At 42.8% G+C, this 144,179-nt stretch overlaps 3 protein-coding genes across 5 annotated transcripts; 2 read left to right on the forward strand and 1 right to left on the reverse strand.

Moving 5' to 3' along the window:
- Positions 1-22,610: 22,610 nt before the first annotated feature.
- On the reverse strand, positions 22,611-38,803 carry NMBR (neuromedin B receptor). The gene is made up of 3 exons (XM_060238272.1): positions 38,403-38,803; positions 24,966-25,314; positions 22,611-23,689 (listed from the first exon to the last, which is right to left on the reverse strand). Exons 1-3 carry the CDS (start codon positions 38,801-38,803, stop codon positions 23,288-23,290), a joined length of 1,152 nt encoding a protein of 383 aa, XP_060094255.1. The 3' UTR covers positions 22,611-23,287.
- A 4,745-nt stretch (positions 38,804-43,548) lies between these two features.
- Positions 43,549-49,023, forward strand: GJE1 (gap junction protein epsilon 1). Of its 2 annotated transcripts, none has more exons than XM_060258902.1 (3): positions 43,549-43,753; positions 45,759-45,941; positions 48,591-49,023. In XM_060258902.1, exons 1-3 carry the CDS (start codon positions 43,715-43,717, stop codon positions 48,984-48,986), a joined length of 618 nt encoding a protein of 205 aa, XP_060114885.1. In that variant the 5' UTR covers positions 43,549-43,714; the 3' UTR covers positions 48,987-49,023. The 2 variants fall into 2 exon arrangements, with proteins under 2 accessions (XP_060114885.1, XP_060114875.1); XM_060258892.1 differs by lacking the exon at positions 43,549-43,753 and adding an exon at positions 44,598-44,985.
- An 11,074-nt stretch (positions 49,024-60,097) lies between these two features.
- Positions 60,098-114,505, forward strand: VTA1 (vesicle trafficking 1). 2 transcript variants are annotated; one of them, XM_060240316.1, is made up of 8 exons: positions 60,098-60,325; positions 76,238-76,332; positions 80,401-80,528; positions 83,579-83,654; positions 86,133-86,241; positions 96,120-96,290; positions 98,714-98,794; positions 113,458-114,505. In XM_060240316.1, the coding sequence occupies exons 1-8, from the start codon at positions 60,217-60,219 to the stop codon at positions 113,601-113,603; spliced, it is 915 nt and encodes a 304-aa protein (XP_060096299.1). In that variant the 5' UTR covers positions 60,098-60,216; the 3' UTR covers positions 113,604-114,505. The 2 variants fall into 2 exon arrangements, with proteins under 2 accessions (XP_060096299.1, XP_060096308.1); XM_060240325.1 differs by lacking the exon at positions 98,714-98,794 and having other exon boundaries at positions 60,126-60,325.
- The last annotated feature ends 29,674 nt before the right edge of the window (positions 114,506-144,179 follow it).

Below are 144,179 nucleotides of genomic sequence, written 5' to 3' on the forward strand. Positions count from 1 at the left end.
GCAGATCCTCACCTCCCCATTGGGTTTGACGGGCGTTACTATGGGGGTTTCCCATTCCGCGTATGTTACCGGTTCTAGGACGCCCTGGGCCGTTAGGCGGTCCAGTTCTGCCTCTATTTTAGGCTTAAGGGCGAACGGGACGCGCCTCGCTTTAAGCCTTATGGGCCTGACCATTGGGTCAATCGGTAGGGTGATGGGCGGACCCTTATAGCTCCCCAAAGACCCATCAAAGACCTCGGGGAACTCATGGCAGACCCCGTCGAAATTGCTTGCCTGCAAGTGGTCCACCCCCACCAGCTGGATCCCCAGGGGATTGAACCAAGCCAACCCTAGAAGTGTGGTCAGTTGGCGCTTGACCACTAGGATGTCCAGGGGCCCTCTGAAACCCCTTCTTTCCACATGCACCCGGGCCCACCCCACGATGTGTACTGGGTTCTTCTGAAAGTCCCTCAGTACGAAGTCCGCTGGCCTCGTTTGAAGGCGGCGGTGGGGGCATAGTTTCTTGAGGGTTTCCTCCGAAATGATGGAGATGGAGGAACCCGAGTCCACTTCCATGGTGCAGGGGGCGCCCTCGATTAGGACCGACATTTTGACCTTGTCTGGGGCCGATAGGGGCAAGTTCAGTACCTGCAGAGTGGTGGATGCCGTCGTGTGGGTGTCCAGGGAGTCGTGATGCGCTGATGGTTGTCGGCGGCTGTTCTTGGCCCGGCAAGCCCGAGCGATGTGGCCCGTCTTTCCGCAGCTGCGGCAGTCCAGGTTGCGGTACGGGCAGTCCCGGCGCTCGTGGGGGTCGCCGCAGCTGGCGCATCTGGGACCGGTGGTGGCGGTGGCCCTCTCCGTCGCTCGCTGTCTAGTGGGGGCCCTTGTGTCCGTTCTTTGGGGCCGCCGGAGTTGAAACGCTTCTTCCTCTGTTCGGTCTTCTGGCTCCGTTTCCCCTTGGTGGACTGCTTCACCTCGAGGCTGGCCGAACGCCTTGGTGGCCCTCTCGAAGGCCGTTGCCTCGTTGAAGGCTTGTTGTAGCGTTAGCTCCTCCTTCGCGAAGAGCTTCTGCTGCAATCGCTCGTCGCGGAGGCCCCAGACGAAACGGTCCCGCAGGGCTTCGTCCCTTTTGTCAAAGTTGCAATTTCCGGCGATCTGCCGAAGGGCCGCCAGGTAGACCGCCGCTGTCTCCCCCGACTTTTGGTCCCTCTTGTGGAAGAGGAATCGGCGGGCGACGATGGACGGTTGGGGTGAAAAGTGGCCCGTGAGGAGCCTCACGACTTCCCGGTAGGTCCTCTCCGTCAGCTTAGCTGGAGCGGAGAGACCTCGTGCGATCTCGAAGGTCTCTTCGCCACAGACGCTCAGCAGGACGTCTCTCTTTCTCTCGTCATCGTCGATCAGGTTCGCCCGCAGGTAGCACTCGACCCTTTCGGTGTAGGTCTCCCATCTCTCGGGGTGCTCCGGGTTGAATTCCGCAAGATGGCCCGTCGTTACGCTCGAGTTCGCCATGGTGGCGGCGGGCTGCCCGATCCTGCGGTCTCTCGCCTTCCTCGTCTCCGGCCGGACCTATCTAGATCCCACCTTCGTCGCCAGTGTAATGTACTGGGAGACGAGACGTGGTAAAGGCATTGGTCTTTAATCGCTGATACATTACAGAACTGGCAAACACGCGGCCGGGTCCGCTAATATATACATGCACCCCGGGTCAACCCCCCTGCTGGCCAGCCCAATCCTGGCCAGTTAAACTTCCCGCGCTTGGTCTTGATTGGCGGTGACTTTTCCCGCGCTGCGCCAGGTCACCCGAGGACGTCCCGGCTTGCGCGGCGCGGGTGCAGAGTCCGATACTCAACAGAAAGAAAAAAAATGGCTGACAGCAGCTTTTTTATCGTGCTCCCTAGCAACTCTTGTGCAAGTGTTTTTCCACAGAACACTACAGCGGCCTTTACCACACATCTAGCATGGTCACAGGACCTTCCAGGGGCCTGGGAGGTTGGGCTTGTGGAAATACAGTATCCTCACAGCTGGAAGACACGCACCAAAGATTCCACCGTTGTAATTGCTACCAAGGAGAAACAGTGGAAATATAGATTCAGTAGCGGCTATTATAAAAGCATTCCTAACCTGGTGGTGAAACTGAACAACACCATACAGTCACATTTCTCACCCCCTGAACTGAGCATGGACTATGACCCGCTGTGTAGGAATCAGTCTAAGAGCACTGTCTACTTATACCTTTTCAGCTTCTAAAGAATTGGCTCACCTTTTAAGGGCACCCCCAGATAAGGCAATCCAAAATATAAACTTTGCAGCAGACATCACAGGGGGTTTCAACACTTTGTACATTTACACAGGCATTGTGGATCACCAAATTGTGGGTGATGCATATGTTCCATTACTCCGTTGTATCACTGTGCAAGGGGAGACTGGTGACTGTATCAATAATACCTATGACAAGCCACACTATATTCCTGTGAATAAGCACCACATAGACACCATCACTATTGAAATAAAGACGGACCAGAACAAGAACGTGCCATTCCAGTTTGGTAAGGTGATCATGAAGCTTCACTTTCGTCTGCGGAAAAGCCTGGTCTGTTAAGCACGTAAAGATGGTCATCTTAAAAAGCTATGGGTATCCTGACATCTATAGGAATTACTACAAGAACCAGGCTGGCTATGCTCTTCCTGGGTACCATGGTGCCCCAGTGATATATGGGGCTGGGGTAGGTGGAATTTTCCGGAGCCTTTTCAGAAAAGCTATCTCTCTTTTGAGAAGCCCCATGTGAGAACCTCCACCAGAAATATAGCCAAAGATGTAGTAGGTCACGTTTCTGGCGCTATTCTAAATAAAGTGAGTCCCCCTATGCCACAAGAGGGCTCAGGCCTCAAGTACCTTAAAAGACAGCACGGAGTTAAAAGAAAGGCATTGCGGGTGCAACTAATTGCCCCCCACGCCCCTTTAAAAGAAAAGCTGTGAAGCACAAGGTCCCTCAGAAGCAGAAGGCCAAGAGAAGGGCAGGAAGACGTCTCCCGAGCCCCTGAGCTACATTTTAAACAGCGAAGGCTTTTATTCACAGCGGATCAGAAGAATCTGAACTGGACCTATTCCAAATAGCCCCCACACAAACCAGCATTGAGAGATGTCTATATAGATACTGAAGTTCCTCCCCAGGCTGCTTTGTCAGAATCAGCACCACTTGACTTTTTCATCACTGGAAATGGTGATGATTATATGGATTTAAATAATACCTTGCTTTACCTGTGCTGCAAAATCATGAAAGAAGATGGGACAGACCTTGACAGAAATGCAAGGGTTAGTCTGGTGAATTACCCTATCGCATCCCTCTTTAGCCAACTGGATGTGACTCTGGGAGACAGGCTCATCTCGCAGTCACATAATGCATATCCATACAGAGGGTTTATAGAAGCTGTGCTGAATTACAGCAATGATACTCTGAACACTCAGTTCTCTGCAGGCCTGTTTTACAAAGACACAGCTGCTCAACATGAATCAACTGCCCTGGATGGGTTTGTTAAAAGAGCAGCTCTAGCGGCTGGAAGCAGAAAAATAGATTTGCTGGGTCAGCTTCACAGTGACCTATTTTTCCAAGAAAAACTTTTCTTAAATGGCATGGATGTCAAAATTAAACTGACACGCAGTAAACATGCTTTTTGCCTCATAGCGGATGATTTAAACAGGGGTTGCAAATTAAACATCTTGTCTGCCTCCCTTTTCGTCAAGAAAGTCAGAGTAGCTCCGGGTGTCTGTTTAGGCCACGCCGAGGCGCTCTTCACAGCTAATGCCAAATATCCTGTGGACCGCGTGGGCATAAAAGTGTTTAGCATCTCTGCAGGAAGTCGTGCCAGCAACCAAGAGAATTTGTTTTTGGGGCAATTACCCAAGCTGCTGATTATTGGACTGGTGGATAACGAATCCTTCAGCGGGGCCCATAATAAAAACCCATTTAACTTTAAGCATTATGACATCAGTTTCTTTGCTCTACTTGGATGGAGAACAGGTACCCACAAAACCACTGCAGCCGGACTTTGAAGGTGGAAACTGCGTGAGGGAATACATGCAGCTGGTTCAGGCCGCTGGAAAGCATATGAAAGACAGATCTTTGTTAGTAAACCGCGAGGAGTTTGCACAGGGCTACACGCTATTTGCATTTGATCTTTCCCCAGATCAGGAATGTGCAGACCACTATTCCTTGATTAAAACTGGGAACCTGCGGGCTGAAGTGCAGTTTGCTAGAGCATTGCATCACACTGTCAACATGATAGTCTATGGTGTTTCTGACAACGTTATAGAGATAAACCACAGGCGAAATGTTTTGTTTGACTATATGTAACATGGACACCCTGCAGCTAACAACTGTGTTCTGTACTAACCCTTACACCAAAAAGACTTTCTTGGGAGTGTATCCAAGCGACTGGCTCCCTAAACAGAGAGTGGATCAAAGACCAGCAGGGCTAGTTGTAAACACCCACCCACATGACCTCCCTGGAGAACATTGGCTTGCCATATACTTGACAGAGGATGGGTGCGGCGAGTTCTTTGTTTCATATGGACATACGCCTAGCAGTGTTTTATTTCCTAAATCCATAGTGAGATTTTTGAGAAAAAATGCCAATGAGACTGCATTCCAACCAAGGCAACTACAGGCACCTGACTCTGTGGTCTGGGGATATCACTGCATATTTTTTCTACAGTTGCGCAGTAAAGGCCTTTCTTTTGAGCAGATTCAAGAGCTGTACTCTGATGATTTAGCACAGAATGACTGAATGATGGAGCAATTTGTAAAAAAGAAGAAGGGCATGCCCAGGCATGCTCTAAACTTCTTTGTGCAACCCCAGGCATGTATATCTTGCAATGAGTTCCACAACAACAACATTGCATTTCAATAAAGCATCCCCTTGTGGACTTAAAAACTGCCCTTTTGTCTGTTCATTTTTTATAAAACTAACCAAACAAAATTTCTTTTAATTAATAACATTTATTTACATGATTACAAGGTTATCCAGCCAGGGGGTGTGACAGCTTTGTGTTTTTTAGATGCTTTGCGAGACAGCTGTGGCATCTCTGGAATTGAGGAGGGGTTCTTTAGGTATTCGAAAGCATGGCGATTAGCCATGTTGCCCACAACAGAAGATGGAACGTTTAGTTCAGCCATAGCCTTCATGAAAACATCCCAACCTTTAGGCTGGCGATGGCTAGGCAGATCATGTGTTTGAGTGACGGCCTTCAGCAAATCCATAAGATGAGACCCCTTTATATTTTCACTTCGATATACAAAGGTTCCATTGCCATCCCAAGAAGAAATAATTTTGTTTAACAGTATCTTTGCACGGTTCTTAAACCTGTCAGGCATGCTGTCTATTATTTCTTGGAAGACCACATCAGAACTTGTATTGGTTTCTACAGAGGCTGTCTCTGGCTGAGGCAGAAACAGCTTCAGTTTAGATTTTTCAGTTTCCCCCTGCTTCACGTGAGCTAAAAATTTTTGCAGCAAAGTATCAAATAGGCTTATTTTTTGAAACTCTGTTAAATCGGGCCTTCGGAGAACATCCTTCATTTCAGTATCTAGGGAATGCATTGCATTAGCTCTGATGTTCTCCTCCTTAAAGGGAGGGTGGTTCCTTAATTGTTCCAGCTGATGGCTAGGAACCAAGTACATTTTTTCTGCATATTCCATCACCTGCTTGTTAAAAGGCCAGTTAAGAGAGGAATAGCAAAGCTTAACAGAGGCCCTATAAAGCCGCCAGATTGTTTCACCAGCTGTTTCTTCTTTTTCAGTGGTACTCTCTTGTTACTCAGTTTCTTAATGAAATGTCGTCTTTTCCTCAACATGCATACCTGATGTGGTGAAAGAGGAATGTTCCCTTTTAAAGTATTGAGTGCAATTTCTGATATAGCTGCGACCAGATCATCTGAAGCTGAGCATAGAATGGCTTTCTTTTGTTGCAGGGTAGTCTTGATAAGTAGTTTTAGGAGGGGCAGATTCCTCTTTATACAGCTGGACATGTTGACCCTTTGGAGGATTCGGAGGTGACAGACTGTTTAGTGTGCTGTCTGTTTCCTTTTGTGCCCACTGGGGGCTTGTTTTGTTTTTAAGACATACGCAGCAGGCCACTGGGGCAGGAAAAGCCCTGTTCTTAACCTCAATGAATCTGGCGTGCACGCATTTAAATCCACCAGCAGATACCCATAAGGTTTTTGTGTTGCATCCTCAAAGGCCTCCAGAAAGAATTGGGACTTCCCCGGGTACATTTGGCAGGCCAGAGTGGCAATCTGTAATTTGTCCCTGGGGTTTTTAAACAGAACCATGTATTTTGTATTTAAACTTATGGCTCTGGTGCTTTTTCCATGAAAGAAAATATTCTGAGTAATAAATATAATGCTCAGATTCCGATGATGCACATATTTGGTAAAGGCTCTCTCAATTTCAGGGTTTTGACAAGCAGAGTCCATCAGATCATCCACTATAATCAGACTTGCTTTATTACCGGAGAACAGTTGATCATCATTTAGGGTTTCAGGCAGCCCTTCAGCAAACTTTACAGATGTGAATTTACAGAGGATTTAATCATACAGATTCTGCCAACAGCTGTAAAACCACATGACATTATCAGGTGATACAGAAAGCACATGTTGAGCATTGTCCAAAATATTTTTTACAAAGACGCCCTTGCCACAATTGCTAGACCCTGCCAGTACTGCAGAAAATGGATGTTTCCACCATACATCCATTTTAAAAGCCATATGGCAATGTTCTGTAGTTGTCCACAAGGACCCTCTTATCATAAACTACTTTGAGGGTTTTCTTAAGTGGCCCTGTCTCAATAAGCCACTCTAGCCTTGCATAGGATGTTGTAAAGCATGCAATCAGAACGTTCGTGTTGCCAGCTAAGGTAACTGTATCTTTTGCATGTTTCCAGGACACGCTTGCTGTTTCATTGTCAATTATGTCAAACCCTGACACATCATATGCTGGGGAAAAGGCAAATACTAGAAGCTTGGTAGCATCCCTCACTATGGTAGTGTTTACCAAGTTTGAATGCTGTCCAAACTTGCCCCACAAGGAATTTAAAAATAATTTGGCAATCTGTCTCTTTGCAGGATTGACAGCTATGTGTTCAGGGTGCAGCTGAACACCCTCTTTCTCTAGGTAATCCTGTATGTATTTGGTCCTTTCCCCCTCATCTGTACACCAGCTAGGATAGCCAGAAGACTCCTGTTTTTGGCGGAGGTGCACTTTAATGTATTCCGAAAACAGGTCTTCAGAGCTTTCCCCAAAATGCCACACCTCGCTAATAGACATGATCTGATACCACTTCTCGAGGGCCTTCATCAGTTCCACTGTGCACCACATGCCTTCTAACACTCTTTCCAGTGAAGAATGCATACAACGCTCTTGTTGCTTAGTCTCTGCACATGTGCGATAGAGGGGGAACAGAAGTTTGCCCCTGCAACTTGTAGAGTACTACAGGGAAAAACAGACCTCAAGGTGGCAACACCTTCAATTTGACCAGACCAAAATATTCAGATATGGGGGCAAAGTCCTTATAAATAATTTGGGGGTGTCCAATTGGATATTTCTTTGTCTTGTTGACAAAAGGGTACAGGCTAGTGAAATCATAGTAATGTATTTTTTCACCAGCTTCAGCCTTATAATAGAGGCAAATGGCATTTGTTCTGCCCCCAAAGAGAGCATCTCTGGGGAGCAGTGGTGATGGAAATTTCTTCTCACTCAGAAAGCCTCCAAGCTCCCTGTCAGCTGTAACCATTTCCCTCCAGTCGTGTTTCCATATGGACCTAACAACATATCCCTGGATTTTCAAGTAACTTTCTTTCCTCAGGGTTCTATAGTGTAAGTTAGCAAAGGATGAATCTGTCCATGGGTTTCTATCACTGGGGCTGTAGCATGTGGGACAACCATGGAAAAAGCACCTGTTAAATTCAAAGGCTGTTGGCCACCCCCCAACCATTGCATAACCATCAAGAAAATAATTTCCTACTTTTAGCTCGCCACTTTTCAGGGCGTGCTGTATCTGGAGGCCCTCCTTGTGCTCAATATACATTAACCATTGTGTGGATGGGGTTGAAAAACATTTTTCTTGCCTGTGGTAGTGGTCATGTGGCAGGAGGGCAATTGTACCAGGTTTCAAAAACATGTGCATACATTACCATGCAAACCCCAGCGAGCGTTATGTGATTAAAGGGGTCAATTCCTGACATGGATATAATTTTCTCCCTGTACAAGAGACAAGCCTTTCTCAGGATTTTAACATCCTGTTGACAATAATAGGACAGATCTTTTTGTAGGTTAAATTCATTGTTTTTGTTCTCCATGTACCAGGAAAGAAACTCTGCTTTCTCATCCTTCATCATGTTATCAATCCCATATCCCCCCATCCCAGGCATCAGCCCCACATACTCCCAATTATCAGCTGTGTTAAAATAATGGGGAAAGAACCCCTTACATCCAGAGAAGCCCATGGCCTGTGGCAATTTGGCCAGCTTCACTGGCAAGAAGTTTAAGCTATCCAGAAATCAGATGCCTAGCTTCTTAACCATGACGCACATGAGCTTCCCCCCTTGCGTAAGCAGGTAAACTTCCATCTTTTCTGCTAATAATTGCCTAATGATAAAGTAATTGTCATACCCCTTCGCATTATGAGCTAGGAAGTTATAATTCTTGAATTTCTTGTTGATGAATTTTTTAGCAAAGCTTGTCACACAGCCCTCTCCTTTGAGGTATCACTTTCTTTCAACCCTGGGTATCACTTTCTTTCAACCCCATTGCATAGATATAATTTGGAATATGTATGCCGGTCTCTTGCATATATTCGAAATCATAAAAAATATAATTGTTGCCAATTTCAACCTTTTTAAGAGGAGGCATGAAACAGCGGTGACTATTTCTATCCCCAACAGGCTCTTTGCATTGCTTACACCAGCGAACACGGCATGTGTGTTTCTTTGGAGCATAGGATTGGCATGATTTACAATATATTTTTGTTTTGCAGATGTCTGTCAGAGCAGGAACTCATTTGCATATTAGGCCACACCCCCTGATGGCACTATTGTTTCACGTGAGGCTTTTTTGGTAGAAAAAGTCCAGCAGGAACTTAGTTGCATATTAGTCCACACCCTCTGACACCAAACCAGCCAGAACTGCGTTCCTGCACGTTCCTGCTCAAAAAAAGCCCTAGTCTCTACCCAAAGGGTCACAATCAAAGTGTGAATATGTCATAAGAAGAAAGAGGGCCCTGAAGACAGAAACTATAATAGGTAAGGCAGTATATTTTTGAGCATAGTCCAGGTCATTTCTGTACAATACCCTGGCAAAGTCCTCATGGAGACTGACCAAAGATAGATACCAAGCCTGGGAAACTGCTTCTGGTCCCTGAGCTCTTAAAGTAAAAATTATGTTAAGGTTTACACTTCTCCTTTCACTTTTATGACTTGGCTCAGTTATACACCTACCCTACTAAATGTATCATTAACAAGAGCAACCAGAAAGAAGGAAATCAGTTTCCACCCAGCCATGTCCTTCAACGTGAACCCAGGCTTATAATCTGCTAACAACACTCCTGGCTAGGTCTTGCAGAAGGCCAAAGGCAGTAATGTAAAATAAGAGGTTTTCTTACATAATATTTTCTAACTTATGATTTGAGTTCAAATCATTCAAAAACCAAAGGGACAAATACTATACAAAACATTTGAAATGAGACTTGACTTTCCACTAGTGTTTAAAATGTATTTTCAAGAAAATATCAAGGAATCATGGACCCAGAGGCAAAGGTTTGGGCTGGTAGCCCTGCTGAGGGCTGCAGTGGTCATGCTCTAGGGTTGCCATCTCTGGGTTCAAAAAGACCTGGAGATTTAAGAGTTGAGCTTGGAAGAATGGGGTTGACGGAGGGAAGAAACTTGTTAGGATATAATGCCATGCAGTCCACCTTCAGGAAACCAGCCAGGGAGGCAGTGGGGCCCTTGGATGACCAAGGGGTAAAAGGACTTCTGAAGGATGATAGGGAAATGGCTGAGAAGCTGAATGCATTTTTTGCCTCCATCTTCACTGTGGAAGATGAGAAGTGTTTGCCCACAGCTGATTTTGGGAGGGGTGTTGAAAGACCTGAGTCAGATTGAGGTGACAAGAGAGGAGGTCCTACAACTGATAGACAAATTAAAAACTAATAAGTCACCAGGCCCAGATGGCACACATCCAAGCATTCTGAAAGAAAGGTGAAATTGTGGATCTCCTGACAAAAATATGTAATCTTTCATTGAAATCTTACTCCATTCCTGAGGACTGGAAGGTAGCAAATGTCACCTCCATCTTTAAAAAGGATTCCAGAGCAGATCTAGGAAATTACAGGTCAGTCAGTCTGACTTCAATACCGGGAAAGTTGGTAGAAACCGTTATTAAAGACAGAATTAGTAGGCACATTGATGAACAAAAGTTATTGCAGAAAAAAGTGCAGAAAAGGGCAACTAGAATGATTAAAGGGTTGGAACACTTTCCCTATGAAGAAAGGTTAAAACACTTGGGGCTCTTTAGCTTGGAGAAACATTGACTGAGGGGTGATATGATAGAGTTTTACAAGATTATGCATGGGATAAAGAAGGTAGAGAAAGAAGTACTTTTCTCCCTGTCTCATAATACAAGAACTTGTGGGCACTCAATGAAATTACTGAGCAGTTGGGTTAGAACAGATAAAAAAGTACTTCTTCACCCAAAGGGTGATTAACACATGGAATTCATTGCCACAGGAGATGGTGGCAGCTATAAGCATAGCCAGCTTCAAGAGGGGATTGGATAAACATATGGAGCAGAGGTCCATCAGTGGCTATTAGCCACAGCATATTGTTGGAACTCTCTGTCTGGGGCAAGTGATGCTCTATATTCTTGGAGCTTTGGGAGGCAACAGTGGGAGGGCGTCTAGTAGTCCTGGCCCCACTGATGGACTTCCTGATGGCATCTGAATTTTTTTGCCACTGTGTGACACAGCGTATTGGACTGGATGGGCCATTGGCCTGATCCAACATGGCTTCTCTTATATTCTTTAACATTACACTTTTTGTCTAACACCTGAGTGAACTCAGACCTTGCTTCAGTCAGGATCTCAAAAAAAAAAAATCAAATAATTGTATAAACCACTTAACACACCCAGACAGAATGTATACCTTCAGGATACATTTTGGGGTACAAATATGCCCAGCTTTGCCCATGCTCATTGTATTGTGTGTTCCTGGATCCAATCACACACCCAAGATACTGGCAATCTTGTCCTTCTTCCTTTGGGCCTGGAACCATATCTGGAAAGGTAGCTATGAATCTCCCCACCCCATCTTACCTCCTATCCGCTAACTACTATTTTCTAGTGTTCTTGTATGTGAGTTAGTTTAAATTCTGTTTGAGTGTATGTTAAAATACACTTTATTTTTTCCTTGCAATAAAAATTATTCTTCTTTATTACAATTTGGTTTGGTCATTTCAAAATTTATATTTCTCTGAACTATTATCAGTAAACACTTTGTGGGAATCTCACTCCTAAAAAGCTCTACTTTAGTCTACCTCTGCTAATTTCCCCATTAAAAAGAGGAGACCCCATCATTTCTGGTAACAGTTACCAGGTCCCTCCAAGCAGCCGGCAAGCAAGATTTGGGGGGGTGAGCTTATTGGGGGTTTATCCTACATATCAATAACATGCCCACATGCCTTCAAAGTTACCTGGAAGTGAGGAAAGCATGTTGGGGATGTCAGGGCGATGCTCTGTTTTTTGGGGCAAAAACTCTATGGTGAAATTAGCTTATACCATAGAGCTTTTGCCCCCCAAAATCAGAGTATCTCTCTGACACTCCCAATGTGCCTACATCATCTCTGGGTCATGCTGAAGTCATGTAGTCATATCACTGAAATGTCCAGTGTTCTTTCCTTCCTGCTGGCCAGCTGATTGGCAGTGGAAAGGTGGGCCCTGACAATGGGGAACCCCCATACTCATGGGGAGGTTCTGGCATCCCTGAACTGAGACCTTGTTTGGACCTGTAGGCTAAAACCACAACCACTAAGATCTGGCAACCACTAAGAGATAACCCTTAGCACCACCTACCTAGCAATGATTATCAGCAGATTTTCACTATTTAGCAAATGCATTTTTTAAAAAGGAGAAAATGGAATCTGCTATACTCTTATAGTCCTGCTCATATGTAAAACATCATCATCAATTTTTCAAATGCCTTTATAGGTTGTATAAGTATATAACACTTATACAATTTATTTTTGTCTATATTCTCTTTCCCTTGTGTTTTACATTACCTTTGTGTATAAGCTCAACTTTTTAAATGGTTTCAGTCCTAGTTCCCCTTTTTATTTAATAAGATTTATAACATATCATTTTCATATAATATCTCATTAATGGGGGCAATTACTTTTTGTAGTGAGCTGACATCTCCCTACTGAGCCCAAATCAGATAGTGTCAAATTAGCAATAGAATGCTGCAGTCACTTTTAAAATGTTGCTCTTGGTAATAAGGTGATGTTCAAGACTCTAACAGAACATCCAGAGAGATCTGAAACTCCACCCCACTGATTTTTTAAGATTACCATTTTTGGTAATCTGGTATGCCCTGTATCAATAGCAAAGCACTTTATGGTATAAATCACGTGTGGGAGGAGAATGTTATATCTAATTCCTAACATGGCTCCATGTGTATGGATACTTGTTTCTGCAGATCAGGGGCAGATGGAGGATAAATAGATTTCCCTGCACATTTGACCACTCCACTAGTGTGCAAAAAAAAAAAAAAAACCAACCCTGAAAACTTACAAAATTCATGGGGGAGGTACATTTTCCTTCCAAAGTAAAAAGTGCTGTCTGCACATCCACAGACAAAGCAACTGTCCAGCCCAGACTCACCCAGACTGCCCCCATACCTGACAGAGCAGCTGTTGTCTCGGCCTGGGAGCCCAGCCAAAATGCCACCACCAAGCCTGCTACCACTGCCAGGCCAGCCATTGCTGCAGCTGAGCCTGATGCCACCAGAAAAGCCACTGCTGGCACTGAGCCCATTGCCACCACCAGAGCTGCCACCACTGCTGACCCCATTGATGGTGAAGAAGCTGCTAACGGAGCCACCAACCCCTGAAGGGGCATCAGGTTCATCCAGGCTGTCCCCATTTCATACGCTGTTAGGGAGGTGGCACAAAAATCATTGCTGATGCCAATGATCAGCACTGAAGGGTCAGCCTCAGTCTTGCTACCTCAATGCTGGGTGCCCCCACACACTGGCAAAAGAAATGAAAGGGGTAGAATTCTAGCCGGAGCACCTTTGCATATTAGGCCACACCCCCTTGATATAACCAATCCTCCAAGAGCTCACAAAAAAGAGCCTTGTAAGCTCTTGGAGAATTGGCTATATCAAGGCATGTAGTCTAATATGCAAAGGAGCTCCTGCTAGAATTCCACCCCTGAGCCTATCTAAAGAGTACTTTCCCTATCACAAAGGGCCAGTCAATCCAGCATCATGTATATGAGGGCATTGTTTCTACAGAAGAGACATGCAGAGACATGTGCCTCCATGGAAGGACACATGAGAGAGGAGGCAAAGAGAGAGAAGAGTTTAGAGGGCAGCTACCAGGTTAAGACAGAGAGGCATCTCATTCAAAGAGATAATGCCTATACATACTTAGAGTCAGGCCTCATGTGGGGCAGGAGCTCCCAGGAACAGAGCTCTGGAATCTCTAAATTTTATTGTGCTCTTTCTTTCTTACCCGCCTCCCCCCCACAAAAAAAAAAAATACTTGCTTCTGGGCTCCATTGTTCAAACCCCCTGTGAGAATTTTGCTGCACTTTAAGATTTGACAAACTTTCGAATATTTTTCCCCACAAAAAATGGGAAAATAATCAAAACATATAAAGCAGACAGATAGAAATCATCATCATGCAACTGTAGCCACATAGGAGAAAATAATTTTAAAAGTGTGATGGGAGTAAGGTTTTATTATGACAATTATAATTGAAGAAGCATTTTAAAGTAGTTGCTGAGCTGATATAATTTAGTACACCTTCCGGTGATGTCAGGGGTGCGTGGCATATGCAAATGAGTTATGCCAGTGAGTTGTACTAATGAGCTCTGGCATCTCTTTTTCTGTGAAATGACCCTTGCCTAGAGTGATGTGTCCAGGTATGCTGAGTCACTCTCTCCAACACCAAGCCCATTCTGTGAAAGTTACAACTGTTGCACTGTTAATCTGTAAACTGTGTTACCTGATTTGCCTGAATTTTAGATAGGGAAAATTAATTTATGAGACAAATCTGGCAAAAAGGTGCAACAAGCAGGCTCGCAACAGTGATCCACGCAACGGTCACCTCAAGACTAGACTACTGTAATGCCCTCTACTTGGGGCTACCTCTGTGCCGGACCCGGAAATTGCAGCTAGTGCAGAACGCGGCGGCCAGGCTGTTGTTGGGACTCCCGAAACGGGAGCATATACGGCCGGGACTACGTGAACTGCACTGGCTGCCGATTATATACCGGGTCCAGTACAAAGTGTTGGTCGTTACCTTTAAGGCCTTATATGGCCGAGGACCTGCCTACCTGAGGGACCGTCTTTCCCCATATGAACCCCAGAGAGCACTGAGGTCAACGGGGAAAAACCTAATGACTATCCCTGGGCCGAAGGAAGTTAAATATCAGAGCACCAGAATACGGGCCTTTTCGATCGCGGCCCCTACCCTATGGAACCGACTCCCCGAGGAGGTGCGGGCCCTGCGGAGCCTTGAACAGTTCCGCAGGGCCTGCAAGACCATCCTTTTTAAATCAGCATATTCGGACTGCTAAGAAAAATGGTAATTAAAGATCCGCCAATGCGGCCTAAAGATCTATACCGCAGTATAATTGTATTTACTAGACTGGTTTTTATTTTAATGTTTTATTGTTCTATATTGTAATTCTAATGTTTTATTTATTATGGTGTGTTTTTATGGATTGTTGTTAGCCGCCCTGAGCCTGCCAAGGTGGGGGAGGGCGGGATATAAATGAAATTAATAAATAAATAAATAAATAATAAATAAATAAATAAATAAATAAATAAATAAATAAATAAATAAATTATACACATGTATACGAGGGTCAGTTTCAAGCGGAGAAACTCCTTAAAGAACCCAGGCTAAAATAAAAGCTGCAGCTTCACAAATGCATTTAAAGGAACTATGACACCTTTAAATGCCTTTGGTTTGATTATTGCTTATAGGGACCATTATAGTCAATAATCCCCATATGCTATAATGGGGAATCTATTTGAGGGTATGCAGGGGACTTGGGGGGGGTTACTTATTAAGGTAGAGGCTCCAAATTTTCAGTGTAGCTTTTGATGACTCTACTCAAAAGACACCCCCTCCCAAAAAAAAAAAGATTCAAAAAGACTGGACAAGAGAATTCACTTCTATGAGCCCCCAAAGATTGGACAAGCCCCCCCCAAAAAAGTGCCCTGTTGTTTTCAGTGGAGGGAAAAACAGCAAAAAAGCAGGAACTGGTATCAAACCAGAGAGTCTATGCAGGAGAAACTGAAGGGGGGGGGGCATTTTTGAAGAACCAATGCCACTGTGGCAATGCCAGTTCAACAAATCCAAGCAGGAGGTGGGTTTTTCAATCTCAGCAGAACCAATGCATATACAGAGTGCCCAGCAAAACCCAGTGCCTTCCCTTAAATGCTTTATTTTCTCTCTCTCTCCATTTAAAACAATAGAGGATGGGGACACTTTCTCTGGGCACTCTGTACATGCCCTAGTTCTGCTGGGCACTCTGTAATTGTGCCAGCTGTGTTGGGCTTACAACCCCAACCTCCTTGCTAGGATCTCTTGAACTGTCATTGACACAGTGGAATTGGTTCTCCAGAGCAGTCTGTGCATGCAGTGGTTCTGTGGGGCTTGGAAAAATCTGCCCCCACCTTCAATTTGTACTGCAGAGACTCTCTGGTTTGAAATCTGTCCTTGGTTTTGTTTGGGGGCTTTTTGCTTTTTTTCCACCATTGGAAACAATGGAGGATGAGTCACTTTCCTTGGGGGTCCATAAAATTTGACCTCCCTGGTCCAATATTTTTGAAACTTTGGGAAGGGGGTCTTTTGAGTATAGGCACCAAAAGCCGTGCTAAAAATTTGGTGTGAATACCTCAAAAAAGCCCCCCAGCCCCCTGTATACCCCCAAATAGATTCCCTATTGACTATAAAGGCCCCATAGGTCAGGGTGTCAAATATCCAGCCCATGGGCCAGAACCATCCTACCCAGGGCTTTGATCAGGCCTGCAGGGCTCTCCCCCCCCCCTTCTCGCCCTCCTGTCCTTACCCTTTGAAGCTCCCAGGCTGCATTTCTTTCAGTTCCCAGACTCTTTGAAGCTCTGAGGCAGAGTCTCTTTCAGCTTGGGAGCTTCAAAGGCTCTTTGAAGTCCCCTTTGAAGCTCCCAGGCTGAGTCTCGGTTACCTGGCTCTTCCTGCCTTTTTTTGCTGGCTGCTGCAAAGAAAATGTAGGGTGGGTTTTATGGTCCATTCCATGTTTTTCTTGCAGCTTTGTCTTTGCTCTGCAATGGTTTCAAATTGAGTGGAGATGGTTACATTTTTAGTGTTCATATAGCCAGTTGAAACTCATGCTTCCTGGAGTTGTGTCCTTGCAAACAAAAGGTTGATGCTATCAGCCAGCTTTGTTGAATGGCCCTGATCTAGTGAGTAGGGGTGTGCATTCGGTTCGGCCAAACCAAATCAACCACCAAATCACCCCTGATTTGGCTGTATACGGAATTGCATACAGCCGAATCCAATTGGGGCCCATAATGCGGGAGCCAAGTATGGCTCCCCGTATACTTCCATATAGATATTTGGAAGTATACGGAAATCCATGAAAAAGGTGGGAAAGGGGCTTCTGCAGCCTCAGGGGAGCTGCTTGCCTCCTTTCCCGCCTTTGGTAGCCTTTTCCCGCCTCTCCCATAGCCTCCCTGGGATCAAGGAGGGGGGGAGGGGGAAGAGGAGCCAATCCAAAGCATGCATTTGCAAAATGCATTGCAAATGCATGCTTTGCAGGGCTGTTGTGTAGCTGATCCCCCAGCCATCAGCAACATTGTTGTTCTTTTGATCTTTTGCTTACTTGGGTATCTAAGTAAGCACTGTTGTCTGGCCAATCACAGAGCAGTGCTATTTTTTGAAACTGCTCTCTGTAGGGCCAGAGAACCTTTTTAAGGAGTCTGCCTGGCTGGACTTCTCCATTGCTGTTGTGTTGGTTTGTGTTGGTGTGAGAGAGAGATTGTACTGTGCTGGCCCTTGGCCTCAGCTGCTGCTGCTCTCTCTCAGCCTTACCAGACTTGCTTGGAGTAGAGAAGACATCTAAGGTAAGACAGTCTTGGGGTTCTTGTTTTTATTTTAGTTGGTAAAAGGACTTTACCAGATTTGGGTGGTGGGTAGCTTATTTGGGGTTAGGGGGTTCTGCTGGGGGAGGGGGCCTGGGGTGGGGTTTTTTTACCAATTTGCCCATATCTTACTTTAGTGGGAGGACTTTTTAAAGTGCAGTGTCCTTTTACTTTTCCTGATTTGGTTGACTTGGATTTCTTGGGGTTAAGGTGATGGGTTTTTTTGGGGGGGAGGGGTTGGTAAAGTTCCTGTATTGTTAAAAGTTAAGTTTGTTACTGTTTTAAAAGGATTCTGTGCTTGTTTGTTGCTGCTGTGCTGTGCTGCTGTTGTTCCTTTTCTCTTCTGGTTCTTGGGGGGGGAGGCTGTTTGGCCTAATTTTCATTGTTTAAAAGGCCACTTTTTTAACAGTTGAGTTCTTGGCCTTCTCCTGTTGTCCCTTTTCCTGGCTCTGGTTTGGGGGGGGGCAGGGAAGCTGGCAGCTGGGTGAGAGACCCAGAACCAGCAGGCTTGTTGTGCTTGGCCAGCTCTCCCCATGTTGTTTGGGGCAGGGCTGGAAAGCTGGCATCTGTAGATTGTGTGTTCTGTGGCAGGGAAGCTGGCACCTGGATGAGAGACCCAGAACCAGCAGGCTTGTTGTGCTTGGCCAGCTCTCCCCATTTTGTTTGGGGCAATGCTGGAGAGCTGGCATCTGTAGATTGTGTGTTCTGTGGCAGGAAAGCTGGCACCTGGGTGAGAGACCCAGAGCCAGCATGCTTGTTGTGCTTGGCCAGCTCTCCCCGCATTCTTTGGGGCAGGGCTGGAGAGCTGGCATCCATAGATTGTGTGTTCTGTGGCAGGGAAGCTGGCACCTGGGTGAGAGACCAGAGCCAGAATGCTTGTTGTGCTTGGCCAGCTCTCCCCACATTCTTTGGGGCAGGGCTGGAGAGCTGGCATATGGGTTTGCTGCAGCCAGGTCTGCAGAGCAGACCTTGAGCAGATTGTGTTTTGTGTGGCAGGGTTCATAGAGTAGATAGATGTATATAGTGCATTTGGGTCCTATAGAGATTCTCTGGTGTGAAGTTAGTTTGGTTTCAGGTGCCCCAGGAATTGGACCCCCTGGCCCAATCTTTTTGGGACAGGGGGGTTTGTAGGGGAGAGTCCCTGCAGGTCCCCTGCAAATTTGGGGGCTCTCCCTCAAACCCCCTCCCCTCCAGGCAGCTTCAAATATACTCTATTTGCCATTGATTTCAATAGCCCATAGGGTATAATGGGGCCATATATTTGGAAATAGCCGCGCATCGACCGTATATGCCGCTATTCTGACTACGGAATTAAAAAATATACGGGATTCCGTATTCCCCCCCCCCCCCGTATATTTCCGAATCCATGTACTACCGGGGTTTTTTGTGTGTTTTTTTTGCACATCTCTACTAGTGAGTTCTTTAATGTAGGAACCCACAGCCAAGGGGGATATTATACTGGAAAGCCATTGCCAATCTGAGTAGACTTGGGGGTGGGGGTGGGGGAGAAGCTTACAATGCCATTTCATTATTTCCACAGAGTCAGAACCTTTTTCTTGATTTTTTATTTTAAAAATTGCACTGCCAAATTCCACTATTCCCCCACTTTTCCAACTTAAAATATTGGAAGAGATTTCAGCATGTTTTAATTTAAAGTTTTAAAATAATATCTTTAACTGTGTTTGTCTGTGTCCATTATAAAGTTTATATCTCCACTACCTGGCATTATATTTTATGACACATATGGCCTGGCCCTACAAAGTTCCATTTGTGTCAGATCTGACCCTCCTAACACCCCTGCTATAGAGTATAATGGATCCCGGGGGAAATTGGATTTTTAAAAAACCCAAATCCAAATACCATAGCAGTATTGGAATAAGGGTTTGGAGGGGGATCCTGAATTTTTTTGGGTTCAACATATTTGAATTTGAAACCTACATCCACCCCCAAAAAGTGTGTGTGAACACCCTTACCAGTAAATTGTTGCTTTGTATTGACAGCTTGCCCACAAACAAGAAGCTTTCCATCAAAGGCTGAGGGCCAGGAGAAATCCTTTTTTAGAATAAGTTGTACACCATTGATGATGCATAGGAAAGCTTTTATTTGGGTCCACAGGTGATCACAATTGGCATACTGTTCCTTTTTCTGCTAGTCAGTCTGTAGTAGCAAATTCTAGGTCCCCAGCTGGTCTCATTACTGTTTCTGTACTTACCCATGTAAATATTGTTCTTTTAAGATTGCTTGGAACAAATGCTGCAGTAGGCAGATAGTTCTGTGCATCCAATGCACTCACTATTCAGGGGTGTCTTGAAAGTTTTCTTGGCAAAATAGTAAAAAGTATACAGATCACCACAGAACTATATCATGGTGCTGGATGAGATTGGGAAGAAAAAGAGTTTCTGAGACAAGACAGACTTTTTCACTTGATGTGGATAACATGCTGTAGAAAATTATTGTCCTAATTTAGGTGTACACTATTCAGCTGGCTGTGTCAACTCGCCACCAGATGGGTTAGGAGAACCACTCTAATCAGATTTGCACTTTTGACTGGATCTCATTGTGGTCCACAGAATCATCTTCTGCACTGCCTGGACTTTTGCTTATTACATTTTCTGCTTCACAATATATTTTCCCCTTCCTTCTCATTCCATTATCTGTACCCCCTTCCCAGGCTGTTTTAAGATACCCATTGTAGTGCCTTTTTTTTCTATAAAAACTAAAGCAGCCTGTGTAGAAGGATTTCTGATCAAGAAGATGACATGTAGGTAAAGGATTTGCTTTCCTTCCTTACTGCTGTGGTTCCAATTCATTTTCCATTCTTCACATGGCTTTTTTTTTTCAGCTGAACCTACATATCGGAGACTACAAACATGAATTCCTAGCATCGTGTGTGGTTGGTAGACTCAGAGCTAGTGATTTGGAAAGATAAACATGCAAACATATTTTTAACCTGCCTTCCTTTGGAGCCAAAGTAGGAAAATAACCTAAATCAATAAGTATATAACACTTGAAGGCATATCCCATTGTACAGAATTATTTGTTCTTTAGTTCATAGGTTCTAAGTGAATTTTATCACCATTTTCCCATTGATATGGGCCCAGTTGCCCAATCCTATGCATGTTTGCTCAGAAGCAATTTCCACAGTGTTTCATGAGGTGTTCTTCCCTCATAAGTGTGCATAGAAGTACCACTACTAATTTACTCTGAACTGAAACCTATAAAGAGAATTGTGAAGAAAACTTAACAATGTGGAAAAGAAAAGTCCATCCCTGCTACATTCTGTTTATTTAATGATTACTATACAGATCCAATTCACTTATAAATCAAGTACATTGACAATGCTGCAATAACAGAACAACTCAAATATTTGGGAAGTATAGCACATTATTTCTTATAAAAACAACATTTAAGAAAATTCCACAAAGGCAATATCACAGTACACAAAATATTCATAAATATCATGTTACATTATTCTGCTCAAATCGAACTTGAGACAAGGGGTATGCAAAGCTGTCTGTTCAGGATGCACTAATTTCCTGTCTGCTAGTTACCTTCCCAGGATGTCATCCTTTTCTGCCAAGAACCAAATTCTCCTTATCAAACTATGCTACAAGGCTCCCACTGCTTGTGCCACAAAATAAGATTTGAAAGATTACTGGAAACATCTACAAATCATTCTCTATAAGCATAATTGAATTTATATTAAAGCAGGCAACTGAAGAGATACAAGTGGATCTGTAATGGATTCAATCACATTGGTAAGCCTGCAGGACATCAGACAACTTAAGCCAGGGAATCATCATGTAGGGAGCATGTGGTACATTTTTTATCATATAAAAAGTATTGGAGAAGATAGTACAGAGAAAATTGGGGTATTCAGGTAAGACTTTTTAAAATAGAAATGGTAGCACAAAAAATATAGAGGCAAACGCTGGTTAACCCAAAAATACTTTTCCGGTAGAAGCAATTTCAGACAACATGAAAAATGTATGGCTTTATGGGTTTCGATGCATACGAAAGAATGGGGAGTCCAACTGCATCAGGGTGCTGAAGATTATTCTTTTAGTTTTATCTGCACTATTAATTTTCTTTGTGAATAAAGAGAGGTTAGCTCCTCTGCACTTCCTCTCACAAAGCCATGTCTCTGCTTATTTGCCCTTCCTATATGGCTACAAATCTTCAAACAGCTTTCTCTCTTTTATACACATACTTCATCATCTCAAAATTCCATGTTCCATCTTTGACTCTTACTCTTTTTATCTTTTGTAGATGATTCCCCATGCCATCCCAAGAATGGTGGCATAAGAAAACAGTCATGTGATTATTAACTTTGAATCTTGCTTCAATAAAGCAATCTTTATTATTTCAGGGTAAATGGTATGTTCTTAATTCTGTTCTCAGTGTGGAAGTAACAGCACTGGAAGTAACAGAACTGGCACCCATATATATCTTTTTACAGCAGCAAAAGCATGTCAATTAAGTAAAGCAGTTAAATTTAATAAATCAGTAAATTTTAACTTTCTGAGCATGGGCTCATCCATTAAATGAGAAGGGAGGACAACAATGGAGGTTTCAGTTTAAAATAGGGCAAAGTAGGATGATTTTAAGGTATATAATATGGGGCAAATGATTCCAATGGAGATCTAGCCATCCATTTTTAGTCTAGACCCACAAATATTCACTGATTCTGCAATACAGAATTTAAAGCTCTAAGTTAAATGGCATAGAGCATACAAAACAAGCAAGCAGTAGAAAGTAAGTTGTAAAGTGCAACAGTCACCAATAGGAAGCATGTATAATATGAGCTGATGATTAATATTCAGGTCATTGTGGGCTGACAGGTGATCAAAGCTTTTGACAAAACAAACACCCGCTTCACTCATTAGCTACTGGAACACGTTTCTGGCACACTCACCTTCTCAAAAGAAATTGATCTTTATGTTAACACACCAAATTAACACTGTGCTCCAAAGACATTGCCATGGACTCTAAGCACTGTGAGCTCAGTCATCCTAGGATAAAGCAACATCCCTGCTTCCCTTCTAACTGCAGCATTCTGTATTCCCTGAAATCCTTCTCCTGAAGGTCAGTAGACCTAATGGAACAGTGTAGTGAGCAAACTGTGAGTTTGCAGCAAGAAGGCGAATTGGCATAGTTGTCCCCTCATCCACAAATGGAACAGTAATTCCATTAAAAGCACTATCATTACTGCACTGATGGAAGGGCACCTTAGGACCCAAGCCATAGAGTTTTCAAAATGTATGGCAAACGATCCTGATATATGCTCCTAATTTCTCATGATACATGATTGACATAATATGTTATTGTGTTGTTTGCATTTAGACACCTGCTCTAGCAATATTTGCTTGCACACAGCTGATGCCCCTGGCTGGGGATGTATATTGCCAGCTACATCCATTAATTTCCCTGGAGACTGGGCAAGTATAGCTGTGTGAATGTATATCCAGATATGCATGAGCATTAGCAGTATATGTGGTTCTTTGTTTGCTGGACAGCCTTTTGTAAAAATACATTACTGAGGTATACAACCTTTAAAAAAACAAAAACAAAGCGCCTCTGTCAAATTGTCAGTTAAGTAAATCACTATTCTTTTCTCCTTAAATAGCAACAAGTTATATATGCTACTCTTCATATGTATGTTTGTTATATGTTCATCAGTACCAACCCACCATCCAAAAAAAAGTTCAGTCGTTCAAAGCAATAAACTGTAGAGCTGATAAGTGCAGGGGGGGAAACCCTAGTTCCATTAAAGCCAATGTGAATGTACACTAAAGGACTCAAATCCAAGATGTCTGTACATTTTAAAGGGAGTTAGATAAAGTACTCATATGGTAAATGAATAACTGTTGAATATCATTCCAAGCTCAAACATTACACTGATTAAATCACAGGGATATCTCTTGTTTGGGATGATGCCCGTTGAGCAGAGTTGTCATGGTGACAGTGTTCCTACCATGACTTTCCAAAGAAGTCATTCGAATGGCTAAAGATCCATTCAGATAAGTCGTAGACCTCTGCTGATGAGGCATTATGCTACAGCAAAGGTGGCTGTTGAAATGCCTCCGGAAGCTTTCACTGAGGAAATAGAGTGCAAATGGATTGACACAAGAATTGCAGAAGCTGAGTATTCGGGCTACCAAAGTATTGATCATATGGCCAAGTGACGGATCAATTTTATTGTAGTTAAAGGACCGGTACATATAAAGCACATGGGTGGGCAACCAACATACAGCAAATAGACCAACAAAGACCAGGACAATTTTAGCCAGGCGCTTTCGTGTTTCCATCTGAAATGATAAAATGAGCAGAGTTAGTTAGTCACAGTAAATGGAGCTGCAGTGAATCCTTAATCCAAATATGCTTTGAATTAGTTTTCACAACTCACTTAAATACAGCCCAGAAAAATTAACAGCATTAGAAACCAAGACTGTATTTCCAATGAAACCCCCTCTCTATATATATTTTTACCTATTATTTTCAGGAGCAGATTCTTGCATGGAGCACTAAGCTACTCACATAATGCTACATTTCAGGTTCATATTATGTGGGTTCACTAGATAGTGAAGGTCATCATCATAATCTCTACATCTATCTCCTACTGAAAAGGAAATAGGGGGAAGTTTAATTAATTTCCCCAGCCAGCCCCAAGCAGATGATTGGCACTGTTAGACCTTACTCCCACCTGCTAAATATTAGGGGATGCATGCCAAGGCATAATCCAATCAGAATGTTTGCATCTGTGATACTAGAAAATTCAGAAACTAATATTATTAACAATTTGAGTGAAGGAAGTTCAGTTCAAAGACAGTGAAGAAAACACGCACCCACCCTGAAGTCTTGCATCTCTTGCCAATAGCACAATGGCTTCCCATTGGTCTGAGTAGCTCTTAAACCTCATAAAACATTAGAACACAAAAAGAGCCATGCTGAATCAAACCAGAGATCCATCTAGTCCAGCATTCTGTTTGCACAGTTGCCAATCAACTGACTCTAGGGAGTCCATGAACTGGATGACTGCTACAAGGACCCACTGAAGCTCCTCTGTGCTATGGGAGCATCTAAAGCTGGGCACAATTAGCTGTGGATTCTGCTAGATCCAAAGAGAAATATGCAATGGATTCAGATGTAAATGAAAAATCCAGCCAAGGTCATATATTGCATGTTATTGTTATCTTCTCTCCTCCCCACCATGCTCTCTAAACCATGTCGACAGTTAATTGGTCAGTGTTAGGAGAATGGGATAGTTTAACTTTTTACTAATTTTAAAATATATTTATACTGCACTTTTTTGTGTGACTTAAAGCATTTTACAATTCCAGATTAAAAACATATAAAGTACAATATAATTCTGAGAAATTCTTTCCCACCCCACCCCAAATAGCTGCAACCTATACCACACTAAAAGCCCTAGCACCTAAAATGAAATACAGTGCCTCCTAAAAGCCCATAAAAAGATGGCAACTCCTCACTTCCTCAGGGAGTCCATTCCATAACATGGGAGCTCCTGTAGAAAAAACATGGATGTTTAAAACTCTCTTAAAGGAAAACACTTAGAATACTTACCTGTTTCTTAGAATGTTCACTATGTTCTCCAGGTAGGTTATGTGCACTCTTAATTAAACTCCTGGCAATATGATAGTAGTAAACACTAATAATTGTGAGAGGGATAAGGAGATAAACCAGGAGAATCATCACCGAATGAATCCTTGGGTGTAAATCATCCTTCGGAGGATATCGTATACATTCTGTGAAACTGACATTATCTGCATCGTTGATATGGGCCACTTCAGAGAATACAGCTTCAGGAACTGCTAGCAGGATGGAAATTATCCAGATGGCAATAGCTTTTATACAAGTCCACATAACTGCATTGGGTGTTTGAATATCCATTGGATTTACAATTGCCTTGTACCTAAAATTGGAGGAGGAAATGAGTATTATTTCTCAAAGAATACATGGTTTCCTTTATTTAAAGGTTATAGCTTCTAACTGGTCATTTAGTCAAGGGAGTATACTGGCCTTGAGTTTCTGCACTTTTGTTTACAAAAAGGTCTTAAGATACAGCACCTGTAACATGCGGGGTGGAGAGGGGGGAGATAAGATTCTCTTCTATAAGTACAGATTCAGTCCTTGCAATTGAATGGGTGAGGGATTCTTCATCTGGGACACAGCAGTCCAGTTGTGTATAATCTCTTGCTTGAGAATATTATACCAATATTATTTCACTTTCAATTCATTTCAGTAAAGCACTGCTTTTAATCTAAACAGTTTAGGACCTTAATATATTAAAAACCACCATGGTCATCTAAACCTATCTGCATGTTTACATCATCATCGGAGGATCTGATCTATAGATTTTTTCAATTATGTCACCCAACCTTTAGAACTCCTTGCATCCTTTAGAACTCTGGTATGTCAGCATGCCTTTCACCTGAGCACCAATTAAGGATTTCAAGGCTTTGGTTTTATATTTGACACATTGGTCTGCTGTTTTTCCTGTCTTTTTTATTTGTTATTAGTATGAATGTTTAGTTTTTCTGCTTTGGGTAGTTTACAGTTTCAGTAGTTTTAAGTCCCAGGCAAAGATTGTCTGGATCTTCTTGGATGATGAAACTTTGTTTAGTCTCAAACTGAGAGGAGCAAGAGCTGAGCACCTGTATGGAAATGTTGTTAGCTCAGATTGTTAAAGCAAGCTGGAAATTTGGTACATACCCTTTAAATAGCCACAGCTGTGAGTAATAAACACTTAGTTTTAACTAGCAGCAAAGAAATGGGCAAGCTAGAGGAAGTTTTTCTCTTCTTGTTGGTGGAGGCTGTCCGCGGAGGAGTAAGAAGAAATAGCTTCACTCCTTGGACATTTGACTGTTTGAATTTATTGAGTGTGCACACTCCTTCTATTGCTTCTGTTTGTCCTGGGGGCATTGTCGTGCAGCTTCACTTGAGAAAAGACTTTGATGCTTAATGAGCATTCCTCCTCCCTGATAACCAAGCCGGTATGGAATTTTAATCACTTGACTATTTGCAATCTGTTGCAATGAAAGTTGTATTTTTGTTTTAATCTGAATCCTGTTTTGTAATAAATCTTTGTTGGACTTTTACTGAAGACTGAAATGTGGAACAGCATTATTTGCAAGTGCCTTTGCCCCTGGAATCGAACCCCAGATTAGAAGGGGTGGACTTTCTGAGGAAGCCACCCCTTGTAGTTAAAGCAGACTGGACTTTGTTGGCTTGGAATCCTGAGCAGCTCTAAGTGCAGAAGGAAGGGGCTCAGGGCAACACCCTGAACCACACAGCACCACCCCATTCCATCTCCTATCCCTGAAATCTCCTTTCTGGGCTGGGAACCAGAACTGGTGCATCCTCCTCAGTTTCTTCCCACAGACCTTTTAAATGCCTAAATCATACCCAGAATCTCCATGGGGGTATATCCAAGTCCAAAAGCAACCAAGAGACTAATTTCTCCCCTGTCATTCTCCTATCTTGGCCTGAAGGTAAAGCTACCAGAAAGCTTATTGTCAAGTGATTAACTGGTTGGTAGGCCTGAGAGATGCTGATTTTAGTGCTGTGGGGCACTAAACAGGAAGGGAAGCTGGAGTTATCATTGCTACCCATGACAATTAGGCTATAATGGGTTGTCAGCCAACTTGAGCACCCTGAAAGGTAGAAAAGCAGGACAGAAATAATTCAGTTCAATTGTTGTGTCCTCTTTCTGTGGGATATATTATATTTGCCAGTAGTGAATCCATAGATTTTCTTTAAAATGCCCACATTTTATCATGTAATGACGACTCTTTGACTGAAACCAACAGGATATTTCATCATTCTGACATACTTATTAATTTCACAGAATCCACTGGCTAATTTGACAAATTTGACTGAGTTTCATTTAGTGTATTTTAATATATATATATTGTTCTGCGTTGTTTTACTATTAGCCAATATAAGTTTGACATAATACAGCTTTGCTATTATTGCAACATTACACCACTAGCAGCAGTGCCATCTTTCCACTTTTAGAATGGACATGAAATAAACAGTACCAATTTTCTAACAAACAGCATCACCTCTGACCCTACATAAACCCAAATTGAGTCTGTGAGGGTGGGGGCAAAAGAATAGGGTAATGTAGATTTGTTTACCTGAAAAGTCTCCTGACCCATAATCTGAATAATGCATTGCCATGTCTAAAACATGGCCCTCCAGGGGTGTCGAACTCATTTGTTATGAGGACCAAATCTGACATAAATGAGACCTTGTTGGGCCGGGCCATGTGTGTTTTAAGATTACGTAGATTTAAGATTAGGTAGCAAAGACATAAACTTAATAAGGGACACAGACACACACAATTAAAGATTTTTTTAAAAAAAACTTAAAACATGTTTAAAGCATTCATTGGTCTTAAAGGTGATTTCTTTGTAATTCTTTTATGGGATCTGGGAGAATTGGGCAAAGGAACCTCTGCCTCTTTCCTTCCTTCCCCAGAGGACCAAGAGGGGGAGGAGCCTCAGCTAATGAAAGGAAGAGTAGCTCTGTTGTGTGATTGAGAGAGCCTTGCAAAGCAAGCTCTCCCTCTCCCCCTTTCTCCCCAAAGGAGGAGCCTCAGCCAATGGAGAAAATAGAGGTTTTGCTCTGTAGCTCCTGTGCTATCATGCAGAAGGAAGCAAGAGAGAGGAAAAAGGAGACAGCCAGTTGCTCGGGGGCCTCATTCAGCCCCCAGGCAACATGTTTGACACCCCTGGCCTAGACTCTTATTTAATGTTCTGGATGTAATTCTGTGTGCAATACAAACAGTTATGGAAAAATTAAGGAACAACCTCTGGACTTCATTTAAGACAGTGTTTACCAGGACTTAGCCCCAGAAATAAAGATTCAGCCCTTATCCATATAAATTAAGAATACAGGTAGTAATACTTGTGAGCATATGCTGAGTGCCATATCTACCTTTTGTTAAAATAAATTTTCTTAATTCCTCTTTACCCAGTTTCTCCCTGCAATCCAACAGTCTATTTCTTTTCCTTTTGGGGGAAATTTGGAGTCTATTTCTAATCAGTTTTGTTTTGATCAAAGAGAAATTCAAAGACAAGAAGGGCAAGAAGGAATTTCATTTCACACTTTAGATGATCAGAGATAGGAAATGTTTTCCCAAATCTTCATATCTATCTTCCTGCTAGAAAATCATCCCACCACCTAATATTGAAAAAAAAAAAAACCCTGCAAGGGCTAAAATGACAAAGCATGCATTGATTTTTCTACAAAGAGAAATAAAAAACAAATGAAAGAGACATTTTCCTTTCTTCTTTAAAAAAGGGAGTTTCTCTTTATTTTTGATAATAAAAATAGGATAATAAAAGGAATCAATGTCTATATCTGAAAAAGTGAATTTTGGAAAAATAAATGCTCATTCCCTAGGTACATCCTCATCACTTAGTACCTCTTGCCAGCCCTTCTGCATCCTACACCATGAATTAAGACAAAGCACTCTTATACCATGAATATAATTTTCAAGACCTGACACTTCCTATTTTAAAGTTAAGCCTCCTTGAAAGAGATTTAGATGCAAAAACTGTACTTTCCTGAAGCATAGCCGGTGTTAGGACCATTGGGCTGTTGGCATTTGAGGCCTTGAGAGCTTGAAATGATGCCAGATGCTCTGCCAGAAAATTTACTGCATGGAGGGCTAAACCCAGCTGATCCTTAAATTAGTCCTCAAGGACATTCATTTTAGGTTCACAACATTACGACAAGCTCTGCACACACAAATGCTTTCAGCACCAGCCTCACAAGTGTAATGAAAACTATCTGTCTTCAGCCTTCAAGCACCTTACAGCTTTCTGCAAACAGCCATGATTAATGATGTCCAGGGATCTGGAGCTGGAGCTTTGTTCCTTTTATTAACAACCATGTTAACCAATAAGCATGTTGATTAGATTAGGAAATCCCCTTAGTGAATTGAAATCCTCCAGTAAATTCAGACAGCTCTTTGCAGGACAGTATGGAAGAAAGGGAAAGCAAGCTCCAGAGTCTCACAGGGTGCTAGCAGGACAGCTCTTCAGTTGCTGCACATTCAAAATAGCTGACAGTAGTGTAGGTGCCTAGATGCACCTCCCAAGACTGTGGTTCAAGTTAAACACAATGCTGGCAAAGTGAAGGGACTTACCCAGGAAATTGCTACAAGCCTAATGTCTTGTTTACATTGGATTGCTACTAGTGCTTAAGCATACACAGATCTCCAGGTTCAATAAGATATGTTGTTTAATTAGAATGCTAGTGCAACACCCACTATGGGTCTCTGGCATACTAACTCAAGCACAAGTTGTTGCTTTGCAGAGGTAGCAACCATATTTTAAAAAAGATTCTGGGTGCACATAAAGTTGTATGAACATATTATTTTGCCTCACCAGCATCATATTTATATCAGGACTAAGATCCAGATTAATGCAAATGAGCAGAAATTCCCAGGCTACTGGTAATTAATTATGCTTGGGATTTATGAGAAACAGGACGGAGGTCTAGGGCTTTTGGTTGACTATGGCAGTGGAATACAGTTGGGGAAAATGTGTATCAAAAAGCACCATTTTGCTATGGAATGGGAACTGCTCTACACATGTGCCTGTTTCAAATCATAGGCATATGTCTTGTCCAAACACTGAGTAATTAGAAGATACCTAAAAAATAACAACAAATGTTGCACTGTTTTGTTTTTGAGTTTCAATTTATCTTAGGTAACATTACAGGAATATATGACTGAATCATCTGACAAATAGTTTAAACTCCTAGAACCAGAAAAATCCAATAACAGATGCTCCCTGGAATCAGAGTAATCTTGATGTGATATAAACAATTTGGATGACAGAAAAAGCATCCAATTTTCTTCACCCTACTGCATAGGGAAGGTCCACAAAATGATGTGAAGTGATAATTTACCTAATCCAAGTGGTAAATTGCCTATGCATAAAAAGCCACCCCAAAGAGTGATTTAATGAGGCCTTCATAAAAGGCTCCTCAATTCTTACCATGTCTAGGTTTGCAGTTTGGTCCAATAAGCTTTTCCAATAAAGTACAGTACATTAGAGCTGATACATTCAGACAGAGTAGGAAAATATATTCAAAATGTCAGGGTGTGACAAGGGTGATACTTCTCCGAATGTCATTAAAATCTCCCCATTTGATACAATTGACTGTGTACACAGGAGCTTCAAATAGCAAGAGAAATATATCAAGAAACTACTTTTTGATGCAGCCATTCCAATGTCAAAGTGTTGAATTGGAGGATGAAGCAGAGGTCACAGAATAGAATTTTCTTGCTTCCCTGTCTTCTGCAGTCTTCTCCCTTTATGACCTTGGGAACAATGTAGAATGCAGCATGGGAGAATCAAGGGGGAAATCCATGAAAAAGCCACCCTTGAGTGGGTAGATATTCTAAATGGATAATGTTAATGGGAAGCTACTTTGGCTACAACCCATGGCCAGTTTCCTAGAGACATGACTACTGAGCATGAAGGCATGGGCCATGAGGGTGAAAAGACTGGTTTCTGGATGTTTAGCCTAATCTCAAACACCATGGGGCTATCCCCTCTGTTTCCTTGCTGAACTCATGACTAGTCATTGGTGGATACAACAAATAAAAAGCAACAATGAGAAAACATGCCCATATTATTTTCCAAAATGACCTATGAAAGCTATGAAAATGCTTGCTATCAAAACATGAGAATCATAGTCAGGCCTCAGATTCAGTGGGAGATCACAGGAGCACAGCTCCTGAACCTTTCTGAGAGTTCCTCCTCCTCCTTAGAGTTCCACCTCCTTGTCCATTGAATAGTAGGTGCAGCTGCATAACAATCCCTGGATGAGCTCCACCACCCGTTTTTCTACAAAACAACCCCTGATCATAGTCTATATGCAGAGCTGTCATAAAGTATCACAGAAGAAACAGAAATGGCCATATATTTGTTGCTGCTGGATAGAGAACTGCAGCTGCTCAATTATCCATTCATATTTTGACTAATATTTTAATATGGCTAACCTCCACCCCTTCTGATAAACTACATGGACTGTACCAGCACATATTAATTCAGAAGAGGAGGAGAACTAATGTGGTTCAATTTAGGAGAGCCAGTTTGGTGTAGTGGTTAAGTGTGCGAACTCTTATCTGGGAGAACCGGGTTTGATTCCCCACTCCTCCACTTGCACCTGCTGGAATGGCCTTGAGTCAGCCATAGCTCTGGCAAAGGTTGTCCTTGAAAGGGCAGCTGCTGTGAGAGCCCTCTCCAGCCCCACCCACCTCACAGGGTGTCTGTTGTGGGAGAGGGAGGTAAAGGAGATTGTGAGCCGCTCTGAGACTCTTCGGAGTGGAGGGCAGGATATAAATCCAATATCTTCATCTTCATCTTCTTCAATTTTTTAGCAAATAGGTGCCCAATCCTAACCTCCGGATGCTGGTACACTACTGATGCTTCCATCCATGTTCAGCATCCTTCAGTAGAGGAAATGCAAAAAGCCCAACTCCAAGGAGCTGGAAGCACTGGACTCACAGCAACACCAGCAACATCCACCAATCAGAGACTAGCATATCAGTGACACACCAGTGTCAAACATAGTTGGAAGCCACCAACTCACAGGCATTGATACTGCCACTCCTGTGTGGTGTTACTTTGCCCCCACTCACATAGAGAACATAACAGGAGCAGGAACAAATGAAACACAGCAACTTAGACTGTATGGAGGAGTCGGACTATGGCATACCCAGTAGGAGTGCTGAAACCACTGAACTCATGGTAACTTCATGAATGGAGACTTGAATCTCCTCTTGCAGAGGCTGACACAGGAGGAAGGAAGCATAGCCATTCTAACCAAATCACCAAGACATTTTCACAGCTCACTTGGCAGAGAAAACTGCACAGTGTCTCTCAAGCAAGACTTCAGGTCCCTCACGCCGGAGGGAGAATGCCCCAAGAGGCTTTAAAAAAAAAAAGCAGGCTGAATATAGACAGGAAGGTAGAGCAACAAAAAAAAACAATACAAAATACTCACAAAAGGTATGCCTGTCATCTCTCTTATAGCTCACTGTAGGTAAACGAAACTATCCATAACGTAACTGTGAATAAACCCCACGAAAAGGGAAGATAGTAATAAGACAAAGCATACATTTTGGCTAGCAACAAGCTAGTCAGCAGCAAAAGCAGGAGAGAACTCACATGATGCACACTGCAGACAATCCATGTAATCAGGTGCCCAGCTAGGCACCAGAGGAAGCGAAAAATCATGGGGCATTTGGAATTTCCATTAGCCCCATTGTCAAAAGCAACCCCATAGATACCAGGGCATGAAAAATTGTACAGAAAGGCATAGTGCTGTAGAACATTCAAGGTTTAGCATGCATGAATTCCCTGGCTCAAGCCCCACATGGGCTAACAAGAAGAAAAATAAGAAGAATTGCAGATTTATACTCCACCCTTCTCTCTGACTCAGAGCGGCTTACAATCTCCTTTGTCTTTTCCCCCCACAACAGACACCCTGTGAGGTGAGTGGGGCTGAGAGAGCTCTCACAGCAGCTGCCCTTTCAAGGACAATCACTGTGATAGTTATGGCTAACCCAAGGCCATTCGAGCAGGTGCAAGTGGAGGAGTGGGGAATCAAACCCAGTTCTCCCAGATAAGAGTCCATGCACTTAACCCCTACACCAAACTGGCTCTACACCAAGCAGTCCTAGAAGGAGTCATAGGCTGTATTAGCTAACCCAGACTCCAATGATTTATTTTTGCACCTTCCTATGTAGCCATCCCACAACTTTGTGAAGTTTATGAGCAGCATTTCATTTTAGCAACCTTCTTTCTCACATCCCTTCTCCACTATATAGCCTACATGGTTTCACATGCACCATAAATTATTGGAGAGGAGGTGGCAAAAGTGAATAATGGGTTTCCTGCCTGATATTTACATAGTGCTTGGGAGAGCAGTGGTTGACTGTGGAAACAGTTGGCATCCTAAACTGTACTGTAGCAGCATAGAATCATAGAGTTGGAAGGGATTTCCAGGGCCATCTAGTCCAACCCCTGCACAATGCAGGAAATTCACAAATACCCCCACACACACCCAGTGACACCTGCTCCATGCCCAGAAAATGAACAAAAAAAAAATCTTCAGGATCTCTGACCCCAACACAGTGAACAGCATTTTCTGGGTGTGTAAGAAAGGGCCACGAGAGTACTGATGCAACCCATCCTGCCCTCCTTCTCATGAACTGCCTAAATTCACAGAATCAGCATCAATGTCAGATGGTAATTTGCCACCATTTAAAAACCTCCAGAGAGCCCACCACCTCATGAGGAAACCTGTTCCACTGAGGAGCTGCTGTAACTGTTAGGAAGTTCTTTTTACTGTTTAGTCGAAAACTCTTCTGATTTAATTTCGACCCATTGGTTCTTGTCTGACCTGGGGCCATAGAAAACAATTCCACACCATCCTATATATGACAGCCCTTCAAGTACTTGAAGATGGTGATCATATCACCTCTCAGTCATCTCCAGGCTAAAGATACCCAGCTGCTTCAGCCTTTCATCACAGGACTTGGTTTCCAGACCCCTCACCATTCTTGTTGCCCTCCTCCTTGTTCCAGCTTGTCTATATCCTTCAAGCATAGACTTAATTAGGCAACAGGGAGAGTATTTGTTCTTAGGCATGGGTATATAAGATTTCACCAGCACTTAGGGCAGGATCTGAGATATGACTAAACCCTGCTCTTCATCTGACAATGCCTTTGGTGCTGCCTGTTTCTGGCCTCTTATTTGGTACAGCTGTACCAGCGCTGGGATTATAATGGCATAGTGACAGTAGAGTGCGATGATGCCAAACTCACCAGTAGATTATGCCAGCAGGGTCTTAGTTGATATCCTAAGAAAGTCACAGAATGACCTAATGATTGTGCCCCTTATTCTGGGCCCTTTGTTGACCAAAGGTGACCATGGCACCTTTGTTGACTATTAATTAAACTAACAGTGCTAGTGATTAATGACAGGGTGGTTCATGGGAGGGGGAATAAATAATCAAGAATGTAATCCTGTAGAAACAGGCTCAGCTCATTTGTATCACAAAGACCTCACTGGACCAACTATGCCTTCCAAGTTTCCTGGTGCAGCATTAGTCTAGTCTCAAGGGCAGAGGAAGGGGAATGGCTGTTGTCTGTTGGCTATTTGCAGTGCTCAGAATTCCAGCCTCAAATGTATGTAGCTGATGTCTGAGACTTAGGACAGAATAGGAATTCTATTTTTGTACTGCCCATCCTGCTGCTCAACAGTCTTCATACTTGAGTTTGTGAAGGTAGTCTCAGATGTGGTGTCGAGGAACCCAAAGCTTCACCCCCTTAGTGACTTAGAACTCCTTGATAAATAGGCTTTGGTAGGAGCCGTTCATTACTTCATAACTACCTTGAACAGATGAAACTGCCACATTCTGAATCAGATCATTGGTCTATCAGGGCCTACTGTGACTGGCAGCAATTCTCCACAGTCTTGGGGAGAAGTCTTTCAGCTCCACAATCCTTTAAATTGCAGATGCTGGGGACTGAATTTAAGACTTTCTACATGCCAACCATGTGTTCCACCACTAAGTCACAGTCACAGCCTGTGGGCTGTCTCTGAACATCTTAATCTGCATGATTTAGTTGATCATGCTTTGGGTATGTATGGTGTGGCAATGGAGGGGATCTCAGTGTCATCCTTGTTCATTATGAGGACACTTGGATCTGCAGTAGTGGAGGATAATTTGAAAAGGCTAGCTTGACTCTTAAAGCCCAAAATGCCTAAGGCTTTCTTCTATACCAACCTCCCCATCATTTAAGATCTGCTTCTCTGGCTGTATTCTGTGTGGTGGGCAGGAATTCTGGCACCTAATTTTACCCAGATCAATGAGACTGCAATAATATCTAGGATGTGACACCATGTGATGATTGTGCCAATCTAGAAAAAGGGTGATCCTTTGGATCTGCATAATTACCGTACTTTCCTATTAGTTTGTTATCCATAATGGGAAAGCTGTATGCTTCCATTCTTTATAACAAGTTATCAACCTGGTTGGAAGAGGCAATTCTCTGGGTCAAGAACAGGCCAAATTCTGGAAGAGCCCTAGTACTACTGACCATTGTTACTCCCTCTAATTCTTAATAGACAAATATGCTAACTTTAAAGAGGGCATGTTCATGGTTGCATTCATAGACTTCAGGGCTGCTTTGGACTCAATACATAGAAAGAGGCTCTGGAAGAAGTTGAGGTACCCTTTTATGGACAGATTATTATTTTTGATCTAACAACTCTTATGACTCTCCTTCTGGTCAAGTGAGGTATGACCCCTCTGGTCAACTTTCAAGTCAAATTATATTGAATAAAGGTGTAAAGCAAAGTTATGTCCTTGAACCATAATTTAATATTATTATTAATCATTTGTGCTCCTTCCTGTCCTATAATGATTTCATTCTCCATACCTAGCATCCCTTAAATTGCCATATGCTAATAATTGATAGTGGGAATACATAGTCTTTTTCATTCCTTCTCAGTTTACTGCTCCAAAGGAGAACTGGTTATTAATTACTCAAAAGTTCTCATTTTTTAGTAAGAAACAAAGGAACAGAAAATTGGATTGGATTGGATTGGCCTTACTTTGTGTGCTACCCACATATGGAGCAAAGCAGGGGGAGGAGAGCTAGAAACAAGGATTTTCAGCTGTGATGTGTTGATTTTGGAATGCTCTCTCCTAAGAAGTTCATCTAGTATCAAGCTTATTTTTGCAACAATTTGAAAACTATCCCCCCCCCTTAGGTCTTCTTTTTGTTTGGTTGTTTTAAACTTGAGCACCTAATCTTATTGATTGTATTTGGTTTTTATTTAGAGTATGTCTCTCCTATTGGTTTTATCTGTAGGTGCTGTATAATTGGTCCCATTATTTGGATTTTATATTTTTCTTATGATATGTATAGTTTTTTTATCATTTTGTGCTGTTTTTGCTAGTTAATTGCTGTTGTTTAGATACATTTCTACCATTTTGTGATGTTTTATTGTATTTGAGCAGTTCTGTGCATTTTATTTTTGATTACATTTGGTATCTGTTTTTATTCTGGAGTTTTGTAAACTATGTTGCTCAGTTTGGAGAATGGGCTTTGAAATAAACTTTTACAAAACTCATAAATACATATGAATAACACAACTAGAAAAAAAAAACTGTTCCAACAGGTGTTCAGTCTTTTCCAAAGGTAATTTTTCACAGTAATTAGTTTCACTTGAATCGCTGCATGGAGCTGATGTGTTTTTCATCACATTGGTAAGTGACAATCAAATCTTGTTCTAAACAGAAGGAAGTCCAAAATACCTCTGTGGTTTGGTTAACTTTCATTTCAATTATATACCTAATTATCCTCCAAATAGTTTATGCACAATTTTGTTCAACAGTTAATTGCTACCAGCACTTACCTATGTTGTATATTGCATAAGGAAACATGTCTATGTTTTATATATTTAGTGAGCTAATTTTAAATTTATTTAAATGTTAAAAATATATTTTATACTTATATTTACCATGCTGCTTTAAGTCCATAACTATAACCTACCAAAAATGTCTCTGCATTTTTCAAACCAAAATGATTCCACAGAGACATTTTTTTGGCTGAATTGCCAACTATTGCACCCAGCTTGCTTAGTATGACATTTGTTCTTCCATTGTCTTGGCATAGGAAAGGAAACTGTATTATTGTGACCTGAGGAAGATAGACCTAATAAAAGAAAGAATATGCCTCTTCCTCTGTGAAACTGCTCCCACAACAACACCTTGTTAAACGTTCCTACAACAACAACAAACAGCTTTGTAAGAGTTACCTTGCCAGCAGTCTAGCCAGAAATAGGAGTATAGTATACCATATGTGTCCCATCAGTTATGAAAGGTGCGTGAATACAAATAATATATTTGCATATGAAATACATGTGCATTGTGAGACTATGGTTGCTCCTAAGATCTGTAATGAGAAAATTGTCACATCTTTATGTCCTACATTTATATTCGATGCAATATACTTTCGTACTGGAATATTGAAACCCAAGGACAAAATATGATATAAGAAAGAGACCCTTAAAAGTATCTCTCTCAGATTTCACACTATACCTTTTGGAGTTTATGCACTCATAAACTTAAGCTGCTAACACACCTGGGAACTTCCATGACTGTTTGCTAAACTTGAAGGCTGAGAATGCAACATAGCAGAGCAGCTAGAAAAGCGTATGTCTGGTTTGAAGTTTTCAGAACACAATTCTTGCCACGAGGACTGCATGGTTTATTCTGGACCATGGCTTTCTACTGTGTGGGTATAGTGAGGATGCATGTAACTAAGGATGCATGAGAACTGATTGGAATTCTGCATGGGTTGCAGTTGTTGCCATCTGTGTCCCTGAATGAAGGACAGATCTGCACTGGGACGCACATCTGTTCCCTGTTAGTTGCCAACAGATGGATTTTCCAGACACCTAGCAGTCACAAATGGCTACTTGTCCAAATTTCTCACCTTTGCTGTTGCTGTTAGACTGTCAGAACTCAACTCTACTTTCTTCAGGCAAAGAAAGGATTTAGATAAATTAGACCATGGTTTCCAATGGCCTGACACAGCTACTAGTATCTGTGCCTGTTCAGCAGCACCTCCTTTGGCTCATTCAGTGCTGTTAGTGTCCCTGAGTCCCCAGTGGAGATTTTTTAAAGCGTTGGAGGTGGGGGGAGGAAGACAGTTTCTCAGCTAATTTTTCTACAGATTGCACAAAAAGCAATTAACATGTGCACAATGATACCTCGGAGTAAGCCAGCGAAATGTAATAAGTGCAGTAAGAAACAAGGACTCAGAAGACCCAAGGTCAAATCCCCACTCTGCCATGTGTGTGCAACCAGCCCACCCCCTCAGGGGAGGGTGCAAGGGAGAGAGAGAGAAAGGAGGAAGTTTCCCGGCCGGCTCTCTTGCTGGGGAGGCTGCCCTACCTGTCGGCGCTGAGGGCAGTGAGGGTGAAGACAGAGACGCCCACCGAGGTGAGCTGGATGGCCGGGAGGAGCTTGCAGCCCAGGGCGCCGAAGATCCAGTCTTCGAGGAAGAAGCGCGAGGCGTCCACCGGCACGCAGGTGAGCAGCAGCAGGAGGTCGCCGGCGGCCAGGCTGGAGATGAAGATGTGGGGCACGCTGCGCCTGGCGCTCTGGCCGGCGAAGATCCGCAGCAGGGTGACGTTGCCCAGCAAACCCACCACCATGATCAACAGGTAGAGCAACGGGATCGCGCAGCGGATGATGAAGAGCGCCCGTGCCTGCGAGGGCAGCCCCTCTTCTTCGCTCGCCTCCGGCGGCGCTCCGCTCTCGTTGTCCGCCGCCGTCAGGTTGCTCAGCTGCATGGCCCGGCCGCCTCCGGGCTCCTCTGGCGAGTCGACCCGGGGACGCCCTGCTGCTGGGCGGGTGGCGCTTGTGTCCGAGCCCTTCGGCCCAAGGCGAAGCAGCCGCCGCGTCGACTCAAGGAGACCGCCGCATCTCGCGGGGCCGAGGAGCAACTTTGGCTGTCCCCCCCCCACCCCCACCCCCGGAGTCACTTCGGTGGCGAGCGCTCCAGCGTGTCGGGCAGGTGAGCGGCTTGAAGGCGGAGAGTAGCCAGCCGGGCGAGGACACGCGTCCTCCTGCCAGGCGGGCTGCTTTCGAAGCGACAAGACGGACTGCCAGAGGAGGCGGGAGGCCCCTGGACTACGGCAACTTCTTGCCGGGTTTTGATGGGAGCGCCGATCAGCTCCCCCTTCTTTCCCAAGATGTGCCTTTCCTTTGTATCCGCCGCGGGGTCCGCCTCCGCAAGGAGGAGCTGCCAAGAGGCGGGAAACTGGGACTCCTGGGCGCCGGGGGCGGGGGTGGACGGGGGGGCTCCCCCCTCTCCGCTGCGGCCTCCACGTCGGTGACGGTGATGGTAAGAACAAGGCGGGCGACTTGGGGAACTGGGCGGAGAGCTGGGCGAGAAAGCCCAGCCAAGCGAACAGCAGAGCAGACCCAACGAGCAGTGAGGCCATTCTCAAGGCGCCTGAGTTGCATCTTCACCTGGAGGGTCAGAACACGCAGTCTCTTGGGATGGGGCGGCAGAGGGGAACTGTCCATTCTTTAGTACTGAAAGAGTTCAGGAGTCCTATCCAGTACAAGACAAATTTTTTTCTGCGCGGCCCCCAACATAGTCAAGTGGAAGTCAATCATTTAGACTGGGACTTACTCTAGAGCGGACATGGCTACGATCTTCAGCAATATAGCTCTTCAGCTCCGGGGAACACTGTATTGTTTCTGTCTGGTTTGTAAACCTCAAACTGCTGTTCGGGTTATGTTTACCCATTACAACCAGGCGGTGAAGCGGATGACCGTTCCCCTACAGAAATAATTAGATGAAAAACCAAACTGCGCTTATTCGCTCATGGCCGCGCTAAGGGGGCGCGATCCTGTGCACACTTGGGAGTAAGTCCTATTGAACTTAAGGAGATTTAATTGCGAGCCAAACAAGACAAATAAATGAGCCTGAATTCTCCCTAGAAACTAAAATGACCGGACTGAGGCGATCTTATTTTAATCACATTCTGAGAAGACAAGATAGAGCCAGGTGGGCAGCCGTGTTGGTCTGAAGCAGCAGAACAAAGTTTGAGTCTAGTGGTACCTTTAAGATAAACATTTTTTTTTAAAAAAAAAAAAAATCTTGTTAATCTTCAAAATACAACTCTGTCGGACTCAGACTTTGGTCTGAGAAGACAAGAGCCACTCGAAAAGGCAATGATGCTAGGAAAAGAGAAAGACCCAACATGAGATGGATTGACTCAATGAAGGAAATCAGGGCCCTCCTTGGCAAGGCCTGAGCAAGGCTGTTAGAGGTTTTGATTCTTAAGGTAGCCATAAGTTGGGAGCGACTTGACTGCGCGCGCGCACACGCGCGCACACACAAGTTTTGGAGCGCACAGAGAAAGATCCTGGCAGGGACAGAACAACATCCCAGGTATAATGCGAAGGTTTGGTTTCCTAAAGATACTTGAACGGAAGTAAGCCGCCATCTACATCATTAAGAGTTACGTCCAAGTCAGTAAAAGGCAAGATGAGTTGAAAACAGCCTGCGGGGCCGCGCACCCACTTCCTCCAGCGTTCAAGCGGCCGAACTCCGCCGAATTCAGCGGACTCGTGCACAAACCTCTGTGTGGGATCTCCGTTGCAAACCTCCCAGACTAAAAGCCAGCTCTTAGACAACCCGGACCAAAGCAATACTCACAACCTAGTACTATAAAACTGGTAAGGGAGAGAGGTCTTTGCTCTGCTGCATTGTGCACTAAGGTCATCTCTCTACAAACTAGCTCGCTGGCTTGGTGAAGTTATTCCATCAATAACTCCTTCGGGGCTCCTTTTAGTTTGGTTTGTCATCCTCTGGGAGTGAATGGGAATTCGGGAAAGACTTGCGTTTGTGAGAGTATTGGGGTTTGGTTGTCAGACCGCGGGGCCTCCGCGCTTAACGCTGCTAGCCTTTCCCGGATATCTGTAGCCTGCAAATACCATACAGTGGGCAGTCACGTTTGTTATGAAGGCTTCCAGATCTATGTTCCATCGGAAGATCGTGTGTATGTGTGCATGACTAATAAGTACTTACGTCTAAAACACTCATGCATCAATTATCTGTCTGTCGGTCTCTCCTATGCATTCGTCGCTTGAGAGAAGCAGCGCCAGCGCCATTGCTTAATAGACAGCATCTCTGTCTAAACCAACTGACCCTTGGGAGCGCTGAGGAAGAATTGCTGTCACCATGTTAGGACAATGAAAGGGAAAGAGAGATGATTGTCCCCGGGCTGGTGCTTCTTGTCCAATGAGAACCCAGACTGGACGCCTGCACGCTGTTTGGAAAACAACTTGTTTTGTGTCACTACAGATACATTACCGTGACCAACAATTATTCAGATGCCGCAAGACCCTCTGTTGTTTGATTTTGCTGTAACAGACTGCCAGGCTTTCCCCAGGGCCAGGGATACTGTTGGGAACTCTCCTTGCCTTTTCTGTTCTTTGAGCCCGATTCCGAGGTGGTACACTGAAACTCAGTGAGCCAAGATGTACAGACAGCAAGGTAGCGGCAGGTAGAATCCTCAACAGCAAGGCAATCTCTCCACCCCCTGCAAATGTTATCTTACCTCCAATTTTTCATTAGAAAAGGCTTTACCATCCTCATCTGTGAACAGTCACTTCATTAATATACCCATGAAATGGAACAGTTATTAGCTGACAAGAAATGATATCTGAAGAGCAGTGCTTTTCCCAGTCTTCCAGTGTCTGAACTGGGTCTATAGTCCAGCAGTTCCTATTCTGCCCCAGAACAAGTTCCCAGTGAGGTTACAGTGTTATTTATCACATTGCAAGGATCAAATATTTTTCTACTGCTAGGGAGTTGGAGGCAGTATTTTCCCATTTCATACTTAAAACAGGACTGGCTGAGAAAGAGCGCCTGGCTAAAGGAAAACCAGTGGGCTTAAAGGGTTTATATCAGTTCCAACACACTGCCCTTCTTACACCTAACTAATTTCAAGATAAGATGTCATCCTCTTTTACCTGGAATCCAAGAAGCATGTGGGTTAGCTGTGGTCACTCACTGCAAAGGAAAAGCTACTCTGAGCATGTTCCATGGCCCCTCTTTCCCAGCACTGAATCCTGACACACAATGACAGTGCCTGGTACTGAATCCTAAATTCAAGTGGCTTGTTCAAAAGTTTTCAATTTCTTTCAATCCACCATGTTGCTATTGACCACAACAGGGACTCTTCTCAGCAGAGTGCAGATTCCCCCCCCCCTCTTGGCATGAAATGCTTTAGAAATGGAAAATTCTTCTCAAATAAGCAAAATCTGAAACAAGAAGATCACAACCAGGCCACAAGGTGGTACATTCATAGTCCCCTTGCCCCCCCCCCCCTTTGCTTGGAGGTACACAGTTTGCCTGTACAGGATTGCCTGCATCACAAAGTATTTGAGAAGATAAACTGGAGAAGAATAAGAAAGCTGTTTTCCTCATTGTGGGGAAAGGTGGAGTAAAAATGAAATAAATAAACAAATAGCTGAAGATGGGAAGAAGATAAATGATAGGATGGGAAGACAAGAAGGAAGTTGGGGGAGGTGAGGATATCAAGGCTACCAGGAGGAGGAAAAGAGGAATAGTATTGGGGATGGAATTGAGGGGGAGGGGAGGTGTAGCCTTGCAGGTTCCCCACTGCACAATTGGGCCCAGCAACCAGCACTGTGCTATTGGGCTGGAGTTTTCTAAAAAAAGAGACTGCTATGGAGAGGGAAGAGAGTTGAAGTCAGAAGGGCAGATAAAGATAGGTTGGCTGGAGGGTGGGAAGGCTAGTAGGAAGGACAAAAAGGAAAGGCTACAGGGGGCTTTCAGGAAAATGAAAAACTGGTCCCCTGCTTGTGCATGATAAAATCAATTATCTGAGGCATACTATATGACTATATGTTCAAGAGTGATGGATGATGGTATCCCAACAGTGGAACCTTCTATGCAGGGACATTTACCTGTCTACCTCCTTGCCCTGTCCTTAGAAGGCAGGCAAAAATAGTTCTTTGCCTTGCTGCAAATCAATGTGTGCAGTTGCTGTTGTTTCTCCTCGCAGAAGTGCACTTTTAATTCTCACTTTTTTATTGGCATTTTATGGCTGCTGTTATATTGTTGCATTGCCATTTTATTATTTCATCAAATTTGTGATTTTGAAAGCAGAACTACATTTGGGATTTCAAAGTATACATGCATCTACTGTTTTCATTTCTGCAGTGTACTTCGCAATCTCCTAACGATAGTGCTGCTGTGAGGCATGCCACTGAAAGAATGTATACTTTGTGGGATTTATTTTCATTTTGTTTGCCTCATTTTTAATATCCTGCCTTTGACTCCCAATTGGGACCCGCAGGGTGCTCATTTTTCAGATCCAGAATGTGACTCTAGCCAAGGTCTGATTCCCAGCAGCTCATCTGGTATAGGAAGAAACGGGTGGGTGAGTTGGGGCTGAGGGCAGGGGAGGCAGACAAAGACGAACGGGACAGCAAAAGCCACGTGTTGGGCTGTGGGGCCGGGAGTTTTGCTGCCAGGGCTGTCTCCCTCCCTTCCCTCCCCGCCTGTGTGTGAGAAAGGGAGACAGAGAGCGTTTTCTGGGCGGGGGATAGCAGCCAGTGATGCTCTTCAGCCTGGCCGGAGAGCGCAGTCCCCTTCCAGGATGGTTGCAGCTCCTCTCCCTAGATGGTGCCAGTGGAGCGACTGGGCTGACGGCTGAATGGGGCGCCCCAACAACGCCACGCCAGGGCTGCGGCTGGTGCGTATCTTTCCTCTTCCCGGGGGGCTTCCTCCCCTCTTGGCTCCCAAAGGTAGCGAAGGCTTCCTTGTGGACAGATAGGCCCGGATTGCCGGCTCTCCATTATGGCATGAAGGCGGCTTGTTGAGCCTTTGTTGCCCTGCGGGGTTTTGCGAGGCGTGAGTGGGTCGGGTTACAAGGAGGGAAGGAGAAGAACCGGATCGAACAATCTGAAAACGTCTTCGGAAATAAAGAAGGGAGAGAAGGGCTGTCGCAAACGAAGTCGATTAGGCAGCTTGAGAAAGGACAGCTGTTGCTGGAGCGCAAGAGCTCGAACAGCACATTCAGATCCCACGGAACCTGTGAGGAGGAGGAGGAGGAATCGTTGGGAACGAATGCCGATTCGCCGATTTTGAGCCTGGAAAGACGTTCTCGCTCAAGGCTACTTCGGCACAGGGCTGAGAACTGATCCTTAAATAGTTCCATGGGACCAGCAAAGGTCTGCTCTGCACAGCCCCCCGTGTGGTTTGCAGGTATTGGGTGAGGTGAGATAGAATCCCTGGGACACAACGCCTGAAGGATGCAGCAGTATATTTTGTTAGTTTCTAAAATGTTAAGATTCTGGGTTCCTGTTATTCTGAGGAATAGTTTCTTAAGAGGATGAGGAGGAGGGGGTGGGGTTCTGTCCTGATGCAAAACAAAAGTTTATTGCGCCCATCTTTCCTTCTTCCCATGCCAGTGACTGCTGCTTACTGCTCACACTACTGCTCCCCACCCCTCTGTTGTCAGTCTGGGGGAAGCAGCCATCTAGACCATCCCTAGGAGTGCAGCCAGAAGCATCATGTGGTTGTAGCTGTTCAAGCACAACAAGGATATGGTGACTCTGTTGGCAGTTGTGCATTCGCCCTCCTATTGTGTTGCTGGCTGCTAGATGATAGGGTTGGGGTTTTTTGCTGACAATGTCCATTGGGGATTATTAGGCAGGCCACATGCACACAGCTTTTGTTTGGGCCTTTTTTCCCCCTCACCTCTCTGAGAGTGTAAGGTTAATTGGGGCCCCAGAGATAAAAAGCAAAATTGTGCAGTGACAAGAGTTTTCCCTAGCAAAGGTCAGGAGAGAGAGAAATAGCATCGGAATGAGCCTGATGACAGCAAATTGGCAATGAGGGCGAGGAATTATTCCACCATTGCATTAGGAGAACATCTTACAAGACATGTCTTTAAATTACATCAAGAACTTCTATGAAGGATGTGTAAGTATGAACTAGAGGAGAAATGCTGGAGAAAGAAGTACACTCTACTTAGTGGGAGAGACTGACAGGGCTAAGGATCGTAATCCCAGCAGAATGAAGTCTTTCCATTTCTATGTGTGCTTGCATGTACAGTGCAATCCTAAAAAGACTTACACTCTTCTAAGTTCAGTGACCTAGGGTTGCACTGCAGATTTTAGAGGTGAGAGTTAACTATTATATCACCACTGTATTGGTTGCATCAGTAGTCTGAAGTTTTATTTGAATCACCATGTATATATTTGATTGGAATAATGGAACACAAATTATTGAAATAAATAAGTTCTTTTTTTTTCAGTCGTTTCTGGATGCTATTTTATAGCATTGTCCTAATCACACCCTGGCTTGAACCCAAAAGGCCTTTCAGGATAATAGTGCAAGCAGCTGCAATTGGGAGAGAATATCAACAAGAACACCTAAGAATGTATAGAAGTGCCTTGTGCATATACATGGGGCATTGGAATCTTAACCACTGCTTGGAAATTCCCTCTGAAATCAGAATTTGGCCTCAGGCAACTCACGTGAGACAAGATACCATTACAACAAGCAGTTTTTAAAGATTGTCTCCATTGTCCACTGCACAATAAGCTTCCATATAATGATCTGGAAAAAAGAATACCAAAAGTGTCTAGTCTGACCAAACTATGTTATGGAATTAAGAAATATACATCTTAAAGGTTCCCCCCCCCCCCCACATTTTAATTCTTTCCAATTGAATCTTCTCATTACTCTTACAGCTTAGGCCTCCAACTGTGATTGGTCAATTCCACACTCTCTTCTTTGGCTCTGTGCGGATGTTCTTCCTTGGTGTTTTGGGCTTTGCGGTTTATGGAAATGAAGCCTTACACTTCAGCTGTGAACCAGACAAGAGGGAAGTGAATCTGTTCTGTTACAATCAATTCAGACCCATAACCCCACAGGTAAACTTTTCCTTTTGTTGTAAGGAATTTGTCAGTCTATTTCAATTATCAAAATGTTCTCAAAAGATTTAGAGCTGATGTTTACATTACACAGAATGATGTAATAATAGTGGTAGAATTTAGGACTAAATCACTTCGGAATTCAGGTGGGGGTTTCAGTTTTGAAAGCTTCCCAACCAAAGACCTTCTTCCAATGCCCCACATATACACCATGGAGACTTAACATAGACATATAGCCAACATTCTACTTTATGATATAAGGAAAGCTGTTTATATAAGAAGCCCTTGGCCCAGTCAAAAGTGGTACTGTCCAGAATGTTTTCTCAGTCCACCCTCATCCTGTATAAGTTTTTTAATATCATCTAAAGAACAGCCAGGAAACAGGCTGCCGAGTTGGAGTATCTGAGATGTAAATAATTTGTATTTCAACAAGAGTTACTTCTTATGTTAATATGAAAGTCTTTGTTATAATTTATTAAAGAATAAACCTGGGTACTACAAACTAAACAAATTTAACAAATGTCCCTTGAAGAATAAATATTGCTCAAAAAATTCCAATATATTCTGATCTTTTGCAATAAATCCTCATCAACATCTAATGGCTGAGGTTTTTAGCTGATTAGGTGCATTTCTCTTAAAACCATATATCTAAAAATAATCTTATTTTATGAAGCCAGTGCTTGCTTTCTGCTGCAGATTAAACACACTGAAGCCAGGTCCTCAACAAATGCTTTCTATTGACCAACTTCTTTGTAAGGCGGGATGTCAAACTCATTTGTTATGAGGGCCAGATCTGACATAAATGAGACTTTGTTTGGCCAGGCCACGTTGGGCCAAGCCATATGAGTACCTGTTTAAGATTAGGTAGCAGAGATATAAATTTTATAAAGGACAAATACAATTAAAGATTTTTTTTAAAAAAAAACTTAAAATAAAACATGCTTAAGCATCAGCACTCACTGGTCCTAAAGGTACTTTCATTGTATTTCTCCCATAGGATCCAGGGAACTGGGCAAAGGAAGCTCTGGCTCTTTTCTTCCTTCCCCAGGGGACAAGGAGAGGGAGGAGCCTCAGCCAATAGAAATAAGAAAGGCTGTGCAATTGAAAGAGCCTGGCAAAGCAAGCACTGCCTCCACCCCATCCTTCCCAAGGGAGGAGCCTCAGCCAATGGAGAAAATAGAGGTTTTGCTCTGTAGCTCCTGTGTGATTGAGCAAAGCAAGCTGTTATGCAGAAGGCAGCAAGAGAGAGGGAGAAGGAAGCAGATGACAGCCAGTTGCTTGGGGGCCTGATAGCAACCCTCCGATTCGACCCCCGGGCTGCATGTTTGACACCCCTGTAAGCAGTCCCACTTTTTTTTTCTCCTGATATGTGTGCCATGGGATTTCATTTTAGGGATATGTATACCCCTTAAAGGAATATCATTATTAATTCAAATCAGGTCAGATTTCTATGAAAAATCTTTCCAGGCTATCAACTGTTTCCCTTTCCACAACTATGCTCCTAATGATTAGCATATATCTCCCCAGATTTATTTGTATTACACTGAATCATGAGATTTGCAGTCCACATTTGCTGTATACATAGTTACTAGTTTTCTGCATATAAGTGTGATACTCTGTCTAGAGTACAAACTAGAACAAATGTCACCCATTGCTTCTGTTAAATCTATAATCCAAGGACAAGGTCTTGAAAGCTGATGGCTCCTGTAAATGGGTGTGAGTGTGGGAGACTATCTCCCTCTGTTCTTGAATGCAGCTTGATAAGACAATCACCTTTTTGACCACATAAATTGTGTTCCCACCCTTTAAGATTCTGAGCTGGAAATGCATTTCGTTGGGTATAAGAAAATTATACAACTATACTTCTCCAGGATGTATATGTGAAAAAATAGAAAGGAGCACACCTATGCTACATCTGAAAGGGTATAATTAGCCCAAAATATTGCTCTAATCATGCTCCTTTATTTATTTCATTTATGTCCTGCCCTTTTCTCCAGTGGATCCCAAAGCTGCTTACATCATTCTTCCCTCCTCCAGTTTATCCTCACAACAACCCCAATTTATCCTCACAATAACCCTGTGAGGCAGGCTAGGCTGAGAGTGTGACTGTCCCAAGGCTACCCAGGAAGCTTTCATGGCAGAGGAGGAACTTGAACCTGGGCCTCCCAGATCCTGGTCTGACACTCTAACCACTACACCACACTGGCTCTTTCTACAGTTTTTATCCATTGCTTAAATATGTTGTGTGTCCTGTGAAGAAAGTATGCATATTATAGTTTAGTGACCATAAGATATATACAAGTCAGGGGATTCAATACCCTCTGCGAATAGCTCCAAAATGGATTTTTCAGTTTGTTCTCTTCATGAGTGGGCTTTGTATACATTTCAGTATTATTGCCATGGTGCAATTCAGAATCCTGAAGATGTTACAAGTCACATTTCTGTTAATTTCAGGGGTGACTAGTTATAAAAAAGAAAGATAATAATGTATAATAAATCCACTGGATTTTTCAGATAAATGCTATTTTCATATGATCTATGATAAATAAACAGAAACAAGTATCACAAGATGCTCAGATGGTTGTCTGTTATCAGGAAGTGCAGTACCGTCATTAATGATCTGACAGCCAAGTTTCTGCTATACTTTAGGTATTCTGGGCTTTACAGCTAGTGACCGTACTGGTACCTGGAGCCATTTTCCATCTTTATGCTGCATGTAAAAACATCGCTCAGGAAGATATCCTCCAAAGGCCTGCCTACACCGTTTTTTATATTCTCTCTGTTCTGTTAAGGATCATCCTTGAAGTTGTGGCTTTTTGGCTTCAGAGTCAACTCTTTGGTTTCCAAGTGAATCCACTCTACAGATGTGATGCAGGAGCCCTTGATAAAAAGTTTAATATTACCAGATGCATGGTACCAGAACACTTTGAAAAGACTATCTTCCTTATTGCTATGTACACATTTACGGTGATTACCATTATGTTGTGTATTGCGGAGATTTTTGAGATATTATGTAGAAGGTTGGGTTTCTTGAAGACTCAGTAACTTTATTGTTATAACAAATTGCTCTTATTCAACTAATCACCATCCTGCATTTTATACAATAGATTTCTCAGTTCAGAACGGACATAACTTCCTTAAATATCTGCAGATTTCTACAGGCAGTTCTATCTTTTTAAAAAAAGCTACTACTAATGAAAACATGTTATCAGGCACCCAGATCAGAAGTACACTTACCCCAAAGCCCCTTGAGTTCAATGTGGCTTACCCTGTACTAAGTGAATGTAGGTTGTCATCATAAGAATATTTACTTGGGATCATGCCCCAATTAACTCATTGGGATTTCCAAGTAAATGTGCATTGGGATTAGCTATTGGATTGCTCTGACTGAACTTGGTGGGGCATAATTTGAATAAATGTTTAGCATCATATCATAAGAGTACGAAATACAAAGACTATATAACTAGATGGAATGTACTACGGCAAATAATAATGCATTCTCTTAAATAATTTGAGGCAAATTAGTTAGGAAAATCTATCAGACATCTGTGTCTTAAAAGTATGTGGATACTGATACCAAGGGGCAAACCAATGTTTTCTCAAAATTAGTTAAATTAGTTTTAATACTCAAAAATTGTATAAGATCAAATATTTCTCATGAAATAACCTAACAATCAGTGCTGAGACTCTCCATTATAATATAGCTTTTAAAAATGCAAAGAAGCAAAAGTTTAAAGACAAGCCTTTGTTCTACCAGATGTAAAGTCCCTCTAAAACAAAGGTGCCAAGACAGAAAAGTATTCAATTTGCCCTTGTCATCTTGTTTATTTTTAATAAGAAAATTATAAACGATCTTCTCTCACTGTTTTATATTTTTATTTGTACAGTAATTTGTCAGGGTTATTTACTGTCTATGGTAGGAAGAAGAGACCCTTTAAAGTATTTCAACAGTTTTTAGCAAGCTAATGATCTATTTCCAGTTTAACAGTAACAAAGAATAATCTGCAGTATACACAGTCTTATAATACTCATGACACCTTAAAAGTCTAGTCTCATAAATAAGGGGAACAATCAGGTCAGTTTTGTGATATTTGACCTGGGACAAATGACTGCACATCATTCCTTTGTTGAATTATTAGACCATAATGCCCTTGAATCTAGAGTCTGCCCTTTATAATAGTGAAGGTGTCCTGGCCATTGTGCAGAATGTAGGCCTTACTTGAATACAAATCAGCAATAATTAAGTACAATTTTGAATATCCTGCATAACATGTTCTCTCTTGAACTTATTCCTTTATGGGCCACAATTTAAATGTAGGGTCCTCTACACTTCAATAACTTAAAGACAGAATTCTCAGGCCTGTCACTCATTACTAATAACATGTAGATTATTAGAACTCATGTTCTCACAAATAGGGTTGCCAATCCCCAGTTGGGGGCAGGGAATTCCCACAGTTTGGAGGCCCTCCCCCTGCTTCAAGGTCATCAGAAATTGAGGGGGGAGTAAAATGTCTACTGGGCACTCCATTATACCCTATGGAGACCAATTCCCATATGGTATAATGGAGAATTGATCTGTGGGTATCTTGGGCTCTGGGGGGGCTGTTTTTTTAGGTGGAGGCACCAAATTTTCAGCATAGCATCTGGTGCCTCTCCTCAAAACACCCCCCCTCCCAAGTTTCAAAAAGATTGGATCAGGGGGTCCAATTCTATGAGCCTCAAAATAAGGTGTCCCTATCATTCATTATTTCCAAATAGAGGGAAGGCATTTAAAAGGTGTGCGGTCCCTTTAAATGTGATTGCCAGAACTCCCTTCAGAGTTTAATCATGTTTTTCACATCCTTGCTCCTGGTTCCACCCACAAAGTCCCCAGATGTTTCTTGAGTCAGACCTGACAACACAAGAACCATACCACCCCAGACAAGGACAATAGCAATGGATACGCTATTTAGGGACTAGTACCATGTCTGACTAGGCTGAAAATGTTGTCAATTGAGTGCTCAGCAGATACTAAATAGTTGCAAAACAAGCACAGCTTAAAGAACATATGTGGACAACAAATGAATAGCATATCCATACTTATTTGCACAAAAAATGTTTGTGCAAAACTGCCCTCAATGAATACAGAATATATTCTCTTGTAGTCTTATTTTCTATCTTGTTTTGCCAATGAAAATAATATTTTCATTTGTTAATAGTTTGGATGCAGTCCTAAGATACTTGAGCTGTCACTAAATCTGCAATCCTGTGCACATATATCCGAGAGTAAGTTCCATTGGATTCAGTGTGGTTTACTACCCCTTCCGACTACAATCTTGAGCTCACTCAGAGTGCCATCCTAAACAGAATTACACCCTTCTGAGTCCATTGAAACTGGTGGGTTTAGCAGAGTAATTCTGCTTAGGATGGTACTGTCACTATGGAGAAAGTTTCAGTGGGGCTTGTTTATGAGTGGTACGCAGTAAATGGGCTTCATATGCCCTTACAATTGAGCTTGCTCTCAAGAACACAGTGAAATTTATTACTATGGCTACAGAAATAAAAAGGGGCTATACTAGCTTAGTCTTATGTAGATTTATATGAATGTAAGTCTACTGAACAAAGTAGACTTACATTTATATAATCAATTAACATGCACAGGATTGAGGTGTGCATCACAGAAGAAATACTTACTCATTAGCAGTAAGACTTTGCTATCATCTCCTGAATTTACAAAAACTGGATGGTATTCAATAATAATGATGAATGAGGGTTGCCAGCCTCCATGTGGGGCCTAGTGATCTCCCAGAATTACAACGGGCCTCAGCCTACAGAGATCATCTCCTATGAAGAAAATGGCTGCTTTGGAGGGTAAAACTCTATGGCATCAACCCCTGCTAAGGTCCCTCCCTCCCCAAGCCCCATCTTGCCCACATTCCATTCCCAAAACTCCAGGGATTTTTCACCCTAGACTTGGTTACCCTATGATGAATGCAGGTTTGACTTCACTATATTGTGGTTAATAGGGTTACCAAGTCCCTCTGCCACTGTGGTGGGGGGCTTGTTCCCCACACGCCCAAAGTGCATGCGGCACAATGACATCACTCAGAAGTGACATCACACCAGGGGCACTCTAGGACTTATGATAAAACTCTATGGTACTATAGAGTTTTTAGCATGAGTCCTAGAGTGTCCCCTGTGCAACATCCCTAGCGCGATGACATCAATTCACAAGAGCATATACTCACCAGAGCATATATTTCATAGATCTTATGTGAAATTAATGTCTGACTTTCCTTAATGTCTGATTTTTGCATCCATGCTATAAATGTATATCACATATTTAAATATACAATCCTTGTATTCCATGCTTTGCTGCCCTTCCTCTTACACTGTTGATTCTAATTCCTCCATGTACAGATCTTCCTTAACTACAAGCCTTTACAATGCCATGACCCCATACACACAGGAGAGCATACTCAAAAATATGTTCTGAGCTTTATCCATAATCTTCCTGTCAACATCTTCTACCATGATGACTTTGCACAAACCAACAAATATGCTATTTTAACACACATTCCTGGAGCAAAAAGGGGTTATTGATTTGTGTAAGCAAACCACATGAACAACTGTTGCCGAGGAAGACAATGAAGCAAGATGCACTTGGCAGTGTAGCTAACTCCTTTGTACATCAATTATGGAGTAGACCCTGCTGCTACTTTATGATGTTATATGCATACATTTATTTTACAGAAAGAAATACATCAATAAAATAGATGCCTGAATGCTAGGATATTTTTCAAAACCTATAGAGAAATCCCTGTCCATTTATAACAAGTGGCTGGAATTATCTAAACATATTTCTAATGCATGGTTCATCCAAAGGACTAAGAGTGGCCTTTTATCTTCCCAGTAATGCTATGGTTAGATTAAGAAAAAAATGATTTGCCCAAAGCCACTCAGTTAGTTTTATGGATGCTTAGGAACTTAATCTGTACCACATTGACTTCTGCTCAACATGTGGATAAATCAACACCCAGTTTCTGTATCAATTATTAACAAAAGCAGCTCCACTGTGTTTAGTTGGTGAATAAAGAGTACAGACTTCACAAATTCTAATGTTTCCCATATCAGTTCAAGAAATGCATTCATGATCCTAAGTTTTTAAAGTTTATTCTCGACTTGAATATTTTATATTTCCACATAGGCATGCATCACGTTTTATGAACCTTTCTAATACCGCGTTTGTATACACACATACACCCTGCTCTAAACTAGGCTTGGCATTGCATTTTTAGCAGCTCTCCCTTTTTGCTTTTAACAACAGGGTGATCCATGGTTTTCATTAAGGGAAAATGTGTATGTCTTGCAGATCAAACTGTTGTTATAGGGCCAATAGCTTCCCAGTCTATTTTTCTCCTGGACAGTTGGCAACCCTAGTCTAGGCTGTTTGATGTTTTTTGTACTGTTGATAAATGTGTATGTTCTATCAAATATCCATCCATGTTTCTACTTATATTCAGGAGCTGTTTATTTTTAATTTAATGTATTATCTCAGGTACAATAAATTTTTTATGCATTAACAATCTGGTGTGTGTCCAAATATATCATGCAAAATTATTCTTACATTGCATATTAAAGGGATGGAAGTGCTTCCACGAAAGGAGAGTGCAAAATACAATTCAGTCTAATTTCATCCTGATTTCTGTGGACGACAGACAGAATCTCATTAGTATCAATATGTGTGCTTTCATAGAAGCAAGACAATAGTTGTGAGACTCCACTGGTGAGAAAAGAGGGAATAAGTGCTTGGAAACAGTTTTCTTACCAATGTATACAGAGCTATCATTTTTTTCTCTAGCCATAAACCTTTGCATGATAGGCAGCATTCAACAAGTGCAAAATACATCATCAGCATATGGGGGGAAATCTGCTGAATTTCTCTCTTCTGCAGAAATACAGCAACCTTTACCCTTACTGTATAGCCTGTTGCTTCTCCTCTTTCCCCTCGTTATACATTCTTTTCTGACATTTCATTCATCTATGTCAACGGCTTTTTAGTATTACTGCCTCTGTGAGCATTATTTTGTAACCCTAAAACATCTGGGGTACAAAATGTGAGGATGAGACACAGGACTAGCCATACTCATAGCTCTGTTGTCAGACATGGAAATAAGAGGAATTTCTATGTATAAGATGCAATGTACCTTTATATTGAGAGTAAAAAACAAGGGAAGGGCTATATCTCTATCCTGCACATGGCCTTCTAATGGAATCTGACTAACTACTGCTGGAAACATTCACTATGTACATTACTTGATAGCAAACTGCACTGAACTCAAATGGTATTGGCTTTCAGGTTACAGTCATAATCTCTCTCTATGTAAAGGCAAGCCGTGTTGCTGATGACTCACCTCACCTTCCATTGGCTGAGCCGCATGTCACTCAATCTCAACAGAGAGCAACCCTACCCTTCAGCCCACTGGAGAAGCTGCCTTTGCCAACAATTCACTTTCCCCTCACTGGCTGTTGCTAGGCAACCATAGTATTCCAAGCTTAGTTCTATCAGTAAAAGGTGGGGGGAGGCCCTTTTCAGGCCTATTTTGGCCTTTGAGGGAGAACTCATTGGAGCAAGTCCCCAGCTAGGGTTCCCAGGTTAGGAAATTCCTGGAGATTTTGTGGTGGAGTCTAAGGAAGCCAGAGTTTGGGAAGGGGAGATGCCTCAGCTGAATACAATGCCATAGAGTCCACTCTCCAAAGCAGTTATTTCCTCCAGGGGGGGAGATATCTGTTGTCTGGAGTTCAGCTGTGATACCAGGAGATCTTCAAGCTCTACTGGAGGTTGGCTACCCTAGGCCTGGTAGCACCCTCTGGATGACTTGATGCTACCTGACTGGCATGACTTAACTAGGCCTGGCTGCTTGCTCCTGTTCAACAGCAGCCCCCCTATGACAGCCAGTGTGGCACAGCAGGTAATGCTTCAGAGAAGGTCTGTCAAACCAGGGTTCTTGCTTTGGAGGCTGACTGGGTGATTTTGGACCAGTCATAGACTTTCAGCCTAACCTACCTCACAGTATTGTTGTGCAGATCAAAAGGGGAAAAGGAGAATGATGTTAGCTGCTTTGGTCCCCAAAGTGAGAAAGTCTATTTTTTTTCCTATTTAGAGGCTGCAGGGAGGGGAGAAGGAGATGGAAAGCTGAAGTCAGATCACTTCCCCTACAAAAAACAGACACCTTGAGGTGCATACTCTATGGTATACCATAACACAACCATGCCAGTCCGAAAAAGACAAATCACACCACAAGCACATGCTGATGATAAATGCCGCAAGGCCAAATATGACAGGAAAAGGTGACAACAATTCACTGCAGGTGAAATGAATGTTGAGCTTCAGCATCTGTGTGATCGTCATCATGCTATGACACCACAGCAAATTGATGCTGAGTGCGCAAAGCCAGGGCATTCTTTCTAGAGCCCATTGTATTTATTTTCACAATGGGTCTTATTCCTAGTCAAATATATTTCTGTATCCCTAACCACCCAATGACTTTCACTCCCTTTTACTCTCTTCTTGGTCCTTGGAATATACAAGGCTTATGAAGACTGATGAGCTGAAGGATAAGCGTTTGAAGCAGAGTCTATAACCACCAAAGGGAACTTGAACTGTACTCTTCCCCTCTAATTCTTAATTAAATTCCCTCCATTGTTATCTAACAGATATAAAAAAGTGAACATTCCATATAGCTCTTATTTCAGATTCAGCTCTGTGATGGGTAGATGAGAGACTTCGCTTCTTTAGAGTGCTTTGGTGTAATTGTATTCAAATCAAATATAGCAAATACAGCTGTGGTACACAGTGTATCACTGCAGCACTATGAGGGATAAATGTGTGGCACTCTCAGTTTCCAAGGATAGCATGTACCATTTGAGGCTGCAGTTTCACATAGCAGTGGTGGAGAGAGTGGTCTGAGGAACCACCATGCAGAAAAATGGTGCATGGGATTTGCAGTAACATCCTAAATATTTATTGCAACAGACAATTGTGTAATGAGAGCCAGTTTGGTACAGTAGTTAAGAGCAGCAGACTCTAATCTGGTGAACTTGGTTTGATTCCCCACTCCTCCACATGAAGACTGCTGAATGAACTTCTGTCAGAACGCTCTCAGCTCCACCTACTTCACAGGGTGCCGGCTGTAGGGATATGAAGGGAAAGTGATTATAAGCCGCTCTGACTCCTTCAAATAATGAAGTGTGGAGTATAAAACCAACTGCCCTCCTCCAAACCACAGGTAACTTAGATATGACCATTTCCCAAAACTTTCCAGTCATACAGTGTTAGAGTTGGAAGGGTCCTTGGAGGTCATTAACCTGCTGCTGTAAGCTTCAGAAGGACTGACTACATCAGGGGTGTGCGGCCTAATATGCAAAGGAATTTCTGCTACAAAAAAAAAGCCCTGATACAAAGAATTACAAAGGAAGTCAATTATACCTACTGAAACTTGGTCGGGAAAAGCTATACGTAGTAAGACTTCAGAAAGACAAACTTCAACAAACTTAGAACTATGCTGGGTACAATCCCATGGTCAGAAATACTTAAGAAGGGGGTTCAAGAGGGGTGGGAGTTCCTTAAAAGCGAAATACTAAAAACACAATTGCAGACGATTCCTATGAGAAGAAAAAATGGAAGAAGCCTAAAGAAGCCAGGGGGCTCCATAAACAGATCTCTAAAGACTAGAGAAATAAAAAAGACTCCTTTAGGAATTGGAAAAAGGGCCTTATAACCAAGGATGAATATAAACAAATCACCAGTGCTTGTAGAGAAAAAGTTAGGAAAGCTAAAGCTCAGTATGAGCTTAGGCTGGCCAAAGATGCTAAAAACAAACAAAAAAAGAGTTCTTTTCTTATGTTCAGAGTAAGAAAAAGAGCAAGGACATGGTGGACTCATTGCGAGGGCAGGAAAGTGAAATTATAACAGGTAATGACGAGAGGGCAGAACTGCTCAATTCCTACTTTTCCTCAGTCTTCTCTTCTGAGGGAAAGAGTGCTCATCCTGCCAAAAATAGAACATATAATGAGGGTATGGAGTTGCAACCTAGAATCAGCATAGGGGTAGTACATAAACACCTAGTTTCTTTGAATGAAACTGAGTTCTCAGGGCCGGATGAACTGCATCCAAGGGTACTAAAAGAGCTTGCGGATGTAATTTCTGAGCCTCTGGCTATTATTTTTGAGAATTCTTGGAGAACAGGAGAGGTGCCGGAAGATTGGAGGTGGGAGAATGTTGTCCTCATCTTCAAGAAGGGGAAAAAGGAGGATCCGGGTAACTACTGACCCATCAGCTTGAAGTCTATACCTGAAAAACTTTTAGAACAATTTATCAGTCAATCCTGGAACATTTAGAAAGGATGGCTGTGATTACCAAGAGCCAGCATGGTTTTCTCAAGAACAAGTCATGTCATACTAATCTGATCTCTTTTTTTGAGAAAGTGACTACCTTGCTGGATCAGGAGAATGCTGTAGACATAGTTTATCTTGATTCCAGTAAGGCATTTGATAAGGTTTCACATACTATCCTTGTTGACAAGTTGGTAAAATGTGGTTTGGATCCTGTTACCGTTAGGTGGATCTGTGACAGATCGCACCCAAAGAGTGCTTGTGAATGGTTCCTCATCCACTTGGAGAGGAGTGACAAATGGAGTGCTTCAAAGATCTGTCCTGGGTCCTGTTTTGTTCAACATCTTTATAAACGATTTGGATGAAGGAATAGAAGGAATGCTTATTAAATTTGAAGATGATACTAAATTGGGAGGGGTTGCAAACACAGAAGAAGACAGAAACAGGATACGGGATGATCTTGACAGGCTGAAAAACTGGGCTAAAACCAATACAATTAATTTTAACAGGGATAAATGTAAAGTTCTGCATTTAGGTAGGAAAAATCCAGTGCATGGTTATAGGATGGGGGAGACTTGTCTTAGCAGCAGTATGTGCAAAAAGGATGTAGGGGTCTTAGTGGACCATACACTGAACATAAGTCAACAGTATTATGTGGTGGCTAAAAAGGTAACTGCAATTTTGGGCTGTATCAACAGAAGTTTAGTGTCCACATCACGTGAAGTGATGGTATTGCTTTACTCTGCTCTGGTAAGAGCACTTGGAGTATTGTGTTCAGTTTGGGCACCACGTTTTAAGAAGGATATAGACAAGCTGGAACAGGTCCAGAAGAGGGTGATGAAGATGGTGAGGGGTCTGGAGACCAATTCCTATGAAGAAAGGTTGAAGGAGCTGGGCATGTTTAGCCTGGAGAGGAGGTGACTGAGAGGTGGTATGATCACCATCTTCAAGTACTTGAAGGGCTGTCATATAGAGGATGGTGTGGAATTGTCTTCTGCGCCTCCAGAAGGTAGGGCCAGAACCAATGGGTTGAAATTAAATCAAAAGAGTTTCCGGCTCAAGATTAGGAAGAACTTCCTGACCGTTAGAGCGGTTCCTCAGTGGAACAGGCTTCCTCAGGGGGTGGTGGGCTCTCCTTCCTTGAAAGTTTTTAAACAGAGGCTAGATGGCCATCTGACAGCAATGAGGATCCTGTGAATTTAGGGGGGGCGTATTTGTGAATTTCCTGCATTGTGCAGGGGGTTGGACTAGATGACCCTGGATGTCCCTTCCAACTTTATGATACTATGATTCTATACTGAAATATGATTATCAAAATATTTTAAAAAATTTGTAATATAGGTGCTTTTTTATTAATGTATTAAATAACAGTTTGAACTTGCATAGTCTACACTCGTAACCTGTGCACCTATCCATATTACAAAAGGCTGGGCTGCCTTACAGAGTTAAGCATTCTCATTTGAACTGTCCAGTTTTGCAAACCTTTAACAATGAAAACCACTTCCTTCCACATATTGATCAACAAACAATTGTAGATAGTGAATACTGGAAAGCAGCGTAGATGTCTGAGATGGGTCACCAAGATCACATGACTTCACTGTTTGGTGGCTGAATGACTACTAGGCAGAGATGTCTGGTTGTCGGCCAGCTACGTGTGTCGCACGACCATCTGTAGACAGAGTTGCCCAATAGCTGGCCAGCTACATCACACGAGTGTCTAAACAGGATGACTGTGATCATATGTAATCTAATGGCAGATCTAATAACTACAGTCATTTCAAAGTAGTGATGAGTGTATAAACAATATTTTGAGATATCTACAACAACTGTAACATGATATGAAAATATCAGTGATTTCTATTTGTGACAAAGTCACGTATACTGCTAATGCTACTGTGGCTTGTTGCCTACAATCATGATTGAAGGAAATGCTAAATTTCAGTTAGAGGCTAGTGAAAAGAAAAATGTAACTTTTTTGTCCTGCACGTTCACAGCCCTCATGAAATCTATCTGTCCATGGACCCGTTAAGAACCCCTGGATCTAGTCAGTGCTAATATTGCATATGTAACAGGATTGCTTCTGTAGCAATTTTAAGTGACGCGCTGGACATGTACAAAACTGCACAGGTAAGTTGAATGTAGCGCTGGCAGGACAAAATAAATCAAGTCTGAAAAGCAAACAATGAGGAAGCAAGAATTTCCTAGGTGTTGAATTCCACTACAGATAAAGGCTTTTCCTATTAATCAAACTACACATTTTACTGAAGCTTCAAAGAGAGACTATAGATGGATTCAAAGACAGAAGGCAGTCTTTCAGCTCCCCTGGTTCTGGATAGTTTAGCGCTGAAAAACAAACAAACCAAACTTTGAGCAGTGTCTATAACGTAATCGCGATACAACGTAGAACATCAAACTGTAAACCAAGCAACTACCTCGACGTCAGGGAGCAATTGCAGTTTTGGGTCACTCTTGAAGGGCTGTCATTTAATAATGAAAATAGGACCGACTGCCTACCACGGCGAATTGTTATGTGGGATGTTATGAACCTACAGAGTCTACCGCAAGTATGCTGCAGCTAAACTGATTACTATTTATCCCCGTATATGGAGGACTCTATTACAACCGAGAACCTGAAGTTTCTTTACGAAACCCTGCCACGTAAACCCAACTCTGATGCAGCCCGTCACTGATCCTTCCATCATCCGTTCGCTAGATGGCGCTGCGACCACGTCCTTCGCCTGATGCAATTACATCGCAACCCGCATGCGCGCGAAAGCTAAGCTGGGCGGGGCCAACTCCTGTCCCTACGCCGGAAGCGGAACTGTCGCGATTGTACAGCTGGAGATTGAGTAGTAGTGTTTGTTGTCATTTTTCCTCTGCGTTGAGTGGAGTTCGTAGCGTTATGTCGGCTTCGGGCCTTCCGCCGTTGCCCCCACAGTTCAAGGCTGTTCAGCATGTCCTGAGAACCGCGCAGGAGCTAGACAAGCGGGAGCCGGTAGTGGCCTATTACTGTAAGTGAGAGGAGTTAACAGCCCATGGGGCCACGCCCACATCGAACTTCGCAGCCGCCCCCCCCCCCCGTTTGAATAAGGAGCTGGGCGGGGTCCCATCCCTTTTTGGACCCTCGACTGTGCGCATGCTCAAGTTCTTTTCTGTAACTGCAGCACGTTCTCAGAGGGGAATGGTGGTGTTTCCAGTCATGAAGTTGCCATAGGAGCTTTTGCTTCAGGCTTTATTGAACTTATTTCAGAGAATTGTTGTGAAAATAAAAAAAACAGAGAAGCTGTCCCGAGCTCCTTAGAGAAAGGGTCGGGGAAAATGAAGGCTAGGAGAGCTGTTGTAATGTAGCTGGCTTGGGGTATAAACCCAACAATTTCCTGGTTCAGATTTAGTTGTAGTCGCAAACTCGTTAGGTGACTTCAGGCAAGTCTCTCTCATACACACACCTTTTGACCTCATCTGCTAGATAAAGCTGGTCTAAGGACTTTGGGGGGGGGCGTGTTTATATGAAGTGCATTCAGCAGTCAAAACGCTGAATAAATGCAAAGAATATATTTCCAGTATATACTTACGAGCAAAACGGTAGTATCTTGATGTTTCTGTGCTCTGAATCTGGCTCCTATTTGCCAGTGATATAAGAGTTGCATGCTGAATTCCCTACTGTGGTACTTTGCACCATATGAAAGAAATAATCAGTGACAGTTGTTCTTGCACTATGAATGTTACCTCATACCATTGATCTTTCTCCTTTTTTCTAGGGGAGTGTGGTGGAATGGAGTTCAGGAACCTCTTTGTGGAAATAAAATTATCAAAAATGTTTTAAAATTCATGAGGGGAACCCCATGTGTTTCTCCTTCATTTCCCTCTTGAGAGTTCCAGCACCTCTTTTTCCAGAAAAAAAAGCTCTGAGAGCCAGTTTGGTGTAGTGGTTAAGTGTGTGAACTCTTCTCTGGGAGAACTGGGTTTGATTCCCCACTCCTCTGCTTGCATCTGCTGGAATGGCATTGGGTTAGCCATAGCTCTGGCAGAGGTTGTCCTTGATAGCACAGCTGCTGTTAGAGCCCTTTCAGCCCCACCCACCTAACAGGGTGTCTGTTGTGTGGGGGGGGGAGATATGGGAGATTGTAAGCCGCTCTGAGACTTATTCAGAGAGAAGGGGTGGGGTATAAATCTGCAATTCTTCAATTCTTCTGAAAGCCTGAGTTATTCTTAACCCTGTTACTCAAAGTATTGTCTTATAGCTTCTGATTTCAGTTTTCTTCTCTTCTTTCTTCCCATGCTCTTTATTTCACAAGATGAGCTGTTCCATGCTGAGAGATGTGAAGACCTAGAGTAAATGGTAGATTCTCCAACACACATCTGAAATTGAATAATTGAAAGTATAAGGGAGGATACTTTTGTAAAGCTATGTTTAAAATAACATGGTTACATCATGTATTTTTCAGATCTTGTAGATTCAAAAGCTTAAGAAAATATATAGAAAAGTGCTTAGAGTTGTTGCTGAATTTGGAGCATCTCAAGCTTTCCCTTAATGAATTCCTTTTGTTATGAACACTGAAGTCTGAATACTGTAGCTAGGAGAAGATAATTTGATTAATGCAATTGAGGTGACTTCTATTTTCAACCTTTAGTTTACTTTTTTTATATTTTCCTGTTACTTCAGTTTGCCACCTAACTTGTAAGCATTACATTTCTTACATGAATATGTGAAGTTGTGTTATAAAGAGTCAGGCCATTGGCCCATTTAGCCCAATATTGGTGGCTCTACAAGTTATCGTGTAGATAGCCTTTCCCAACACTTGCTACCTGAGATTCTTTAATATGGGACCTGTAACATTCCACACAGAAATCATAGTTATTTTAAGTGCATTTTATACTGGTTTTCTCCCCAGTGAGGACCCAAAGTAGTTTACAGAAAAAAACTATTAAAAGTCAGTAAGACAATATAAATAACAAAATGTGCAGATTATATCCTGCTGGTGTTGACTGTGTTAGTTTATTAGCTAAGGTCCAAGAATCTGTAATTTTTGCCCTTCAGCTCACAACCCCATTCATACTCAGCCTAAGTACTGTAGCAGGATAACAGCCTGGGAGTTACAAGTCAACAGCCGTCTTCCCACAGTTTCACTGAGTTAGGGCCTCACATGTTCTTAAAACAGTAAAGTAAGTTTAAGTTTCATAAGAAGGCAAGTATTGCATATTTGAGGGGGGAAATCTCATTTCACTCCCTAAATGTTATAGATATCTGTGTGTGTTCCTGTGGCTTAAAGCCTTCTTTAACAATTATGCCTGCTCTGTATTTCACAGCAGTATGTAAACGTGATGTATTCTTGATTTAGTTTCTTTGCCAGATTGATATAAGGGCATTTTGTGCTTAGTAACTGCTACAGAAGTGTAGAACCTTCTTCCACTCTATACTGAAGCTCAGCTTCAGCATCTTTCATAATATATTTAGAGGCTGGGCTACACTAGAAAGGAGGGTGGGTTAAATTATTTTATTTTGGGGACTTCTTTTCTTCCTGCCAAAGCAGACTCTGGGTGGGTTACAACAGCATAAAACATGCAGTACAATAATTAGGACTAAAATTCTTAAAAGTTACATCAGTTAAAAAACAGCAAGATGACAATATATTCCTGGATCTAATCAGATGAATTGCCAAATAATCTGCTTGATTTAACAAAGAATTTAAACATTATGAGCAGCTTTAAGCAGGTCAAAGCCAGTTTAGACAGGAGGGGCTAATTTTATCAGACATCTGCAGCCTCAGTTGCAGGTATATTTCAATCTTATGCATTCTTTTTAAAATGTAGTCTGATAGTAATGTTAGCTCTCTGTGCCAGAAACTATATAATTTTTTGTGAATTTTCTGCAAACTAAAATCCATGAATTCTGGAACTGAAGAGGGAACCTTTCAAGATTTTCACAGCATAAAATGTATGCGAGAGAGACCAGTTTCACACTAGACCTTTAATCCTGTTTAGCCCTGTCCCCAAGCTGACATTCTACACTAGAATTATAGAGTCATAGCGTTGGTTTCTATGATTCTGGTTTAGAATGTCAGTTTGGGGACAGGGCTAAAACAGGATTAAAGGTCTAGTGCAAAACTGGTCAGAGTATTATCTGGAATTTACAGAGAACCCATCAAGTTGAAGCACTAGGAGGGAAAGGAGGGTGATGTAACTTGAGTAAGAGCAAAGTACAGCAAAACATGGAAACCAGGCCCTTTAGGCTTGGGTTATGGGCTGAGAGGGGGAGAGCAGAGTCACTGAGCAGGGACATTTCAAGATGAGCAAAGTTTCAGGGCAGGCTTACCACCAGCTCAGATTTAAAAAGCCAACAATGGTCTGTTTCAGGATTGGTGATATTGCCCTGCAGAAAACTTGAAATTGTTGCTTCAGATTTCACTTGCAGAAGGTATTGGTCAGGTAGCAAAGGGTGAATTTCTGATGAACAAGTTGAAGCAAAGATTACAAGATAAAGTACTGGAGCTAATAGATAAATTATAAAACAGAAACTCACGTGATCCTAATGGTATATGCCTATATTCTTGGATAGGAGTCTGCTGGTCATTTAAGACAGGACCTTTTTTGTTAAAAAAAAAAAAAAGCGCCCAGCATGAACTCATTTGCATATTAGGCCACATCCCCTGATGCCAAGCCAGCCGGAACTGCGTTCCTGTGCATTCCTGCTGGGGGAAAAGTCCTGATTTAAAAAGAATAATGCACTGAAGTAGGCTTCCCTAACAGGTTAGGTGATAGGATCAATTTTAAATATTGGATCAAGGGAATCTAGGAAACTAGAGCCCTGTGATCTGTCTTCGGTAAATTAGTGAAAAGCTAGAATGATTAAGCTTTGCTCATTATTAAAGGGAGAATTATTAAAGGAAAATCTGAAAAGGAAAAGCCTGTCTTGCCAACATTTGGAGTTCTTTAGAGTGTTAGCAACCATGTAGATAGATCTGATCCAGTAAACATGATGTGCTGGATACCACAAGTACTGGTGAATGTATATTATGCTGCTAGCAGCCACCTGTAGCCAAAAAATGTTGTTGGTTGGGACACCTGTATGGATAAAAATTTATGCAACACGGGTTGCACCAAATAAAGGGAAATGAACAAAATTGGCTGTCCTGTCTTTTCCACCAGCACAAGATGCTCTGCTGATGAAAGAGGTACAGTGGGGCAGTTTCCCTCATTTTCCCTTTCTCAGTGCAGCTTCTTGTGTTGTGTGGCTTTCCATTCATGTAGTAAGTATCCCTGACCTCAGTACCTCCTTTTTGAGGTACACTGGGGGATGTCATGGGTGCTGGGGACCCTTCAGAGGAAGTTGAGTCTGATGAGGAAACTGTGCCCCTGCCACCTGCACCAGTGCCCCTGCCTCCTGCTGGAGAAGATCCCAGCCCCCCTGCCTCGCCCTCTCGGGTGGCTCGTGTGCGTGACCGCCTCCGGCAGGACCTCAGGGATCGGAGGAGGGCGGCACGCTCACAAGCAAGACGCTCCCTGAGCCCTGAGTTCTGAGAGGATTCTGGCCCTTCTAAGAGCAAGGATGCTTGAGTGGTAACAGGATCCTGGCTGCCTCCCTGAGCCAGCAATTAGCCCAAACGGGCAACAGCCAGCAGAGGGCTATATAGCTGTGGGCTTTGGGAGGAAGCTTTGTGGAAGCAACTAGTCATCTCCCTGACATTCTAGCATCCACTCCGGCTTGACTTTGGTTCCTGACTCCCTGACTTTGGCTTTGGACTTCTGGACTCCCTGACCTCGGCTTCTGGACCTCAGACCTGCGATACTTCTACAGTGATTCGGATTTGGCGCCTCGGACCCTCCTGCTTACTGGCTACAGACCTCGGACTGCCTCTGGACTTTGCCTGACCCGGCCCCAGCCGTGACAGATTGCTTCCACCGACAAACACCCACTCCACAGGATGGATGCTGAAGCAAGTGAAACCACAGAACTACTGGCTGCGCTCCAAGCCCAGGTACAGCAGCTAACACAGGCAGTAGTGCACTTGCAGCAACAACCTGCGGCCAGTGCTCCAGCCAAGTGCCCAGTTCCCCCACCTGACAGATTTGGGGGTGCCGTGGAAGAATTTCCTGCTTTCCTAGCACAGTGTCGGCTGTACTTTGAACTGAGAGCACGGGACTTCCTCAATGACAAAACCAAGGTGTGTTTCGTCATCAGTCTGTTAAAGGGGCAGGCGGCCAAATGGGCCACACCCTTACTGGTCGCGTCCTCTCCCCTACTGACTGATTACCAGGGGTTTGAGGCCCACCTGTCTGCTGCTTTCTCAAACCCAGTCCAAGCAGCCACAGCCAACCGGAAGATCAGGGCACTGAAACAAGGCAACTCCTCGGTGGCTCAATATGCCACTGAATTCAAGCTCCTGACCCAGGACTTGGCGTGGAATGAGGCTGCCCAGATGGACCAGTTTACTGAGGGGTTGGCAGAGGAGGTCCTGGATGAACTGGCCAGGGTGGAGCAGCCACCCACACTCCAAGAACTTATCACCCTCTGCCTCCGCATCGATGGCCGCCTGGAAAGTCGCCGCCAAGCCGAGACCAGAGGGCGCCAGCTCCCTGCACCGTGCTACCTGGCTCCTCGCCCGTCCCCAGCTAGTACCAGCACCAAGGATGAGCCTATGCAGCTTGGAGCTGCTCGACCCCGCCTGACCCCAGAGGAAAAGACCAGACGCCGCACGCAGAATCTGTGCCTCTACTGCGGCATGGCAGGCCACTATGCCTCTGGCTGCCCTGCTAAGCATCGGATACCTGGACCTTCGCTGCCACCGCCGCCAAAAGGGCAGCCCCAGGCGTAAGTGGACCCCCCAGCCTGGGGCGACTAGCTGGGTCCTCCGAACAGCGGGCTGATACCCCAGGGCCATTCCTGCTACCAGTCAAACTCCGTCTGCCTGACGAACGCTGGCTGTTCGTGTATGCCATGCTGGACTCGGGAGCGGCCCACTGTTTTATAGATGCCGCCTTTGTGAAGCAGCACCAGATCCCTGTGCAGACAAAAGGGATTCCGTCGCTGGTGGAGGCTATTGACGGGCGCCTCCTCCGTTCTGGCCCCGTCACCCAGGAGACCTGTCCCATCACCTTCCACGTCCAGCAGCACCAAGAACAGCTGCGGTTTGATGTCGCCCGCATGCCTCGCTTCCCGCTGATTCTAGGCCTTTCCTGGCTGAAGCTGCACAACCCCATCGTGGACTGGGCCCAGCAGGAACTACGCTTCCGAGACCCATGCCCCCATCTGACTCCTCCCACCACTCTAGCAGCTGGCATCCCGAGTGGTGGTCCTCAGCTCCCTCAGAAGTATGTGGACTTTGCTGATGTCTTCGAAGAGACAGGAGCTGATCAGCTTCCCCCTCACCGGCCCTACGACTGTGCCATTGATTTGGTACCTGGGGCACCACTCCCGGTGGGGCGTCTGTACCCAATGTCGGAGCCGGAGTTGGCAGCTCTGCGAGACTTCCTGGACAAGAACCTGAAACGCGGATTCATCCGACCCTCAACCTCTCCCCTATCTGCTCCAGTGCTCTTCGTGAAGAAGAAAAGTGGGGAGCTCCGGCTGTGCAATGACTACCGGGCCCTGAACAAGATCACCATCCGCGACCGGTACCCTCTACCACTGATCCCTGAACTCTTGGATCGCCTAAAGGGGGCCCAAATCTACACCAAGCTGGACCTCCGTGGAGCGTACAATTTGGTGCGCATACGGCCCGGAGACGAATGGAAGACCGCGTTTGGGACCCGATACGGGCAGTACGAGCACCTGGTAATGCCCTTCGGACTGACCAATGCCCCCGCTGTCTTCCAGAGGTTCATGAATGACATATTCCGGGACCTGCTCGACCGCTTCGCGATCATATACCTGGATGACATCCTAATTTACTCCCGCAATCCTGCCCAGCACGCCGAGCACATCCGCCAGGTCCTGCAGCGCCTACGAGCCCATGGTCTCTACGCCAAGCTGGAGAAGTGCGACTTCGACCTGCGCTCCGTCGAGTTCCTTGGGCACATCGTGTCACCGCAGGGGATCCTCATGGACCCGAAAAAAGTAGAAGCGGTCCTGACCTGGCAGGCTCCTCAGAATCGCAAGGACCTGCAGCGGTTCCTCGGTTTTGCCAACTACTATCGGCAATTCATCCCGGCCTACGCATCCCGGACCACACCCCTGACTCAACTACTCCGCCCCAAAGAACCCTTCCACTGGTCCCCAGAGGCCGATAACGCCTTCTCCACCCTGAAGACTCGCTTTGCCACCGGGCCACTCCTGAGATACCCCGACCCCCAGCTTCCCTTTACGGTGGAAGCTGACGCCTCCAACGTGGCCCTGGGAGCAGTGCTGTCCCAGCGCGAGGAGCCGTCCCAGCCACTACAGCCCTGCGCCTATTACTCGCGGCAGCTCACTGCTGCAGAGAGGAACTATACCATCTGGGAGAGGGAGTTGCTCGCGATCAAGGCGGCGTTTGAGGTTTGGCGACATTACCTCGAAGGGGCTCGCCACCCTGTTCAAGTGCTCACCGATCACCGGAACTTGGAACACCTCCAGACCACCCGCCGTCTCAACCAGCGCCAGATCCGGTGGTCCCTATTCTTCTCTCGCTTCGACTTCCGGATCTCCTACATCCCCCATACCCAGAACCGGAAAGCAGACGCGCTCTTCCGGAAACCGGAATACGCCCCTGCCTCAACTGAGACCGCGCCCGCTGCTCCAATCCTGCCGCCCTCAGTATTTGCAGCCACCTCCACTTCACCAGCACTCGTGGAGGACATTCGGGCTAGCCAGGCCAATGATCCCTGGGTCCAGCAACACCTCCAGGCTCTCCAAGATGACCCAACAGGGGAGTTCACGACTCGAGGCGGCCTCTTGCTACACCGCGAACGCCTCTATGTGCCGCCCGGGCCCTTGCGGGCAGAAGTGCTACGCCTGACCCACGACTCGTTACCCGCCGGGCACTTTGGACAGCATAAGACCACCCACTTGCTGACAAGGGAATTCTGGTGGCCACGAGTTCGCGCTGATGTTGCCCGCTATGTCAGCTCCTGTGACGTCTGCCGACGGGCCAAAGACATCCCAGCCAAACCCTCAGGGTTGCTGCAGCCCTTGCCCACATCTTCAGGACCCTGGGATACCATCTCGATGGACTTCATCACGGAACTTCCACGCTCCAAGGGTCAGACTTGTATCTGGGTGGTCGTCGACCTATTTACCAAGATGGCCCACTTTGTTCCGTGCCCGAAACTCCCCACAGCTCAGGAGACGGCCCAGCTTTACCTGCAACACATCTTTCGTCTGCATGGACTCCCAGCCCATCTGATCTCCGATCGGGGCCCTCAGTTCTCCTCTCGGTTCTGGCAAGCCCTCCATTCCAGCCTGGGTACTCGAGTGCACCTGTCCTCGGCCTACCACCCACAGACAGATGGCCAGACAGAGCGCACCAATGCCACGCTAGAGCAATATCTCCGCTGTTACACCTGTTACCAGCAGGATGACTGGACCACTCTATTGCCCCTAGCGGAGTTTGCATACAACAACGCGGTCCATTCATCCACCCAAATGACCCCGTTTGCTGCAACCTACGGGTACCACCCTCGGTTCTTCCCAGCGATCCTACCACCCACGAATGTCCCCGCCGTCGATGCCTACCTGCAAGAACTCCGTGCCAGCCAAGACTTGCTCCGAGAGCAGCTACAGCAAGCCAAGGAGGCATATAAACGGGCTGCGGACCGAAAGAGGCAAGAAGGCCCTCCAGTGCAGCCGGGGGATCAGGTGTGGCTCTCAACTCGCTACCTGCGCCGGCCTGGTCGGTCTCACAAGCTGGATGCACGGTTCATTGGACCCTACCCCGTCGTTGAACAAATAAACCCCGTCGCCTTCAGGCTCCAGTTGCCACCCCACCTCCGCATTCACCCCGTGTTTCATCGCTCCCTCCTTGTTCCGGCTGCACCCCCTGACCCAGCTCGGACTCCTTCCCCACCGCCGCCACCACCAGTGTTGGTGGATGACGAGGAAGAATATGAGGTGCGCCAGATCCTGGACTCCCGGTACCATCGTGGAGGCCTCCAGTACCTGGTGGACTGGGAGGGATACGGCCCAGAAGACCGGTCTTGGGAGCCCGAGGACAATCTTCATGCCCCGGACTTGGTGCACCAGTTCCACAACGACCACCCCGACCTTCCAGGTCCCTCGACGGAGGGGGGCCCTGGGGGGGGGATAGTGTCATGGGTGCTGGGGACCCTTCAGAGGAAGTTGAGTCTGATGAGGAAACTGTGCCCCTGCCACCTGCACCAGTGCCCCTGCCTCCTGCTGGAGAAGATCCCAGCCCCCCTGCCTCGCCCTCTCGGGTGGCTCGTGTGCGTGACCGCCTCCGGCAGGACCTCAGGGATCGGAGGAGGGCGGCACGCTCACAAGCAAGACGCTCCCTGAGCCCTGAGTTCTGAGAGGATTCTGGCCCTTCTAAGAGCAAGGATGCTTGAGTGGTAACAGGATCCTGGCTGCCTCCCTGAGCCAGCAATTAGCCCAAACGGGCAACAGCCAGCAGAGGGCTATATAGCTGTGGGCTTTGGGAGGAAGCTTTGTGGAAGCAACTAGTCATCTCCCTGACATTCTAGCATCCACTCCGGCTTGACTTTGGTTCCTGACTCCCTGACTTTGGCTTTGGACTTCTGGACTCCCTGACCTCGGCTTCTGGACCTCAGACCTGCGATACTTCTACAGTGATTCGGATTTGGCGCCTCGGACCCTCCTGCTTACTGGCTACAGACCTCGGACTGCCTCTGGACTTTGCCTGACCCGGCCCCAGCCGTGACAGGGGAGGGAGCAGGAGAAAAGAGTCACTTCAACCAGTGCCTTCTGCTGCTTCATAGAAGCAAAGTCATAATAATGTGGCTTTGTGCAACAAATGGAAAGAAGCTGATCTTTCACCTCTTGTTTCCAGTAACTCAAAGATGTTAAAAGCACAGGCACTACTATTACAGTGTAGCATTATGTTTACATAGTAAAACTCAGTGAAACACGGTAGCTGATGTATTGGTGGTCAAAGCTCCCTCACAGCCATGGATGGGTTCAGTGGCTCTTAGCAATCCGGAAGTAATTTTTATCCACTACAAATGATTGGGCAGTTTTCTAATTGCAAGGCTGTAAACTTAAATGTTGGGAGGCAAGGCTTCAGAACTTCTGCCCGGGAATGAGCACTATCATTTCTGTGATTCCAGTACCTTGTTTAAGTCTTGCCACTAAATCTTTCCTTTATTCTGAGTGATGATAAGAAAAAGAGAAGTGATACTTCAGGACTATTGCATTTTGAAATATATTCTATCATCCTTGCCAAATTATATGTTCAGAGCTTCAGTTTGAAAGAACACAGACAAGTAGGGCCCTTTCCATATAGTTGCTTTGCAAAACAAGCAGTTTCAAAAAAAAAAAGAGAGAGAGAGAGAACAGTGTGTTCTAGTGGATCTCTTAATTCTTAAAATAAGTTACTGGACACAGTTTGCAATGCTATTCTCTACCTCAACAATAAGGAATTAATTGGGAACAGTGTAGCAATTGGCAGACTTGCATTTACAGCCATAAAACAATGGTGTAGGGAATTAATCTCTGAGGACATTATAGTCACTCTGAGAACCTTTTGGGCTAGTTAGGAGGATGTAAATGTTTTAATTAAAAATAAAAATCACAGTTTTGCTCTGAGATTCCTACAATGAACATTTTGGGCCATTTCTGAATGTTGTGACTTTTCCTCCACATTCATTAGTATACATATAGAAACAGAGACGTCAAAACAACTGTTTAGTGCCTAACTACTCAATGCGGGGGGGGAGGGGGAGGGAGACTAGAACCACAATTCAGAGAAGGCCTTGTGCATGCAGTAGATGTCACTCTCTAGTCAGTTGGGGGCATATAGGAGGCTCCTTCTGCAGAGCAGATTTGAAAAGCCCTTGTACATGTAGAACACTTTCTGTGGTGGTTTGGATCCTGATATAAGGTATACAGTTTGTGCCTTGACATCTTACTTTGTTTTCTTACCTCTGTCAGCAGCTGACAGTGATGATGAGAAATGATGATGAGAAGAAATGGAGAATCAGGCATTATAATGATGGGAGGACATTGGTACTGTATGTTTGGGAAAAGGTGCAGTGAAACTCTGTGCACTAGTGTCATTTTTTTTCAAAGCCAGCCCATGTTGTTAGTAACTTGTAGTTCTGCCCTATAAGTTAGTACAGAGAGAAGAAAACTTGAAGATCTCAATAGGAACAGGAATGTAGTTGGTTCAAATACCTCCAATAAAGTGTCTTGATTTTCCTCCTTCCTGAAAGACTTGGAGGTTTTCTAGTACAAATTGGTATGGATTACATTCTAGACCTCATGAAAACTGGTTAAACGTAGTTGACATAATCAGTTGTTTATTTTTCACTGTCCGCTTTTTCAGCATACTTTATGGAAGAACTTTGGTCTGGGGAAATAAATGGTTTGAAATTGATGGTTCAAGGTGAAATTTGCTCAGATGTTTGAAATCTGTCTTTTTCTGATTCACTGTGATTCATTATTATGGGTAAAATGTTTAATTTGCAACAGAACAGTCTACCACATGTAGGCAGTATTGGAACACTGGTAAAACAACACTGAAGGGGGCAGTTTGTTACATTATTGAAGATCAGTGTTAAACCACGTACATTTTCAACAGTTGCACCACTTGTTCCAAGGTGCTTCCAGTTTGGAGGTTTTGCTGGGAAATACTTTTGGGAAGCGGCAAATGGCTGTCACAAAGGATCTGTGGATAACACCTAGTAAAACAAAATGCACAAACATTTGCAAATTCGTTAGAACAGTTTGGCAGGAGGAAATAGAAACATTGGACAACACTTATTATGTAAATGTTGGTTTTAACAAATCAGTGCTTAATCATCCCTGATTAAGGGGAAATTAGCTCAAATACTCTTGCCCCTTAAGTGCATTTTGAAATATATTTTGCTTGTTCTTTTGGCACAACCCTTTTCTGTGAACATATGCTTGTCAAGTATTCCAGACTTTAACAATATTGAAACATAGTCACATGAAACAATTCTGAATGAAAACCTAACAAAACCTTTAGTTTTAAAATATTGAATGAAACTGAGAGTGGCTTGATGACCAGCAGTATGACAAATACTAGATGTCTGCTGACCTCTCAAAGCTGCAACACAGGAAATTGTGACTGGACACACAGGAGTTCTAGTATAAACATTAGGACAGTGTTTCTTTAAATGGTTCATGGACTTTTCTGGATTGAAACCAGATTTGCTTCATTCATACACACATGATTGATTTATGTTGTGTCTCAGTTTACAGAACATAAGAACATAAGAGAAGCCATGTTGGATCAGGCCAACGGCCCATCAAGTCCAACACTCTGTGTCACACAGTGGCAAAAAATGTTATATACACACATACACTGTGGCTAATAGCCACTGATGGACCTGTGCTCCATACACTGTGGCTAATAGCCACTGATGGACCTGTGCTCCATACACTGTGGCTAATAGCCACTGATGGACCTGTGCTCCATATTTTTATCTAAACCCCTCTTGAAGGTGGCTATACTTGTGGCCGCCACCACCTCCTGTGGCAGTGAATTCCACATGTTAATCACCCTTTGGGTGAAGAAGTACTTCCTTTTATCCGTCTTAACCTGTCTGCTCAGCAATTTCATCGAATGCCCACGAGTTCTTGTATTGTGAGAAAGGGAGAAAAGTACTTCTTTCTCTACTTTCTCCATTCCATGCATTATCTTGTAAACCTCTATCATGTCACCCCGCAGTCGACGTTTCTCCAAGCTAAAGAGTCCCAAGTGTTTCAACCTTTCTTCATAGGGAAAGTGCTCCAGCCCTTTAATCATTCTAGTTGCCCTTCTCTGCACCTTCTCTAAAGCTATAATATCCTTTTTGAGGTGCGGCGACCAGAACTGCACACAGTACTCCAAATGAGACCGCACCATCGATTTATACAGGGGCATTATGATACTGGCTGATTTGTTTTCAATTCCCTTCCTAATAATTCCCAGCATGGCATTGGCCTTTTTTATTGCAAACGCACACTGTCTTGACACTTTCAGTGAGTTATCTATCATGACCCCAAGATCTCTCTCTTGATCAGTCTCTGCCAGTTCACACCCCATCAACTTGTATTTGTAGCTGGGATTCTTAGCCCCAATGTGCATTACTTTGCACTTGGCCACATTGAACTGCATCTGCCACGTTGACGCCCACTCACCCAGCCTCAACAGATCCCTTTGGAGTTCCTCACAATCCTCTCTGGTTCTCACCACCCTGAACAATTTAGTGTCATCCGCAAACTTGGCCACTTCACTGCTCACTCCGAACTCTAAATCATTTATGAACAAGTTAAAAAGCATGGGACCCAGTACCGAGCCCTGCGGCACCCCACTGCTTACCGTCCTCCACTGCGAAGACTGCCCATTTATACTCACTCTCTGCTTCCTATTACTCAGCCAGTTTTTGATCCACAAGAGGACCTGTCCTTTTACTCCATGATTCTCAAGCTTTCTAAGGAGCCTTTGATGAGGAACTTTATCAAAAGCTTTCTGGAAGTCAAGGTAAACAACATCTATCGGGTCTCCTTTGTCCACATGTTTGTTCACCCCCTCAAAGAAATGCAACAGGTTAGTGAGGCAAGATCTTCCCTTGCAGAACCCATGCTGAGTCTTCCTCAATAACCCGTGTTCATCAATGTGCCTACTCATTCTGTCCTTGATAATGGTTTCTACCAACTTTCCCGGTATTGAAGTCAGACTGACTGGCCTGTAGTTTCCCGGATCTCCTCTGGAACCTTTTTTAAAGATGGGGGTGACATTTGCTACCTTCCAGTCCTCAGGAATGGAGGCAGATTTCAATGAAAGATTACAGATTTTTGTTAGAAGATCCACAAGTTCAACTTTGAGTTCCTTCAGAACTCTCGGATGTATGCCATCCGGACCCGGTGACTTATTAGTTTTTAATTTGTCTATCAGTTGTAGGACCTCCTCATTTGTCACCTCAATCTGACTCAGGTCTTTCAACACCCCTTCCAAAATTAGTGGTTCTGGGGCGGGCAAAAAGTTCTCGTCTTCTACAGTGAAGACGGAGGCAAAAAATTCATTTAGCTTTTCAGCCATTTCCCTATCCTCCTTCAGTAATCCTTTTACCCCATGGTCATCCAAGGGCCCCACTGCCTCCCTGGCTGGTTTCCTACTTCTAATATATTTGAAGAAGAATATATTTGAAGAAGAATATGCAGGCATTCTCCTTGTGACTGCTGGATAACCCATTGAATATTCCCTTCTATCTTTTTACACTTTCCTCTGTCCTGTCTAGTTAGTTTAGGGATGAGAGTATGCTTTCTGGGAAAAGATGATACTTTAGAATTCTTCTATGTTTGTTGGATTTGGTGTGGATTGTATCAGGGAATGCTAGTGTATTTCTATTCTCTTGGCATGATATTACTTCCCATATATTGCAAGAAAGGAGATGAGTAAGTACTGAATAGAGCTTTCCACTGTGGGCATCTAACATGGTGGCTTAGTTTCTAAGACACACTTCTACTACTGTTAGGCTGAATATGCCTTAAGAGAGTTTTATTGAGCTAAAGAGACAACCCCTGACAAATATTGTTCCCATTGTTATGTACCTGATTGGGGAGGAGTTGCAGCACTTTAATAAATTGTCTCAAATTATTAAAGCTCTTTTTATTTAAATGCTTATGCTGTTAGAGTTTCATATCAGTTTCATAGTATTGCATTACTTTCTGTCTGATTTTTAAATGTATTCAATGTATGTGGGAGTAAGGAGCAGTTCTTATTTGTTGCAAAGAAATGTTAAAAAGAGCTTGTTTAAAGCTGACTAAAAAAACTTTCCCACCCCAGAAAACATGCCTGTTATGAAACATTGGCTTGGAATAGCTTTTTCCAGTGTTGGTATGTGCAATAGACAATAAATGCAAAGTAGATTTCCTGAAGTCTAGAACTAATTTTAAAGCAGAGATGCCTCTACTTTCAGCCTAAGTTTTCTAAAGTACAAGGAAATTCAGAAACTTTGGGTATAATGAGACTGAGTTTTCTTCCTCCATTTTTGTTCAAAAATGATGCCACCTAAAACAGCCATTTCAGATATATGCCATTGTTTCTTCCATTATAAATATCATGAAAGAGGGGGTTTCAGCGTGAATGCAAGCAAACAAATACTGCTAACAAAACAGTACCGCTGAAAACAATAATTGTAATAATACATTTGCTTAAATCCTTACATAATTTAAACCAGTGTATACAATGTCATCATACCTTTCCTACAAAAAAAAAATTACAATTCATTAAAAATCAGTTGCTTCCACAGTTTCCAATAGAGGGATTAATAGTCTTCAACAATTCGTTCTTTCAATAAATAAAGTTCATAATACAGTCCATGAAGAGTTCTGAAATTCTTTCAAGTAGGAAGGACCAGGAAATCTTTACAGTCTTCATAAGACATTCCTTCTAGATTTCAAGATTTCAAGATGTTTCAATACTGGTCATCTTCAGTTATCAGGCTGTCAAACTGGAACCCAATTTCAATGACTTCTAACACAGACTCAAGTTTCATAGCTTACAGTAGTGGAAACAATAGGTTGGAGAAACACGCTGAATCTCCAGCTGTTTTGCAAAGTCCCATAAGTTTTAAAGAAAGATACTTTGTGATGTTGAAGGGCAGAACTTCTCTTTAAGATGCACAGGTTTAAGTAAAACAAGACACTTGATTCTTTGGATCCAGGGCCATGGTTTCTATAGGACTTTATTTCTAGAATTGCAATGTTGGGGTAAAATTAAATTTTAATCTCTGCTTTTAAAAGGCTGCAGTGAGAATTAGGAGATCTTTATGAATCAGACATCTTCACAGAGTGTTGTCTTTTGCAGGCCGTTTATATGCTATGCAGACGGGTATGAAGATTGATAGTAAAACCCCAGAGTGTCGCAAATTTTTATGCAAGCTCATGGATCAGCTTGAAGCTGTAAGTAGATATGTTGTTATATTGCTAATAATATATATATACTTGTTTTTATTTACCTTTCACATTTTCCATATAGGAAAGATACAGTGTGTGAAATGGCCTTATTCTTTATTTAAACTTGTTTAAACCTGTGAAAATCTTGTTTTTGAATGAGAAAGTTGTGGATGTAGTTACAATGAGATGGAGTTTTGTGGCACTTTAAAAACTAATACATTTCTATTCCAGTTTCTGAGGACAACAGTTCATTTCCTCAGATACATATTTTAGTTAAATCAATGCCATTTGTATGTATAAGAAAAAATGAAATCATTAACCTTTTTGCAGAATTATTTATCCCTTCGTACATAGTATCCAAAATAAATTATGCAAAAACAGTTTTCTTAAAAGACAAGGTTCAAAGTGTTTGGACCTTTAGTCAAAAGTTCAGATGGTGGAGAATAAAAAGGGAAAATGGATTGACAGAGAGGAGGGAAACCCCAGGATACAACCTCTCCCTGAAATGGCAGAATTTGTATTTTCTTTGGTTCTAAATTGTCAAGCTCTCAGCCTTTGGCTATATTATTGTCTTAAACCAGTCCTATATATTTCCCCAAAATAAGTATGGTTCTGTACTTGGCTGTAGGTAGAAAATGTCTTAAAACAGTGATGCCTCTGGCTGTCTACTGAACATTTTAAGAAGAAAGAAGGAACCTTTCTCGATTTTTTTCTTCCAGCAGCATTGAAGAAGTTCTTGTTGACTCAGTCTGCAGCTTAGTACATGGTCAAGTTCATTCATTTTGTGGGACAGTGATTCAAGTCCTGTGGTAGTGGAGCTTTGGAGCATCTCACTCCCATGCACCTAAAATAACATGCGGCCCAGGTGCTTTATAAAGTGGCTGGTCTGAACAGTGGTGTGATTCATATTAAACTTCCCAGTCAGAAAAGCAAAGCATTACCTACAAAGCAGTACAATATCTAAATTAGGACTGAGTGCATGAATCTCTGTGTAGAATGCCTGCACTGTGTGCTTGAGGCATGGTGGGAGTGATGAGTGCCTGGCAGTTTTCCACCGTGGCATTTGGATCACCATCATGATAAGCATCTGTTTGGACTGAACCTGTCACTGAAGACTGAGTTTAATTGGCAATTCCTGCATTCAATATTGAAATACTGGTGCTTTTTTACATGTATGTCTAAAAATGTAACACATGCACAGGAGTCAAGTGGCACCTCTAAGACCAACAAAGTTTCATTCAGAATGTAAGTTTTCGTATGCATGCATACTTCTTCAGATGAGGGAATTGGATTCAGAGCTGACTGTGCATTATACAGGGCAAGGAGCTGGGTTTGGCCACAGCTCTTTACCTTTATGTATGAATGAAAAGGGGACATACCAGTTTACCTCAAAAATGAAATAAACTCCTCAGTCTCACATAATATTGTATATGAAATTGATAAAGAATTCAACTTTTCTTGAGGCAGAATTTGAATTATTTGGGTATAAAACTTTGTTTTATTTTTAGCATGGAGTGTGTGGTATAAAGCACCTGCAAGTATGGATATTCAAGTCCAGGGCTAAGAGAGCTCTGTGTTAAATAAATTAAAATGCTACACCCATACTGTCCTAATTTTGCACTGTGAAGAGTTGGATTCTCTGCACAATTCTGTTTTGCAAATAATGAGAGAGGCAAAGACTGAAACCCTGCCACAAGGTTTTTTTTTTAAAAAAAAAAACTCATTCAGCTGGATTTTGAGATTTCTGTAGGCAGTGCCTATATGCTTTTAAGCATAATCAGTGAAAGATATGCTTATAAAGCCAAATTCTACACTATTTCCATATTCTGTGCTATGGAACTGCAGAATATGCAGAGCCCTCCTATAGTTTTGTGACTATGGCTATGCATTGAATCCACAGAGAAAGATTAGAAAGTCTGCAAGACTGAGCCAGTTTCCTTTCAGTTTTGAAGTATTTTCATGGGGTGCATGCCTTTTTCCAAGCACCCTGATCTTGTTTCTACAATTTAAGAGCCTATTCTGTATGTATCATTTACCAACTGGAAGCTTAACTTGTTTTATGTTGAGGATCTCTGCACTGTAAATTAAGCAACTTGTATATGTGTATGAAAAGGGCAATAGTTGGATGTTAATGGCAATTGCTGTTCAGTTTTACTTGGCACACTGAAACAAATTATCTTGCCTAATATAACACACTCCCCTGAAAGTATTATTTGCTTTTATATTTTGCTTTTGTTATATATAGTTAAATTACAGGTCAGTTCTAATGATCCCCCAAATCACATTGTAGATTTTATGGATCATTGCATTTATCATGTAGAGTTCTGTGCTTTCTCCTCTATTTCATGGTTTGCTCTCTAACCATAGTTTCCTGTGACATCTGAACTGGGCAAATTATGGTTACTGCCAGTCCTCAAAACCATTCTTTACAAAGTTCCTTAAAACTCCAAGAAATGATGATTAGAGGGAAACTGGAAACAGAGGAATCAATAATCAAGGTGTGGGGTGGAGGTGGGGATGAAAGAAACAAATACATTATCCCAAGGCACATTTCCAGCCATATAAATGATGGGTGGGAGGATCAGAATGTGATTTCTACAAAAATATGTCAATTTAGTTTGTGTGTCTATGTGCCATTAAGCATAAGTACCTGCTAACTAAGACAGTGTAACAGATGTTTGAACCCTAAATTTTGGTAATACTCTGCTCCTTAGAAAATTAGGCTGCCATTAGCCTGTTTTGTTTATCTTGCCTAATATAAATCATATGACAATATAGGAAATATAAAAACTGGGTTTTGTTTTGTAAGAATAAAATAAAGTTTACCTAAATGCCAACAGTTAAACCTGTTCAGGAGCCTTAAATCCACCTGTTGTAACTGAGCAGTGCTATTTACTTTTGCTGATATTAATTGGAAATCTGAGGCTTTTTGTGCTCTGTAACATCTTTGAAAAGAAGTCTTTGAATTGCAGTGTACTGCTTGACTAAGCATTCCAGTAAATCTTCAGGGCACTGGAGCAGTTAGTTTTAACTGGGGACTCTCGTTTCATTAGTTATTTATTTATATTAAATACTGTGATATGCTCTTCTAGAGGAAACTATATAGTTCTATCGACCTTCACTGACTATAAAACAAGCTATGAGTAGCATAGTGTTAAGTCTTTATACAGAGTTTAATGCAGGGGGGAGGGGGAGTCTTACAGAACTATTAGCAATCTGGTAATTAAGCCACAGTTCTGGCTCTGTAGCCCAATGTTTGGAAATCTTTTGAGTTTTTGGAAATCCTGCATTACTTAGAATCTTCAGTTTAAAATATGAATCAATCTCAGATGCTACCTCAGTTTTATTTATGAAGGAATAAAATTGAAAATGTTTAGGTAGTTGGAAAGTGCAAGAGTAATCATAAGTAGAAGTGATGGGGATAGGACTTTATTGTAGTCTCATTTCAAACATTTTCCTTCTGCATTATGCATTTCTCATTCCTTCTTTTGGTCTGACATATCAAATCATTAATAAAATAATTTTGTTCTTCTCCAACAGCATCTGTTTTTCAATTAGAGTAAAATATCAACAAAAATATATCAATTTTAATGCTACTCAGCAAAGACATTCTGCTAAACACTCTTGGACTACAGTGTTCCAAATGGTCAGCAGTTTTAATTGTTCCATCAAGGACCAAGATCAGAGAGAACCTTTTCTTGGTAGCATTTCCATGGCAGATGTAGACAAACTGTTTAAATGATGAAGCAGAGAAAGTCAGTTCAAACGAGAGTTCAAGAGGCCAGTATGCAGGGTGTGAGTGAGAACTGCCAACAAAGTAGGGAGTTCTTAGTGAGCTGGTAACCTATGTCTGTGCTATGCATAGCTGGCTAAGCTGACTGACAAGAAATATGCATAAGCCAGCATCTACCCTTTCAGGAGAGAAGAAATATCTTCACTGAATCTGGAAGGTACTTTTCACTCCATAGGGAACTTCATGCTGCGCTTTAAAAGCTGTGAGTCTAGAATAAACCCCTGGAATTCCATTTCTATGGACTGTTTAAATAACCACACAAATTTCTGAATTTTTCTTAGATGAAGAAGCAGTTGGGTGATAATGAAGCTATTACTCAAGAAATAGTTGGCTGTGCTCATGTGGAAAATTATGCATTGAAAATGTTTCTCTATGCAGATAATGAAGATCGAGCTGGACGATTTCACAAGTAAGTGAGAGACAGTGCTGTTCTAAGCAGAGCTTACCTTTTTTTGTCAATTAAAATCTAGATAGAAACAGTGCAATGTGCCCAGCAGAACCAGTGCCACTGTGGCAGTGCCAGAACCCACCAGAATCTCTAGTGCAAGGGGAGGGGCATTTCTGCAAGGACAGCAGTGTACTAGTGCCCAGCAGCAGAACCCAATGCCAACCTACTGGTGCGCTGCAGCAGAACCCAGTGCCAATGTGGCAGCAACAGAACTAACCATCATCACACCAGAGAATCCTAGCAGGGTTTTTTTTAAAGAAAAAAATGAAAGAAACAAGGGCAGTAGAAGTCCAGCAGAACTCTCAAAAGTGCATGATGGGCAGGCAGTTTTGTTAGCCCACCTGAACACTGGATATATGGTTGACCAAGTGCGATTTGCAGGAATTACCACACTCATAAAGACTGCGTAACAGAACATCCAGTTTAAAAAAATTATGTTCCGTGGGTGTCTTAGAATTAAATATTTCCAGAACATGGCCCATAGATGCCCTCATCTCTGTTTGGCTTAAGTAATGGAAAGATGCCCACATAATAGCGGTCCAAGATCTGCTTCCTGATTTTAAGTGTATGCTGGGGGGGGGCGTGTCCTCTACATTGCTAAAGGCGGTAGAAACCCTGCTAGAGTTTGTAAGCTCAGAACCCATAAAGACACTGGACCCTCTTCCCTCTTTCTGTGCCTCCATGCCCAAGGTGATGAACTGGGGATGTGTGCTCCTTTTTCCCAATAATCCCCAGATGTATCTGTGGAATCCTCATCTGAGGAAGTCTTACCAATTGCATGTTGCTGCTGGCAATCTCCCACTCAATTTGTGTGGACTTGGGCCTTCTGCTGCACCTTCCATTGGGGACATTTTTGAACTTCTACCCTGGAATCACTGGAGGAGATCAACTCTGCTGGGAAATGTGTCCTCTTGTTTCTGCTCCTGTGCACCAGTCCTTTTTGTGCTGCTGCTGAGGGTTGTCCTATCATTTGATCGAAGTACTCTGATAGGCCCTTGAAAGTCTGCACAATCCCCAGAAGAACAGCTGAATTACCTGCTGCCGGGGGGGTGGGGGGAGTTGCCAGATGCAGGAACTTTTGAAGGGTTGTTGTGTCCCTGTTTCACAGGCACATGTGATTTTTGTGTGTGTGCCAGCCACACTAAAGAGAGGCCAGTTTTTGTAGGTGGCAGGTCCCTAGCCAACCTTTTGGCTTGTTTTACTGCCACTGTGGTGGCCATGCCCCCTGCCTTTACTGGCATTTTCTGAAGAGGGCACCTAACACACCTTGGTTTTGTTGGCGGAGACAGCATAATTGGAAGGCATTTTGCAATAAAAAATTACTACACAATAACAAGCCAAAAGAAGTGGGGGTATGCTTAGATTTGTAAGCAAATAAAGTTAAGCAGCCTGTTGATTCATGCAGTTTAGCTAAAGCTGATCTAATTACTATAGCTGCACAAACCACAGGAAGTCCTATAGGTAAAATAGCAGCTTCAAAATGTAATTCTAATCCAGGGTCCTGATGACAACGCAGCCCAAAACTCTGCAGCTGCTGGGGGAGAGGGTGCATATAGACGTTAAACAAAATAGGGAAGAGGATGGCCCCTTGGGGGACCTCACATGTCCAAGGATGTTGGAATGACACCCTCTCTCCAAGCACCACTCTCTGTCCCTGACCCTGGAAGAATAAAGTAAGCCACTTCAAGGCTACAGAGGTGGTGGGCCAACAAATCATAGTCAGCCATGTTAAACCCTGCTAAGGATTTCACTAAGGATTACACAGTCAACAGTCAATAACAGCAGATAGAGGTGTGTGTGTTTTTAAAATTATCAGTAATAGCAGTTCTATGAGAAATAGACACAGGCAACTAAATACTCAGCCAAAAGCAATATAAACAATCAGTTCCTTCAAAATTGCCAAATAAGCTTCTACCAGTGCAACTGTAGCCTGCCTGTGCATATACTTACAATTTGCCTATTCTGCTAAACTAAGTTACCAAAGGCACTTATTTATTTATTTATTTATTTTAGTAGATTTATAGTCCGCCCTTCCCCATAATGGGCTCAGGGCAGATCACAAGCACGATAAAACAGTAAGACAGTAAAACTTATGCAATTTCTTTAGTGTTAAAAATGATGAAATTAAAAAAGACTCACCATTCCAAAAGCAAATGGGGACTTCCCTTTCATTGGCACTTGTTCAGGCTGCTGAAGATCTTGAGCAAGATTCTAGCCCAACAAGGCAGTCTCAAACCCCACCAGGATGCCAGCAGACCTGGAAGCCGCCTGTGTCACCACATAGTACAGGTCCCAAAGTGAAAAGTGAGGATTTTTTTTAAAAAGCTGTAAAGCACTTACTAGAGCCAATATAGAAAGGGGGGGGGGGCAGGATTGGATGCTCTCAGATGAATCTTGATGTACAGAATGCAGAGCCAAGCCAAGGAACTGCAACAAAGCTGCAAAGCCATGCAGAGTAATTGATCAGAGCTAATTGAGCATTTGAGCCAAGACTAATCACTTCCTGATCTGGAAAAACCACATGGCTAAAGACAAAGGCAGCCCAGTTTAAATGCCCTGGCGAGACTCACGTCAGAACCTGCCAAAACCCCAGTGCTGTTACCAGAGCTGGCCCCTTGGTGATGTGGAGCCAGCAAGTGTGGTGGCCTGAGGCTCCTACCTTCACTGGCCAGGTGGTCAGAGCAGGAATGCCTCCTGCAGACCCTTAGGGGCCTGCACTAAAAATAAAGGTAATTTATGCTGTAGCAGATCAGTAAGTCTTCCGCTTAGACAAAATATAACTTTAGTAGACCCTGTTTTTCATAATTCTTTGCAATTAAATTGTATGCTCTTAGCCTTAAGGCAGCTTTGGTTGAGCTCATCAGGTCTGTGTCTGGTCAGGGCATGGATGAAAAGACTTGGAACTCTGCAGGAAAGGAGGAATGCAAAAATAATAAATGGGGGGAGGGGTTGGGGGTTAAAAAATTTATCTTGAGATATTAAATATTATGTGTGGGGGTTTTTTCTTTCAGAAATATGATTAAGTCTTTTTATACAGCAAGTCTTCTGATAGATGTCCTGACTGTATTTGGAGAACTAACAGATGAAGTAAGTTACATAATTAAATAGTGTATGTCATTGACTGCAGAATATAAAGAACCAGCAGGGTTTGAGTGTGCCTAGCAGGATTGCTGATTTTATACAGCATATCCTCTAGTCACAAATTAGAAGCTTTCTCAGTTATTGCAGTTTGCCATTTTACACAGGAATTTGCCATTTAAGGAACAGAAGGTCCAGAGGCTCATTGACTGGGCTGAACAGTCATGTGCTTTATTTATTTATTTTAAGATCTGAGTCATAGTATTTTCTTCACAGGATGCTTGAACCACACTTCAATGGTATGTGTTGGCAAAATAACATCATAGTAGTACTGAAAATATAGCAGTGGTTTTCATGCTTGTTTCTGTGCCACATTCAAGATACTGGCTTCAGCTTAAAAATCCTAAGTAATGTGGATCTTGCATACCTCAGGGCATGTCTACTGCCATATGAACTTCTCCAGAGGTACTGCTTGTCATTCTCAGTGCCAGTTAAGATTCTAGAAGCATATCAGTTCATGCATTGATGATTTGACATAAGTTAAGTGTGGAGATTTTTCATGGAGTTGGAGCAGGCTTTGTCAAGGCACTGGGATACAAAGATCAAGAAATACAGTTCATTGGACCATAAATTTCCCCATACAGGGAGCATTGCAGTTGTAATGGAGGACTGCAGATGTGATGGTGAACTGTGGGATCTTGCTCCTCTTGTATGAGGAGTAGGGATGGGTACAAACTGACTGATAACTAAAGTTATTCATGAATTGTGGCCAGTTCATGGTTTGTGAAGCCATGTTCGTGAACTGAATAACTGCCACAAGCTTTCATGAATTTTGATGCAGTTCATGGCAGTTAATGAAGAGCAGAAATCAGGTTTTTAAACCCCTGATTTCTGCTCTTCATGAAAAACATCTGGGAGCCATTTAAAACCCTGCTTTCTGCTTCCCATGGTAGGGAGCTCCCCACTGTTCAGCCGTTTGATTTAAATGGCATCCTGCTTTCTGCCTCCCTGCAGCTTTTTACGGAGAACAGAAAGTGGGTTAAAACTTTAAATGGCTCACTAACTGATAAAAACTGGATCAGTTCATGAATCAACTTTTCTGTTTGCGTGAACCACAAACTGAACTGCAGAAATGCACTTTGTAGCTATCTCTAACTAGGAGCAAGGGCAAGCATGGGGGGTAAGCATGTTGTATGTGATGGGAAACTAGGATAGAGGGGGACTGGAGTGAGGTAGAAGAACGTGTGTAAAGGAAGGCAGGGGAAATGGGTTGGGTGATTTTTGCAAACACGTTTTTTGTCATGACTGCATTGATCCAGACTGTAAACTGTTTGCCCCAGAGTGAGAGGAGTTGTTGTAGTGGTTGGGGGCAAGTCTGGAACAGGAAAGATAGACACATATCTGTGCTACTAGCTTTGTTTATTCCTCCACTGAAAAACAAGTCCACCACTAGTTGAAGCTTTCAGAAGCAGAACTAGAAATACTTAATTATAGGATATACATAATGTGTATATTTTAAAATAAAAATATTGATGCATAAACAGGTACGCTTGTAGTGTATTGCTTACATCAGAAACTGGCTCATACCATGCCTTGGCTTGATTACCAAAAGTAAAATATGAGGCAGAAAGCTTCAGAACAATTCAAAGGACCTTGTTGATGGTCTCCTGGCCTACTTGGTGATTTCTATGGGTGCCTTAAATGGGAGGCCCTGGCTACTCTGTATTCCACAATGACACCATTGTGCAAAAAGGAACAACATGGCTGGTTGGCCCTATGTTAAAAATGGCAAGAGTATGGGATCAGGCTACATAGTCTTGTTTTTTTAGGGGGTTCGGGGTGGGAGTGAGTTGTGCATGGTAGTTTGGATGGAAGAGACTATTGTTTGCAAAGGAGGACTTAGTGGCTAACATTGCAAACCGAATCAACTGCCCCAACCCTCAAGACAAATTTCTTATTTAAATAAATCATCTTTATTTTGGCTGAACAGTATTAGCATTAAGTATGCCTAATAAAGGGGAGGACGACAAACGTAAAGACTACTTTAAAATAAAGATGTGTGCCAATTGTGCAGTCAATTTGTCTTGCTTACACATGTTCCACAGTAGGTTTAGTCTGGGTCATGCTGGAACAGATAAATTCTAAGCAAGATGTCCCACTTTTTGGCATTTTCTTTTGGAAAATAAACTTAGAGGAATTCTGCAAAATGGGTGAAATAAAAGGCCTGGATGGAGAAGAATGCCAGAGATGTTGAAAACCTTATGCAAAATATAAAATTTATAGTGTAGGCACATTTCATAGCCAATCAAAGAGAGTTCTAGAATAACTGAAATATCTGTTAAACCCATGTTAAACTACCACATATCCCAAAAGCAGGATACACAACTTTACTGCAGTTTATAAAGATAATTTTTTTAAGTTGGCTAATATTTTTTTCCTTCAGACTGATAAATCAGGGTAAACAGTTGTTTATTGCTATTTTTTTAGAATGTTCAACACAGAAAATATGCCAGATGGAAGGCAACATACATTCATAATTGTCTTAAAAATGGAGAAACGCCACAATCTGGACCTATTGGAATGGAAGGGGAATACTGTGAGTAGTGATTTTATTATTTCAAATATTACCTGTAAATAAGATAATCTGATGGGGAAAAATCATTTCATGTTTCTTTTAAAAGGACACCATTGCTAATATTTCTAGTTTTCATTGTTAATAGAGATTCTTGCAAGTCTTTTTTTTTCTTCCCTATCCTTAATTTCGCTATCAGTTTTGTTCTTTCAAAATATGTACACAACTGAAACATTTTTGTTTGAAATATGGTTAGGCAAACTTCGTCATGCTTCACTATTTGAAATAGTTTGGCTCCTTGAGTGAAAATAATTGTACTTCCAGTTTGAAGCTGACATGCATAACATTTGATCTGGGCTGACATTGTTCCAAGATTTACATGGAGACTTTAAAAGAAATTGGTGTGCATTCACACACCAACATCTTAAATACATTCATACATGTGTATCACCTTTTAAAGTCTCCAAATAGATCTTAAAGCAATATTAGGGTATAGGAACTGTGACTTTAGGTCATATTTCCTCAGGTTTGTAGTCACTGTACATTCACACTGTTCAATGTTTATGTTTCCTGGTGGTAAGCTTTGCAGCGAGAAATAAACCAAGAAAAACTGGCCTTGCAGATGATCTAACCCAAAGGTGTCAAACTCATTTATTACAATGGTCTGATCTGACGTAAGGGTCACTTGGTTGGACCAAGCCATGTGTGCCATAAATGTAACACAAGGTACTGGTGATTTCAGATGCTGAATGGCAGTAGCAGATGAATGACAATAGCAGGCTTGATTATATTAGGTATGATATAGAGAAAGATGGTAGTGCTAGTATTTATAAGCTGCTGGTGATGGGGAATCTATTTAAGAAAAGTTTTGAAGGTACCAAAACTAGGGTTGCCAACCTCCAGGTGATGGCTGGAAATTTTCTGGGATTACAGCTGATCTCCAGGTGACAGAGATGAGTTCACTTGGAGAAAATAGACACTTTTGAAGGTGGACTGTATACATTATAACCCAGTGAAGTTCATATTTTCCCCAAATTCTGCCCTTCTCAGGATCCATACCCCAAAACTCAAGGTCAAGCCCCACTCACAAATTTTGGAGTTAATACACAAAAGTAAGTCTGTTTAATATGCCAGACAATAAATCCCAAAACTGAGAAATTCCTTCACTCAACAGCCAACCCAGGAACCTTAGTTTGGCACTGTAACACAAGGACAAAGCTTGAAGCCAACTGGATATTAGTACAAAGAAGTTTTCAGCTGCCTGAAATAAAACTTTGTTGGTCTTAATTTAAAGGTTCCATGGGACCCAAAGGAGGGGGGAGCAGCCAATGGAGGAAAGGGAAGTTGTTTTGTTTCTCCTGAGGGACTGCGAAAGCCAGGCATGCACACAGAAGCTTGTATCTGGAATAAAATGTTGCTGGTATCTTAAAGGTGTCATGGGACCACTTGGCCTTTGCTCTTTCTTTCTCTCCCGCTGCTTCCTCCTCAAAGAAGGGGCGGGGAGGAGACAGCCAACAGCAGCAGCAGCTCTGGAGAAGGAAGAGGAGAGCCAGTTTCTTGCAGGCTGGATACAAGCCCTGCACGGGCCAGTTGCATCCCACAGTCCATATGTTTAACACCCCTGATCTAACTGTTACAGAGCAATACTGTGAGCTACCTTTGGACAATACTACTGAGTGCACAGCAGTACTAGGAGCAACCACTCATATATTACTTCCACTGGTTCAGGAGTAGTTTGACAGTGTTTTATAATTATGACAGTTGATTCATGCTGCCCTTCCTGTAGTACATCTGAGGGCTGAAACCAGGGCCACTGGCGGTGTGTGTGTGTGACAAAATTTCCTGGGCCTAGGTTGCTCTGGGAGTCTTGAAAAGCCAGGCAGTGCACCTGCCTTGTTTTTCATTCATGCTTTTATTTTAATCCTGATCATTACTTGAAATCATACCATGCTTACCAATTACGGGAAAGGTAAAGTAGGCATCTTTGGATTCATAGAAAGGCTCTCCTCTTTGTCTGTATATCTTTTAAATGTATGAGCAGGAAGGAAAGATGCCAGGTTTTCGGGATGGTTCTTAGCAGGCTTGGACAAATCAAATGTGACATGGGCAATGTGTTTACATTTTTAAGCATTCCACAACACATAAATGTACATCACCTTAATTAAATCTCTTGCTTGCATGCTTACCGTGCAGTCCTATGCAGCATTACTCCAGTTTTAATCAATTGAAACCATTAGGCTTAGACTGGCGTAACTCTGCATAGGATTTCAGAGATGTGAAAAATAGTGATAATGATTCCAGCAGGATTCTCTCCAGTGTGTCTTTCCAGTGTTCTGGCTAGTGGATTTAAAGGTGCTAAAATTTACAAGCAATGGAAATATGATTTGCTTCATTTTATTCCATTACCTACATCGAATGATGAAGGAAGAAAGATGTCTATATTTTCTGTCTTATAAATCAAAGCAGTTTTGTTTCTGGGTGGTTGTCTTTTCCCACCAGTTTGCCATGACTGTTATCTGCCTGGCTGGGAGCATTGGTTTTCCTGTCTTGAGAGTGAACTATTGAGTTTTGCCACTTGATCTTTAATGTTATTATCATAATGTTATTTTTAAATTGTTAGACTATTGTAGTCAGGTTTACTGTTTAGCATCTCAAAATTTCCAATTATGAGCCTGTTTCAGAATGATAGCTACTTAAAAAATGATTAATATTTAAAATTTATTTACTTCTACTAACATACTACCCTTATTTGGCCTGTAAGATGAAAACTGGTGAAATCAGTTTTAAAAAATGCTCTTAAAGTTACATTTTATATAATACCAATGTGTAGCACATATTCTACAAAATTTAGGACCTAGTGGTGGCAAAGGTCATATGGAAATGTATCTCTTCTCTAGAGTACCCAAAGAACTTCTCATAATTCTTGCTTTGTTCATTTGGGAAAGAAAAGCAGCATTGTTTAAGTATACTGGAGGACTTCCCCCATTCCTTTCTGCTGGCTCATTTTCTTCCTTCACCAGCAGATGGAAAAAGGCAGTATTGAAACAGAATGAAAGTAACTTTATGTAGCAGGACAAAATTCCATATTTTTAAAAGTGTTGTTCTTTCTGTGATTCTTGAAAACCATAGTGTAAATCTTGGAAATGTTTGTACAGTAACATAGACTTAAGTATGCAGTTCTGGTTTTGTATGTATTGAAGTTTTTTGCAGTAATGTAGAAAAAAACCCATAGAAATTTAACATGACAAATTTGAATGTAGCAATAATGCAAATCTTATAGTACATATAAAGGGCACTCATCATCATCAACACATGTAATTAATTACCATGAAATAAAGTGAATTCATTTATAAATATTTTCTTTGGAAATGTAAGTATCAGATAACATATATTTGCCATTTTATAATAGTCTCAGTTGATGAAAACTGTCTTATGAATCTTTTTGGAGTTCTCAAAGAGAATAAAGACCAGCTCTTGTAAGGGGAAATGCCTTCAGGATTACAGACTACTCATGATATACATACAGACAAGATTGATAGCATTAATGATTCAGCTGAAAATTACAAGCAGAAAGATTCATATCAGCATTAGTAGACAGTGCAGTTCCAGCTCCTGCCTTCCTCACAAAATTTAAATAGTTCACTCAAAAGGAAAATCCATAAATCTTGTATAACTTAGTCTGTTTTCAATGTTCCCCTCCAGTTCTACATAATAATGCCTTCCTAAGTTCATATCAAGGAGAGAAGGCACCATGGCCACGATCAAAGTATTGCACGGCTTTTTTGATGTAACACAAATGGGTCTTTAGTTCTCCCCCCACCCCTTTCAAATTAGCAGCCAGTCAACAAATGCCACATGGTAAATGGCTTTTGAAAAGAAAACTGAATGCAGTTTGAAAACAGTTAGCTTTGTATCAAGGTGTCACACTGAAGGGGAAAAAGTGCAAAATTCCATGTACTACAGTGACACTGAACATGTAACTTTAAACTGCTGTTTGATATTGTTTGGAATAAGGGACTCATCTTCCTTTCCTTGTATCTTCGGGACTGCCTCTCCCAGCATAATCCTCCCTGTCTTTTATTATCTTCATCTTGGGATTTATTATATGTCCTTGGTCTACGAACGGCCCGCCTTGTGTGAACAAGGGTGTTGTTCTCAGTAGTGGCCCTGTTCTGTGGAACCAGCTCCCCGAAGAGGAACATGCTTTGCAGGACCTACTTAGGTTCTGCAGGCCATGCACGGCTGCTCTTTTTCAGGCAGCCTTTGGGTGACTGTGATCCACCAAGCAGCTGATATACTTCATCTGTGTCTTCACCATCTATGTATCCTACCCTGCTTGATAGTGGATAGATTTTAATGGGGATAGAGTTTAAGCATTTTATATCTTAAAGATTATTTGTTATATCATCATATTGTTTTTGTTGGTGTATTTTGTATGTCATTAGCCACTCCAAGTCAGGGGAGAGGGACAGGATATAAATTTGACAAATAAATTTGTTCCAAGCAAAGGACTCTCAAGGACTTTCAGCGGGTATCTCATCGCCCCACTTCATCTTTCCCTTCCCTGGCAGCACCATAACTTATCTTTTTTTTTTGCTTCCTTTTCATCTTCCTACCCACCTTTCAACATTCCTTTTATCTGCCTCCCTGTGGGTGCGGTCACACGTACCATTAGTGACGACACAGCTCCGTCTCGCTGATGGATTAAATATGTTCGTCCACACATCCACATCTGGCAATCGAGCATTGTCCAGGGTCATTCCGACTTCCTGCGGATCAGTGCCGCATTAATTTGACAGCGCAGAAAGTCTGGCCCTTTTTCAAAAAAGCGGCACAAGATCGGCTTTTTCCTGTTTGGACAGCTCACGCGCGATAATGCCCCTTGGAATGTTTACCGCCTTTCCCACCTTTTTTTTAAAAAAAAAAAAGCCTCAGCAGACATGCACCTTGCCAGATCATCTGGGAATCTGAGGTGACGCTTCTGCTTCTCCAATCAACACAGGATTGGAGGGGGGTGGGAATGTTATCCCACTATTCAGAATAGGAAAAAAATATTTTTTTTTCAATGTGGAGGATTTCCAGATATCATTCTAGGAAAGTAATTCCTGGCAGTTCCTTGGTTTGAATCGGCAACGTTAATTCCAGAAACTTTCCCCCTTCCCCCCTGCCTCTGAAGCAACGTTTGATTTCCCAACTCCAAACAGTTGGGCGCATGTTCAATGGACCCCCCCTCCCAGAAATCACCATCTGATCACGCATGCTCCAAGAAAAGAGCGTGATAGTATTGGATGTCTGAACGCTCAACAACAGAATGAGTAGCATTCTTGGATGCTTGTCTGAATGACCCTGCATCAAATCAATATTGAGCGGTTCAAATTTGAGCGCTACACACCCGCTTTTAATGTGACGTGTGACCGCACCCAGTCTGTAGTTTTCCCTCCTTCACTCCCCATAACATCCTCTGGGTAAACTATGGCTGCGTTGTGCAGTGCTGACCATTGGGCCCACTTGCATGGTGGGGAACTAGCAATGGCTTGAAGGGAGCACCTCACTTACCTCTATATTGCCTTCCCACACTGTTTCCTCTTCCTGGCAGCCCCCATATTCTCATCTTTCCTTTCTTTCTTTTCTCCTTCCTACACGCTAACAAGCCTAACTTCTATTTACTCCTTCATTCAGCTCTGTTTATTATTTCTTTATTTCATTTACACCATGCCTTTCTCCCCAGTGGGACCCAAACAGCTTACATAATTCTTTTTGCCATGTTATCCTCCTAGCTACCCTGTAATATAAGTTAGGCTGAGAATGTTGTGAGTGGCCCAGAATCACCCATTAAGCTTTCACAGCAAAGTGGGAATTTGAATTTGAGTCTCCCAGATTGTAATGTGAAACTCTAACTACAACACCACATTGGCTTTCATGGGATGCAGGCAGAAAGTCCTGTGTGAATCTTGCAGATCACATGGTATCAAGTTGCTGGTGGTTGTTCTCTGGCCTGGTTAGATGAGTCCTCTCTCAAAAGCTCAAAACAGACTTGGCCTGGGCACATGATCTGGACACTATACTTCTGTTGATACAGCCCAAAATTGCATTTGCTTTTTTAGCCACCGCATCACACTGTTGACTCATGTTCAGCGTATGATCCACTAAGACCCCTAGATCCTTTTCACACATGCTACTGCTAAGACAGGTCTCCTCCATCCTATAACCATGCATTGGATTTTTCCTACCTAAATGCAGAACTTTACATTTATCCCTGTTAAAAATCATTTTATTGATTTTAGTCCAGTTTTCCAGCCTATCAAGGTCATCCTGTATCCTGTTTCTGTCTTCTACTGTGTTTGCAACCCCTCCCAATTTAGTATCACCTGCAAATTTAATAAGCATTTCCTCTATTCCTTCATCCAAATTATTGATAAAGATGTTGAACAAAACAGGTCCCAGGACAGATCCTTGAGGCACTCCACTTGTCACAAGAGGATGAGGAACCATTCATAAGCACTCTTTGGGTGAGATCTGTCAACTAGTTACAGATCCACCTAACGGTAACAGGATCCAAACCACATTTTACCAACTTGTCAACAAGGATAGTATGTGGAACCTTATCAGAAGCCTTACTGAAATCAAGATAAACGATGTCTACAGCATTCCCCTGATCCAGCAAGGTAGTTACTTTCACAAAAAAAGAGATCAGGTTAGTATGACATGACTTGTTCTTGAGAAACCCATGCTGGCTCTTAGTAATCACATCCATTCTTTCTAAATGTTCCAGAACCAACTGTTTGATGATTTGTTCTAAAACTTTTCCAGGTATAGACGTCAAGCTGACGGGTTGGTAGTTACCTGGATTGTCTTTTTTCCCCTTCTTGAAGATGGGGACAACATTCGCCCACCTCCAATCTTCCAGCACCTCTCCTGTTCTCCAAGAATTCTCAAAAATAATAGCCAGAGGCTCAGAAATTACATCCTCAAGCTCTTTTAGAACCCTTAGATGCAATTCATCTGGCCCTGAGGACTTAGTTTCATTTATAGAAACTAGGTGTTTATGTACTACCATGATGCTGATCCTAGGTTGGAACTTTATACCCTCCTTATATGTTCTGTTACTTACAGGGCATTCATTTCTTAAAGTTTAAATATTTGTTTCTAATATTTAGGGGTTTTAACCTACAAATTCTCTCCCCACCACCACCACCAATTTCAGATGTATTTGTTTGTTTTTCTGTTTGTTTATTTTGCAAACTTGGGGCAGTTTTCGGGTTTACAGAAGGATCTGTCTTGTCCGTCCATGGCTTCAGTCTCCAGATTTAAGTATGCACAGATTTGGCCATGTTGTGAATTATATATATTGGTGTTGTAGCAGCTTTCAGTAGTGGAGAAAGAGAAGGCAACATGGCCTAGTATAGGGATGTCAAACATGCAGCCCAGGGGGCAAATTAGGCCCCCGGAGGGCTCCTATCAGTCCCCGAGCAACTGACTGTTACCTGCTTCCTTCTCCCTCTCTCTTACTTCCTTCCGCATCACAGCTTGCTTTGCCAAGCTTGCACAATAGCACAAGAGCTACAGAGCAAAGTCTCTATTTCCTTCATTGGTTGAGGCTTCTCCCTTGGGAAGAAAGGAGGGGAGGGAGAGCTTGTTTTGCCAGGCTCTCTCAATTGCACAACACAGCTACTAAGCCAAGCCTCTCTTCCTTCTATTGGTTGAGGCTCCTCCCCCCCCCCCCCCGATCCCCTGGGGAAGGAAGGAAAGAGTCAGAGCTTCCTTTGCCCAGTTTCCTGAATCACAAAGAAGAGGTACAAAGAAGGCACCTTTAAGACCAACGACTACTAATGTTTTCAGCATATTTTATTTCAAGTTTTTAATATCTTTAATTGTGTTTGTCTGTGTCCTTTATAAAGTTTCTATCACTGCTACCTGGCATTACATTTTATGATGCTCATGGCCCAGCCTGACAATGTCAATTTATGTTGGATCCGGCCCTCGTAGCAAATGAGTTCAACACCCCTGGCTTAATATCTCTCCTAAGGTGGATATAGGCAACCTATTTAAATTGTGACAACCTGAATACATTGGAATCTCCTTCTAATTGTCTAGCTCACTGGTTAGTTTGGGATGGTGGTGGAAAGAATTGTCAAGTTGCAGCTGACTATGGTGACCCATAGGGTTTAAGGCAAGAGATATTCGGAGGTAGTTTGCCATTACCTGCCTCTGCATAGTGATCCTGGACTTCTTTGGTGGTCTCGCATCCAAATACTAACCAGGGCTGACCCTGTTTAGCTTCTGAAATCTGATGAGATCAGGCTAGCCTGGGCCATTCAGGTCAGGGCTGTACATTTATAGCACAGTCCTAAGCAGAATTTCACTTTCTAACCTATTCACTTCAGTAGACACAGAAGGGTTTAATTCTCTTTAGAATTGCACTGTTTTGATTGTGTTGAATGAAAAATAAGTTTTTAAATTGCAAAAGACAATGCAAGAAGAAAAAATAGCATTCTTCACAGTTGTGTCCTTAAAACTGAACCTTGAATTTCAGGTCTGACCCTGCTTAGCTTCTGAAATCTGGCAAGATAAAGCTAGCCTTGGCCATCCAATTGGTTTGTATCCTACTCTTTTCCATGGGTTAGCGGTAACTATGTGAGGTATGTTAGAATGAGAGAGCAAGTGGATTGGTCAAGGCTTTGAGGCTTCATAGCTGAGCAGGACAAAACCAAAAGACCAGCCTGGCTCAGTAAGTCGCTATATGATGAAAGCTCCCACCACCCAAAAAAAGTAATAATAACTATAGGGAAACCAGTGCAATGTGGAGAGTAGACAAAAGTGGCGGAGTGACAGAGTTGTTGGTTGATACCATTTAACAGAGAAAGATCCATATTTAATTGTTCTCTAAATAGACCAATGTTTAGTGTGTTTTGAGTCCAATCAGAGAGAAAGGAATAGAAAACTAGCAAACTTTGGATATAGTGGCAAGTGATGGCTTACTGTGAAAGCAGAGATAACTGATTAGCTGATGGAACACCAAGGGAGAAGAGAGGCAGGAACCCAAGTATTCCCACCCCATCCCCCACCCATAGCTTGCTCATTGAGTTTTGCTGTTCTTTACCATATGTTGTTCTGTTGCATATGTACTAAAAGTATAAGGACAGTATATAGAAAGTAAAAATAGGTTGTATACATAGGTATCTTGGTTATGGAGAACTTAAAAGCTGGCATGCTGTTCTATTCTGTGTTGTTTTGGTTGGTCGTAATAAAAAGGAGCTACAGGGCTATTTTTTTGATAGTCCATAATACAGTAAATTAAAAGAAATGAAGCCCAGTTAGATATAAAAAGGCTGTTCTAATAGCCAGTTCATTCACTCTGTCATCTGTACATTAAAAGAGCAATAAAGAATTGCCTGAGCAGCTCCTATGGAGCAAAGAAATTCTGTACGGCAGTTACAGGTTGGCACAGAAGTGTAAGCTGCAATTCAGGCTGGTGCTGTTGGTCACGTCTCATTTACAACATAGTTTAACTCTCAAGCCCAGATCTTTGAGCTGTTTTGCCAGCCTCCCATCCCTTCAGTCTGGATTATTTTTGCAGTTAATAGAAGTACATGTTGCAATATTAGAAGGGAAAACAAACTGGTTTTGATGCACTGCAGCTGGTGGATATTGGTTTGCTGTACCTTAATGTTTATTTTTGACCTACATTTGTCACAGGAGAAGGGTTTAAAGGTTCTGTTAATATGTAGTGGAATAAATAACCTGCAATTCTTTACAATGTAAGAACAATTATTTTGTGAAGTAGGTTAGACTGAAATATTTTGTTTTACAGTTGATGCTGGTGATACATTAATAAATATACAAATAATGTCATTGGTATTTAGTAGGAAATCAAGTTTGCCTCTGTTCTGCCCTTTAAACAGATGATGAAAATGAAGAAGTTGGTTCCCCTGCTCTGCCTGGCCAAGAATCTCAGGCATCGTCAGCTACCTACGAGCCAGGCAATGCACCCACAAGCAATTTCACTGGCATACATATCCCACCAGGAGCTCATGCTCCAGCTAACACTCCTGCTGAAGTTCCTCACACCACGGGTATGCTGTTTTGTCTCCTTTTAATAATGCCAGCTGCCTCTGCCTCATTTCTTAAGTATATCAATGTATAATAATTTACAGAGAAAAAACTGTTGGCAGTTTCTGCTTGGAACCATTGAAATGAATGGCTGCTGTACAATAACTTTGCTGTTGGATGGTCCTGATTACAAGTGCAAATTAAGTTAAAATCGCACTGTACATTTATTTTCTTGTATCCAGTCTTTTAGCTCAAAGATACCTGTACATGCCCTGCAGTGAAGATTTCTATTGATTTGTTGTTCAGTCACAGTCGAGTCTGACTCTTTGCTGGTGGACCAAGTCACACCATCCTCCAAAGTTCGCTCAAATTCATGTTAGTTACATACCCATAAAGTTATTAGAAAGTTACCGGTCAATCCCTTCTAAATTTAAAAGGGAAGAAAAAAATAGTGGTGGAGGGGGGACCATCTAAGGTGAAAATTTAAGTCTGTACCTGGAGGTAGTTCACACATATTTTGAAAAGTACAGCTAGGAGCCAAAGAACTACATAAGGAGACTTTGTCCTCCCCCCTCCCTTTTGAGCAATGGCCCTTAATACCTTATGTTAAGGGTCACCCTGGGTTAGCATGGGAAGAAGACTCCTCAGAAGACAGCCTGCCCTCAAGCCCTGCCTTGGCAGACCATCCCAAAGAGATGGATTTTCCAGTGCCTCCCCAAAGGGACCCAGAGCCAGCACTGGCACCACCCCCTGAGCCAGCAGGGCCCTCAGGTCAGGAGGTCCCACCCATGACCAGACCCACCACAGTCTCCTGAAACACCCTAGGAGAAGAGGAGGCAAAAGGCTAAGTCTATGATTGAGGCATGGCCCAGAAGCAAGAGGGTGCAACCAGGAGCCAAGGCCTCCCCTGTGCTAAAGAAATACTAGGAGAGACAGATAAATCCCCACAGGATCTGACCCCCAGTACTCCTTATGAGTAGGGGAACTGACTCAGCTGGTGAGGAGAAGCCTAAAGTGGCTTAGCAATACCTGTAGAGAAACTCCTTATATAAGGTTGCAGCCAACGTGGCTTCAAGTTGACTGCAGCTCTGCTGACAAGCCTACCAGTTATCTGCTTGTTTAAGCTCTTAGAACCTTGCTACCTCACCTTGGACTACTTTTGAACTATGATTCTGGTCTGTGCTAATGAACCCCAGACTTTGGACTGAAACTCTAGAACCCTTGATGTTGTGGCCCAGGATTTGCTTCCAACCTGTTGAGCAGAAGATCATGGAAAGCTGCTTTTTGAAGCTGAGCAGTCATTAAGAAATGGTTTGTGGCATAATCTGTTGTTCCAAGAATATATATATATTTAATCCTATTGACAGTGCCTAGTCCAGTTTATGCGTCCCAATTTAATCTTGCCTGTTGAACATACAAAAGGAAAGATTTGGTAGTAGTGACATGGATTTTATTTTTAAAAATTCAAATTTTCTACTAATCAACACATCTAGTTCTGAATTAACATACGTAAGGTTATGTTGTTAACCTAAAATATATTACAGCTAGGAACTTATTTATCATTCTATAAAATATTGACAGCTCTAATCAAGAATTCCAATGATTTCCCTTCCATCTTCAATGTAGGAAGGTAGTCATAGGTGGGATACTTAACTCTTTGGAAGAACAGGAGATGGATAGCCATATATTCTGTTTTTTAACTCTACAGTTTTTCTTCATCAGCTGTGGCATGCAGTGTCCTTGTGTTATTTTATGATCTAATCTGTCTTTATACAAGTGTTTCTGTTTTGAGTAACAAAGTTTCAGTGGACTGTAGAATTTGTTTGAAGTCTTTGTAGTCACATGTGAAACAGCTATTTTGCAAATGCTAAATTCTATATAAATTAGTGGTTTGAAGTTTTCTAGAATTGTTCTGAAATATTATACTTTGTCCCCCAGTTACAGTTCAGATAGTTCCAAGAGTGTGCAGATAGAATAAACCAAGTAGTAATTTCCTGTTGGTGTATGAATTTTTAAAAGCTTTGATAGTGTTTGTTTCTGTGATAATTTGTACCATGTTTCTTTTATTTATCCTCTCTGTGGCCTTATAAGAAAGTTATAGTGCAGTCCTACAAAGAATCCTACTGACATCTGCTCAGTGGGATTTACTCCTCAGAGAGTATTCTTAGGATTGTACTGTCAGGCTGGAAGACCTTGGCTTGAATCCGCTGGAGAATTTCCGTGAGTGGAGGAGTCTTTCCTTCCTCCCGTAGCACACTTCTTACTCTCTGCCCGTGCTGTTTCTGGGAATGCTCTGTGCCTCTGGAGCAGTGTTTGGGGAGCATCTGCAGTGAAGTCATTCTATGTGGACAAACATCTCTTCCTTTTATTGGATCTAAGGCATTGATGTACAGATGATGGTATTTCTCTAAATACACGCAAAACTTTTCTCTTGAATTACTTACAGGTGTGACAAGTACTTCAATTCAACCCACTCCTCAAAATGTCCCCATTGTAGATCCTTCACTTTACAATGTTCAGCCTGCAGGTGCGTAAGTATTTGCTATTGTACTCAAACATAGTACATGAAGCTCCTAGTAAGGACATCATTCTAACTGCTTTTTCCTTACTCTCTGGGCTTTTTCTGAAGCAGGGGGAAACTGAGGTTTCAGACAGCATTTAAATGAAGAAAGACAGAAAGAGAGAACAGGCCCTAAAGGAATGCACTGCAAAACCCCCAGTTTAGCCTGCAGAGGCAAAACAGCCCGTTTCACACAGCTAATTTATTGCTAGGAAATAAGATCTGCAAAGAGAGCTCATTTTCCAGAGGCAGTGCTATATAAGGGAACAAACTGTGCAGTCAGCCAAGAGATACAGTATATCTTATCAAAGAGAAACATCTAATCAAAACCACAGGAGGGGGGAAATAGAAGGCAAATTGATTAGACAGGATGTGTAAACCCCAACCCTCACAAGCTGCATTTGACAGCCAACCCATAATAAAAAGCCAGTGTGAAAGGGACTGATCCACAGACCACTCCCAGGGGAATATGAAGAGTTAAAATACCCATTTTAACTAGGAATGTCTTACTTACATTATTGGAAAATATTTCTTACTAGTAATAAGGCCCATTGTGAAGAGAAATACAACAGGTGCTAGAAAATTGCTGTGGGTGAGTGTCATTGCCTTGGAGGGGGGGCTGGGGTGGGAAGGGAAGGGAAAGATAAGAGGTAGGCAAGGTATATCAAGTTGGCAGCCGTTGGGAAGGGGAATGGAGAAAGTGGGGAAGCTTATCAGAGAAAGGGGGTAGATTGAAAAAGAAGGGATGGAGGGCAAAAGAGATGGGGTAGATTGCTATCCATCTCTTCCGCGCACTCTGCAGGCTCTACCTAGGAATAGTACAGTCTTTCTCCACAGTGGTGACCAAAGCAACTTAAATAATTCTAGATGGCAGCTGTTGGGAAGGGGAATGGAGAAAGTGGGGAAGGTTATCAGAGAAAGGGGGTAGATTGAAAAAGAAGGGATGGAGGGCAAAAGAGATGGGGTAGATTGCTGTCCATCTCTTCTACGCACTCTGCAGCTTCTACCTAGGAAAAGTATAGTCTTTTTCCACAGTGGGGACCAAAGCAACTTACATAATTCTCCTCTCCCCCTTTTGATCTTCACAACAACCCTGTGAGGCAGGTTAGGCTGAAAGTCTGTGACTGGTCCAAAATCACCCAGTCAGCTTCTACAACAAGAAGCTGGAACTGGCAGACCCTGCTCTGAAGTGCCCACTGCCATGTCACACTGGCTGTCATGGGGGCAGGGGTGACCTCAGCAGGGTATAATGACTCAGTGTACCATTTTATCCAGGGGAACTGTTTTCTGCCCACATGGAGAGCAATTGTAGTTCTGAGTGATCTCCAGGCTTCATCTGGAGTTTGGCAACAATGGTTCCGCAGGAGAAAATGGCTGGCTTGGAGGGTGCAGTCTATGGCATGGTACCTGTCTGAAGTTCCCACTTCTCAAATCCCACCCTCTCCAGGCTCCACCCCTCAATTCTCCAGAATTTCCCAACCTGGAGTTAGAAGCCCTCTCTTTCCCAACCAATCATCAGCCTATCTTGATCTGCCTCTCTGACTTCAGCTTTCCATCTCCTCCACCTCCCTGTAGCCTCTACCTAGGGAAAGGACAGTCTTTCCCTGCAGTGAGGAACAAAGCAGTTTTACAGCATTTTCTTCTCCCCATTTTGATCTGCACAGGAACTCTGTGAGGTAGGTTAGACTGAAAGTATGTGAGTGGTCTGAAATCACCTAATTGGCTTCCACATTAGAAAGCTGGGTCTAGCAGATCATGCTCTGAAACACTGACTGCCATTTCACAATGGCTATCATGGGGGGGTTGCTTCTGACATAGAGGGTTGCTGCTAAACTTGGTGGAATGAGGAGAATCAGTGGAACATGGTGATTCCTGGATATAAATTATATCAGAAGGAAAGGGACGGAAGGGTTGGATGTGGGGTGGCTCTCTATGTCAGAGAGGGTATACAATCCAGTAAGATTGAGAAGGTCAGAGAATTAGATTCCCTTCTATAAATGCTTTGGGTTGAAATAATGGGCCCAAAAGGAAATTTATCTATAGTAGTTTGTTATCGTCCACTGGATCAAAAGATAGAGGACGATTATAATATGATGAAAGAATTGAAGATAGTGGCTAAACGTAAAAACTGTGTCATAACAGGTAATTTTAACTACCCGCAGATTGATTGGGTCAATATGTGTTCTGGTCGGGAAAAAGAGATTGAGTTTCTAGACACTCTCAATGACTGTGCTATGGATCAGATGGTCACAGAACCTACCAGGGGTGGGGCAATCCTGGATTTGGTCCTAAGTAATGCTCAAGACCTGGTGAGAGATTGCACCGCTTGGGAGCAGTAACCATAACGTTATCGATTTCACCATTTGTCTAAATAGGGAGTTGCCCCAAAAGACCAACACAACCACTTTTAGTTTTAAACGGGGTAAATTCTCTAACATGAGGAGACATGTGAAGAGAAAACTGAAAGGAAAGGTAAATAGGGTCAAAACCCTTGAGGAAGCTTGGAGGCTATTTAAAACTACAATCCTAGAAGCTCAGATAAAATATATACCACAAGTTAGGAAAGGCACAAATAGGTATAAGAAAAAGCCTGCATGGTTAACAAACAAAGTAATGGAAGCTGTAAAAAGGAAGAAGGGTTCCTTTAAGAAGCGGTGGAAAACTAGTCCAAGTGAGGTTAATAAAAGGGGAACAGGCTGTGGCAGATTAAATGCAAAACTGTGATCAGGCAGTCAAAAAGGGACTATGAGGAGCCTATTGCAAAAAATATAAAGACCGACAACAAAAATTTCTTCAAATATATTAGCAGCAGGAAACCAGCCAGGGAGGCAGTGGGGCCCTTGAGTGACCAAGGGGTAAAAGGATTAGTGAAGGAGGATAGGGAAATGGCTGAGAAGCAGAATGCATTTTTTGCCTCCGTCTTCACTGCAGAAGAGTGTTTGCCCACTCCAGAACCACTAATTTTGGAAGAGGTGTTAAAGGACCTGAGTCAGATTGAGGTGATGAGAGAGGAGGTCCTACAACTGATAGACAAATTTAAAACTAATGTCACCAGGCCCAGATGGCACACATCCAAGAGTTCTGAAAGAACTAAAAAGTGAACTTGAGGATCTCCTGACAAAAATATGTAATCTTTCCTTGAAATCTGCCTCCGTTTTTGAAGACCGGAAGGTAGCAAATGTCACCCCCATCTTTAAAAAGGGTTCCAGAGGAGATCCAAGAAATTACAGACCAGTAAGTCTGACTTCAATACCGGGAAAGTTGGTGAAAACCATTATCAAAGGGAGAATGAGTAGGCACATTGATGAACACAAGTTATTGAGGAAGACTCAGCATGGGTTCTGTAAGGGAAGATCTTGTCTCACTAACCTGTTACATTTCTTTGAGGGGGTGAACAAACATGGGGACAAAGGGGACCCAATAGATGTTGTTTACCTTGACTTCCAGAAAGCTTTTGATAAAGTTCCTCATCAAAGGCTCCTTAATAAACTCGGGAGTCATGGAGTAAAAGGACAAGTCTTGAGAGCCAATTTAGTGTAGTTAAGTGCGTGGACTCTTACCTGGGAGAACCAGGTTTGATTTCCCACTCCTCCACTTGCACCTGTTGGAATGGCCTTGGGTCAGCCATAGCTCTGGCAGAGGTTGTCCTTGAAAGGGCAGCTGCTGTGAGAGTCCTCTCAGCCCCACCCACCTCACAGGGTGTTTGTTGTGGGGGAGGAAAATAAAGGAGATTGTGAGTCGCTCCAAGACTCTGAATGGAGGGAGGAATATAAATCCAATGTTGTCATTGTCTTCTCTTGTGGATCAAAAACCGGCTAATTAATAAGAAACAGAGTGTGAGTATAAATGGGCAATTTTCTCAGTGGAGGATGGTAGGCAGTGGGATGCCTCAGGGCTCTTTAACTTGTTCATGAATGATTTGGAGTTGAAAGTAAGCAGTGAAATTGCTAAGTTTACTGATGACATTAAATTGTGCAGGGTAGTGAGAACCAAAGAGGACTGTAAGGCACTCCAAAGGGATCTGTTGAGACTGGGTGAGTGGGCATCAGCATGGTAGATGAGGTTCAGTGTGGCCAAGTGCGAAGTAATGCACATTGGGGCCAAAAATCCTAGCTATAAATACAAGTTGATGGGGTGTGAACTGGCAGAGACTGACCAAGAGAGAGATCTTGGTATCATGATAGATAACTCACTGAAAATGTCAAGACAGTATGTGATTGGAATAAAAAAGGCCAATGCCATGCTGGGAATTATTAGGAAGGGAAATGAAAACAAATGAAAACAGTATCATAATGCCCCTGTATAAATCGATGAAAACAGTATCATAATGCCCCTGTATAAATCGATGGTGCGGCCTCATTTGGAATACAGTGTACAATTCTGGTCACCGCACCTCAAAAAAGATATTATAGTATTGGAAAAAAGGGCGACAAGAATGATTAAAGGATTGGAATACTTTCCCTATGATGAAAGGTTAAAACGCTTGGGGCTATTTAGCTTGGAGAAACATCAACTGCGGGGTGACATGATAGAAGTTTACAAGATTACAAGATTCTCCGTTTCTCCACAATACAAGAACTCGTGGGCATTTAATGAAATTGCTGAGCAGTCGGGTTAGAACTGATAAAAGGAAGTACTTCTTCACCCAAAGTGTGATTAACATGTGGAATTCACTGCCTACAAGCATAGCTGGGTTAGAACTGATAAAAGGAAGTACTTCTTCACCCAAAGTGTGATTAACGTGTGAAATTCACTGCCTACAAGCATACCCAGCATACCCAGCTTCAAGAGGGGCTTGGATAAGCATATGGAGCAGAAGTCCATCAGTGGCTATTAGCCACAGCTTGTTGTTGGAACTTTCTGTCTGGGGCAGTGATGCTCTGTTCTTGTGCTTGGGGGAGGGGCAATGGAAGGGCTTCTAGCTCCACTGGTGGACCTCTTGATGGCACTTAGAGGTTTTTTTGGCAACTGTGTGACACAGAGTGTTGGACTGGATGGACCATTGCCCTGATCCAACATTGCTTCTCTTATGTTCTTAAGCAGCCAGGCCTAGTTAAGTCATGCCAGTCAGGTGGCATCAAGTCACCTAGAGGGTGCTGCCAGGCCTAGGGTTTGAGGCTGAAGATTTCCAGTTTGAGGCTGAAGATTTCCTGGTATATAATAATAGAATAATAGAGTTGGAAGGGGCCATACGGACCATTTAGTCCAACCCCCTGCTCCATGCAGGATCAGCCTAAAGCATCTCCAGCAAATAATCATCCAGCCATGTTTTGAAGACTTCCAATGAAGGGGAGCTCACCACCTTCCTAGGTAACTGGTTCCACCTCTGAACTACTCTGACTGTAAACATTTTTTTCCTAATATCCAGCCAGTACCTTTCTGCTTGTAATCTGAGCCTATTGCTTCGGGTCCTATCCTTGGCTACCAAGTGGAACAGCTCCTTGCTCTCTTCTAAATGACAACCTTTCAAATATTTAAAGCAGTCATGTATCACAACTGAACTCCAGACAACAGTTCTCTTTTCCCCCTGGAGAAAAGTAACTGCCTTGGAGGGGTGGGTCTTCATTTCGTTGTCCCCTGTGCAGCTTGCTGCACTTCCACTAAATGAAAGTGAACATGCATGCACACACCTCTCACAAAGTAGCCAATTTAAGCACAGTTTGCAAGCACACACTTTTGTGATCTCAGTGTAGCAATTTATTAACTGGAACTGGTGAATGTCACCGTCTGCTGTATTTTAACCAACTTCTTCAGACTAACAGGAAAACATAAGCAGAGCAGCCTAGGGGGTGGATTTTTCCTCCAAACAAACAGAGGGACTCGGCTCATTTCTCTTCTTTTTACATACTCACTAGGAAGATCCAGGTGGCTCTGCCTACTTGCCATGCCCATTCAGCTTTCCATTTAGTCTCATACACTGTCCAAAACAGGAAGTCTACAGGCTTTTGCTAAGCCTGCCGAGATAAAAGGACACATGGTGGCTGTTGGAGTGGGTGAGAAGGAGCCTGCAAAACTGGAGGGAGGGGTAGAAGCCCTCAACCAATTGAAGGAAGGCTTTCTGTGGCTGTCTCTCTCCTCTCTCCCTCCCTCCCTCAGCCAGTCAAGGGAAGGCTTTCTTTATCTCCTCTGTAAAGTAGTGCCAATCAAGGGAAGGCTTTCTTTGACAAGTTCTCTCCTCCCTCTGTCTACCAATCAAGGGAAGGCTTTGTTTCTCTCCTCTGTGAAGCGGTGCCTCAGTCCTCAGCCAGTGGAACACAACAGAGCAGTTGGTGGGCCAACAGTTGATGGAGTACACACCACAGTCAATGGGAGAGTTCCATTTTGCCAATACCACTACGCTTTTATTGTAGCTTGTCTGTGAACTCAAACCCTTCTTAATGGTCTTTGGAGAGTACAATGAGCAGATAATCCATAAGACACATACCTGGTGTATATTAAGACAATAATTCAACATCTGATTGGTCACATGGTTTTTTTGAATCTGAATTTAAGAATGCTAACTTCATTAGTTTTTGGTTTAAGTATACCAAAAAAAAGTAAGTAGCTTGAATCCTAGTGTTTGCAATGAGTGGAAAATACCTAGCATCAGCAGGATGAACTCTGTAACAGAGCAGTACCTTCACAATGGTGGAAACAGAAGAAAGAGTGAGGTGTGTAGATTTTGAGTACACATGCGGCGAGTTCTAAGTCAGGGGTGTCCAACATGCAACTTGGGGGCCGAATCTGGCCCCCGAACAACTGACTGTTACCTCCTTCCTTCTCCCTGTCCCTTGCTCCCTTCTGCATCACAGCTTGTTTTGCCAGGCTTGATCAATTGCACAGGAACTACATAGAAAACCTCTGTTTTCTCTATTGGCTGAGGCTTGTGGAGAAAGGGGGGGAGGCAGACATTGCTTTGCCAGGCTCTCTCAATCACACAGCAGAGCTACTGAGCCAAGCCTCTCTTCCTTCTATTGGCTGAGGCTCCTCCCCTTCCTGGTCCCCAAGGGAAGGAAGGAAAGAGCCAGAGCTTCCTTTGCCCAGTTCCCTGGATTCTATGGGAGAAATAGAAAAAAGCACCTTGAGTGCTAATGAGCGCTAATGTTTTAAGACCAATGAATGCTAATGTTTTAAGCATGTTTTATTTTAATTTTTTAAAAAAAAAAAATCTTTAATTGTGTTTGTGTCCTTTGTAAAGTTTATATCTCTGCTACCTAATCTTAAATAGGAACACACATGGCCCAGCCCGACAAGGTCTCATTTATGTCAGATTCGGCCCCATAACAAATGAGTTTGACACCCCTGTTAAATCAATAGTGTCCACATTGTTCCAGGAAACCTTGGTGGTTCTCAGTAAGATTGCTAGTAATGGTGGACAAGCATTTCTGAATGACAACTATCCCATCCACTACCATTCTTATTTCTGGTGTGTGTTGGTACAGGAGAGCATTGTGTCTGTTCTAGATCATGTTCTGAGGTCATGTGTCAACACAAAGGCTCAATGGCATGAATTGGAATATGCTACAAAAATACACAGGGATACAGTATCAGATCCACAGAGATTCCTCAGCAGACATTAGCTTGGTTAAGTGTATAGCTAGAACACTTGAACAACTCTGCTCTAAAGTTTAGAAGTTCACGTTACTCACAATGTGTCCAGTTCATCATCCTTCAAGTAGTGGTAGACCTACTTAAACTCTTCTGTTTGGAGCTCTCTTAATTTTTTTTTTAAATAATTGGCACGCAGTTACTTGAATGCTGTTTTTATATATGATTTCTGCAAATAGGAACTTGAACCATCCATAAACACCCAAGTCGTTTGTGCCTCTTATTCAAGTTACCACATTCAGATTTATAAACAAATACATAGGGAATCCACAGGAGAATCTCATTTCCCCACTCCATTCTTTACCTTTCCCTCACCTTTCTCTTTTGCTTTATCCCCATCCAGCTGTACTTTTATTCTTTTCTGTAACTTTTTTCTTATATTTTACCTTTTAAAGTTTGTCTCTGTCCCAAATCTCCCATGCTGTCAAAACTGAGTCGTAGGCAATGTTGTTATTGGATTGCCTACTAACCTTGAAAATGGACAACATAATATCAGTGGCACACTTTTCTTTTATAAGCAGATATTGCTTTGATGATTTTTGAGTTTGCCTAACCCCCAGTATATTTGTTTACATTTCATATATTCTGTTCGTCCCCCAGGCTTGTGGGGGAAATCTCCCCAATTTGTCCTTGGCTCCCTTGTATGGATTTTTTATTCCACACTTTATGGTCTGGTTCAGAATTAGATGTAATATTTATTTCAATGTGCAGTCTGCCTTGTCCATTGTAGAGCCCTAAAAAAACTTACATAAGATTTCCTGGAGACCTCCAATGTAGGCATTGGCCAAAGCCAAATGTTCATAGTCTTTTTAAAGCTGTTATGCCATGGGACCTTTAGCCATACTCATTTTATACTAAGCAGAAAATAGACACAAAAGGGGACTGGCAAGAAAATTGTGGAGAGAGATTTTGTTTTTGCTTCCTTCTCTTTCCCTCCTCTGTCAAAGCTCCCTCCTCTCTTTTTTTGCCCCCATCCCTTATCTATCTGTCCTCCCTAACCCCACTTCTTCCCTCACCCTTTCTATGTCAGTTTTCTCCTCTCTTTCTCCCCTACCCCCTTCTCTAGTAATCCTCTCTTACCTTCCCTTTATCCCCTCACTCTGTCAATGTAACTCAGTCTGCCCCCTCTTACCCCAGCCTTTCTCAGACAATGCCCCACATTTTTTCCTCAACCCCTTCTCAATCTGCTTCTTTCCCTTCTAATCTTCCTCAGGCAAACTGTCGCTCTTCCTTCTTTCCACCCTCCCTAAGAAAATGCCCCTTCTTTCTTTTTCTCCCCTCAAACAATCCCAGTCTTTATCTTACCCCAGACAATCCCCCCTTCTTTATGCCCCCCCTAATCTTTTTCCCTATCTTTGAGCCTGCCATCAGCAGTGCCTGGGAGCAGCTTTAGTGGCACCTGGGCCTGGAGCAGCTCCCAGCATCTGCTGCTCCCAGGCATACGGCAGCTTCACCATCACAGCAGATGCTGCAGCTGCAGCAGTCAGCTGGGCCCCACAACAGTTTATTTAATTTGTAGGGAATTTAAATCTCCATTTTTTAAAACATTTTAGTTTTTTTCTGAAAACCTAGAGGCCCCTTTTTGTAGAAAAATCAATTTGGGGTAAGTATGGCCCTGATCTGCAAATTTAGATATTCACTAATGGGGACCGCATTTGAGAAATGGTATATAGATGGCACTTAAATATTTTTAGGTCCAAAAGGAGGGTTTGAATTATTTCTGGTCTTGCATGTTTGTATTTTTAAAAATCTTTTTGAAAAGCAGCTGCCAATTGGATGTTTCTATAGTACTGTGAAAGGTTTAGCTTTCTTATGAGAGCATTTATCTTAGTCCAAGCAGTGACTAGACAAACATGTAAAAACAGTTTTTCATGCATGTCTTCTCTTCTAAATCAGTTATTTACATGAGGAAGTTGCATAATACACCTCATGCATTGGATAGTATAAATCAGGGGCCCCCAACCTCCGGGCCACAGACCGGTACCAATCCATGGCCTGGTAGCAACTGGGCCATGAGACAGAGGTGTTGGACCACCCCTTTTGCCCACCCTGCACCCTTGCAGGGGAGACAGCCTTGGAGCAAGGCAGAGCAGCCCCACCACTCAGCTGATCTGCAGGGGTATTTAAATGGGAGGGAGAGGCAAATTGGTTGCTTCTGCTGCCTGGCCACCTAGTGGAGAGGTGGCAGAAGCAGCCTGGAGTGGCAAAAACCCCAGTGCCACCCACCCCCCACCGGTTTGTGGAAAAATTGTCTTCCATGAAACTGGTCCCTGGTGCCAAAAAGGTGGGGAGCCGCTGGTACAGACTGAACTCTAACAACTCATTGCACCTTGTTATTATTATTTTTAAAAAAATATTCAGAGTACCAATGGTCTTTTTATTTGCAACCATAAAATTGTTTTGGTATTAAATTGTGGGTTTTCATTAAAAAAATCTGTAATCTCAAAAGACAACTAGCGTGCAGCATTTTTAAAATAGGTACAACCATTCTCAGACACCAATTTTATTGTAAACAATTTTACTTCTTTATCTGTAAAATATATGCATTTTCAGTTTTCAGTTTCAGTTCCTCCATGCCTAGTTGAAAGATTCATCATTTGTGGAAGTTAACTGTAGACTGTTAGATTTCAGTAATGAATATAACTACTATACAAATATTATGTTTGGAAGTGCAAAGGGTCTGACTTCTTGCAGCCTACATAAGGCATGGCTTTTCCCATGTGTCAATATTTTTGGTATTTCAGAATTTAGCTCTTTTAAATTATGCAGATTGAAAGCAACTACCACATATACTAACACTTTTCTAAATGTTGCTTTTCTTGAAATAAGTATTCAGTTTTTCTCTCTCTTTCACATGCACATGTTGTAAGCCCTTTCCTGAAATGTTGCTATAATGGTATCTAAAGCAGCTCTCATAATAATAAATAAGACCTTTTGTCAACAGAACATGTAATAGAGTAGGTACTGTAAAAATAAGATTAGATTGGTTAATTTAGGCTTTGTTCCAGCAAATCTGTTGAATACTGGACTGATGCCTCACTGTTTTCCAAAAGAAAGTTTTTCAAGTTGCTTTTGGCATCATAATATGAAAAACAAAATGTCCTTGAGTTGGCCTTTAGGGTAATTTGTTCTTGCCATTTTTTTTTTCAAAAAGAGGTCACCATTGACCAAAGTTAAAAAGTTAAAAGTAGATTTAATACTGCCATCAGGCACAGATACTAGTCTTCATAATGCAGTTTTAAACTTTGCATTACGTATTTTAAGAAAGCTAAAACTAGTCCTTTCAGTTTGGGTTCTTAAGTTTATACAGGACAGATTAGTTATTTATTTATTAAATTCAATGTATTGGCTGCCCTTCCCTGTAAGCAGGGCTCCAGGTGGCTTACATCAGAAAAATACAATAAAAGTAAAAACAATGTTAAAATACCAGTATCAATAATGAAAAACAGATTACAATCCAAGATGGTGGTAAAATTTCAGTACGCACTTGCCCCCTGGAATAGAGGGAAGGTGGGAGGGAGCCAGGATTTGAAATTGCCAGATCATCACTGTTCTCAACCAAATGCCTGGTGGAACATCTGTGCCTTGCAAGCCCTATGGAAAGGTAATAGATCCCATAGGGCAGGGGTGGCCAATGGTAGCTCTCCAGATGTTTTTTGTCTATAACTCCCATCAGCCCCAGCCAGCATGACCAATGGCTGGGGCTGATGGGAGTTGTAGGCAAAAAAAAAAATCTAGAGAGCTACCGTTGGCCACCCTGCAATAGGGCACGGATGTTCTCAAGCAGAGAGTTCCACCAGGGCCAAAAAGGCTCTGGGCCTAGCTGAAGACAGCCAGATTTCTTTGGGCCAGAACCACAAGGAGGTAATGTTCTTTCAAGGGCATACTGAGAGGTGATTCTGAAGATATGTGTGTTCCTGACCACTGAGGACCTTAAAGGTCAAAACTAACACCTTGAACTGGATCTGGTGCTCCACCAGAAGCCTGTGCAGCACAGGTTGTACCATCTGAGGAGTCTGTATTAAACTCACACAGCCACGTTCTAGACCACTTGGAGCTTCCAAGTCAGGTACAAGGAAAAGCCCACGTAGAACAAATTACAGCAATCTGTCCTGGAGGTGACCATTGCATGGGACCATATGGGAAAGGCCGGAATATAAATCGACCAAATAAATAAATGGATTACCATGGCTAGGTTTGGGTAAGACAGTTAGGGAGCCAGTTGCCTAACCTGGTGCTGCTGGAGAAAAATCAGCTTGGCAATCTTCATAGCCTTGGCCTGCGTAGACAAGGTGGCATCCAGAGTCTCGCCCAGTTTCTTAATGGTAAAGGCACTCTGTCAAGAGTTGGGAGATGACAACCCAACTCGGCTCCCCCACACAGCCAGCCAAAGAATCTCCATCTTACCTGGATTCAGCTTCAGCCAACTCTGCTTTGGCTACTCAACCATGGCCTCCAAACTCTCAGCTAAATTCAAGTGAACTGTATCTGGTTGTCTGGATGTCATCAGCATATTGATGACACCCTAGTGGCTCAGGAGCCACAGGTGGCTTTTTCACACATAGTGTGTGGCTCTCGAAGCCCCCACTGCCCAAGTGGCTGGTTTGGAAAAGGCACTTAAAGTTAAAGTTGCTTCATTTCCATCTCTTAAACATATGAACATATGAAGCTGCCTTATACTGAATCAGACCCTTGGTCCATCAAAGTCAGTATTGTCTTCTCAGACTGGCAGCAGCTCTTCAGGGTCTCAAGCTTAGGTTTTTCACACCTCTTTGCCTGGACCCTTTTTGGAGAGGCCAGGGATTGAACCTGGGACCTTCTGCTTCCCAAGCAGATGCTCTACCACTGAGCCACCATCTCTCTTCCTCCATCTATTTTCCTTCCTTCCTTCCTTCCTTCCTTCCTTCCTTCCTTCCTTCCTTCCTTCCTTCCTTCCTTCCTTCCTTCCTTCCTTCCTTCCTTCCTTCATCTGACATTCATGTCTTGTGACTCTTTGGCCATCCATAGCTCTTTGGCCACCTCTGCCCTAGCCCGAAACTGTGTACCAACTGAGCAAGGGTGTGTGTGTAGGTATTAGAAAACATCAGGGAGAGAAGGGCCTCCTGAGGGACCCCACATTCTAGAGGTACCTCAGGGACACTTCCCCTCCCAACACTACCCTCTGTCCCCAACCATAAATGAATTTAATGTCACGTTGGGATGTCCATGGTATGCAGTGAATACAGAGATGCTTGACTTTTATAAAAATAAATGAGACTGAAGCATGCATCATTTGTAAAATAAGTGCCTTTACTATAGCTTCAACTGTCTTGGTCTTGCATTTCTCCCAGTTCTAAAAGAAACAGCAGTTTCAAATTGAAAATGGATATTATTATATTTGAGGAAATTATATTTACAGCCAAAGTTTGCCTGAGATATTAATTTCATTCAATTATCATCTCTTAAAATTGCAGAGCTTTCTTTTCCACTTTAACCTGTGTTACACAAAGGAAGTTGTGAAAATGTGTGCAAGAGATACAAATATATGCAGAATACTTTCACTATTGGAGATTTATCCAAAGTGTCTTGCAAAAACTTTTATGAAACTTTTAATATCAGTTGTCTTTTAGTGTTAGAGCCGGTGTTATATGATGGCAAGAGTTCAATGTTTGGAAATATGATGCTTTTACATGCTTTTATTTATCCCAAGCATTTTGGGGTAAGGGAAGCAACAAACCAAATTAAGTAAAACTTTTCCTGAGTTCAAGTCAAATCAGTATATGAAATAACACACCATTACTTTTGGGGGCTTTGGGGCCTCTTGTATTACCAGAGAAGAAGAAAAACGCATATTTATCTCCTCCGGCCAGCCTTCACACACATGCATGTATGTACCAAATATCTATAGCTCTTTGATATAGATGAAACCACAGAAGTTGATTGGTTTCACATTCTGTTACCTACATGTTTGCTGTCAATAACCTATACATTGCATCAGCTCAGCCAGTGTCAGGACAGAGGAAGTCATAAAAAGCAAGGTCACATCCTAATACAGGCCTGCTTCATACCACTAGTTATTTATTGTACCATCTTCCTTGAGGCAAGCATGAAGCTGAATACATCAAAATATACAAAGCAACAAAATGTGAACTCAAAAGCAAAATATTTTAAATTAATACTTCCCACTAAGAACTACTTACACAAAACAAAATATGTCTGAAAACTGTATTCTGCTTTTCCTCCCCCAATATCAGAATATATAGGATTTCTTTTTCAAAGGAGAAAATTGAATGTGGCCATCTGCTTTTAAAACTTACTTTATGTTGAATTTTGTACAGTTATAGCACATCTTAACTTCTTAGTAAGGAGTAGTAACAGTGCAATCTTAAACTAAGTTAGCCATAGCTCTCACAAGAGTTGTCCTTGAAAGGGCAGCTTTCTGTGAGAGCCCTTTCAGCCCCACCCACCTCATAGGGTATCTGTTGTGGGGGAAGAAGATAAAGGAGATTGTAAGCCACTCTGAGACTCTGATTCAAAGAGAAGGTTGGGTATACATCTGTGGTTGTCTTCTTAAAACGAACAGGTAACATATTTCACTGTTTATACTACAATGCTGGTGTGTTAATAGTATCAAGTATGTGCTTGGCTCCCTTTCACCTACAAGGAAAAGAAAATGTGGCAATGCCCATATCTTGCATCTGGGAATGAGGGTATCTTGTAACGGGACATTCCCATATTATACAGAAATACATGAATAGGCTTGCTTGTATTTCAAGCTAGGGAAAAAAGAAAATGTAAGGTTAACGCATGAGGCACTGTTCTTGTTTTTGTGCAGATTGTAACATGATTACCCTTAACTGACTAAAGTTTTAAAAAGCCTTCCTTAGTGCCTTCAAATAAAGGGCAAATCTCTCCCAACAGTATTGGCTTACTTACAAAGGGTACCAGAAGACTTCAGTGTTCACCACTGATATTTACTCAATCATTTGAAATTGTTTGTTAATATGTAATTCATGTAATTTATTATGACCGTAAAGCTTAGTCATCTATCTTTATTTTCACAGGAGAAATTCGTTTGACTCCTGAAGATTTTGCTAGGGCTCAGAAATACTGCAAATATGCTGGTAGTGCTTTGCAATATGAAGATGTGAGTACTGCAGTTCAGAATCTACAGAAAGCTCTCAAGTTACTGACTACAGGCAGAGAATGATGCCTTTGTCCGACGGATTCATGACTTGCACCTAAAGAATTAACAGTCCCATTACTCCTACCTTCAACCTGTGAGGGAAACAGTTACACAAAAGCTTTTGATTTCTGTGACAACAAAAGGAAATCTGTGTGTATAAAGAATCTTTATACAGATTCTTTCTGTAGACTAGTGTGAAGCTACAGCCCCTCACCCTTCAAATGATTGAAAAGAGGAACAAAAATGATTTGACTACCATAGCTTAAATTCTGGATGCCAGTTCATGGCATTTTTAGTTCATGGCTGTAAATGCCTCAAAATTGATACTGTTCATGAAGGTTTTTTAATATTCACAAACTTGAAAGGAAAAAAGGATCAATTTCATTGGATTGTGCCTAGAACTCATTGCAAATCTTACATACAATTGTTGAAAACAAAGTATGCTTTTTAATTGGACATTCATATAATAAAATGATATGCCAGAAGAAAAGAAAAGCTGAAGATGAGTTGTTTTTAGGAACTGTTATATCAACCATGAGAGCTTTAAAGATCCTATAGGCAAACCACTGTGTTCTTGATAAAAGTACATGTCAGAATTTTTTGTTCTTCCACTTTGGTTGATGAAAGATGATACACCTCAAATCTAAAATTTAGATCCAGACATCTAAATTTTGAGAGAGGTTGTGTTTGTTGTCAAGATTGGAAGAGAACATGACTGTAATGCGATGATGAAATATTTGGACTTGATTGAAGTTGAGAGTTCTTTATTTACATCTGCTGTTCACCCAGACAAAGATTTCTTCACAGTCCCTGAGTTGTATATTCCACTAACATGTTGGACCCTCTATAAGTGTTGTTGAATTAGGAATATGCTAAGAATGCATTTATGATGTTTAATAATAAATAAAAACCTTTTAGTATCAAAAGTGAATATGCTAAACTTTTCTGCTAAGCATCATTTCAATTTCAAAAGAAAAAAGTTTTTTACTGTTTATCCCTGTATCTGATAAAATAGCAACAGATTTCACTTTTTTAGAAAAGAAGAGGAACTACTCATACTTTTAAAAAAAGGCTGATACATTGTTCAAGGCTCATGCTAACTACAAGGAAGAGCATGTTGGGAGCGGTGTTCATCATATCATTGAGCATTTTAATTGAGCAAGATTTAATTATAAAACAAGTTTATATTTTTTTCCAATTTTCCCTGTAGGGTTGGTGCTTGATTTAGATGGCTCTGATAATGATAGGGTGCTTTCAGACTAGAGATTTGGCCCGACCTAGGAACACCTCCCACTCTATTTAAACAACCATGTTCACACAACCACATCTGCCCTCTGAGCCCAACCTGTTCTCACCCCATCCCCAGACACCTCCTATTTGCTTCAAAAGGCTAACTAGATCTTCCCAGTAGCTTTCCCGTGAATTGGATGCAGGTTGCATAATCCCCTGCTTTCTGAAGGCCCTGGCGCGACTCGTGAGCGGAAGAGCTGTGCAATCACACCAAGCCGTTTGCAGCACCACCGGGGAGGAGGGGGGGTGGTTCCCAGGAAGCTCTCTCTGAGGTGTGCCTGTGCGCTTCCCTGGATCAGTTGAAGAAAATGACAGATGCTCTTCCAAATACATTTTATATTTTTTTCCAATTTTTCCTGTAGGGTTGGTGCTTGATTTATTATTTCACTATTAAGACTACTATTGGCAGCTGTTCTAAAAAGTTTGTTCTGACAATATATTTAATATTTATATAGCATTTGAGTATTTCAAACATTTCTCATTCATTGGCTACATTCAAACACAATGGACAAATTTCACTTAAAACTCTTGGAACACATGCCCCACCCTCCATTTTTTGTGCATGCTGTAGCAGGATAAGAGACTTCCTAACTTAAAATTGACTACAGATGGTTGTACAAATAAGGGCTTTAATAAATTGTAGTTTATTGCCTACAAACTAAGATTCTAGACAGATGTTTAATCCTGGTTTATAGGCAAGCAACATTGAAATCTATTACAGGACCAGTTCGGGTCTTCACAGCAATTTGTAGATAATTCTAAACTCGAAAGTCCTCGATCTTGACAGAAAAGGGAGGGAGCACATGATGACAATCCTGATGTAATCTCTGAATGTAACCATTACAACAACTTTGAAACAGGTTAGTATTGGTACCTTCAAATTGCAGATTGGAAGGGTGGCTTGCCTAAAGATATCTAGTGAACTCAAAGCAAAGGTGAGAATCTAAGGACACTTTCACACATGCTAAATAATACAGCTGCAATCTACTTCAGTGACCATTTGCAAGTGGATTTTGCCATTTCACATAGTAAAATCCAGTTGCATTGTGCATTGAAAGTGTGTTATTTTGTGTATATGGAAGTGCCCCAACTAAGCTGAATCTTGTATAAGCAGAAGGGTCTTGTTCTCATGCAGCAGGGAATTTGGGTCCAAGTCTTGCCTTATGCCTCAATAAGACACTAACAGTACAATTCTAAGAACACTTCTTTTTTTGCTTGAGAATGTTTTATTAGAAACTGATCACATCTTCACTCGTCATCTTCACTCGTTAAATGGTTTATGAATATGTGTGTTTGATGTGTTGGTATGTTTGTGGAAGAGCACCTCATTTCGTTGCTCTCTTTTTGTTGAGAACAATGACAATAAATTCATCTATCTATCACTGAAATGTCCCTCCCTCCAAGTGCCCACTTGGACAGCTGTACATCTTAAGATGAAGACCCCCAGAAAGGGCATCTTCCCAATTTATGTGCTGAGGGTAGAGGATCTTGGGGTAGCAAAAGCACTTGAGAAGACCAGGAAGGCTGAGGTCACTCCCATCTCCCTCCCCTCTTGGTTGACGACCCAGGAAATGTTTTCTACAGTACTGAGTGAGGCCAGCAAGGAAAAATGAAATTGGTCTCCCTGCCTTCTGAAGCAACCTCACATGTTTTAGAGAGCCGGTGAACAGCAACTGATTGGCAAAGGTCTGAGCAAAACCCCTCCTATTCCACAATGGGGTGTCTTAAATTCACTTTTTAATTCTAAGAACATTTTATTGAGAGTAAGCCCCATTGAGTAGACTTCAGTAGGATTCTACCCGTGTAAGATGCAGCTGTTAATTTCATTAGAACCTATTTTGTTTCAGCTAGTATGCTGTTATAAATGCTTCTGGCATGGTAGAAAGAACTCCTTTATACTGTCCAGTTTAATTTATTGAACTATATAACTTTCGGGGGTGTATATCCTTGGAATTCTGTTTCCGCCATTTCAGGAGTTGGCATGGATTTGGCTCAGTTTAAAATAAATACACTATTCTGTATTAAACTTCCAGATTAATTCTCATGTTCTTGTAAATTCCAAAAATGGGAAATTCTGTGGTTTTCTCCCCATTGTCTCTTGCACTAGCTGAACATGGAAACTTTCTATAGTTGCAAATTCTATAGAACTGATCTCCTGAATTCACATGTAGCCAATTTAAATGCTAGGGATGCACTGAAAACTAGTGCTTATTGCTGTTGTTATCTAATCTTTGGCTTTAGGTAGCGTTAGATCTTTATTTTTCAACAGTTGCCTAGAAAGATGTTGCCTTGGCCACATTCCCCTCTAACACTCTGTGGGAAGTTGGTTGAATGCAGACTCAGGGCAGTACCACCTACAGATACATCTGACTTTACTGGAATGACTTTATTATGATTGTTTTTATGATATTGTAAGCCGCCCTGAGTCCGCTTGCGGAGAGGGCGGGATATAAATGTAAAGTAATAAATAAATAAATAAAAGAGATTCTAATCTCCTACTAGCCAAGCCCAATCCTACACTTCTTTTTACCATATCTTGAGCATTGAAAATAAAAGCATTGCTTGGCATCTCAAAGTCTGATGCTTTCCCCAGCCATCAGATTCTATGCTATGTTTAGAATATTAGTGTTGTTATATTAAGACCAGCACCTCAAGAAAGTAGCTAGCACTTAGGACATTATAAAAGCTGGAGCCTTGCAATGGTCTGTAGTGTTCTAATAAATACTGCTCTGCCTCTGCTGCTATGATTCCTGTCATACTAGAAAACATTACACTCTTGAGGTTTGAATCTTCATGCATATTCTTCATGTGCTGTTACATATATCATAATGACCTGGTGCTTTTTAGTCTTTGTCTCAATAATGTGGGAGTGGCTGCTTCATGAGTGCATTCCACACAGCAGGGATAGTGCTGTAAAAGAACTGTCCCTGGGGAGCCAGGATCCATGGAGTTGGCACAGTGCAGTTGTGTCATTTAACTTTGCTTTCAGCTGTATAGGACCTGGTTATTGACAGGCAGCTATCACATAGCTGGAGGAATATTTAAACAACATTGTTATTTTATTATTAAAATGCCAGTCTTTTTACTGGGTGGAATGGCACATATCCTGAGCTAATTTCAATTCTCTGTTGTCTGAGAGTTATTGCTTCACACACAATAAACACAGAAAAGAATTTTGAGAGTTGCTTTGTTTTTCTGTCATTTTGGCTGTACTTCCTGTTAACTTGGAGTACTCTTGATTTCTCCATCCCGGATATCTTAAGAGACCACAGTGAAACAGGACTGTAAAAGAGTAGAAAAATTTTAGCATTTTATCTTGTAATGTTAATATTTAAAATTGATTTCCTTGAACGTTGGGTTTGAGCAGTTTTGAGCAGTATGTTTTTAAGGACAGCCTAGGATGTAGAAACCAAAATAAGAGGGATCTTGAGAAATGAAACTTTAAAAAATGATATTTATTGAGAACTTAGCCATTTGTGATGGAGGATCAGATCTGGGCTATATAGGCAAGGAGAAAGAGCTGAAATGCTACAGGTGAGAACTTGACATAAATCTTTGCTAGAGAATTTAGCTACCACAAGGCAGGGAAGGAGCTGAATGAAACCAAGCTGAGGTTAAAGTAGCTGTTTTATGTCAAAAACTGCCATTTCCCCCTTTGTTGTGTACGCATCTTAGTGACTAATCTTAAAGGTGCAGTAAAAACAGAAACAGCAGCCACACAAACAATTTACTGCACAGTTAGTCACTGTGTAGTAGACTTGGAATATTTAATGTGGGATGTCTGGCAGAATGAGAATTTTTCTCCGTGTCTAGTGCTTTTGTGAATGATCCGTTGAATGTCGGTGAGTAAGCTTTTGAAACAATGTTAAATATGCCTCTTTGATTTTGTAAACGCGTCTGAAATACATATTTTTATGTGGTGGTTAATTTGGCTTTCTGACTCTAGATGTGGGAAAACGCCTCTTCGTGAAAGGGCAGACCGGAAATGGTAGCACAGGCTGAAGCGTTTCCGTCAGAGGCTGTGGATGTTTCCCATTTTTATGAAATTATGTCTTTGGAAGATGGAAAGTTGTAAATTACATCTTTGAAATAAGGTGAAATGTGTTTATGAACGAACTATGCAGAACAGAGTCAATTTCAAGCACTAGCACTTTAAATCCCCCGGTAGGAGCGGTTGGATTGGCCTTGATTATTTTGTGTAGCTTCAGAAGTCTGGACTGTGATGCTGTTGGAAATGTTGAACTGCTCAAGAGTTTGCTAAGACTTTATTGCATTTTTCTATATTGATGTTGCATTTAACAAATTTTTAAAAGGTGATTCCAATACTAAAGATTTTGTATGGTGAATGTATTTTGTTAATTTTCCACATAAATAACACAAGATTTTGGTGTTTCTAACCTGCAAGTGGGGCCTGGAGACTTCTCAGAATTGCAACTGATCCCAAGACTACAAGGATCAGTTCCTTTGGAGAAAATGGCTGCCTTGCTGAGGACCCACTCACTACTCAATCCAGGCTTCACTCCCAAATCTCCAGGGACTTCCCAGCCTAAAACTGGCAACCCTATTTTATGTCATGCAGCATGTCATAAGCCATGTTCCTCCTTCAGGTAGTTGTGTGTGAGTTGGCTCCTATTAGAAATGTATAAAGTTATAAAGGCTTGTTGGATTGAGACAGTCAAGAGAAAAACAAACTTTCTTGGTGGAAGTATGAAAGCATTTTGGAAGGATGGAGTCAGATCAGATCTACTGAAACTGTTTTCGCTTGCCTCTTCACTCCCACACAGCCTACTGGTGAGAGTATGACAAGGACTATAAAGAGAGTTTATAAGAACATGCATTTCTAAATGCATTATTTTATGAGATGCTCTTGTGGGATGTGTAGTCTGACATACAGGGAGCTAAATGGACCCTTATAAATGCTGCCCCTTCTTTTTCCCGACGTTTGTTGGAGTTTGTAAGGTTTTAGAGGTGTAAGAAGCTATTTCCTTTTGCCGTCATGTATGGTATTGTTCCAGATGATGCAGTTGGTGCTTGTTGCCTGATGTGTACCTAAAACTTCTTGGATTCTAGTAAAGTTCTTGCAGTGCACAAATTTGTCAAGTTTGCAGTTAGAGGAAACAAGCAGAGGATCTGCAAGGACTTGCAAGGAGCATCTCAGTCCCTCTCCCCCACTCTTTCCTCTTTCACTATTCTGAAAGCCCCTTTCTTTCATGACTCTCCCCGTCTCTCCTTCCCATATGTATTGATTGACTGATGATTGATAAAAAACAGAACCTCCATAGTCAGAGGTACTACACTGATTATGCCAGATACTGAAAACAAAGGATTTTTTTTTAATCTCGACTTTTTAATGAATTTCAATACATTTGGCTGTGGACTAGAATTCTGGACAAGATGGACTTTGAACTTCTCCAACAAGGTAATTACTGTGTTCTTAAAATGTCCATGTTTTTGCTGAACTGATGAATGGGCAAGAGAAGGAAGCCTGTGCAATATAATAATTCTATTACATTTGAACAAGTAACATCTTTTGTCTGCAACCTGCCCTGAGCCTGCCTTGGTGGGATGGGCAGGTTAGAAATCACATTTAATATATTTTTTAAACACTTTATTTCCTTGCTTCCAAAGTGATCTGGAATATTAATTTTTAAATCTTCAAGTAGAATTGAATTATACCACATTCCACTCAGAGTCTGTTAATAATAATTTGTTTAATTATGCCCATAAATAACACAAGCCATTTTAAGAACCCCATCCAAAAAGCCAAACTACTATATGGAAAGTTATTTAGATTTGTGAGAAATCTAGGGTTTGAATTATTAACATCCTCTCCTTCAGCACTCAGTGTTCTCTCTCCAGTCCACACACAGTCCCCACATTTCATGAGGATTACTCCATTTTTAAAACTGCAATTGTTTTCAGCATACGCAATACTAAGAACTCTTCAGTAGGCTTCCCAATCCCCAGGTCCCAGAGGGGGATCCCCCGGTTTTACAGGCTTCCCCCCTCCCCCAGCCAGCTGGCCAGTGGGGGAAGCCCCGCCCCCAGAGCCATCATGCACCTCTATGAATGATTCCCATAGGGAATGATGGGGAATTGATCCGCGGGTATCGGGGGCTCTGGGGGGGGCTGTTTTTTTGAGATAGAGGCACCAAATTTTCAGTATAGTATCTAGTGCCTCTTCCCAAAATACCTCCCAAGTTTCAAAAAGATTGGACCAGGGGTCCAATTCTATGAGCCCCAAAAGAAGGTGCCCCTATCCTTCATTATTTCCTATGGAAGGAAGGCATTTAAAAATTTGTGCAGTCCCTTTAAATGTGATGGCCAGAACTCCCTTGAAGTTCAATTATGCTTGTCACACCCTTGCTCTCGGCCCCGCCCCCAATGCCTTCTGGCTCCACCCCCAAAGTCCCCAGATATTTCTTAAATCGGACTTGGCAACCCTACTCTTCAGTATCTAGGCTGACACATCACAGGTCTTATTATCAAGCTTTCTGCAACTTATCAGAAGATCTAGTGTTATTTATTTATTTATATTTATATTCCACCCTTCCCACAAAGCAAGTTCAGGGTGGGTGCCATCAAAAATTAGACAATTAAAACAAGATTAAAATTACAATATAAACAGCTAAAATACAAGCTAAAAGCATTTTCTGGTGACTGCTACAAAGTTAACTTGCATTTTAGGGGAAACGAAAAAGATACAGACCCAGGCTCATTCAGCAGCCAGTCTCCATAACTGCATTTGGAAGTCCATTATTTAAATAACAGTCAAACAGTATATGGTTCCTAATTCAGAAGTGTGCTATTCAAGGGACAGCAGGGAGAATATGACATACATTTATGCATATGGTGAATTAGAAATAGGATTGCCATGATTAGATAACAGCATGGAAAATCTGCATGTGTAGCTTACATAGATGTGCATTACAATGTCATTATAGTCTAATGGAAGGGGGGGGGGGTCACGGCCTGCAACTAAATTCACCTGGATTTAGGCTTATGATTTAATTAGCATGCTTTCAATGTAGAAGGGTTTTTTTTAAAAAAAAAAGAAACAGCAACAGCACAAGATATTTGTAAGAATTAACAAATAGACAAGTTTTCAGTTGGTTACCAAAGCTTAATATGCTAGACTCCATGCAGATTGCTGTGGGGAGGGCATTCTATGGTTACAAGATAGGGCTGCCAACCATGGTTTGGAAAATTCCTGGAGATTTGAGGAGAGCAAGTTTTGAGGGGCAAGGGGGCTCAGCAAGATGCAATTCCATACCCTCCAAATCAGCCGTGGTCTGCAGGGGAACTAATCTGTGTAGTCTGGAGATCAGTTGTAACTCTGACTCCAGGCTCCACTAAGAGGATCAAGGAATGAATAATCGGAATTGGAAAGGGCATTTTGTATAATAAATTCTAATATTAAATAAATCATGTATTTTGTGTTTTTAATGAAATTCAAATTATTTTTGACAAACAGTTAATTCACAAAGTCATAGTCCAGTAGTATGATTTCTGTCATGTTTGTATCCATCATGGAATGAAGATTGGATGAGGGTTGTCTCCATATCAGTGGGATTACTGGTGGATGTATAAATGGACAATGGCTTTGTGAATTACTTTTTTGAACATTCCTATATTGGTTTCTTGGCTATTAAATTTGTATTTTCCCCATTTGATATTCTATTCTGAATTAATTGTATATTTACTGCCAAAAAATCATTTCAATTTTTTTTTTAAAAAAAACCAAAATACATGATTTTTTTTTTAATACTAGAATTTATTTATTGTACAAAATATCTTTTTTCCCTATCCTTATACATGGTTATTTGTTCTTTGGTTCTGATCTTTACCATGTATCTCTCCTTTATTTGATCCACTAAGAGGATGGCAACCCTATTATGATTCTACTCCAGAAGAAGGCCCACTCTCCCCTTATCTTCTCTGAGGAAATGGAGGAGGTCCTGAAATGTGTGTCTTAACTGGCAGGCTTATGTGGGAGTAAACCATCCTTCAAATATCCTGGCATTCTGACCATTTAGGATCAGAAAGGTAAGAATTATGCCTGAAAACAAATTAGCAGCCCATTTAGTTATTTTAACGCTGATAGGATTTGCCCTCTGTAGTCCACATTAGATAACAGTCTTGTTCCTTGATACTGTACTATAATTTCTCAACACAAGCATTTTTCTCTAATCTAACATGATTAGAGTCACTGGCCACAGCCAATACACCAACTGAAATTGGTTAAAAGGCTACAGAGAAAACTTTGGAAATAGACACTGATGCTTGTTCAGTGCCTCCTTCTACATGAACATTTGAGCCACAAGTTAAAACAGGATACAAATATTTTAAGAAATAAATTTACTCTGAAAAGAACTGTGTAGGTCTCAAAAGTTTGCAGCTTCTTAGATAAGTGTAACCTAGTCACAGCCATGCATATATGAGAGCCAGCATGGTGTGGTGGTGAAGAGCAGTGGACTCTAATCGCAGAGAACTTGGTTTGATTCCCACTCCTCCACATGAAGCCTGCTGGGTGATGCTGGGCCAGTCACAGTTTTCTCAGAAACCTCACAGCCCCCACCTACCTCACAAGGTGCTTGCTATGGGGAGAGGAAGAGATTGTAAGCTGCTTTGAGACTCCTTAAGGTACAGAAAATCTGGGTATAAAAACCTGCTCTTTGTCTACCTCCAAATGGCATCTCACCTAGTGGATAGCAACTAAACTCTTTTCAAGTCAGAAATGTGAGTTGTCTCTGGAGAATGGTGTGGACATGGTGAGCAAAGAGATGTGAAAATATCAGTAAGTCTGGCTGTGCATATTCCATAGAATCGATCATTATTGCCATTCATACAACACTGTGTGTACATGGCAAGAATAATGCCAGCTTTGGTGAGAATCATGACATGCATGTACCCTGGACTGAAATGGTAATGCCACCTGTCTTTTGTCCTCAAGGTCATGAATCTGTGGGAAAACAGGATGGGGAAAGCTACTAACATTAGCACTGTCCAGTGATGTGGAATTTTGATTTGACTTAATGAACCATAGCCAAAGGAGGTTGCATCTCTCTCTCTCACACACACACACACACAAATCCCCTTGCTAATAACAATGAATTCAATGTCAAGCAAGCAACTGCTCTTGGAAATTAACAATACAGATAGAAAAGAATCAGTATCCAGAACCAGAGAAAGAACCTGAATAGACCATAGAGTGCAAATTGGGGAGAAGATGTTCCTCAAAATGAACAGACATAATAGCACTGACATAAATCAGTATGTAAGGGAAATAGTTAGGGGAAAAAAGAATTCATCAGTCTCTGTGATTGGTAAGCCTACATTTTATTACCCTGACATTCTTGGAAAGCTTGAAAGACTGTATGATGCTTAGAAATTTCATATACATTTAGTTTCTACCAAGCTTGTTCTCACAACTGTTTAACTCATCTGGAGTAAAAATGTTGTGCTCAGTAATGGGATTAATTATATTTTTATGAATTCAAAATGAAGTGCAAGCTCATATCCATATGCTTCTATAATTAGGTCTCCTGCTGAAATGGAATGGAATTATATTTCTTTGAGTTCAAAGGGGGAAGGATGTTACCCAAACTTTCCTTGCATTTGTTTCCCACAAAAATCCTATTTTCCTTTTGGTCTAACTGCAGTTCTTATTTAATAATATTGCTTAATGTTGTTAGATGCCTTGATACCATATGGGCAAAAGCTGAACAAAAAGGATCTAAATAATAATAAGGAACAATTGCTTGGTGAGAGATGACAGTTTCCATTTCTCCTTGGAGTGAAATCCAGTCCTTGTGCACCCACTTTCTACAGGGTTCCCCGTTCTCCTTGCTTTTTCCTTGGACTTCTCTCTGTCACAAACACACAAAAACATCTGTTTCATATTGTAACATCTATTCATTTATTGTAACTGTGCATACATATTTGCCCTGAATTCAAGGCTTTGAGTATTCTGTGCTTCCATGAAAGCATAAAGGGGGAGGGGATGAAAAACTTGATATTGCATACAAAAGTTAGTACTTTGAGGATTTTCAGTTTTCAATTAAAAAGCAAGTTTCTACTGCATACAACTTCTGTGGGTAATGCTTTAAAGGACTCCCTTAAGTCACAGAGCAACTCAGGACCAAGTGATTATTTGATAGTGCCTTTTTATTTTTCTACATGGCTAGCAAAACCATTATGTTACCCAAAAAGTCAGCTTCCTAATTAACTGGGGGAATTAACTGTATGGAGACTGAGCAAGAAGTGGGAAACTGGGATCTTCAGCAATGTTTATGGGGATTTTTCCTTCAACAGACCTCTCAAAATAAACCAGGCATATATTCCACCAGCAAGGTTTTTATTTTAAAAAATAGAAATGAACAAAAGACACACAAACATACTTAAAACACACACAAAGCTAACTAAAAAAGAAATCAGGGAAGAGTGGGAGAAAGCAATTTGGGGGAAGAGTTTGGTCCACAGAGGAAGCAGTAAAATGACCACCATTTCACAGAGAAGGAGAAGGCCCACACACAAGTGGGGTGTATGTGCGGGTCTCAGAACATATATACACAAAAACTGCTATGGCGCAGAGTGCTACAGTTATAAGGAAAATGTTCATTGGGGCTATGTTGACACAAGCGGGAGCTGTACAAAAGAGACGGTCTCCACTTGTCCCCGGATGGAACCAGGCTGCTGGCGCTTAAAATCAAAAAGGTGGCAGAGCAGTTTTTAAACTAAATCTTGGGGGAAAGCCGACAGGAGATGAAATGTCTCTGGTTCGGGAGGACTCGTCTCAAAGAGATGAAGGGTTAGCTGCTATTTTTCTACCGGGTAACAGACCAGAGTTGTCCACTGTGAAGGCAACAAACAATATGGACTGTCTGCCAGAGTCTCGAGGTGGCAGGAGGAAGGTGGCGGGCCTAGCTCGCCTGGGAAATTATAGATGTTTGTATGCAAATGCTAGAAGTGTTCGAAGTAAAATTGGTGAATTGGAATGTTTAGTGTTGGGAGAAAACATAGACATTGTGGGAATTTCAGAAACTTGGTGGAATGAGGAGAATCAGTGGGACACGGTGATTCCGGGATATAAGCTATATCAGAAGGATAGGGAGGGAAGGGTTGGAGGTGGGATGGCTCTGTATGTCAGAGAGGATATACGGTCCAGTAAGACTGAGGTCAGAGAATTAGATTCACTTTTAGAAATGCTTTGGGTTGAAATAGAGGGCCCAAAAGGAAATTTAACTATGGGAGTTTGTTATCGCCCACCAAATCAAAAGAGAGAGGACGATTATAATATGATGGAAGGCTTAAAGATAGCGGCTAAACGTAAAAACTGTGTCGTAATAGGTGATTTTAACTACTCGCAGATTGATTGGGTCAATATATGTTCTGGTCGAGAGAAAGAGATTGAGTTTCTTGATGCTCTCAATGACTGTGCTATGGAGCAGATGGTCTCAGAACCTACCAGGGGTGGGGCGATCCTGGATTTGGTCCTAAGTAATGCCCAAGACTTGGTGAGAGATGTAAAAGTGATTGCGCCGCTTGGGAGCAGTGACCATAATGTTATTGATTTCACCGTTTGTATAAATAGGGAGTTGTCCAAAAAGACCACCACAACCACGTTTAACTTTAAAAGGGGTAAATACACTGAGATGAGGAGGCATGTGAGGAGGAAACTGAAAGGAAAGGTACATACGGTCAAAACCCTTGGGGAAGCTCGGACGCTATTTAAAACTATAATCCTAGAAGCTCAGATAAAATACATACCACAAGTTGGAAAGGCACAAACAGGCATAAGAAAAGGCCTGCATGGTTAACAAACAAAGTAATGGAAGCTGTAAAAGGTAAGAAGGACTCCTTTAAGCGGTGGAAAACCAGTCCAAGTGAGATTAGTAAAAGGGAACACAGGCTGTGGCAAATCAAATGCAAAACTGTGATCAGGCAGGCAAAAAGGGACTATGAGGAGCATATTGCAAAAAACATAAAGACCAACAATAAAACTTTCTTCAAATATATTAGAAGTAGGAAACCAGCCAGGGAGGCAGTGGGGCCCTTGGATGACCATGGGGTAAAAGGATTACTGAAGGAGGATAGGGAAATGGCTGAGAAGCTAAATGAATTTTTTGCCTCCATCTTCACTGTGGAAGACGAGAACTTTTTGCCCGCCCCAGAACCACTAATCTGGAAGGGGTGTTGAAAGACCTGAGTCAGATCGAGGTGACAAAAGAGGAGGTCCTACAACTGATAGACAAATTAAAAACTAATAAGTCACCGGGTCCAGATGGCATACATCCGAGAGTTCTGAAAGAACTCAAAGTTGAACTTGTGGATCTTCTAACAAAAATCTGTAATCTTTCATTGAAATCTGCCTCCGTTCCTGAGGACTGGAAGGTAGCAAATGTCACCCCCATCTTTAAAAAGGGTTCCAGAGGAGATCCGGGAAATTACAGGCCAGTCAGTCTGACTTCAATACCGGGAAAGTTGGTAGAAACCATTATCAAGGACAGAATGAGTAGGCACATTGATGAACACGGGTTATTGAGGAAGACTCAGCATGGGTTCTGCAAGGGAAGATCTTGCCTCACTAACCTGTTACATTTCTTTGAGGGGGTGAACAAACATGTGGACAAAGGCGACCCGATAGATGTTGTTTACCTTGACTTCCAGAAAGCTTTTGATAAAGTTCCTCATCAAAGGCTCCTTAGAAAACTTGAGAGTCATGGAGTAAAAGGACAGGTCCTCTTGTGGATCAAAAACTGGCTTAGTAATAGGAAGCAGAGAGTCAGTATAAATGGGCAATCTTCGCAGTGGAGGACGGTAAGCAGTGGGGTGCCGCAGGGCTCGGTACTGGGTCCCATGCTCTTTAACTTGTTTATAAATGATTTAGAGTTGGGAGTGAGCAGTGAAGTGGCCAAGTTTGCGGATGACACTAAATTGTTCAGGGTGGTGAGAACCAGAGAGGATTGTGAGGAACTCCAAAGAGATCTGTTGAGGCTGGGTGAGTGGGTGTCAACGTGGCAGATGCGGTTCAATGTGGCCAAGTGCAAAGTAATGCACATTGGGGCCAAGAATCCCAGCTACAAATACAAGTTGATGGGGTGTGAACTGGCAGAGACTGACCAAGAGAGAGATCTTGGGGTCGTGGTAGATAACTCACTGAAAATGTCAAGACAGTGTGCGTCTGCAATAAAAAAGGCCAACGCCATGCTGGGAATTATTAGGAAGGGAATTGAAAACAAATCAGCCAGTATCATAATGCCCCTGTATAAATCGATGGTGCGGTCTCATTTGGAGTACTGTGTGTAGTTCTGGTCGCCGCACCTCAAAAAGGATATTATAGCATTGGAGAAAGTCCAGAGAAGGGCAACTAGAATGATTAAAGGGCTGGAGCACTTTCCCTATGAAGAAAGGTTGAAACGCTTGGGACTCTTTAGCTTGGAGAAACGTCGACTGTGGGGTGACATGATAGAGGTTTACAAGATAATGCATGGGATGGAGAAAGTAGAGAAAGAAGTACTTTTCTCCCTTTCTCACAATACAAGAACTCGTGGGCATTCGATGAAATTGCTGAGCAGAAAGGTTAAAACGGATAAAAGGAAGTACTTCTTCACCCAAAGGGTGATTAACATGTGGAATTCACTGCCACAGGAGGTGGTGGCGGCCACAAGTATAGCCACCTTCAAGAGGGGTTTAGATAAAAATATGGAGCACAGGTCCATCAGTGGCTATTAGCCACAGTGTATGTGTGTATATAAAATTTTTTTGCCACTGTGTGACACAGAGTGTTGGACTTGATGGGCCGTTGGCCTGATCCAACATGGCTTCTCTTATGTTCTTATGTTCTTATGACACGTTGAAACCCCCCCCCAAAAAAAACCCCCAATACCTTGATTAACTTTTCAGAGGTAAACAATGATTTGGGAGAACCTTGATGGGTTTTCATTTGGATGTAAATAATTCTTGATGACCCACCAAGTGCTGGATGGGAATATTACCAGATTTGATGAATAGTGTTAAGTATTGCTAATTTAGGGTAAATTGTTAAGGGGGTGAATGAGGCTGCCCAGTGATGAGATTAGTCAGTAGTTTCTTGGGAGACCTATTATTCCTAAATTATGCATCTCCCTAGGGTAGGGAGAGAGTTATTAGCTAGTCAGCTGCTCTGATTTCACCTTCCAAAACTGTTTTGTCTCTGGCTAGTATCCATCTTGTGTCATTTTAGTCCAGGCAGTGTCTTATATTTATGATTTTTGGAGGTAATACTATGTGAGGGGTGTTTCTGTATCTCTCTCTAAGTGCTAAACTGCCCCTCTGTAGGAGAAGAGGTCAGACTGCTAACTATTATGTAAAACTAGCAAATATATACATATTTGTCTTAGTTTTCATACTATATGTAGGTCACAGTTTCTTAGCAAAGAAGACTATCTCAGTGCAGAATTTTCAGGATGTTCCTTCTTCAGAATTCTTTTATTTATTTATTTTATTCTATGACTTATATCCCGCCCTTCCCATAAAATGGCTCAGGGCGGCTCACAGCAAACAATAAAACAGAGTTTAAAATATTATTACATATATAAACATTTAAAAATCAGAGCATTTAAAAACCTAAGCCTTAAAATCTTAACATCACATCTATACAGTATGATTCACAGAAGTCTAATAAGCTACATTTATTTCCCAGTCAGGCGTAGGCTAGCCGGAAGAGGGTTGTCTTACAGGCCCTGCGGAACTGAGCAAGGTCCCGCAGGGCCCTCACCTCTTCCGGCAGCTGGTTCCACCATGTAGGGGCCATTGTGGAAAAGGCCCTGTCTCTAGTTGTCTTAAGACGGACTTCCTTAGGCCCGGGGATGGTGAGAAGGTTTTGAGTCCCAGACCTCAGTACTCTCTGGGGAACATGTGGGGAGAGACGGTCCTTCAGGTAGGCAGGTCCCAGGCCATTTAGGGCTTTAAAGGTAATGACCAGCACCTTGCACCGGACTCGGTATGTTATTGGGAGCCAGTGCAGAGCCCGAAGGCCCGGCCGAATGTGCCCCCATCTTAGGACGCCCAATAACAGCCGGGCCGCGGCATTCTGCACCAGCTGCAATTTCCGGGTCTGGCACAGGGGCAGACCCATGTAGAGGGCATTGCAGTAGTCCAACCTCGAGGTGACCGTAGCGTGGATCACTGTTGCTAGGTCGTTGCGGTCCAGGAAGGGAGCCAACTGCCTTGCCCGTCTAAGATGAAAAAACGCGGACTTGGCAGTGGTTGCTATCTGAGCCTCCATCTTTAGGGAAGGCTCCAAGAGCACCCCCAGGCTCTTGACCCTATCCGCCGCCGTCAGTGGCGCACCGTCAAAAGCTGGCAAGGGGATTTCCCCCCCCCCCCGGTCCCCGACGACCCAAACAAAGGACCTCTGTCTTCGCAGGATTCAATCTCAGTCCACTCAGTGTGAGCCACTCAGCCATGGCCTGTAGTCCCGATCCAGATTTTCTGGGGCGCAGACCGGTTGGCCGTCCATGAGTAGATAGAGCTGTGTGTCATCAGCATACTGGTGACACCCCAGCCCATACCTTCGGGCAATCTGGGCAAGGGGTCGCATATAGATGTTGAATAACATCGGGGAGAGAACCGCTCCCTGGGGCACTCCACAATTAAGTGTGCGCCTCCGGGATAGTTCCCCCCAATCAAGACCCTTTGTCCCCGACCTTCAAGAAAAGAGGAAAGCCACTGCAAGGCCAGCCCCTGAATCCCCGCGTCGGCGAGGCGGCAGGTCAGTAACCGATGGTCGACCATATCGAACACCGCCGATAGGTCCAACAGCATCAGCACTGCCGAGCCACCCCGATCCAGATGCCGTTGAAGATCATCTACCAGGGCAACCAACATCATATCCATCCCATGGCCCGGGCGAAAGCCGGACTGAAGTGGGTCAAGGATGGAAGCATCATCCAGGAAAGTCTGTAACTGCCTCGCCACTGCCCTCTCAATAAGTTTGCCCAGAAAGGGCAAATTTGAGACTGGCCTATAGTGTGCCAATTGGGCCGGGTCTAAAGATGGGTTTTTTAGGAAGGGTCGGACCACAGCCTCTTTAAGCGGCGCTGGAAAAAGCCCTTCTGTCAGGCATCTGTTTATGATATCCCGTACAGGATATCTGAGATCCCTCTGGCAGGATTTAACAAGCCAGGAAGGGCATGGGTCCAATTTACAAGTTGTTGGGCGGGCAGATGAGAGGATCCTGTCAACTTCCTCCAGGCTGAGGGGGCTGAAACCGTCCAGAATATAATCCGAAGACATGCTCGGGGCCTCGGTTGCGCTAACTGTCTCAAAATTGACAGGGAGGTCGAGGCGGAGTGATGCGATCTTATCCGCAAAATAGTTTGCAAAAGCCTCACAGCCTATCTCCAATTCAATAGAATTTAGTCTGCCCTGGGGCAGCGTAGTAAGATCTCGAATTATATCAAACAATTGTGCCGGGCGCGAAGTTGCGGACGCAATCTTAGCCGCAAAGTATGTCTTCTTTGCGGATTTGATTGCCATCTCATAGGTCTTCAAATTCTCTCTATAAGATGTTCGGGTCACTTCGTCTCGAGTGCGCCGCCATTGCCTCTCTAGTCGTCTGAGATCCCACTTCAATTGCCGCAGTTCCTGGTTAAACCAGGGGGACGGCTTAAGGCGGGGGCGCAGAGGACACCTAGGTGCGATCTCCTCGATGGCCCTGGAGAGTCCACCATTCCAGGACTCTACCAGATCATCCAGGGAATTGCCAGTGGGCCAGGTATCCCGCAGGGCCGTCGGGAACCGTTCCGGGTCCATCAAGCTCCGCGGGCGAGCCAAAATACGCTCTCCGCCTAAACAGGTTTGGGGTGACACATCCATACGAGCCTTGAGGGCAAGGTGATCCGACCATGGCACTGCTTCCATTGCAATATCGTTCACCTGTACTCCCGCCGCGAAGACCAGGTCTAACATGTGTCCCGCCTGATGAGTGGGCGTTGTAACAACCTGGGAGAGTCCTAGTGTCGCCATGGATGACACTAGATCCATCGCCTGGCTGGAGGCCGCGTCGTCGGCATGAACATTGAAGTCACCCAAGACCAATAGCCTTGGGCACTCCAACGCCCAGCCCACCACGGCCTCCACCAGGGATGGTAGGGCGCCGGCTGGTGCGTTAGGCGGTAGGTACACCAGCCAGATCGCCAACCCCCCCCCCCCCCAACGTCCCACATCAGGCCAGCACATTTAATGCCCGGGATCTCCGGGGCCGGGAGAGCCCTAAAGGAGTAAGCCTCTCGTATGAATAGTGCCACTCCTCCCCCCCGCCCGCTAGTCCGGGACTGGTGGAAGACCGAGTAACCCACGGGGATCATCTGGGAGAGAGCCACAGTCTCCCCATCTCGCACCCAGGTCTCGGTCACGCAAGCCAGGTCCACATCCTGCTCCAGCAGGAAGTCCCGAAGGACAACGGTCTTATTGTTAATGGACCTGGCGTTGCATAACACCAGTGTCGGAGGCGGGTAAGTTCGTCAGATCCCACTATCTGTCACCATCGGGATGGGACGCAGGCTGGAAGGTGGGCCAGTTTGTTGTAGAGGCTTGAGAGCCAGTTTGTTGTAGAGGCTTAAGAGTGGTGGTCTCTAATCTGAAGAACCAGGTTTGATTCTCCACTCCTCCACATGAAGCCAGCTGCATGAGTCTCTTGGGTCAGTCACAGTTCTCTCAGCTCACCTACCTCACAGGGTGTCTGTTGTGGGGAGACTCCTTTAGGTGGCGAAGGGTAGGGTATAAAACCAACTCTGTTGCTTTCCTCCTCTTCTTCTTTGCTGGCAAAGAATGCATCTTATCCAGGCACAACAGATGTTTGCAGCATTTTGAAACTGTGGGAGGAACAAAAACTTGGAGATGATTTTTAGTGTAACATTTTGAATGCTACTCTCCCCCCCCCCCCCCTTTATCAACCTAAATCAACTCCTCCTGAGCTGTTTTGATTTTAAGAAAGAAACTATATTATAGTTGCATTAGAGCCAAAGCATGTAGCCCTTGCTCTTAAATAATTAATTTTAATTTATTGGCTTAGTTTTAACTATTCTGATGTTTTACTGTTGGTTTTAATGTTTTAGCTTGTTGGAATCCTCCCTGAGCTCTTTATGCGAAAGGAAAGGGCGGACTATAAATGTACAAAATGAAATAAAGATAAATAAAGGGGGGGGGGGGTCAAAGTATGTTCCCTTTTCTAGGCATCTTGACCAAATATTTTGAAAGTCACCTTTCACTCTCAAAGATTTTCCCTACCCTTTCTGGGAAATTACACCAGGAGGGGAAATCTAGATTATTTTACTTTATTGTACTTTATTTGATGTAGATGTTTATTCTATTCTTTCCCTGAAACCTAAAACATGATTTAAATATTGTGCTTAACTAGTGTGATGGTAATTGGAATTTGTGGAGTATAGCCGATTTCAGGATAACAGTGGGTGAGATTCCCTACCCCAGTAGTTCAAAACTCTATATAAAGTCACCATAATCTAGTAGCATTCTACAAGCATTGTTTCCATTTGTTAAATAAATGGAGCCATTTTAAGTTGCAATGAAGAGAAACCAGTTTGACGAACTGGACATCTAGAGTGAGAAAGTCACTTCACCTTTTTAAAAATCTACAAGTGAAAAGGACACAGCATACTAGAACACTGAAGATGTTATTGGTGGGCTCACCAGTTGTAAACATACCATACTATTATAGGGCAAGATGGCACATTATGCTGTAGATGTTATTGGAAATCCAGATGTTTAATTTTGCTCTAAAAAGCAACTGGGAGGTGGCAAACTGAAGTGGAGCAATGGTGATAGCATAGAAGTGGAGAATTAACGTTCACCCAGGTTGCCCTGACTGCCTTTCTCTCTCCCCAACAATCTCCATTCTCATTTTTTCCCTTTGTTCTTAATATCATCCTTCTTTCAATTAAAAAGATTAAAGATCCAGTGAGTGTGCTTGCAGAGTGAGGTAAGTGTTGCAGTAATAGTAGCCACTTGTACTGTGAACAAAAATGCTTAGATCAAAGTCTTTGTCATTTTTTGACAAGCACTATAATTGACTTTTCCTCAGTTTTATTGCCATGGTATAATTGTTAAATAGTAATCAAAACAAGTTGTGTGTGTGTGAAGATTGCTCAAGCCAACATCTGACTGCTTGGGCTTGTTTGGAGTTTGGTGTTTCAAAGTGTTATCCATGGCAAGCTCTTTGGCAGCTTCACTTTCAGACTATGCTGGGCTTTCATTCTACCTGGATTGTTTTGGCCCAAGCCTTCTTTCCCAATATAATGTTGATGTTCAAACTCACCTGGAAGATCTTGCCTCTGATTCCTGGTGGATTAAGTTGCCAAATGGGGGGGATACTCTGAACAAGAAAAAAAAGCTTAAATTATTTCAGAGCAGAGTCCAAGCTCCCAAACTATATCATTGTGTTCCCAGGCTTGAATTAAATCCCCTCTACTCTTTCTGTTTTATTTTCTTACCATACTAAATTGCTGACTTTGGGGCGAACTGTTGATGCCTCAGGCTGAATATTAACAGAAGTTCACTCTTAGAACATTGTATGATGAGGAGCAGCAAATTAATTTTTGCACAGGACGAGTCTTGCCAGGCAGTAGGTTCCAGAACAGCACTCCAGCCTTGCCAGTAACTTTTGTCTATGTGTAATCTTTTTAAAAAAAATTATAGAGAGCTGCCTGATAACCTGCTGGTTGAGTTCATATCATGCACATATGCATATCAAGCTCATCATTCACTGACCTGTTTGTATACATCTGATTTGCACAATTGCCCTGCTCTCTCACCCAATTAGGTTGCTTTTTTGCAGCTACTCCTAAAGCTTCTGCCACTAACACCAGTTTTTAAAAGGCTCATGTTATTATTTTTAAGATTTTGGAGTTTTGAGCTGAAACTTACTACTTAGATGTCCTTGGTAGCTTTGGTGTCTACCCATAAACATAGCAAATCTTGCGCACAGTTTTTGATAGTGCAGGTGTAAAAAGCAGGCAATGCATTATCTACATAGTTATTTAAAGAATGCAAGTGAATGGGGCAAAGAGGAAATATGCAGTTAATGGCTCTATATTTGACAAGGAGGTCACTTAAATATTTATCGGTGAGAAACTGCTTAGCACAGTGATTAAGACAAATTTCTGCACAAAACACTAAGCAATCTGTTCAAGAACTCTTATTGCATGAAAGCAAGGTATTTTGATCACTGTAAATTTCCCAGGCAGTCATGTTCATATAAAAATTCTCAGTGTCCCTGAAAAAAGACAGAGTTTTGTGTCTCAGTTCCACTGTTCTCAACTATGTGATTATTAGTACAGTAGATAAGCAAATCAAGGAGACATATCTGCATTTATTGTTGAGTCTCCATTTGAGACTCAAAGTGACTTTTAGCGCATAATTCTCCTCTCCTCTCTTTTCTCATTATAACAGCCCAGTGAGGTAGGGCAGGCTGAGAGTTTGTGACAGTCCCAAGGTCACCCAGTGAACTCCCATGGTAGAAATGGGAATTTGAACCCAGGTTGACTGCTGTGTCCACTGCACCATACCGCCATTTTGGTATAGAATAGAAAAGGAACAAGGGATATTGAAGCAGAAGACAAGTGTCTGGTTACTTTCTGTCTCTAAATCAACCAAAAGGACAAAATCCAGCCAAAGTTAAGCAATTCCTACATTTAACTGATCTTACTTGGAGATGTTAATTCAGGTACCCTGTATAACTCTGCATCTAAAATTAATGGGACTTGCCATTGCAGGCCTATCCTAACCACATTTATTTTCAACTTTGTCTCATTGATTTTAATGTGCTTCTTTTCTTCCCACTAAATATGCTTAGGAGTGTAGCCTCAAAATATCTTAACTCTGGCTGGATTGTTTCTAAATAATTGAATTAAAATTTCCACCATAAACTTCCTTTCATTTTAATTGAATACTTGGAATTCTTCACACACACACACACACACACACAAAAACAACAACTATTAGGGGGCATTCTTGATAGCAGAAAAAAATGTTGCAGGTTTCTTGTGAACTATCAAAGTTCAAAAGTAAAATCCAAATGAGTTCTAAGAATAGAGTGGTGCATGGTGCAATGAGTTCTAATAAAGAAATATTTCCAAAGGAAACTCCAGTTATTAAATAGAAGGCCAGGAGGCTCAGCTGGAATGCATAAAGATGAATGGGAGAGACCGGAATTGCCATGCACATTTTCCCTCTGCTTTTCTCCAAAACACACACACACATACACGCATGTATGTAACCACTTGTATCCAGAAATGTAGATATTTTTGCATTTGGGATTGTTGAAACTATCCTTTCCCCATTACTCCAACAGCCTCTGCAGATCTGAAACAAATTCACAAGCAAACAACTTTCTCCATAGAAGATCCCTTTCACATACTTCAGAAAGAGGAAAACAAGCATCAAAAACATTATGTCAGATCAGTGAAGTGAAAACAAGCTAAAGAAGTTGTACGGCAGCTATGGGAACTGTTCCCATAGCTGCCCCACAACTTGTCTTTCCTTGCTCCACTAAAAACAAGGAAAGACACATAGCCTGTAAATAGGGTTGCCAAGTCCAATTCAAGAAATATCTGGGGACTTTGGGGGTGGAGCCAGGAGCAAAGGTGTGACAAGCATAATTGAACTCCAAAGGGAGTTCTGGCCATCACATTTAAAGGGACTGCACATCTTTTAAATGCCTTCCTTCCATAGGAAATAGTGACAGGGGCACCTTCTTTGGGGGCTCATAGAATTGGACCCCATGGTCCAATCATTTTGAAACTTGGAGGGTGTTTTGGGGAGACCCACTGGATGCTATACTGAAAATATGGTTCATCTACCTAAAAAAAAGCCCCCCCAGAGCCCCAGATACCCGCGGATCAATTTTCCATTATTTTCTCCCCAAAACTCCGTCCATATACTTCCAAATCAATATTCGGAAGTATACGGAAGTCCATAGAAAAGGTGGGAAAGGAGCTTCTGCAGCCTCAGGGGAGCTGCTTGCCTCCTTTCCTGCCTTTAGAAGCCTTTTCCCGCCTCTCCCATAGCCTCCCTGGGATCAGGGAGGGAGGGGGAGGGGGAGAGGAGCCCCAGCAGAAAGTCCAAAGCATGCTTTTGCAAAATGCATTGCAAATGCATGCTTTGCAGGGCTATTGTGTAGCTGATGGCTGGGCTAATCCCCCAGCTATCAGCAACATTGTTGTTCTTTTGTTTACTTGAGTATCCAAGTAAACAGTGTACTCTGGCCAATCACAGAGCAGTGGTATTTTTTGAAACTGCTCTGTGTAGGGCCAGAGAACCTTTTTAAGGAGTCTGCCTGGCTGGATGCCATTCCATTGCTGCTGTGTTGGTGTTGGTGTGTGTGAGAGATTGTGCTGCGCTGGCCCTTGGCCTCAGCTGCTGCTGCTCTCTCTCAGCCTTGCCTGACCTGCCTGGAGAAGAGAAGACATCTAAGTTAAGACAGTCTTGGGGTTCTTGTTTTTATTTTAGTTAGTAAAAGAACTTTTTAAGACTCAGAGTCACTTTACTTATCCAGATTTGGGTGGGTGGCTACTGGGTAGCTTATTTGGGGTTAGGGGGTTCTGCTGGGGGTGGGGGCCTGTGGGGGGGTTGCCAATTTGCCTATATCTTACTTTACTGAGAGGACTTTTAAGAGTGCAGTGTCCTTTTACTTTTCCTGATTTGGGTGGCTTGGATTTCTTGGGGTTAGGGTGAAGGGGGGGTTGGGGGGGAGTGTCAAGTCTGCTGTATTTTGATCAATTTATTTTCTGACTCTGGTTCTGAACTAAAGGAGTCTGGGTAGCTCACACTGAACACCGAATCCTGCTAGCTAACTTTCCTCTCCCCCCCCTCCTCGTAGTTATGCCTTTGTTGTGTAGCCTGCTTTGAAATGCTGATATGTGAACAAGATTGTGGAGCCTTCTCAGGCCGGGTGTCTGTGGGAGTGCGAAGCGCCAAGGCCTCGGCTTGGGAATGAGGGAGTAACATCCTAGTGCGAAAATATACTGCATAGAGTGCCCCGCCCGTAGGAATCCTTTGATCTATACCTTAAATGCTTGGTTAATGTCTATGTACCTCAGTCCTTCAATCTCTATCATGGTCTTCAATTCTGCCTTCAATAAACTAGCAACTTTGTTTTAACCAAAGACTCATTATTGAATCCAGCCGACTTGACATGGGATTGGTAAAGTTCCTGTATTGTTAAAAGTCAAGTTTTTTACTGGTTTAAAAGGATTCTGTGTTTGATTTGTTGCTGCTGTGTTGTGCTGCTGTTGTTTCTTTTCTCTTCTGGTTCTGGTTTGGAGGGGGGGCTGTTTGGCTTAATTTTCATTGTTAAAAAGGTTACTTTTTAACAGTTGAGTTTGTTGGCCTTTTCTCAGTGATTTGGATTGTTGTTTGTTTTGCATCCTGTCCTGTTGTCCCTTTTCCTGCTTCTGTTTTTATTGGGGGGGGGTGTTTTGTGGGGGGGTATTATAGACTGATTTGGCCTGAGGTTTTTTATTGTTAAAAAGGTCACTTTTTTAACAGTTGAGTTTCTTGGCCTTTTCTCAGTGATCTGTTTGGATCTGTTGTTGTTGGTTTTGCTGTTGTTCCTTTTCCTGGTTCTGGTTTTGGGCGGGGAGGGGAGGGGGTTAAAAGTTAAGTTTCTTTCTGTCACTTTTTTTTTTTAAAATTACCTCTGGTTGGTGTGTGGGCTGTGTGGGGTGGGTCACTTTTATGTTTTTATAGAGTTATTTTTGGAGTGTGAGGGTGCTTTCGGTTTGGCTAGGGCCACTAAATAGGCTGCCCCACTAATAGGGTGTTTTAGGGATTGTGTTTTTTGAAATTTGAAAAAAAAAATAATCCAATTTAGGGTTTTATCTTCTTTCAAAATTCAACTAGGCCAGATAGGGGCAATTTAAAAAAATTTTAGGTTTCTCATAAGAACATAAGAGAAGCCATGTTAGATCAGGCCAATGGCCGATCCAGTCCAACACTGTGTCACACAGTGGCCAAAAAAATTATACACACACACACTGTGGCTAATAGCCAATGATGGACCTCTGCTCCATATTTTTATCTAACCTCCTCTTGAAGCTGGCTATGCTTGTAGCCGCCACCACCTCCTGTAGCAGTGAATTCCACATGTTAATCACCCTTTGGGTGAAGAAGTACTTCCTTTTATCCATTTTAACCCGACTGCTCAGCAATTTCATCGAATGCTCATGAGTTCTTGTAAGAGTACTTCTTTCTCTACTTTCTCCATCCCATGCATTATCTTGTAAACCTCTATCATGTCACCCCGCAGTCGACGTTTCTCCAAGCTAAAGAGCCCCAAGCGTTTTAACCTTTCTTCATAGGGAAAGTGTTCCAACCCTTTAATCATTCTAGTTGCCCTTTTCTGGACTTTTTCCAATGCTATATCCTTTTTGAGGTGCGGTGACCAGAATTGTACACAGTATTCCAAATGAGACCGCACCATCAATTTATACAGGGGCATTATGATACTGACTGATTTGTTTTCAATTCCCTTCCTAATAATTCCCAGCATGACGTTGGCAGCATGACTACTAGGCCACATCAGGCTCCCTTTTAAAGAGACTAGGGTTGCAGTGCATCTTGCTTACAGCCACTGAAGGCTGGTGCATCCTTAGATTTCCATAGGGTAAACCACAGCATCTCTCTAGTTATATGGAACACCTGATTTCTAGTTTGCAATGAAATTTAGTTTGTCCCAGGATCTAGTTAGGAGAAGTTTAACTAGGAGGATATAACAAGGATTGCCTTCATCTCAAGTTAGCCTTTTAAAAACTGTAGCCAGGTAGAGGCAGGATCACCTAGTCTCCTAAACTTTACCAGACTACTACTACCCCAACCCAAAAAAGGACAGGTTAGGGACCAAAAAAACAAACAAGTTTTGGTGGGAGGGTGTGACATGGTGAGCATCACACTGGTTGTCCCCATGGTCCACATGGCCTGTGAGGACCTAGCCTCGTTTCTAGTGCCAGCTCAAGGTCGTGCAGACGTTCTTCCAGCGATGTGCGCCCTGGTTGTTAGGCTGCAGGAAGGGCTTGAGGCCAACTTTCAGACTTTCACCCAGGTTAAGGTCTACATGATGGCAACCATGTTAGACCCGTGCCTTAAAGGCCAAGCGGGCCAACAAGCTCGATCGCTGGCGAGACGAGCTCTCCCAGAAGGTCAAGCGCTGCAGAGTCAGGGCGGGCCCAGTGCCGGTACTTGAGGAGGAGGGGGTGGAAGCAGCTCATCTGCCACTTCCACTGCTGTTTATCCCCAACCTCCACAGCTAGGCAGTGTTTCCCACCAGACTCACGCCAAGAAGAGTGCCAAGATCACTCATCGGGCGGCTCGTTGGCCCCTCTGGGAGTAGTAGGCCCCTTAGAGCAGAGACGGGTGCTGCGATGGTGAGGGACTATCTTTCGGAGCCCAACGAGTCATAGAAAACATCTCCTTTGGACTACTGGGTTGCGAAGGAGGGGGTCTGGCCAGCCCTCTCCTCCATGGCCAAGGCATTCCTCTCATGCCCACCGACGAGCGTGCAGAGCAAGTGCATCATATGGGTGACATTGTCTGCCCGCATCGCAATCACCTGCAACCCTGAACAATTGAGCAGTTGGTCTTTCTGAAGGTCAACTTGCCTCTGTTTGGCTCCCTGAATGTAGACTTTGAGAGTGAATGAAGTGAGCACCTACTTGTGCCTGCATCCTCCCTTGGCCCATGCTTGGAAGGTGGTTGTAAAGTGCTCCCCCACTAAACATAGACTAGAGTCCAAAGACAGCCCAAAAACTCACTCACAAATTGATTGGCAGTACACCCCCCCACCCCACCCCTCATCCATCCCCAAACCAAAAGTGGATGCTGATTTAAAATCTGCAAAGCAATCCAAATTTCCCCAGTCCCCACGCACACCTGCCTAATAATACTGAAAGGGCCATTGCAGCCCCCAACTGTAACCGACAGCAGCCACAGGCCCAGCCAGGATAACCCAGGGTTTTTTTCAGGGGCAGGAGGAAGAAAGAGGGAGGTGCCAGTGATGATGACAGGCAGCTAGCAGCCATAGCAATGCTGAGGTCCCTCTAATGGGACAGTGATAACTGGTGTGTTGCTGCTGAGCTGAGAGAGAAGGAATGGTTCCCTTCCTCTCACACAATCTGAGGCCCTCCCAGTGATCTTCCTCATTTGGGGTGCAACTCTGGCTCACCTTTTCGTGGTGCACCCTGGGTAACACAAAAGAGCCTGGACCAGCCAACCATCCATCACTCAATGTAAGTCTAAATGCTTCTTGCTTTGTGTCAGATACAGAATGATGTGGAGCTAGGTGTAGTCCACTGCTTCTCTTGTTTGAGAGTTGTGTTGTTTGGGGCAGGGCTGGAGAGCTGGCATCTGCAAATTGTGTGTTTCGTGGCAGGGAAGCTGGCATCTGCAGTCAGGTCTGCAGAGCAGATCTTGAGCAGATTGTGTTTTGTGTGGCAGTGACATTGGCAACTGGGTTTATATTGGTTCCACACCAGCAGGGTTCATAGAGTAGATAGATGGATATTGTGCATTTGGGTCCTATAGAGATTCTCTAGTGTGAAGTTAGGTTTGTCTTTGGGTGCCCCAGGAATTGGAACCCCAGTCCAATTTTTTTTTTTTTTAGCCTGTGGATTTTGTGTAGGACAGTGCCCTGAAGCTGCACAGCAGTTTGGGGGGCTCTCCTCAAAAACCCCTGCTCCCCAGAGCCACTTTTCCCACGACAATTACAGTGGGGAAAGTGGCTCTAATTGTTTTTTTCTCACCATTGGGAACAGTGTTCCTTTTGGGGTGCCCACAGATGGGTACAGTCTTTTTGGGTCAGGGGGGTTGCATGCGGGGGAGTCCCCTGAAGCTGCCCTGCAATTTTGGGGCCTCTCTCTCAAACCCCCCTCTGGCCAGAGCCACTTTCCCCACAGCAATTATAGTGGAGGAAGTGGCTAATTGGGCTTTCCCTAGCATTCATGACAATGGGCCTTTTGGGGAGCCCAAAGACTGGGACCCCCTGGCCCAATTCTTTTGGGACTTGGGGGTTTTGTAGGGGAGAGTCTCCTGCGGATTCCCTGCAGTTTTGGGGGCTCTCCCTCAACCCCCCTGCCCCCCAGTAGCCTCTAATTATGTCCTATGTTGCCATTGATTTCAATGGCCCATAGGGCATAATGGTGGGATAGGGGCACCCTCTTTGGCTGCCCCTGCAATGGGACCCCCTGGCCCAAACATTTTGGGACATGGGGGGATTATAGAGGAGAGTTCCCTGCAGGTCCCCTGCAAATTTGGAGGCTCTCCCTCAAACCCCATCCCCTCCAGGTGGCTTCCAATATACCCTATTTTGCCATTGATTTCAATGGCCCATAGGGTATAATTGGGCTGTATATTCGGAAATAGCCATATATCTCCTGTATATACGACTATTCCGAGTACTGGTATTCAGAAATATACGGTATTCCGAATATTTTGGCCCTGTATAATTCCGAATTTGATTTTTTCCGAATTTTTTTTTCCCACGTGCCGTGCCTATTTGAGAGCATGGGATGAAGTGCGCTTGCTTAGAGAAGATGTCCACTACTACCAGGATTACAGTCTTTCCCTGAGAAGGAAGAAGTTGTACTATAAAATCCAATGATACTACCCACCACGGTCTGGTTGCTGTTTCCTGTGGCTTTAACAACTTGGGGGGGGGGGTTTCCTCATCTCCTCTTAGCCATTAAGCATATGGGGTACGAAGCAACATAGTTAGATATGTCTCTTTTCATAAACGGCCAGCAGAATTGTCTATTCACTAGATGCAGGGTTTTGACATATCCAAAGTGCCCAGATAGTTTGCTGTCATGACAAAACTGGAGCACTTCCTTCTGGAGGGTCTCTGGTATGTAAAGTTTGTTGTCCTTGTACCAGAAGCCCCCTTCCCCTTTCTTTACCCCCTCAGGTATTACATTTTCTTCTTTTTCCACCTCTTTAATCAGTCTTTCTCCTCCCAACTTCTCTTCTTGTTTTTCACACTTTGCTTGTGAGCGGGTAGTTACTACTCCCCCTAATTGATTGGGGGAGATGAGTGAATCGATCACCTCCTTCCTTTGGCTATTGTGCTGGGGAAGTCGAGATAATGCATCAGCCAGAAAATTCTTAGATCCCGAGATGTGTTTCAATTTGAAATCAAATTTAGCAAAGAATCCCGCCCACCGGATCTCCTGTATATACGACTTTTCCGAGTACCGGTATTCTCAGTTAGCTTCCTGCGACCGGTCAGGGTTTCTAGGTTCTTATGGTCAGTCCATATCTCAAACGGGACCCTCGCCCCTTCTAACCAAGATCTTCATGTCTTTAACGTGAACGTTACAGCAAATGCTTCCTTGTCCCACACCAACCAATTTCTCTGGTCTTGGGAGAACTTTTTAGAGATGTAAGCACACGGTTTCAGGGACACCCCCCCCCCAATCTAGTTGCATGAGAATTTCCCCCACGACAACATCGCTGGCATCACATTGGACCCCAAAGGGTTTTAACTCATTGGAGTGAATCAGGATGGGTTCACTGGTGAACAACCTCTTTAACTTGTTGAACGCCTCTTGACAGTTTTTTGTCCAATTTAGTTTTGCTCCTGGTCGCTTGGCCTCAGGACCTTTCCCTTTCATTTTAAGGAGGTCTGTCAGGTGGAGCATGGTGTGTGCGAACCCTTGTATAAAATTACGATAAAAATTTGCAAATCCAATGAAGGATTGGAGCTGTCTATGTGTCATTGGGGGTTCCCACTCTAGCACGGCTTGTATTTTGGCTGGGTCCATTGCCAAATCCCTCCACGACACTCGGTAGCCTAGATAATCCAATTCCGTCTTATGGAACTCACACTTGGATAGTTTTCCATAAAGTTGGTTCTCATAGAGGATTGCTAAGACTTCTCTCACTAATTTCACATGTGAGGGGAGGTCCTTGGAATAAATAATTATATCGTCCAGGTACACCACTACCCCTCGGTACAAATACTTTCGCAGTACTTGATTTATAAAGTTCATGAAAACTCCCGGGGCCCCTTGCAACCCGAATGGCATGACTAAGTATTCAAACTGTCCCATTGGCATGTTAAACGCCATCTTCCATTCATCCCCCTCTTTTATGCGTACTCGGAAGTAAGCATCTCTTAGGTCCAACTTGGTGAAAATCTTTCCCTCCGACACAGTGCTCAATAAATCCTTTATTAGGGGTATGGGGTACGCATTTGATGTCGAAATGGTGTTGATCCCCCTAAAATCCACACATAGCCAGAGTCTCCTGTCCTTCTTCTTC

Source organism: Heteronotia binoei, chromosome 1 (assembly GCF_032191835.1).
Source record: "Heteronotia binoei isolate CCM8104 ecotype False Entrance Well chromosome 1, APGP_CSIRO_Hbin_v1, whole genome shotgun sequence".
NCBI lineage: Eukaryota > Metazoa > Chordata > Lepidosauria > Squamata > Gekkonidae > Heteronotia > Heteronotia binoei.

What these genes read in the sequence shown, in the direction of transcription:
- NMBR (XM_060238272.1), bottom strand. Translation starts at nt 38,803, where the DNA reads ATGCAGCTGAGCAACCTGACGGCGGCGGACAACGAGAGCGGAGCGCCG. An exon ending in ACTGCCCTCAGCGCCGACAG is followed by an intron (nt 25,315 to 38,402) that starts GTAGGGCAGCCT and finishes CTCCAATTTTAG; the next exon opens with GTACAAGGCAATTGTAAATC. An exon ending in GTGAACATTCTAAGAAACAG is followed by an intron (nt 23,690 to 24,965) that starts GTAAGTATTCTA and finishes TTATCATTTCAG; the next exon opens with ATGGAAACACGAAAGCGCCT.
- VTA1 (XM_060240316.1), top strand. Translation starts at nt 60,217, where the DNA reads ATGTCGGCTTCGGGCCTTCCGCCGTTGCCCCCACAGTTCAAGGCTGTT. An exon ending in GCCGGTAGTGGCCTATTACT is followed by an intron (nt 60,326 to 76,237) that starts GTAAGTGAGAGG and finishes TGTCTTTTGCAG; the next exon opens with GCCGTTTATATGCTATGCAG. An exon ending in TCATGGATCAGCTTGAAGCT is followed by an intron (nt 76,333 to 80,400) that starts GTAAGTAGATAT and finishes AATTTTTCTTAG; the next exon opens with ATGAAGAAGCAGTTGGGTGA.
- GJE1 (XM_060258902.1), top strand. Translation starts at nt 43,715, where the DNA reads ATGGGGCGCCCCAACAACGCCACGCCAGGGCTGCGGCTG. An exon ending in CCACGCCAGGGCTGCGGCTG is followed by an intron (nt 43,754 to 45,758) that starts GTGCGTATCTTT and finishes TTACTCTTACAG; the next exon opens with CTTAGGCCTCCAACTGTGAT. An exon ending in TCAGACCCATAACCCCACAG is followed by an intron (nt 45,942 to 48,590) that starts GTAAACTTTTCC and finishes GCTATACTTTAG; the next exon opens with GTATTCTGGGCTTTACAGCT.